The sequence below is a fragment of the Mya arenaria genome, chromosome 6, assembly GCF_026914265.1.
Source record: "Mya arenaria isolate MELC-2E11 chromosome 6, ASM2691426v1".
NCBI lineage: Eukaryota > Metazoa > Mollusca > Bivalvia > Myida > Myidae > Mya > Mya arenaria.
Genome location: NC_069127.1, coordinates 4,824,466 through 4,960,925, shown reverse-complemented (window position 1 = coordinate 4,960,925; position 136,460 = coordinate 4,824,466). Strand labels below are relative to the sequence as shown.

At 37.5% G+C, this 136,460-nt stretch overlaps 9 protein-coding genes and 2 long non-coding RNA genes across 19 annotated transcripts; 6 read left to right on the top strand and 5 right to left on the bottom strand.

Moving 5' to 3' along the window:
• Positions 1 to 15,050: 15,050 nt before the first annotated feature.
• On the bottom strand, positions 15,051 to 54,295 carry LOC128238475 (uncharacterized). Of its 3 annotated transcripts, none has more exons than XM_052954435.1 (16): positions 54,239 to 54,295; positions 47,125 to 47,206; positions 46,902 to 46,971; positions 45,872 to 45,914; positions 29,563 to 30,066; positions 28,934 to 29,221; positions 28,522 to 28,626; positions 27,905 to 28,322; positions 27,382 to 27,686; positions 26,852 to 26,983; positions 26,687 to 26,725; positions 26,426 to 26,562; positions 25,520 to 25,544; positions 21,945 to 22,067; positions 21,167 to 21,349; positions 15,051 to 19,859 (listed from the first exon to the last, which is right to left on the bottom strand). In XM_052954435.1, the coding sequence occupies exons 3-16, from the start codon at positions 46,965 to 46,967 to the stop codon at positions 19,663 to 19,665; spliced, it is 2,565 nt and encodes an 854-aa protein (XP_052810395.1). In that variant the 5' UTR covers positions 46,968 to 46,971; positions 47,125 to 47,206; positions 54,239 to 54,295; the 3' UTR covers positions 15,051 to 19,662. The 3 variants fall into 3 exon arrangements, with proteins under 3 accessions (XP_052810395.1, XP_052810394.1, XP_052810393.1); XM_052954434.1 differs by having other exon boundaries at positions 54,183 to 54,255; XM_052954433.1 differs by lacking the exon at positions 54,239 to 54,295 and adding an exon at positions 51,838 to 51,915.
• LOC128238478 (uncharacterized) lies at positions 30,076 to 34,257 on the bottom strand. The gene is made up of 2 exons (XM_052954438.1): positions 31,924 to 34,257; positions 30,076 to 31,758 (listed from the first exon to the last, which is right to left on the bottom strand). Exons 1-2 carry the CDS (start codon positions 33,015 to 33,017, stop codon positions 31,752 to 31,754), a joined length of 1,101 nt encoding a protein of 366 aa, XP_052810398.1. The 5' UTR covers positions 33,018 to 34,257; the 3' UTR covers positions 30,076 to 31,751.
• LOC128238477 (uncharacterized) lies at positions 38,661 to 45,839 on the bottom strand. Its single transcript, XM_052954437.1, has 2 exons — positions 41,701 to 45,839; positions 38,661 to 41,038 (listed from the first exon to the last, which is right to left on the bottom strand). The coding sequence occupies exon 1, from the start codon at positions 44,989 to 44,991 to the stop codon at positions 43,876 to 43,878; it is 1,116 nt and encodes a 371-aa protein (XP_052810397.1). The 5' UTR covers positions 44,992 to 45,839; the 3' UTR covers positions 38,661 to 41,038; positions 41,701 to 43,875.
• Positions 53,116 to 57,582, top strand: LOC128238481 (uncharacterized). The gene is made up of 2 exons (XR_008261710.1): positions 53,116 to 53,933; positions 56,723 to 57,582. It is a non-coding gene; the product is annotated as an uncharacterized LOC128238481 (long non-coding RNA).
• A 12,046-nt stretch (positions 57,583 to 69,628) lies between these two features.
• Positions 69,629 to 108,113, bottom strand: LOC128238476 (uncharacterized). The gene is made up of 2 exons (XM_052954436.1): positions 108,028 to 108,113; positions 69,629 to 72,184 (listed from the first exon to the last, which is right to left on the bottom strand). The coding sequence occupies exon 2, from the start codon at positions 72,182 to 72,184 to the stop codon at positions 70,991 to 70,993; it is 1,194 nt and encodes a 397-aa protein (XP_052810396.1). The 5' UTR covers positions 108,028 to 108,113; the 3' UTR covers positions 69,629 to 70,990.
• LOC128238480 (uncharacterized) lies at positions 90,957 to 100,269 on the top strand. 2 transcript variants are annotated; one of them, XM_052954439.1, is made up of 3 exons: positions 90,957 to 91,185; positions 97,333 to 97,776; positions 98,706 to 100,269. In XM_052954439.1, the coding sequence occupies exons 2-3, from the start codon at positions 97,574 to 97,576 to the stop codon at positions 99,079 to 99,081; spliced, it is 579 nt and encodes a 192-aa protein (XP_052810399.1). In that variant the 5' UTR covers positions 90,957 to 91,185; positions 97,333 to 97,573; the 3' UTR covers positions 99,082 to 100,269. The 2 variants fall into 2 exon arrangements, with proteins under 2 accessions (XP_052810399.1, XP_052810400.1); XM_052954440.1 differs by lacking the exon at positions 90,957 to 91,185 and adding an exon at positions 96,932 to 97,001.
• Positions 108,114 to 109,333: 1,220 nt separating the features above from the next.
• LOC128236944 (mucin-2-like) lies at positions 109,334 to 114,328 on the top strand. The gene is made up of 7 exons (XM_052952083.1): positions 109,334 to 109,494; positions 110,788 to 111,348; positions 111,678 to 111,960; positions 112,177 to 112,900; positions 113,210 to 113,323; positions 113,524 to 113,964; positions 114,048 to 114,328. Exons 1-7 carry the CDS (start codon positions 109,334 to 109,336, stop codon positions 114,326 to 114,328), a joined length of 2,565 nt encoding a protein of 854 aa, XP_052808043.1.
• Positions 114,329 to 114,403: 75 nt separating this feature from the next.
• On the top strand, positions 114,404 to 121,669 carry LOC128236943 (extracellular matrix protein A-like). The gene is made up of 11 exons (XM_052952082.1): positions 114,404 to 114,837; positions 115,120 to 115,402; positions 115,619 to 116,342; positions 116,652 to 116,765; positions 116,966 to 117,401; positions 117,562 to 118,281; positions 118,564 to 118,846; positions 119,063 to 119,786; positions 120,096 to 120,209; positions 120,410 to 120,845; positions 121,006 to 121,669. The coding sequence occupies exons 1-11, from the start codon at positions 114,404 to 114,406 to the stop codon at positions 121,667 to 121,669; spliced, it is 4,932 nt and encodes a 1,643-aa protein (XP_052808042.1).
• A 1,077-nt stretch (positions 121,670 to 122,746) lies between these two features.
• On the top strand, positions 122,747 to 124,346 carry LOC128236937 (prestalk protein-like). The gene is made up of 3 exons (XM_052952074.1): positions 122,747 to 122,928; positions 123,113 to 123,358; positions 123,572 to 124,346. The coding sequence occupies exons 1-3, from the start codon at positions 122,747 to 122,749 to the stop codon at positions 124,344 to 124,346; spliced, it is 1,203 nt and encodes a 400-aa protein (XP_052808034.1).
• A 1,760-nt stretch (positions 124,347 to 126,106) lies between these two features.
• On the bottom strand, positions 126,107 to 131,071 carry LOC128236826 (uncharacterized). Its single transcript, XR_008261448.1, has 4 exons — positions 130,910 to 131,071; positions 130,464 to 130,568; positions 128,719 to 129,028; positions 126,107 to 128,509 (listed from the first exon to the last, which is right to left on the bottom strand). It is a non-coding gene; the product is annotated as an uncharacterized LOC128236826 (long non-coding RNA).
• On the top strand, positions 128,704 to 135,562 carry LOC128236824 (uncharacterized). 6 transcript variants are annotated; one of them, XM_052951942.1, is made up of 9 exons: positions 128,704 to 128,862; positions 132,041 to 132,127; positions 132,979 to 133,116; positions 133,247 to 133,364; positions 133,602 to 133,765; positions 133,955 to 134,305; positions 134,439 to 134,591; positions 134,679 to 134,818; positions 134,959 to 135,562. In XM_052951942.1, exons 2-9 carry the CDS (start codon positions 132,109 to 132,111, stop codon positions 135,340 to 135,342), a joined length of 1,467 nt encoding a protein of 488 aa, XP_052807902.1. In that variant the 5' UTR covers positions 128,704 to 128,862; positions 132,041 to 132,108; the 3' UTR covers positions 135,343 to 135,562. The 6 variants fall into 6 exon arrangements, with proteins under 6 accessions (XP_052807902.1, XP_052807904.1, XP_052807905.1 ...); XM_052951944.1 differs by having other exon boundaries at positions 128,705 to 128,862; positions 132,041 to 132,161; XM_052951945.1 differs by lacking the exon at positions 132,041 to 132,127 and having other exon boundaries at positions 128,705 to 128,862.
• The last annotated feature ends 898 nt before the right edge of the window (positions 135,563 to 136,460 follow it).

Genomic DNA, 136,460 nt, shown 5'->3' with positions numbered 1-136,460 from the left:
GTGTGTTCGAGTATCTATCTATCTTTGGCCTGATATCTAGGCCGCTAACAGTCTCGAAGACATGTCGAAAGGGTACGTACAAACTCACAACAACTCGAACGAATCTCGAGCAGAGATCGTAATACTGTCCCACAGAGTCGCTGCTGAACTCGTAGATTGTCGAGCGACTTTTTGAAGCGGCGAGAAGCGACGACAAGTGAAGATATGTCTACCACAATACTTCGAGTTTGTTCGACATCCCTGTCTTCGATATCAGTACGAGACGAAAACTCGTACGACAATTTTAAACCGTTTAATGTTTTCGCCACTGCTTACCGAGTACTTTCTGACACGGCCATTATAAGAACACAACTCAATATCCGTCTGCTTAAGGCTCAACGCGAATATAAAATCCGATAGAGAGTGTGCAATAAGCGGTGCATTTATATGCCCTAACACACAGAACGTTTGACAGAACTGTTACATGTCAGTTATGTCAGTGAAATATTAATGACATTATATTGTAACGTTTCTTCCCTAGCTAGCTCGGACACGCTACCTTAAATTAAACTATAAACCTATTTCCGGACTGCATTGTCCCAAAAATTAAGTATGAAATCAGTAATATATACAAGTGATTAACAATGGTTGCTTACAAAACCAATCCTTGGAGAAATAATTATTATGGTTGAAGAATCAATGTTCAATTATCCAAAAAACCAAGAACGCGCAAACAGAAACACTACAACAACTATGAAATGATCGAACTTCAAACTGGACCAGCATACAAAACGCTTATAAACCAATCACAATATATCGGCAAAACCTGCAGTCCTAAGTGTATAGCTTTTACGGGGAATCTAACCATTGACCCTGTTCCGTCTGTATCGCAATGATCCAGACTTACTAAGAGGCCAAACAGAAACCTTACGGATATCCGAACCTGGAAACTAGAGACTGTAACGCAATGCTTCACTTTAATTCTCCTAGCCTCCAATAGTTCAGAACCCGCCCTAAACAGTACAAAAAGATACTTCAAAGGTTCCCTATATATTAGTTTGATGTTCTCACTCCGCGTCGACGCACGAACTAACTAATTTGTTGTTGTTGTTGTTGAGTTTATATAGGTCTGCCCGCGCCCTATAATGGCTGCATTATGGCTTGACCCCGTCACATCCCCAAGTGTGACTTAAACAGAATTTTGAAGCCAAAAGGGGAGTTTTACCCCCATCGGTTGATGGGATATTCGTCAAAGGAGTAATTTTTTACCCAAAATGCCGCAAAACCTGCGATGAATGACATCTAGGGAGGTCCCACAGCTCTGAATATTGGATATGGTTTCATTTCTCCAGTCTTAAATTTGATATTGCATTGTATCTTAAAAAACATTTACGTGTAAGAATGGTATTTATTTGAAGGATGGGCAAGACTCACGGTCAGTTCATTGACAAGAAAGTGTTGTAAGAACAGGACTTTTTGCCCACTATATGTATTAATATTTCTAATATATATATGAACTGACCACTTTGTTGTCGATGCCCGACTATTGCCTCACTATTTACTTATTGGAAATTCTTCAAGACCAGAGAGTGCGTTGACATTACTTGTTTTGCCTACATGTTTTTTAAATGTACATGTACATATATAGAGATGGTTATTATGGTTGTTTTAAAAATAATAATGATTAATAATATAGGATTTTTTTTTTTTTTTTTTTTTTTTTAAACGGCCTGCGCCCGATTTTTTCCATTTTAATATGTATGTGCGGGATTAAAAAAAATACATAGTATACTTTCTATACACAGGTATGTAGCCCCTGGTCCAGTGCCTTCTCTTTTTTATCAATAGGTCGTAACCATGTATATTTTCAAAATTTCAATATCTTTAAGTGAGTGAATGAATTAGGGCTAGGATCAAAAACTGTTTTCCTAACAATAAACCTGGACCAGAAGCGTTATATTACAACACCATCACCATAGCATGTAAAATCATCATGGACTTCTAATAGCACTATGGATGTAACGGTTTAAATCGGTAGAATTGTTAACTCAAAATGTCTCTATACAGTTTATACCGATATTGGTTTTCTTTCTTGACAACTTCGCCCGAAAAATAATTTGGTTTCGTTTTAGGTTATGGTGACTTGCATTTAATAATTTATGGTTAAATCGATGTATATCATCATACTCCTTAATACCTCATCCTTTCATGTGAAAACGAAAGAAGAAAAGAAAAAAAATGTTTTGTCACCATAATGTAGATTGAAAATCAGTAATTTATAGCTACTAAAAGTAGTAGAGATCCAATTTATACGCGTTCATCTCATAACTCCAGGGATGAAATGTTTGTTTACCGGGCTTGATAATAATGGATAGTCGATTTGGTATTCATCGTTCCAGATAACCTGCTTAAATCCATGAATTCCATTCGTATGTTTCGGTAATTCCAAAAGGTAAAATATGTAAAACAATAAATATTCTATATACATTTGGCTGTTAGCTTAGTATTTCGTTCATCGTGTGAATCACTATCGTGTGTGTCGCTTAAGGTGCCGGTTATCGTTTCGTTCCCTCTATGCTCATTCTTGTTCAATATAATATAATGTGTTTGTAGTTGTCAGGTAAACCTGCCATATTTGTTGTTTGTAATGAACGTATCTCTAAGCAAGGCGCCGGGGGGGGGGGGGGATCGTGATGCCTCTCACTAAGATAAAGTTTTACTTATAGGGAATTATTTTCTAAGCTTCATTAGGATGTTTGAGCAGTCATTGTATTACCACCCCTTTGAAAAGGGCCCCAACAACAGGTACACGGCGTATACAATGAACGTGCTTTATATTTTATTTAGAAAAAAATAAAATTATTTATGCTTTCTGTTTCTTTTGGATGATAAAGCAGTCGTTGTATTACCACCCTTTTAAAAAAGGGCCCCAACAACAGGTACACGGCGTATACAATGAACGTGCTTTTTATTTTATTTTGTTTTATTTCTTAAGTTATTATTAATGTATGTTTTTTGCTTCCTTGGGATGTTAAAGCAGTCATTGTATAACCACCCTTTTAAAAAAGGGCCCCAACAACAGGTACACGGCGTATACAATGAACGTGCTTTTTATTTTGTTTTATTTCTTAAGTTATTATTAATGTATGTGTTTTGCTTTCTTGGGATGTTAAAGCAGTCATTGTATAACCACCCTTTTGATAAGGGCCCCCAACAACAGGTATACGGCGTATACAATGAACGTGCTTTTTATTTTATTTTGTTTTATTTCTTAAGTTATTATTAATGTATGTTTTTTGCTTCCTTGGGATGTTAAAGCAGTCATTGTATAACCACCCTTTTAAAAAAGGGCCCCAACAACAGGTACACGGCGTATACAATGAACGTGCTTTTTATTTTGTTTTATTTCTTAAGTTATTATTAATGTATGTGTTTTGCTTTCTTGGGATGTTAAAGCAGTCATTGTATTACCACCCTTTTGATAAGGGCCCCAACAACAGGTACACGGCGTATACAATGAACGTGCTTTTTATTTTGTTTTATTTCTTAAGTTATTATTAATGTATGTGTTTTGCTTTCTTGGGATGTTAAAGCAGTCATTGTATTACCACCCTTTTAAAAAAGGGCCCCAACAACAGGTACACGGCGTATACAATGAACGTGCTTTTTATTTTGTTTTATTTCTTAAGTTATTATTAATGTATGTGTTTTGCTTTCTTGGGATGTCAAAGCAGTCATTGTATTACCACCCTTTTGATAAGGGCCCCAACAACAGGTACACGGCGTATACAATGAACGTGCTTTTTATTTTATTTTTTGAAGATTATTATTTATGCTTTGTGCTTATTATTGATGTTAAAACAGTCATTGTATTACCACCCTGTTCAAAAAGGGTCCCAACAACAGGTACGCGGCGTATACAATGAACATGTTTTGCATATGTTGTTTGATAAGTGCTGTGCTATTTAGACCCTATTTCTTATAGAACCTTTTGTTTTGTGTGGTATTAAATTTTGTTTAGGTAGTTTATTCCCGACAGGTATGCAAACACTGCTTCCCTTACCTTCTCTGTTATATCAGGTTCGGGAAACAGCAGATGATACCTGTCGATGACTGACATATTTAGTTTCAGAAGTTCTATTTTCAGGCTTTCTCGTTGTTCCATATAAGTTGGGCATTTAAAGAAAATGTGATGGAATGTTTCTTTCTCTCCGCATTGGATACAGCAGTCAGTATTTGTATAATTCTCAGCAGCTAGCATACTGGTTCCTAACGAAGTCGTGTGTATACTTTATCTTTTAGTGTTTTAGTACTGTATGTTTTGATTGTAGTGTTAATTTCCCCATACTCAAAATTGTGCTCAAGTTTATATACTTCAAAGTCTCTTACAAATTTGTTTTTTGTTAGTTTCTTTATCCAGCTGTATGCTTCAGGGACGCTTAATTTGATGTTTGTTCGTGAACCTTGCCTTGATGCTTGTTTTGCAATTTTATCAGCCATTTCATTTCCTAAGATGCCTATGTGACTAGGAATCCAGACAAATGTTATTGACACTCCTAGATCATGAAGCAGTGTAGTATTATTAAGTATTTGTTGTAAAATTTCTGGTCGTGACCTAGAAAAGCTTGTTTTCATTGACATGAGTGCACTTAAAGAGTCTGATAGTATTGTTACTTTGTTGTGTATATTGTTTGCTTCTGCTTGCTGGAGCAGCATTTTTAGTGCAAGGTCAATTGCCGCCAGTTCACAAGAATAAATAGAAAGCCTGAAGTCAAATTTTAACCCACATTCAAAAAGGGGTGTCATATTTTGAGATAAGCCTACTATCCCGGCCCAGCCAAATGGAGGTGCGGGTTTTTGCTTCCATCCGTGAAGACCTGCCATGAGTTGTAATATTTGCTATTGATGTGTTCATTTACTATTTGGCGGTTATTTTTAGGGTCCTTTTTCTTGTCTATAACTTTTGTTAAGCATAAGTCTATATTGAGTTCTTGTTTATTGATTAGGTTTAAGAAATGGGGTTGTGCTATTTTATTTTTTGTGAGAGAACATGCTTCCACTAATGGTAGTACTGCCTGGCTGTATGGCACTTTAAAGAGTTTTAATTGTTGGCTGTGTTCAAAGATTGGGTCTCTGTTACATTTGTTGTTGATTGGTAGATCATCATCTTGACGTGAGGATCTAACCCAATATTTTAACATATTTATTTCTCTTTGGTAGTTCAGTGGAAGTTCACCACATTCTGCTTGTAGTGCTATTGTACGTGTACTTCGATAAGCACCTGTTATTATCCTTAATGCCTTATTTTGTATAATTTGTAGTTTCTTTAGTTTGTCCTGGATTTGATAAATGCATTAATCCAATTGAGCATTTTACCTCTTATTCCTATTTTATGTAGGTATGTTAGAGCTCCTTGACCACATAGTTTGTCAAATGCTGAGCTGAGGTCCAAAAATACTGCCACTAGGTATTTGTTGTCAAGTTGTGCCCTTTTACAATCATGTTCCAGTCTAACTAGATTGTCCTCACATGAATGATTGGCTCTGCAACCTGATTGGAATTTTGATATCAGTTTGTTTGTTTCAAGGAAGTTACATAATCTAGGTTTTATCATTTTTTTTGCATTAATTTAGTGAAAGTTGATGTAAGTGAGATTGGCCGGTATGATGCGGGATCATATTTAGGTTTATTTGGTTTCAGGAGAGGGATTATTACAGCTTCTCTCCATGAGTCTGGTGTTGAACCAGATTTCCAAGATTGGATGAAGAGGCTTAGAAGTGTTTGCTTTGCAGATGTTGGTAATTTTTTAAGAATTTCATAGTTTATGCCATCTTCACCAGGTGCGCCACTTTTACAATTAGCTAGTGCCCTGTTGAGTTCAACCATACTGAAATCTGCATTATAAAACGAACTAACTAATTATATGCCTTTCGCTTATTATATACCCTAACATCACGTGACCAAAATGGAATGGTCCATTTTAACAAACTCTATGGGCGAAACCATTATATATGTATAACTAACGTTACAGAATAAGGGTGTCAAGTTTATCAAACTTACGAAAAAGTTAAAAACTATTAATAATACAACTTAGTTCGTATTAATTAACCATTTACTAGCTAAATTTAGACATCTAATACTAAAACCATAACATTAGTATTAAATATACGAAATCTTCCTTAAGAAGTAATAGCGAAAAAGCCATTCGGAGCTCCTCGGCCATTTTATCGAAAACAACCTCGGATGTATTTGGACGGTTTACACACTCAAAAAGTGGTACGTTTAAGTCCGCTGCAAGTAGATCGCGTAGTAATTTTATTTAGCACTTAAACTTTGTGACTTAACTCTTGGGATTCTTCATTATGTTTGCTATAATACAATTCAATGACAATAAATTTAAACTTAGATCAATAAATACAACTCTAAAACACTACATTTAACTAATGATATAATTCCAAATTTTACGAACTACTTCAACAGATGTACCGGCATACATCCGAGGTTGTTTTCGAATGCGAAAAAGCTAAAAACAAATACTTTATAAATTTCACTAAAACAGAAATGTTTATTTTCCGGGCTCCGGACTACATGATTCCAGGAACAATACAATATTACATATTCTATCTGAATGTGATTTTTTGCGTCTTAAGATACCTGCTTTTATAAATCTTAAGATATTGTGGACGCTACTGCATTTAACAACGCCTCTCTTGCATCTTTATTTTTAGACCGTCAAAGAAAATTCCTACAGAGTTGCAATGTAATTCGTACTTGAAATTATGCAGACATATGGAATCAGGTTTCTATTACTATTTTCAACTTGTAGAAGGTTTTAATTCTGCCTATTGTCGATATACAGTTAAATGTTGTCTTTAATTATAGTGTAACCTAATTAAGTTTCTTAACAAGAAAAATAATCTTACAATTTCAAATATAAGCAAAACTAAATCAATTTGGAGCAAAGGGAGGTATTAAGTCTATGACATTGACTGATTATATCGGCCATCAATCACTAAAAAACACGAACAATATTAAATTTGAAACTGCCTGTATCAACTTGTTCTAAATTCTAAAAGAAAAAATCCGGCAATACGGCAACTGCCCAATATTATATAACTTTAAGTGTTGTTTTTTTTAAATAAGGAATTTGATAAAAAAAAATATTTGGATGAAAGATAAAGATTCTGGATATATTTCGAAACTATTGTCCTGAATCATGCACTTTATGTTGGTCGAGTTGACATGTGCAAGACGTAAAGTAAAATATACTTAAATCATCCTGTTGCATCAATGTCTTAATTCAGTAATACAATACATTTTCACAAAGTGCATTACTCGAACAAGGTAACAGATTTATAATGCGTCTATAATACAACCGGAACAACGTTGTCACCATATTAGGAAACGTTTTTATAGCTGAAGGATTACCGCGAAAAAAGCGACAAAGTCTCTCAAAGTTTTAAACACAAAGTTAGTACAACGTCAAATAACATTGTCCCATCAGAAAAAAATGGCATTTTAATTCTTCATTCTCATCATGAAATGCTTGCCTTCAATTAGTTATTACATTGCTCATCATTGGAATGATAATAAGTGGACCATAGTTAAAAATCAATTAAGTCACAATACAATAACTTATCATGTCATAACCATCACACAAGATTATTCTAACGTTATATGTGTTTGCTGGGAAGAATGGAAATAACGAACTACGGTTTGTAAGGTATACACCAAAGAGGTACTTTCGAGGCAAATACGCCGTAAGAGATGCTATTTTTGTGTCAAACAGCGCCGAAATTTTATGAAGAAGAAATGGGTCAAGACGCCTAAGGCTGCCGACTATATATATGTAGCTTAGTTGACTTCCCAGAGCAATCCGTGTCCTCACTGCGATGTGCAATCGTCAGCACGACTAAAGCATTTTAAAAAGGGGATTCATAGGTGAAGATTAAAAAGTCAGACATTACTTAAACTAGTCATTTAAGTGGTTTTATTAAGGTATCCGATCGATGTACAAGATACGCTTTTCATTTTATCCAGTCATTGGTATACCGCCCGATGGCTCAGTGGTAGAGCATCCGTTTTGGTTGCGGCAGGTCCCGGGTTTGATCTCGTCACACCGAAGGACGATTATTATTAAGACATACTATCAATACAACATTCTGTCCATACAAACGGTTTGTCTGCATTATGGCGCGTAGTGTAACGTTTTATCGCACATGGTACAAATGTCTGGCATAACCGTGATGTAGCCAAAAACATAATTAAACGTTACTGAACAAATGTATAACGTTTTTTAAGGCAACAATGTGGCCATCGGTGTCAAAATCCTGAAAGTTCTTACTAGCTCACGGACAAGCAACCCAATGTTTTACTTGTCCTTCCGCTAACTACATTGTTCGTACGTTTACTGCATATTCTTATGTTCAACTGTTTAATTATGAGAAAACCACATATCTACTTCTAGCTTCCATAGCATAGCATAACGTAGATAAAAAATTTTTAATGATAACAACACAATCAAACAGGTTCCCAAATTGTACAATACTTCACTTGTTTGCTGAAAATATTTTGCTTATCGTAATCATTTCCTAAAATACTCCAAAACACAGTTACCCAGAACAATAAAATAATGAATAATAAATAATCTAAAGATGTTGTCATGTTTAACATTTATAAAAAGACGAAAACTTATCTACAAGAATGATACTATTTTTATGACAGTTTATGCTTTGACCTATCATAATCAGACTGTGTATTTTATAAACTGAAAATGCGAATTCGTAACTTGAGTTAAAATAACACAGCAAAGTTTTCTTCCTTTATCTAGAAAAATACAAAGTGATATCCAACGTTTACAAATTCATCACAAAAAGGAACTTGACGCGCAAATTTCCAGTTTTCGCTAGGATTCATATGTGTAGATGTATAACCAAACATTTGGCGGTGGAGAATTGTTCCAATGATGATACTAGTGTTGAAAGTAATGTTGTAGTTGACCAAGCAAGAAAAAAACCTATTTGGAATAATAATCTTAAAGATAGATATGTTGGTAGCTTTGATGAAGATGTTTTATCGGATTTGTTAATTGAGGTAGAAAATATATTTAGTGAACAGTCTTATACTGATAGTTGTATAAATGCCATTACGGAAAAAAAATCGAATTTACTGATAAATATTGCAATCTTGTTATGGATAAGCGAGTTTCTACTTGTTCTTCTCACTCTGCAAAGATAAGAAAGGGAAAACCATGGTTTGATACTGATTGTAAAAATGCTAAAAAAAATTATTTATGTGACAAAAGTTATCATCATAGAATTAAATCAATTGAAAGTCATAGTCGCCTGGTGGCCAGCAGCAAGGATTATAAAAAGACATTACATAAAAAGTTTAAATTGTTTCAAGATGGTGTAAATAAAAATATATTGAATTTACATTCAACTGATCCTAAAAGTTATTGGAACTTGCTTAATAAATACTCAACGACAGGAAAAGATACTATATCTTAAATTACAAGTGAGGTTTTTCAATAGCATTTTGAAAAGCTTTATCAGTCTACTTCCAATGTTTCAAATACAAATTTCGATATAGAATCTTGGTCTTTTAATAATGATATTTTGAATGCCAATTTTAGTATTTACGAAGTTAGGAAAATCATTAAAGGATTGCAGAATAACAAGAGTGCGTATTCCTTTGATAATATTTTAAATGAGTACTTGAAGTATGCAAATAATGACACCTTTTTACATGTTGTTTGTAATTTGTTCAATATTATTTTAGATTCTGGAATATTCTGGAGTAGAGGAATAATTTTGCCTATATATAAAAATAAAGGGGATAAGTTGGACCCCAACAATTTCAGAGGCATTACTATAATTAGCTGTTTTAGTAAAGTGTTTACTAATGCCTTCAACGACAGGTTAAACATTTACTTAGAAATCCATAATCCGCTTTGTGAAGAACAAGCTGGATTTCGAAAGACGTATTGTACTATTGATCATATAGTTTCTCTAAAAATGCTTGTTTATTTTTACTTTGGTGCTGAAAAAAAAACACTGTGCTTTTGTTGATTATAAAAAGGCCTTCGATTCAGTTGATCGTGTTATGCTGTGGCAAAAATTTCTAATGCATAATATTGATGGAAAATGTATTCGTGTTATATATAATATGTACAGTAAAGCAAAGTCATGTGTTAAAGTTAATAACACTTTCTCCAATTTCTTTAGTTGTCAAACAGGAGATTGTCAGGGTGAAAATCTTTCTCCAGTTTTATTTTCTATCTTTTTAAATGATTTGGCAGAATTTATGTTAACAAAATTTGAAGGCCTAGCTACTTTGTCAAAAGCAACTTTCAAACGTTTAAGTGACGAGAATGTAGATGTTTATTTAAGAATTTTCCTTCTCTTATATGCTGATGACACTGTTTTTTTTGGCTGAAAGTCATTCTCAAATGCAAATTTGAATGCCATGTTTGATTATTGTAAAATGTGGAATTTAGTGGTTAACGAAGATAATACAAAAAATGTTGTTTTTAGTAAACGTAAGTTGAATAATGTTCCTGATATATTTTATAATGGGAAAAAAACTAGAGTTAGTGGAAGACTTTGCATATCTTGTTGTACAGTTTAACTTTAATGGTAACTTTTCAAAAACTACAGTCATACAGAGATCAAGAAGGCTTAGTATTCCAGTGTCCCTGCAATTAAACTTGTTTAATGCTATGATTGCTCCAATTTTGTTATATGGCAGTGAGGTGTGGGCTTTTGAAAGCCTTAATATTATAGATCAATTTCAAATGAAAGTTTGTAATATTATATAAAATCTTAAGCAGTGTACTCCAAATTGCATGGTGTTAGCGGAATTAGACACCTCTTTCTATTCAGGCAAAATGCAGAATGCTTTGTTACTGGGGGGAATATTAAATGTCAGGGGTAGTAAAATATGTGAATTATTGTACAATACGTTGTTAGTTTTACACAATAATAATTTTCTTATTTCTCCGTGGATATGTTTTGTTAAAAATATTCTAGATGAACTTGGGTTATCTGAATACTTCTTAAACCAACAAGTTGTTAACCTTGAATATTTCAAGAAAATTGTGTGCACTAGATTGAAAGATCAGTTCTTATAGCAATGACAAAGTACTGTAGAGGAATCTTCAAAATGTACTATTTATCGTTATTTTAAGAGTGAATTTTGTTTAAAAAAATATTTAGATACAATTCCGTATAGTCTTTGTAAATTACTCTGTAAGTTTCGAACTACAACTCATCTTTTACCCATAGAAGGGGCGACATTTAAATATTGAGAACAACCTTAGAATTTGTTCTCTTTGCAATAAAAATGTCATTGGTGATGAATACCACCATTTGTTAGCATGTAATTATTTTCACGATATAAGATCTAACTTTGTACCGGAGCTTTATTATGCTCATCCAAATATGTTTAAACTTGAATTACTTATGAACTGCAAATATAAAAACAAATTAGTTAAACTTGCTTTATTTTGTAAGATAATTATGTCTAACTTCAATTAATCTCAATAATTTCCATTACTGCTAGGACTCTTAAGCTGACCTTAAAAGTTTTATTTAAAACATTATTTCCCTAATTTTCACAATCACAGTCATATTCTGATATCATTGTATTTTGTTGTTAACATTATTTTTCAATTTGATCTCATTTTTAGTGCTGCATACACATTCTGTTCACTGTGTTTTATATTATACCTTTACTGATATTTGTTTCTCTGTTTTGTTTAAACCGTTTTAAACTTGTTTCTATGTCATCATCTCATGCATATTATATGCCAAAGATGTAAAAAAAAACATCTTAAAACTTGAAAAAAAAAACAGTGTTTGTTACGAAGATACATATGTGTAGATGCATAAACAAACATTTGGCGGTCAAATTTTCCATATTTTATCTTTAAAACCACATATACTACTTAAAATTTGATAGGGATCATGTTTTTTTAATATAAAGTACATACGTATTTCAAGAAGACGTTATATCAACACTAAATGTTGTCAAATGGCATTGTTTCAGGTTTCAAATGTCATAAGATATCAGTACCAAACCAATTCCGTTCAAGCGTAACGAACTCCTAAACATGATAGGGGTCAAAAGCAGGCGTATATCAGGTTGTCAACAAATTTGGAAAGTCAACAGAATATCTTTGAACTTTTCTTAAACCAATGTTAGTAGCGTGTGTGATGTCAACGAGCGTCAATAACAGCTTGACATCGTTGTTGGCTGGACTGGACGAGCAGAAACAAATCAGGCATGCTCGATCGGGTTCATGGCGGGGGAACGAGCTGGCCAGTCCATTCTCTCGATGGTAGCATTTTCCAAAAAATGGTTTGTGATGTTTGCTCTATGTGGGCGCGCATTACCATCCATGATAATGAAATCAGGACCGATTGCACATGCATACGGTCGAACATAAACGTCCAGGATCTCGTTACAATAACGAGCAGCCGTAAACGTACCATTTTCAATTACGTGTAAGACTGTTTTCCCGTGCATGCTGATTCCGGCCCATACCATGACTGAGCCCTTGCCATAACGGTCATGTTCGGCGACACAAACTGGAGCAAAAACGTTCATTACGTCCCCTCCACACTCTGGAACGTCGATCTGTGAAGTCAATACAAAACTTTGACTCGTCTGTTAAAAGCACTGTGGTCCATTCGTTTAACGTCCATTCAACGTGTTGACGTGCCCATTTCAAACGCTCCTGGATGTGGTATCGGGTCAATGGGATGCGAATTGCCGTTTGTGGCGTTCTGGAAGTCATTACGTAACGAAGTGGCGTTACGAAAGCGGTTACGTCTGGCTAAAACCGCAATATAACGATCCTGAACGTCAGATGTAGCCTTTGCACGACCACCAACATGTCGATGTTAAGCATTTCCATTCGTTTGATAACGATTCCACATCCTGCAAACTACACTTTGTGACACATTCAGGTGTTCTGCCACAGTCCTCTGAGACAACCCTGCCTCCAGCATTCCAATGCCAAAATGCATATCATCAGGAGTTAAACGTCTTCTGCTTGGCATTTTGAACACAATATGGTAGATGGTCCGAGTAAAAATCAAATACACGAAGCGAAAAACAAGCAATGGCCACATGTTTAAGTTGTTACATGTATGCCAAAACGCCTTATTTCGTGGGTATGCAGTTTTCCGTGCCGTCCGTGCACGCGTTGGTAGCAATACAATCAAAATCATCGAACATTCTAGGGGCCTACGAAGGGATAAAACTAATGCTTTGAAATTAAATAAGCATGCATATTTGGTTAAGTTTTTACAAATAACTAATCAAGTGATCCTCATCAAATTTTGAGTAGTATATATAGACATAATCTGAATCCCCAACTACTGACTGGTTAGTAGTTGAATATTCGCGAATATTCCTCTGGTAATGGTCGAATATCCGACTGGCGAGTATACGAATAAAAGTTATTTAAAACAGTGTTTGTCGCAAAGATACATATGTGTACATACATTAACAAACATTTGGCGGTCGAATTTCGCATATGTGACCTTTCAAACTGTATACATAGACATAATCGGTATCCCTAACAACTGACTGGTTAGTAGTTGAATATTCGCGAACAATCGACTGGAAATGGTCTCCGACTAGCGAATATACGAATAAAAGCGAATTAAAACAGTGCACATGGATAACCGACTGGAAATAGTCTAGTAACTTAAAATCAACATCAACATCTTACTACTTGAATATTCGAATCCCCAACTACATGTACCAACTACCTTCAAACCGTCATGATTTGCAGCCGTCTTCCTAAAGTACGCATGGAACCGATTCAGCAGTGGCGCGTAACGAACGTTTCTACCATTGGATTTTTGCTCATCTTAGTCCTATAATTAATCAGCAGGTACAAAAACTTGGGGACATGGCTAATGGTTTGTCTTAAAGTCAAAAATAAAAAAACTTAAAACGTGGCCAAGCTTGTTTTGTTTTTGCACCCGGACGATATACTACTAAGCAGGAAACTAAATACATGTAATGCATTTACTTCAGAGAGAAAAGACAAAATTACTAAATTATAGATTAAGCTGATAGCATTCTGGACCCAAGTAAATCTCTAGTTATCAATTATATTAGCGTTTCGATAACGATAGTGCAAGGTGAATCCAGACTATGTTGAACACTGCTCGGCGGGGATGCTGCACAGTTTAAAGCAGTTATGCCCATCCATGCCTGTTTGCTTTTCATCTCCATGTTCGATAGTCTACAGTCAGACAAGATGCACAGCTGTCTGTTTGCCCATAATACTAACAAAACTGCAACAACTTCGTACGAAATTCTGATCACAATATCCATCGATAGTTACTTTTGAGCAGGTTTGCTTTTATTCGGACTTCATAGCAGAATCTAGTTGTTTGCGAAAAGTGTTTTATTTGCATAGTATTGTAAAGGTAACCTGTTGACGGTTCTAAATATTCAAATTATGTTCAGATTGCTTTCGATCGGTAAAACAAAATTAATATAACTTGATACGCAAGACGATGTATGTGTTTTGTTCAGATTATTTTTTACAAGGAAATAGCATTTGAATTTCGTACATATATGCAACACTATTTTACTCATAATACTAGTTTTTGTCCAGCCTTTTCTAAGCAACAACTTGATTAAATTCTACAAATCTTTACAAAACACAAAGCTTCACTCGCAATATTTCATTGTGTATCGCCTGCAATAATCTGTCAGATTATTATTGACACACTTAGCTAAGGGCTATTTCTCAGCCATTTTCATCAGCAATATAGTACCTTTGGTGTCTTTGTTTGCTTGAACTTATCATATCTCACGTAAAGCCTCGAAAACATTAGGATGTTCGCGATTCTGCGTATATTGTTGAATACATTTTATTTGTGTTGAAGTTTCAATCCACTTGGAGTGTTTACCAGGAAACATTTGTATATTTAGTTTTGTGACAAATAGAGCATGGAGATAATCACTCTACGCCTCCACTACGCCAACACAACTGTTGGGATGGATCTCCACTTTCTGACAGTAGTAATTTGAAGCCTCTAACACAAGTTTGAATGCATATTTTTTATTCAGAACAGACGTCACAATGAGAAACTAAACTATCGTAACACTATGATCAATGTATGTGCAATGTATTAATAACAAAGGCAAACATTATCGTTTTGATAGAAACTCATACATTATGTTTGAAAAAATGAAAGAAAACAACTAGGTTAACACATTGTGAATGAAAAAAGGACAGTCGTACTAATTTTTAAAAAGCTTATACAATAAGGATTAGATTCACAGCCGTTCCAAGCCATAATCAGAAAGGTGAGAGTATTTTTGTTTATGATTGTATGGTAACGTCCCAGCTAACAATAACCAGTTAAGACTTGTTTTGAATTTATGGAAAAAACAATAACACGGAATATCTTCAAGGTTGTGGCAATGTTGCTGCAACGTTGTCACAACATTATAGAATGTTGTCTTTGAATCTATCTTAAACACAAACATTTAAACGTGGTTACAACGTTTTTTTGCCTTAGCTGGGGTATAGTGGAAGGTATAAACTAGCTATGATAAGCGAGCATGAAACTCTGGATATACATCTTGGAACAGTGTTCATCACTGACATTTTGAAAGAATACATATAATGAAATTTTAAATGATAATAACATTCACCAAAATCAGCGTTAAGACAAAGATACTAAACATGTTTTAGTGCAATCGCTTGAATGGCTATTTCAGTCTTTTGGGGTGTTGAGAATGCCAGTCAAAATCACTGGCACCGGATTTTCAAACTGAATTTTTTTTTTAATCAATAAAAATCTTATAATTTCAGACCAAAAATAACAATGGCAGAAATGTGAAAAGTTATTGAAATATAATGAAAATAAATTATCATAAATATGCACTTCGTACTGTCTATATGTTAAAATAATTATATATAAAAGACAGAACAAAGTGCATATTTATGAAAAATATCTATACTTTTTCACATTTCTGGCATTGCTATTTTTGTTTGGAATCATAACATTTTAATTGTTGTTGTTTTTTTACAAAATAACTGAAATTCTGATGCCAGTGGTTAAATTGTACAATTAGTAATTATTACTGCACCCACTACCCTAGTTATTGAAGACATTCACTAGGAACTAGGGATGCAAACGAATATTCGAATATTCGAATATTCGATCGAACGTTTGGTATTCGAATGTCAAAATAGGTATTCGAATATTCGATGTTTTTGTTGAATTAATAAATTAATTAACTTTTTGCCTACAACTGTCATCTTCGTCTGTCTTGTTTTTACAACGATGGACCCCTAATGCCAGAGGTGTGAACTTGATGACACTATACACTCGTCATATCGGATATATCGCCGGGAACTATAAACAGTCCCCGTAATTTTACATTTACTGGTTGTTAAACAAGTGACATCAAACACATTCTAATTATTTTGGGTACATTTAAATGGCCATGCCAATTAGGGTTTAAGAGATCGGCCTTTATACCAATGTTTTGTCTTCACTGCTAATCAAGCTTGGCGATATTGCTAAAATCACCTTGATGATATGAAGGACATGTGCTAGTTATGTGCTTTAAACTGTTTTCCAGGTTTTCGATATATCGCTCTTGCGTACAAATTAACTGTATGGTTTAACGTTTAAGGATATATGTCCTGTATTGTTGTACAATACATCAGTCAAAATCGACGTTTTGCCATGGTGTCGTTCTCTATAATTATATAGTTCGTAAACATCAATCCCAGAACGAGGATGCAAATCCGGGAAAATACGCAATTACCTGATCTTATTTTGCATTGTTTACAAAAATGGAGGAATTGGTATAATTCGTTTTTTTTTTTATAAAGATATATCGCTTTTTCTTGGGATATATATCTTGAAAATAGGGAAATTCAGAGGCTAATTTGTGGAACAATAAGGGTCCGTCGCGTGTACCGTATACGACACAGAAGGGTAACAGGGCCCCGGCTATTACGTTAGTGAATACTAGTTTACTACAATTCTTAAAGGTTCATTTTGGTATTCGAATATTCGAATATTCGATCGAAAGAATTACCGAATATTCGAATATCAATTTTGCCATTCGTTTGCATCCCTACTAGGAACACAAGTCCTATACAAGTTCAATAACGTGTGTTGAATGAAGTTAGTGTTATATCAATACTAATACTTTATTACCAATTCAACATCTTTTTTAACATATTACAGGCTATCAACCAACTTATAGTGAAAATATAGGAATTTTTTTCCAAAAATATAGGAGGTTTGGGTATTTTCTGGAAAAAAATTATAGGAATTTTAAGGTTGAAAAATCAACATTAAGAGGTATGTAAGTGAACATTTACTTACTTGTTTATTGGCTATACTCATAAAAATTATGCTCCACTTAAGCCACAATTCTTAAACATCTCCATCAAGGCAGAATGTGCTGCAGCAACAAAACTGTGGTCATCAAAATGGATAACCAAGGGTGTACAACAGCAATTCTGAATGATGGTGATGGTTTGGAGGGCAAATGACAGTTTTAAACTGTAAATAAACAATATCTTAAGGCTGTATCAATCCTATGAATGTTTTCAAACATATAACTGTAACTTTTTAAGAAAAAAAATAAAGAAAATAAATAAAAAAATATAGGAAAACATAGGAAATATATGAGATTTTGAAAAACATAGGAAACTTCTCAAAAATATAGGAATATAGGAATTGGTTGACGGCCTGGATTAGTAAAGCATTAATATTTCTTTCAAAAATACCTTATAATATTTGTTTGCAAATTTTTATGCATTTCTCTTTTTTACAATATTTGAGAGTGTTTCTTTGTTTTTTGTTCATGTAATAATTTTCATGTCAGAGCTGTAAACAATAGTACAATAATTGACATGCAGATAAATTATAATAATATTTCAACATATGCATAGTACTAAACACACAGTAGACCTTACAAGCGTCATTTCATCCAATCCCAGTGTTTTACATCAAACAAATCTCTGGCATCAACTAGTCTTGTTTTGTAAAAGTTCATTAACTTTGGTAGTGGGAAAAAATATACATGCACTTTTGACACTGGCATTTGCTGCCAACATAACCCAACACTGCTGTAAAAATCCATGAATGGTAGTTTAAATATTGTTGTAAGAAATATTGAATCCATGTCTGGAAATTAATGCTGGATAAGCTTTTTTTTATTTTTCAAGTTGAAAAAAGGTGTGCAAAATAAAACTTGTGCTTCACTCTACTATTATCTGTAAATTCAATTATTCTTCAGTGTGAGTTAAAACAAGTGAAGAAACTACCAGTTAAATTAAAATAAAATAATAAGACAAAATCAGCTCAAAAAGTCATTTAAATGCTCACTAATACATTCATGTTTTTGCTTAACAGATGTTATTCATAAATAGTTTTAAAGGAATGTTTACCATTCCAATTTTCCCCCTCACCCATTCAAGAACGAACACCAAACATTTTCTGACTAACACTAAGTAGTACCTCCTCTTAAATACACACTTTCAAATGGAAACATATTCATAGATTAATTATGTGTAACATGGTTCTGTGTGCTGAGACCACTTAGTAATGTTGTTTGTAATTTGCAACACAATTGTATATCAATAGAATATTGTTTGTTGCATTACTAACAATATCTTGTGCATCAACAATAATCGATGATTAATCTATATGGAGTAATAGATAAATCAGGAAAACAGTATGAATTTTTCAGCTTTGATATAAGTACAGAACAATGTTTAATAATTTCTTCACTCTCCATTAATTTTCTACTCTACAAGATACAAGAATTTTTATTTAAAGTCTGGTATATGCTAATACGAAACATTAGCTCAATGAGCTATTTTCCGACATGAAGAACAAACATACATAACATATCAAAACATAACAGTGAGTTGGTGACATGGAAATACAGATTATAATTTTAAATCGGTACAGTATTGGATCAAGTATTTACAAAAACCATTTTTTAATATATGCATGCATATAATTACAAAAGTTAAGATGGATAAGAGCAATGTATACAGAGATAACATTAACTAGTTTTTCCCGGCCATACAGGCAATCCACATGTGCACAGTTCCACTAGTTAACATATCATTGTAAAATGGTTAGTTCTTTCAAAAGTATAAATAATAGAAATTTGTATACATTGAATGCAGCAAAATTGTAAGTAGTATTATGTACATTTGAATGCCACATCTTGTCCAGTGGGTGAAGGCAAACTGTTTACAATCAATAATCTAGGTATAACTGTAACAGGTAACAAAAGATAATATTTAGATTTTCATATGCACTTTCATTGTGTTGTCTGACATTGAATTAATTTGAACTTGAAACAATAAATTATCATATGTAAATGAGTGATTACCATCATTATCAACATCATTTTTTTTAAACGCAATCATGTCATTGACATCTTTCTAATACAGCAAAATATTTTAATTTTGTACAAAAATGAAGCGTTTGTCTTTTAATTCAATCATTTAAAGTAAAATTCTTTTAATTTTACAACACAGCAAATATATGTTACACAGCAATTCATACAAGAAAACATCAACTTGAAAAGTAAGCGGGCAGTTTACACAAATATTCTGTAATTTAGAAAAAAATGACAGCCAAATAGTTTTCTATGGCTATTTTAACTCATGTATGTACGGACTGTTCCTTTCACCACTGCCCTACATATTGGACACTTCCTCATGGCCGGGGCACAATCTGCGCATGTGACCAGATGACCGCACGGGAGAAACACTATACTTACTGTGTTGTCTAGGCACACCTTGCAAACTGTCTGTTCTTTGAGTTGCTCGTTTTCTTCTTTGATGGCCTTTGGATCTACAATAAATATATTTTCCTAATTTGCACAGAGAACATAACGATAAACTAAAGTGAATTAAATGAAGCATTATATTCCACCTACAATTGTTTCATTGATGATTAAAAACTTGCAATATCTGAGTATGGCTATCTAGAATAACGAACTACATTAGTTATGACCGTTCACACTATATGTACATTACGTACATACAATCCAGTTATATGTACTAACAAATAATGTTATCTAAAATTATCGCCAATCACAAAGGAGCATAGATGGAAAATACAGAGAACTGCATGACTTTGCAACAGACAGGACAAAAAAGACCAGGCCCCAATATCACAAAAATACATCATTCAAATCTCAATCTCAACTTATTTTACCATATAACATCAAAAGTTATAAAAAATCATATTTGTTTTTACACCTTATAAGAGCACATTCTATCACAGAATATGTTGATTGAAACCTTCGGTCAAGATTCCAATTGAAAAAAATCAATAGCCAAAAAAGTATTTGAGTAAAATTCACTATATTTTAACAATAACTCAAGTATATTTTTGTTCTTGAAATTTTTTTGTTCTTGAATTTTTTTTCTTTGAAAAATTTACAATTTTCTTTATCGCCACATTCCATTAAAAAGTATGCTTTCAAAAAGTATAAAAATATGCATGATTTTGAATCATACCATGCTTTAATGTGGTAAAATGAGTTGAGTCTGAGATTGAGATATCACTTAAGTATTTCAGTGATTTTGGGGCCAGGGGTGGTATTCAATATGCAACTTAAGTCAATCTTATGGTCATACATCATTGACTTCATTCACTGTATTGTTTTGTTATTGATAACTCTTATTCTAATACCCTGCACAAATCTAAGATCCAATTAAGACCAATACTGAATACCACCCCTGGTGATAACTTAAAATAGATGAAAAACAATCAATATCAGGTCATTTGTTATTTTCTATAAACATATGCTACATCTTTGCTACCTCAAAATATCTTAGAATTGAGCTCAATAAAAACTTTGGTATATCTTGCAAGAATACAATATTTGGTAATGTTTTCTTTTGTCCAAGACAAAGCTGTGAAAATCTTAAAAAAAAAACATTTAAATTCTTCACAGTATTTAAAAAATATAAAATTGATTATAGTTTACATACGGAGTGGCGATCAATGTGCTTTTAAAAAACATGTGTTTTTATAAAACGGACCTGGAAATGACTCCTTAACGCCTTTTAAAAAAAAATTAAGCTGATATAAGACGTAATATCTGGAGACTTTACATATCATGGTTTATAAAAAAGACCATAATTTCCTACCTGCCACAGCGGCTTCAGTATTTTCCCCTCTGGCTTGTTTTTCTACTGTTTCTGGTGAAGACTCCGTGGATTCTGGAGCGCTGTTAGCGCTGTTCGTGTTGTCTTCAGGTGCCGGTTCATTTTTCTTCCCATGCAATTCAATCACCTTTTGCAGTAGACTGTGACCAGTAATTTTTGCATTCGCTTAAAATGAAAATGCAAGAATGTTCAGTATAAATACTAATTTAGTCAAGCTCAATTGTAAGACAGTGACAGCTGATATGAATCACTATCATGTATGTTTCTGTGATAGAAACCAGAACAGCAGCCAATTGTATACAACTTGGTTAAGTTGTCCACAGGTTATGTCTAGTTTGCACATATAATTAATTAGTAGTCAAACCCACAATCTTTTATGTGAGAGGTTGACACCTTTACCACTCGACCATCCTCCGCCTTTTCAGGCAAGTTGTTTGATACCAATAAAATACATGAGGTTACTTGACTTGCATCCAAGATTTTTTCCCTGAAAAGAATCAAGTAAGCTGTATATGACTGTATAAGTCTCTAGTGCCATATCCTTCATTCAAATATTTTTTTGTAGCTTGACAATACCATTAAAACTACATAAACACTGCATTTTCCAGTACTGTTAAGCAAACACATTTACATTTTAATTGCATAAGCATTCCCTATTAATTTACAGCTTATTGAAGTTAAATGAATTTGAATTAAATATATTTTAAACTCATTTACTAAACTTTACATCCATACCACCCTTATGATTCCAAACACTTACAATCCTTTGAAAGTATAGCCTCTAGAGATTCCTTGATCTGAATGGGAGTGAACCCTTTTGTGAGCACAAACTGAGCTGCTTCCCCAACAAGGTACTTCTCTAGGTCAACCACACCGCTTGTCCCTAAATACAAACATAGATTACCATACTATATGAACACTCAAACATTGTTGCTTGACTATGCACATCTTCCGAATGAGATATATCTGAATATGAAGTTTGAAGTAAATACAACAAAGACTTTTTGAGTAATGCTTCCGACAAAAAATAAGTAAAACAAGAGCTGTCACAGTATGTGACGAATGCCCCCGATTGTGACATTGCCCTATGAACAAGATCAGTACATGAAAAGTTGATCTTGCCTTCTTTGTCAAATACATATGGCAATTTATTTGAAATTGCCTCTAAGCATAAAAAATACCACCCATACTTGACAACCGACACTGTTATGTCCTTATAAGCAGCATTCCATTGTGAATAAACACTAAGTGTGACCTTGAACTTAGAGGTAGGGACATGGGTCTTGCACGTGACATGTCGTCTTGGTATGTCTAACACATGTGGCAAGTCATTTTAAAATCTGTCCATACAAGGGAAAGTTACAGCCCAGACACAACAACCTATACTCTATGTCCTTATATGCAGCATTCCATTGTGAATAAACACCCAAGTGTGACCTTGACCTTAGAGGTAGGGACACGGGTCGTGCACGCGTCATGTCGTCTTGGTATGTGGAACACATGTGGCAAGTTATTTTAAAATCTGTCCATACAAGGGAAAGTTACAGCCCGGACAGGACAACCTATACTCTATGTCCTATATGCAGCACTCCATTGTGAATAAACACTAAGTGTGACCTTGACCTTTGAGGTAGGGACACGGGTCTTGCACGTGACACGTCGTCTTGGTATGTGGAACACATGTGGCAAGTTATTATAAAATCTGTGCATACAAGGGAAAGTTACAGCCCGGACACGAGTTATTGAGCCGGACACACAGACGGACGGATGGACAGACGGACGGTGCGATTTTAATATGCCCACCTTTGGGGGCATAAAAATACATGAAGGGCAGAAACTTGATATAATACTGCACCCAGAGTTATTGTTTTAGTGCATTGCACTTCTCTTCAATGTGATCTATCTGTAATGAAGTTTGAAGTCAATACCTCAAAGACTTCAAGCTTTGCTCCGGACAAAAAACAAGTATGAAATTTAACAAAGGGCAATAACTAAAACAAATACTGCAGCTACAGTTATGGTACTTGTGCATTTCACTTCTCCTAAAAGAGATATATTTGTTTATTGAGGACCATTCAATTTGTTGGGCTACTCTCTGGAACATTAAAGAGTGAACAATGATGAAGTGTTTGACGCCTATTGGTTGAACTGTAAACAAATACAATATTCAATTCTAACTCATGGGGTCTATTCCACGTATTACATGTATGTGATGGAACAATGTACAGGAAGTCAATCGTTAAGACGTAAATCTCAGATAAAAACAAGGACATAATTATTGGTTCTTATTTTCATAGAGGCTTTTGTACCTATCCAAAATTGTGTGCCATACAAATATGAATGCTTAAAACAGGTTCTCTTTGGATGAATAAAGAAAAAGTGTCACTATTTAGCTCCATCATATATTAAGTTTACACAAACCCTTGTGTTGATGCCCTCTTCCACTTCCTACCTCCCTTTGTCTTTATTCCACTCCCCTACCCCCATGACTCCTCCCTCATCCTTGGCTCACTAACACCTTATTCGATTTGACACCATACTCTTTGATTGAAGTGAAAAAAACAACAACATTTTTTACACAGGATTGTTTTTCCTTCGGTTTAAATTATCCGATGATAGAGCTCGTCAAACTATTTCGTGCTCATACCAAACTTGACTATGTCATGGCTTAAAGGTGACATCACCTCATACGTGTATAGGGCAATATCTTATAACAAAATAATACCTCTGTAATTTTAAGTTGAACTTTAATTAAACATTAAGTCCCCCCGCCCCCCCCCCCTCCCTCCCCAAATTAACAGTATCATTACCGCACAAAAAAGAATAAAAGAATAACAATGACAATTAACAAAGGGAATTAACTAAAGAAATACTGCAGCCCAAGTTATGGTTCCTGTGCACTGAACTTCTTCTCAATAAGTTTCTTTATATGAAGTTTGAAGTCAATACCTCAAAGACTTTTCCAGTAATGCTCTGGACAAAAATGACTAGTGAAGAGAAGTAAAAACAATCGAAGGGCAATGACTAAAAATACCATACCCAAAATAATGTTTATTTCACACAGCACTTTTCAATACAGTCCATTTCTGTATGAACCACATGGAGTAATGGAGAAAAGTAGACTTGTCCCGATTGTTGACTGACATACAGACGCACGGGACAAGGTTATGCCTATATAGCCCCAATGACGTTGTTGCGTGGTATACTTACTTTATGAACACAGTTGCTGGACCCTTCAAAACTACCATATATTACTTTATGAAGACTTACACCCCACTGCTCAACCCTGCAAACTACCATAAGTTACTATATAAACACTCACACAGGTTGCTTGACCTGCAACACTACCATAAATTACTATATGAACACTCACACACTGTTGCTTCACCCTGCAACACAAACATTAACAAGCAATTTTTTTAAAACCAACAACATAATGGTGCCCCTACTTGAAACTAGAAATGATTTTGACCTTTGATCCTGTGATGACCCAAAAATTAACAGGGGTCATCTACTGGTGTCCATGTCAAGTTTGAGGATTGTAGGTCTACTAGTCTAGGCATTGCCTAGTTATCACTCAGACACCTTACTGGTCACTCCAATCCAGTTTGGATGCCATAGGTTCAGGCATTGTCTTGGACAAGCTCTTTGCATTCAAGGTCACTGTGACCTTGATATGATGACACCAAAATCAATAGGGGTCATCTACTGGTCAGGCCCAGCCTCCAAGTTAAGATTGTTGACCTTAGATCCAGGCTTTTCGTGTAATCACTCAGACAAGATTTTTGTGTTCAAGTTATTTCAAAATATTTATAGTTATATCATGTGTCAATAGTCAATTTTTTGCAGCAGTTTAGAAATATGTTAATAAATAAATACATGTACTAAAACTTAGAGAAAACTTTCTTGAAGGATGACCAAAATTGTAAGGGTAACATATACTAGCATATTCTTTGAAACTAGAATAGTTTTGACCTTGACCTTTGACCCGATTATCTCAAAATCAACAGGAGTCATCTACTGGTCAGACTTTATCTCTCAAAGTCAAGTTTGAGAACCATCATTCGAGGCATTGTCGAGTTAACACTCAGACAAGCTAAATCTATGAAGGCAAATGGTGCAAATGCAGGTCTCTGAGGACAGAAGAGTGCTAGCAATAAGGTCAGGGTGCAGCGACTTTCCATAACTCTTTTGGTAAAACCTTAAATTTACTATAGAAACAGCCAGCATGCATATAAAGTGGCTGTTTTAATAGATGCTACTCAAATGGACAGGAATGCAACTTATTTTTAGTTGTCATGTGTAGAATGTTTTGACTTGGAAAAGTTTTCATACCAGTTGCTCCTGTTTGGTCCTCAAGCTGAAAATGAATAAAATAATTACTAAAACAAATGTACCAGACTACGTCCTATTGACAGCAAATTTGGGTCGTTCGAACGGCTAGTGTTCATATATGTATATGAGGCAGTCTTTGAAATATCTATGAATTGGTCTATTACACATTTATAGAAACCAGTATATCATTGATATAATATAATTATAAACTGTATCAGTCAAGAGATGAGGGGATTATTAAAAAGAAATTTAATCTGGAGTCTTCTTTTATTTGAACTGGTTTGTTCCATAGCTTAATTACTGGATCATTGGCTCAAAGTCAAATAATTTGAGTTATCAGTCATTTCTATAGTTCCTTATTATGAAACGGAGACATTTTTTTAAATTATGGTTTTCAGAATCTGGGCAAAATATCCTATAATGTTTTTATAATACAGATATATTAATACTATGAATACAGATATAGGCCAATCCAACTTCACATCCATCATTTTTATGGTGACATATGTTAAATTTGGAAAGCACCAAAATTCCTGTTAGCAGAGGATTCTTTGATATGCTTCATACAAGTGCAAGCTACAAACTAAGTAAACTAATAACAGAATTTCCTTTATTAAATTCTAAAATAATTCTCTGAACTTTGCTTATAAAAACCTATATTCTGATAACTATAACAAATCCTTTAAAAAATGCAAAACGTATCTTTTCAGCAATACCAAATGCGCTGGCAAGCAACAGTTAAGTACAAGTTAAATTAATACAAGTTCACGCTAATAACCCAATTTTTGCAATGTTTGGTTATTTTAACCAAAAGACAAAAGAAAGGATACAAATATACAATGTAGTTACACAGCATGCAACATACTGACAAAACCTTTGACATAACAGAGAAAAGTACGACATTACCTCGTTGGTGTACTGGACGGCAAGCTGTACGAGCTCCACGAACTCGCGACCCTTCTTCTGCAGCAGGAAGACACAGTCCTTTGACCAACGAGCGTGTTCGATCCACACATTGTCCTCCTTGTCCCAGTGACGGAGACCTGTTACAAGAAAGGTGCACAATTCATAATTATTTTCTTTTTTGGACATTAAAAAAATGTTTAAATTCAGATTTTTAGTTTGTCTTTTTCAGCATTAGTAACGCAAAAATGATAAGTTACCCACCAATTCCACAATGGAAACACCTCACACAGTCCCCAAATCCTGAAAAATTTAAAATCAATAAATTTAGGTATATAATTATTTATATATTTATTATTTATACAATTCACAAATGCATACTATTAAACTTCGAATGACAACGCATCTTAATAATACAATGTGCCTTACCTGCAAAGTAGAACCCTGCTTCTGCCAGCTCAATCGGTGTATGACTGGAGGTGTTTGGCCAGCCATTGTAACTGTTCTCACGTGTGGTCTTCGGTGCATATTGCGGATGCTTTGGCATTGAAGTCTGGATTCCTGTTAAGTGGTTTGTTTGCATTTAATGTATGAACATGCAACACATTTCTGTCGGGTTTTGATTATTGGCATATTTCCTGATCAACACTATAATTTTATTTTCAAATGATGTAGAATTCTTTTATCTAAAGTTACATAAACAATAATGATATACATTTTCAAAATTGACTTTGGGCAGAGAAATAATTTTAACAATGTCATAATCTTTCAAGGATGTTTGAATGTAAAGTCTGCAAATAATTAATTTACCAGCCAGCACTTAACCATAAGGACAGAAAACCCAGACATATAATCAATTTTATAGAAGTTTCTAAATGTTAAAAAGCCTACCCTACTTAATCCTTTCATGCCATATAATTTTCTCTTGAGCTCCTAAAAAACTCTCCAAACACCCTTACCCAGCCCAGTCCTGTTCTGTGTTGTTGGTTGCCCACTTTGTCTATTGTTATCATTATCATTGTTGACATCCTCGCTGTAATTTGGCACTTCACAATCCGGAATTGCATCCAAAAAAGCTTCTTTCTCACTCAATGGACCAAATGAAGTAGCTGGGACATTGTATTCGGCATTTTTCTTGAAGAACTTGCAGTGTTGGTTGATTCGTTTGTGAACTGCCATGGGATCATCTTTTTCTGTCCATCCATAGCGGCGAATGCCACAGCAATAACAGACAACACCATCTCCGTCAGAAGCATAGTAAAAACTAACATAACAAAACAATTCAAACTTTAGCACACAAATGAGAGAGAAAACCTACAAGAAACTTGACTCATACGAAATGAAACATGAAAATAGTCAAATACATGTGTACACATATGACATGAACATTGTATGGTTTTGTAAATACGTCTGTCTCTATCTAACAAAATTAATAATCTCATTTGCAAATGTTTCGATGTATGTATTATGATAAATACGCACCCAGCAGCAGCAAGCTTGATCAGGTATGGTTTGTTTTCCCTTGGGTAGGTCCTCAGTGTGCAAAGACGGAGAAGCTCATATCGCATGGATATCTGAGGTCTTGGTGTATTCCCCTCTGCAATCTGGGTAATGATCGCTACTAAAGGTGGAAACTGGTCAACATAGTGCACATCTATCTCTACTTTCGGAACAGGGAGATTGTGCAAAGGCAACCAAGAAACCTTTCTTAGACTTTCAATATCAGATTCCAGCAAAGTTAGATCGTATTGTTTCCCACGACTTTGTTGATCCTCTTTGACAAATTTTCTTTCAAAACAATTCAGGAGAGAATTGTCTTGTACACTTTTAACTTGCGAGTATCTCTCAAAGTTGTTTGGAGGATTTGGTAGTACTTTTAATGTAAATTGCGGCATCTTATCTATAACAAAAAAATATAATAAAATACTGATATTTAAAATTCATGCATCTTCATTTTCGTTGTAAAAGATTATTTCATCACCAACTTAAGATTAATATCAAAATTGGACATGTACATTACCAAGGCATTGACACATTGACATCAAAATGTTTCTACATTTACAAATTCAGGCACACAGACAATGACTGCTTTAAAGTACCTTCATGTGAGACGTCCTTTGTTTTTTCTGGGTTAGGCAAACAAACAAAAGTTTTATCCGGCCCAACGCTCATTTTATAAAAAGTTCCCATATCACAACCTGCAGCTAAACATAAAGTATTTATACATCTCAGTTTGTTAATCTGCTAATCTATTTTTACTTGATCAATGTGTTCAAGGTAAATGAGTTTTAAATTCAGTACTTTATAGTTAAATGAAATAGTTACATTATTAGATGGCCTTAATTCATTTAAGTTAACTATGTTTTACCCTTATGATATTTTAAGGTTTTTAGGATTTGTTTAGAACTTTCTATTTATTTTTTGTATAACAAGATTTTTATAATATTATATTCTAAAGGCAAATTACAGCAAATAAAGACATAATCATACACATGCAAAATGTGTTCATACCACAGTTTCCATGGTCTTCCCTCAGGTCAGACAGCACACTTTCAGTATCACAGATTTTTGCTTCATTTGCTTTTAAAAATGTGGAATGCAAATGAAGGTCTATTTCAGACCCAAAATTAACCAGGTCAACTTCCGATTCTTCATCAGCTTCTCCATCTTGCACATCATTTTCAACATACAATTCTTCACAAGTACCATTTTTTCTTGATATGGCATTTTGGACATCCGATACATAATATTTGTTGTTTTTTTGCGTCAAATCAGCATCAGTGTTTGTATTTTTTGGTTCTGTGAAATAGACATCTACAGTGTAATGTATAAAATGAAACATCATAATTAACATTGATAAAACATCAATTTATAAGACAACATTTAGTACTTCCCAAATTTGTTCCATATTAAGACTTAACAGTGTGGGTATTTTTTAAACCATGTCAAGGTCAATTATATATATATATATCAACAGTTCAATGAAAGTTATAAACAGCATAAGGTACCAGCTCAAATGATAAATTTACTGGTACCTTAAATCCAAATACCTTGACCTTTGACATAAGGACTAGTCTATAATTTTTGAATTTGAAGACAAAACTGTTCAAAAACTTACATAAAATAGTTACAAATATTACCTAGAAGGTCCTTGAAGTCTTCAATATCTGGAGGATCTTCTTGATCTCCGAGATCCTTGATGTAATCATCATTTGTTTTCGGAGTGTCATTGTGTACGAGCAGATCCTCGACACCATTTGATCCCGGTGTGACATCAGACTTTGGTTTCAATCCAAAGCAAATACTCCTTGTAGGATGCGATAGTCTTTCCATTGTAACACACATGTACATGACATCGATTTGAAATACAGTAAAAAAATTAGCTGTCATTGGTGGGCATTGTGCGCCACTGTCTTTTCTCACTGATTCAAGGCAACTCGACTCATGCATCCACCTTGTTGTCACTTTCTCATTTTGTCTCAAAATTTTAAGTCCTTTTTCCACACAATCATGACAAATCCTTGGCTTTCTACACAAGTCCTTTTTATCTCTAAAAACCCCATCATTTTTTGCCTTCTGCAATTCTTCCTCTTGTGTTTCAGGTTCATTCAATTCATATTGATCCAAATCCTCGAGAATCCAGTCTGTGCAGAAAATAAAGAAATGTGAAGTACTAATACATTAAAATTAAAATTAAACAAGCTATCACTTTAAGTGTTGAATGCCCCCGAAGTGACACTCAAGTGTGATTCAAAGGTCATTTAAAATGGGAAAAAATATGTGTGGATAAAGAAAGGAATGTTTATGAACAAGTAATTATATAAAACAGTAATAATCTCTCATTGATGTTTTGCAACACGACATGAGATCTATGCATGGTCACTGTAAAATGTCACTGCTGCTGTTGGTCTTTTGCCAACTTAACAAAAGAAATACATTTGGTCAAGACAAGAACCTCATGTGCAAGAGAGCTACTGGTACCATATTTTAATACTTTACCACTGAGCTATTGGGGCTTTACCTGCATGTGTATCATTATAAGTGCGTTAAAACTGTTATTGAGTACGTAGTGCTAAAGTGATATAAAAAAAGCTAGTTAATGACTGCAAAAAGGCAAAGTTGTATTTATGATGATATGAAGTAATCTACACTAATACAGTGAACTCGACAGTTCCGGGTCAGTAAAGAAATAAACGAAGCGTGTCTGTTGGAAAGGAAACAATAGAAAATTAAAACTACATAAAGTGATGAACAAATACTTAATCTAGACTGTGATGCTATGAAACACTTGTGTTTCTTTGTTGAAATGATTCATCAGTGTCTGCAACTGGAAGCTGTAAATATGACAGTTTCGGGTCGGACTCGTCACTTCCGGGTCACGTTAAAAATACACATTTCTGAAGGCAGGGGTAATCTCAAACAATTTTTATAATCAGCTGTGAGTAGGATTATTGGTCTCAGTAATTAGCAACAGTACATTTGTTAAAGGAACGGGTCATTTATTTAACATTTTCTTTGAAATTTAAAATTATAACACATTTATTATTAAACTACTGAAAAACAACAAAATATAACTGAATAAACGAACACATTATTCTCTTTACATTTCTCAGTAACTTTTCAAAGATAAATAAAAATAACTTGATGAACAACATCTTTAAATGTATAACTTCATAAGACAAGAAAAACACAATGGTATTTCAATATAGTAACATTATGTACATTTCTGATCTGTTTTTTCTTTCTAAAGTATTCTACTTTAATACAACCATCATTCCAGAACCCTCTTTCAGTGCATTAAGTAGGGTTTTTAACTGAGATGAAACCATCTTTATGTTTTGTTTTGCATATATAAAATAAGAAGCTGGAAGAACCACTCCCCCTCCTTCTTCATTTGGTGCAGGCCATGGTGGGAAGCTAGGAACTGGTTCTCCTGTTGCTTCAGCAAATATTTCACCACCTTCGTCCAAAACAGAGCGAAAAAGTCCTGCCAAAGACCTTGGAACATGTCCGATCGGCAAATCAGCAATATCACTTAATTTAATAAACCTTTTGGTATCGGTTACCATTTCATGAACATTCTGTGGAAACTGGTCTAATGATGGTATCCAAACCAAACAAGCATTCAAGTCTTTAATGTTTGTATACTCTCTATCAACTATTAAACGCGTTGGTTGTTTTGTAAAGGGTGGCCTAATCTTGTATGCATGGTAACCCTTAATAACTGATTTGTGTAACTCAATGACAGAAAAATCTGGTCCACTATAATCGCTTTCATTAAATGTACTCTCCGAAACCCCCGCCTGTGGATCGTACTCCGGTGAATCTTTTAGTGACTGAAAATAAATACACAATGCAACATGAATGGAAAATTAAACAATGCCCACAATTTTACATTGTTAGTGTTAATTAATTTATCCAAAATATGAATAAATTTAGTTTTTTGGAGACAATTATTAGCACATTTTTTTTTATTTTAACAGTTTGAAGGAGCTTTTTACCCCGTCTTCAGTGTGCAGTCAGGGCATTGGAAAGGTTCATCTTCGGCAACAGAATCGGCAATACAGTCAGAGTGCAACCAACCATCACAAATGTCGCACTGTATCCATATACTTTCTCTATCTATCTCCAACTCCTCTTGCCATGTCATTAAACAACCTTTGCAAAATTCTAAGTCCTTAGCTATGCCTCGTTTGTCGTTTGTACATGTTTCACTTTTCTTTCCCTGGGTTTTCTGTGTGTTCATGTTGGCAGTTACTTTAACTTTTGATTGTTTTGTTTTCATTTTCTTATAATAACATGATTTTGATTTTTTCTCTCTCTCTGCAAATGTTTTTATCTTTTCCAACTCCCTCAGAGACATTTTCCTTATTGTGTCTTCTGATGTGAGATTGTCTGGCAAGTCTTCAAGTATTCTTCGGCGCTTTGTTTTATTGCCTGCATGTAGTTTTGGATAAACAAGAGCTTCACTTACAGCCGGTGATATATCTGTGCTACTTTTGGAAACATCCAAAGCTGGGGAGAGGTATGAGTCGCTGTTGCTGGTTCCAGAAACAACATTTTCTAAATCAATGCCCACTGCCTGTGTTGTGTCTTCCCGGTTTGTTTCTTTATTGTGGTGTCCAATTCCTAGTGACAATACAGTTGAGGCCAACAGATCCAGACCCTTTAATGCTGAGTTTTCAGTTTGCTCTGAAACATCTGATGTTCTAGGGTGCGCCTTACTATAAAGTTTTTTGTACACTTCAAAGCAAGGGGAGCTTTCTTGAACATCATACCCTTCAACTACTCTATCTTTATATTTCCGCCTAACAGGTGTTGCCAGGGCACATTCTAAAGCTTCAAGGGCACCTTCAGCCTTATACTGTTCTGATGCTGTTGTTTCATTGGCGGGTATGCTTTCCCCAGATTTGTGTCGTTCGGCAATTCTTGTACTTTCACTTGCGAATGTAAGTGCTGGCTTCAATGCTTCACTGCTGATGGCGTTGCTGTCTACAGGATATATTCCCGATGACTCGATATGACCCGGAACTGTCGATGACCCGGAACTGTCGAGTTCACTGTACATGTATGTGATGGTCCTAAACAAGTGCATTAATTATGAAGTGAATTGGATGAACTGTATTTTATAGTAATTTTGACAATTTCAAAGGCCATAATCATACATTAGTCCAAATAATTGTACGTTGACGGATTTTTTTTAGAATTTTGATATGGCAAATCCTTCACGACGTTAGGGATTGGAAGAATCCCGTATAACACGTCTATTATTTTAGACCTATTTTAGTAATTTAGATCATTTCGAGATTTTCTGACTTTGTAAAGTGCCGTAATTCATAGTTATTTATGCTAGATAGTTGGTATGAGTGACCCCTTTGATGAATCTGAAGAAAAATATATATATTTTAGGTTTATTTTAGGTAAAATGTCACTCAATTTTGTAGAGGTCAAAATTCAGCACATTCCCTCCAAGTCACTGTGTTTTAGACTACACAAACTTCTATTTTTAGGAGCCAATCGGACCATTTCACACCCTCGAATCGACTTCTGACAGCGAATGCTACCTCTATTTGTTTTTCGCAGGCTGTTCAAGCTCTTTAGTATTATATCCTGGGGGGAGAAACTTCATTGTTCAATTTTGACAGCAGTATTTCGATTTATTTTTTTGGTTTATTTTTGCCTCCAATTTGCGGTATGTCGTAAAGGATACTAAATATTCGGCGAAAACCGGCTTTTTCCGCCATCCAAGTTTTTGTTTGCGCGGAAACTGCCTACGTTATTCGGAGACATCGGAGTGACAATGCTTTTTTACGAAAAAAACCCGACTATTTTCGGAAACGTTCGCCTGATATCGCCGACAAAATTTTACCACTTACAGTATGACAGCGCTAGAACAAAATTGGGAAACCAGTAAACCACCCCCCACGAAAAACTCGCCGGATTTACACGAATTGGAATCAAAGTGCTGAAAGCACTGATGGACTAGTGCTTCATTTAGGGGAATGTTGATAACCATGTTCTAAGCATTAAACAAATCGGCTCACATCACAAGGGGTCACTGTTTAATGGGCTAGCTTAAACTTTAGACTAAAACTGCTTGCAAGCTGCAAAGGAAATTTTAAAAGTGTGGGTAGAGGGAGGGGGGGGGGGGGGCTAAAGTGTTTAATCAGATAAAGTCATAGTTCTTTTGAAAATCTCAATGTCGTTAAATCAGACCTAAACAAATTAATTTACGTGGTTGGCGTATGTTAACCAAAGTACACATACTTGTTTAATTTGATTAAATCATTTTATATCAAAGGTTTGTTATTTGCAGTTTCAGAGAAGATTTTCAATGATGTAATTATATCCTATATAGAAAACCTGTCACCTCTTTTTCAGGGGAGCTTTAAACCACAGGGCCATACTTTGGATAATATTTGTAAAAGACATCAATAAATGCAACAGTAGGCCATTCTTGTATTGTCCTCTGTCTCTGTCCTGATAGCTCCCTATCTCAATAGTTGCAAATGGTTGTAGGTTCATGATTCTCCTGGTCATTGGTCATACAGAAAGATGTTGAATGAAGAATCAAGAAGTTTTCATTTCAGGCACTCCGAATTGTATAGAACTGTAACATTTGGAGTGCCTAGAATTTGTAAGAATCCTAGGCAACATGTATCAGGTGTTGCAGTACATTTACTTTACTACAAATACTTTTACCCGTCCTTGTAAATCTAAAAAAGCTTTCATTTCGCAAAAGTAGTTCATTTATTAAACTATAATAAGGTTAATAAATCAGAGTTTGAATAATTCTGATATTTAAATGTGCCTTTAATTGCAGTCCAACTCATGATGTCAATTGAGCTGGTTAAGCAATACTGCATTTCCTTGGTGTGGGGATTGCATTATATACTTGAATAAACAAACAGTTTTTGCGTTGGAAAGTACAATGTATTGACAATGTTACATGCAATTTTCTTGACCTGACTCCATCCAAGCCTTAAATCTTAGATCAACATGTACTTGGGGCTATGTGTTTTATCAATGAGAACTATAAATTATGTTCAATTTAGTGCCACTTATGATATATCATTCCGAATACAAAAACACTAGCATTTTCTTTAAAACCACTAGCATTAATATCCTATGTTATGATAAAACCATTGCCAAGGTGGTAATTTGAAAACACTAGAAATTTTATCTGGTCAGGGTTTGACATAGTCTTTCTAGGCAGCTGGACTTGTTTTGCAGTTACTTTGAAAATCTTCAAAAGCTAAACTGATCAAGACTGGAGCAAAATCCTCGCAATACCAAAAAGGATTTTAAAGACTTACGAGATCATTCTCATATCACCAATACCATTAGTTTTTATCTACAAACTTAAGTCAACATAAACATGTTTTACATTAATATTGCAATGAATAAAACATATTGCAATAACATAGCAATCAAGCCTAAACATGATATTTCAACATTTTCCAGATAAACAATAAATAAGTTTACTTAATAATTTTCTCGATACTTACACAAGCTAAAAAATGGTCTCTTTTTGAATACTTCACATATTTCATGGCTTCCATCATTCAAACTAACATTTCGCTTGTTATTTCAATATTCAATGATTTGGTAAACATTCATAAATAATGGTTAAAATTAAGATTCATACTAATCATGCCTACCAAAAACACCTGACTGACCAATTAGAATCCAATTTCGGCAGGGCTTATTGGTGGTTCAGTGAAATCAACCATGACCTCCACAATCTGCACTGATCAACAGTAAATGCATTGTTTCCATTGTTCTTATTTTCATAAAGTTAGAAAACAACTGCAGTGAATAAAATTTATTCCTTATCACTGAGAGAAAGTTTAGAATGAACGAAGCCGACGGTTACATTTAGTGGGATATCAAATCCTACAAATGTATTCATCATTTTATGTAACCGTATTTAGTATAAATGTTAAAGTTTTGAAAGTCTAAAAAGTTTCAATTTTTGTATATTTTGTGCTTCATTTAATTTCATTGAAATTTGTTTTTCTTAGTGTTCAATCCCAAGCATACTTGTTCACATTTAAGTGCAAGAAAAGTCTCTAAATTATGATCTGAATAATTTTTTATATTAATGTTAGGTCACATAAAAGATAAACAATGTATTGTGCTTTTTAAAAATAACAGTTTTTCATCTGTTTAAAATTATTTCAAATGCTGTGCATTGAAATTTGATTATGAGTTTAAACTACGACAGGAATAATTCAAGGGAATGTTGTTTTTTTTGTGATTTCTAGCATTTAAATTGTCTGAATCGCATGAATATTTATAAATTACGTAAGGTACCGGGTATTCTCAAATTGGTCACACTTGTTGAACTTTGTACTGTCTTCTTTTGTCTGTCTCAAATTTAATACAGCATTGGCTTCACCTGTTGTTTATTAAAGGGACTGTACACCAGAATGGCACCAAAAAAGTTGGATTTTTTTCATTAACGAATCTAAGGACATTTTTTTTATAAACAATTTTACTCTTTGATATCGTTATTGTAAATAAAATACCAAAATGTAAAAAAATTGCAGTGCAGTGTCGAATCCACTATGCTATGAAGACCACAGGCATCTGAATCATTGTTTGTCACTAAAATGTTGTTTAAAACCATTTTGGGTACATACAATGAGATAAACAACACATATGAAGGTATTAAGTGTCTTTGATATACAAAAAAGAAACTGTCCGAACTCTTAGGTGCTGTATTACATCAATCATATCTATTTCTAATCAGTGCTTTTGTCATAGATATCCTTTGCTTTAAATTATATTTATGTGCATGCATGTTCACTGCATAAATATTTGCTGCAACTTCTGAGAGGCTGGTGCTAATCAGGTCATCTTGAATCTGATTCAATTGATATGTGTTTTAGTATCATTTTAAGACACGCACACTTGTGCTATTTTTTCCTCTCAGTTTTTTTTTATAAATTTTCATCTTAAGATCTTTTTAAGATACGGTCAAGATTAGCGCCAGCATTCCAGTTTTTAAATGTGTATACTATATGTGATATCTGTATTTTTGTCTTAATCATGTGCTAATTTACTTTTAGTTAGATACAAATTTTTACATATTTTATATGTACATATGTATTAGTATGTGATATCTATATTTTGTCTTTAATAATGTGCTAATTCTTAATTAGATTCAATCTCTTTAATACTTAAATATTTTATATAGATATATGCTTGTAATAATATATATATATATATGTAGTCGGTCAATAGCTATTCATAGCTAATGTTTTCTCTGTTATGTCATACCGACTGAAAATAAAATTTGATTTGATTTGAATTGATTTGATTTTTGACAAAAATATAGTAAGTTTTGAACTAAAATAAAGTCATTTTCGTGGAAATGAGATTTTGATAAAAATCTGAAAATAGGGCGGAAATAACATTTTTGACGAACATGTGGTTGGTTTTGGATAAAATAAAGTTATTTTCGCGAAAATAACATTTTTAAAAACAGGGGGAAAATACCTTCTTCTGTTGCCGTAAATGACAATTGTTAATCCAAAATATAAAAAAATAAAAATATTTGGTCTACATAACACATATGACAGGTGCATTAGTGTTTCGAAACAATTGTGTTTTTAAGAAAATTAAACAATGATTACTGAAAGGTTTTTGACATGTTTCTGTTGATCACACCTCCATCCGAAATGTGCAACATCAAAGCGGTTATACACACTTGTTTGTCATTAAGTATATTTATTTATTTATTAAAGTCTCATCCACATATATTCAAATCAGTTAAAACATAGTATGTACAAAACAGGATATATATATGCGGCCATTCAAATATAGAATTACAAGAGACTATAAAACTTTTACATAACATTTCACAGTGTGCAAACTGCTTCAAACAACACATATGAATACATTATATATCATTGTATACTTAGACACAATAATACACTAAAAAGTAGGTTGAGTCATTTAATCGTGACACTAGGTGTCTAAAAGAAGTCTTAAAAGCGAGAAGAACATAAAATGTAACAGCTGTATCTTTGGTGCTTTAAATAAGCTCTGGTAAGAAATATTTTAATAAACCATGTATCACCTCTAACTAGGTTAGGAGCGAACAGATTAACTGACTCATCCTACCATTATATAAACAGGTTGAAAATTATAAAATACAAAGACATGTTTCATTTTTTAAAACATCTGATATTATTAAAATACTAATAAAGAGCTGAATAAGTACTCAGGCATCATGAATATGACTATCATGATAACTGTATACATATTCAGAACTGACTAGCATACATATTTTTGCTATACAACATCAATCGTAATAACTCGGCCATCTCCGGCAAGCTTCGAGATAGACCTCGTAAATAGTAGTAAGGATATACGAAAGTGCGATGCGGCTGCCGGCGATTAACACCGTTTTCAATCCGCGTAAAGAAGGCCCATTGTAACAACAAGGAAATGGATTGTGTTAAATTAAATGTGCTTGTTTAAGAGAAAATATTTATTGTAACCTCAAAGAATGTTCGTTTTATGAATATTTAGATGTTTCCTTATAGTTGAAGCACTCTATTTCCTCTAGAAAAATCGTGAGCACACAGAAAATGTACTTGACAGTCATTGAAATGATCATACGGTTCATGGCATGCATGAATCATTACATCGGATTAAATGCATGCATGGACTAAATGCCAACATTTTCTCAACAGTTATAGGAATACCCTATGAAATGTAAGTTTTAAGTCATACTTTGCCGTGTTATTTTTCACACCATGCCTTGCCATTAATACAACATTACTATTCTGTAAAATCATTGATTGCCTTGTGCAGAGTTTTGTGGGTTGTGGTAGGATGGGTGTGAGCTTGGCACCCAGTCAGCTTTACCAGCTGAAATCTATGCATACCTTTACTTCAGCATTGTTGGGTTTGGGCTGCAGATTTTTTTGTGTAAACAGTTCTGTGGGGTTGGGGTGGGGTGGTGACTATCCACGCAGTAAGCTCAATTGTTAGAGTACCAGTACAACGTTCATGTGGATATGCACCAGACAATTGTAACCACGGCCCCCCAGGTCTGGTGAATAGTGGGGACTTTGACTTTCAGTACAGCCAACCCCGGCTAAAATCCCCACCCTGCGCGGACGATCCAATGGCAAAATCCCTGCCAAATGCCCCCACACCCCAGGGACTCTAGGTAAGGTCCATTCCCCTCTATATTTTAAGCGAACATAAAACCACCGCATTCACCCAGCACTGCAGGGCCACCTGATAGGTAAATCACGGCCCATTTCCCCGGGTTAACCCCAGTATTCCCCCGGACCTGGAGTGGGGGGGGGGGGTGTTACAATTGACTGGTGCACTAAGTTGACAGAACTTGTCTTAAAATTGTATTTGTTCAAGGCAGATCATGCTTCACTTTACCACCTAAGCTGTGGATAAACCCACTCATTAGAAGTTTCCTTACACATTATATTTGTCTTAATCTTTAATTATTAGTCTCAATATCTTTGAGTAAATTGTCATTTTTTATTAAAAACAACAACACCAAAAGAGTACCTGATAAGATACTCAACTGATTTATTTTTTTGTAAATAAAGGCCTTAAACAAATATTTAGCCAGGTTACTAAGCTTTTCAGCAATGTATACCAGACTTTTTTCAATAATACTTAATCTATTTTGAATAATTAGCCTTTAGATCACTCTTCATCAAATGACTCTTTTATGTCCAACTCCATAAAATGCAAACAAGAATAATTACAGTTTGGATCAACATGTCTCTTAAATTTATTTTTAATATTAGTCAAGTAATAACAGAGCCATCTGTATGCAATCCAATGTAAAATTAATGATAAATTAGGTTTTGCTCCCATTTTTACTTTCATTTCTGTGCCAAGCCCTTTTAAGTGCATTGAGTCTTTTGGGAGACTTCACAATATTTCTGGCGTTTAATCCCCATATATGGCTTTAAGTTGCCATACAAATTTAAGTCTTCATTATAAAAAATACTGTATGTCTCCACTTTAACCATAAACACACAATGAGAGGACTATTTAAAGCATTACCATGTGTCAGAAATATAGATATTTCTTTGCATTTTATTTGTCTAAATGTATTACCGGTCTCTTTAGCAATATCCTTGTGCCTCTTTGAGTACTTGGCTTGACAGTTTGGTTTTAATTACATTGTTTTGAATGTTTTATTTGTACACAACAATGATGATGATGATGATGATGATGACACTATGCTATGCCAAAACCTCAACACATTTTCTTCAAACAAAAAAGGACAGTCATTCAGAATAACTTTTATTACATCATTTGAGAAAATAAACTCATACAATCAACGAAATAAACATGCATCTTTAAAATCACAAGTCATGTTATGTGTTCGTTAAATTTAACTTAATAAAGAAAATAAATTGTGGTTGCAGTAAGCAATGCGCATCACTTCTAATAAACATTCCAACAGACTGAAAAATAAATCAACACAAATGGAAAAATTGTTTGCAAGTCAGCTAGTATCTTATTTTATGCCTTATCAGATTGCTATGCAAGCTGGAAGCTTACAAAATCACTCTTAAGTCTGTTGCCTAAGTAGAAACAAGTATGGACATCCTTTTCCTGAGGTCGAGAGAAAGTATCTTGGAGGTCTTGAACTCACAACCTTGAATTTGAGGCTTATCCTGTAGACCACTTTGACCTTTTCACATTTTAAAGAGCCCAGTTTACAATATGGCATTTGCAAGGATGTGCCCTATTAACAGATTTTCTGAAATCTTAAGAATTGAACTGAACAAAATAGTTCTCCTTTATTTGGTCTGCCGATGCCATCTGTTTCTGTTTTTGTAGTTATCTTCCCTCCATAATATAGGAAAACCCTTTTAAAATATATGTTCGGATTTATTTAATAATCACGGACCAACAGATGACTTTTATCTTCAACTTCACATCAGTATGTAAGTCATCAAATATTTGAGATGACAAGATGTTCCACTGAACGCTTTGTTTCCATCTTGCACTCATTTTTCCAAGGTAGGTGTTGCAGTTGTGTTAGATGATTTCCATGCATTGCAGGTCAATCCTCATACAATGGCATTTTTGATTACATTCGGAGTCCAGTGCCTGAAATAGAAAACAGAAAATACAACAATAATAGGAATTATATTTTCAGATCAATTATTTTAAAAGCCTGTACAAGAACAGAAAAGTATTCACAAAACATTAAGTGCAACACCAAAGCTGCATCCTCACAGTTTTACTGTTCTGACACCTTTTTTATTTTTATCTTTAAACGAGCCAATTGGCAATTATTGTGCAAATGTATGGAAACCAGTGATATTAGACTGCTGACATAATATCAGATCACAGTCTTTCATATACAAGTTTAAAAATTTGGTAAAAAATCCCCCAACTAGTCATATAAGGTCACACATAATAGAACAGATTTCAATTGTTTGGAAAATATTTTTTTTTGCTATTGCTTTAAGCCATATAATCAATTATATTTGTAATTTTAATTTAATTACTCCTTTGGGCTTTTGAAGAATGACCAAGAAGAACTGTCAATCTGTGAGAGAGCAGCTTTTAGCTCTGGATTACTGGTAAATAAAAAAAAATGAAATGAAATTGTTATCATGTTTAAATTTATCTACAATGTTGATATTTTAATACTGTCAATCCTTGTTGGTTAATTGTACAAAAATGCAGGTACTTTTGGGCTTAAACCAATAGGATACTTGACTGTTAAATTATTGTCCTAATTTCGAAAATAGCACAACCATTACCTCATCTGCCTATTTTCATTAGAAGAAGCCGGGAATCAGAGTCAGCTGTACCCCTGGTACCATACTCTTCTCTGAAAATGACAATAAGATTAAATTTTAAATGTCTGCATTTCATTGGCACAGTAAAAATGTCAGCATTTTTCAATGTTTCTGCATCACCGCCATGGTGGATATCATAGAATTTAGTCTTGAAAGAAATGTATGCTGGTTTATGCATTCAAACTCATTTTGTTTAACCAATAGAATGAAGATCTAATTTATTTAGAGAACTATATTAGTGAGCAGGCCGAGGCATTCAATTGTGCCATTACATTAAGTTGTTCGATACCAACACTCACGGACATATAAACCATACATCCTTGGCTAAAAGAATGTAAATTTTAATTATAAAAAATGAAAGTTAATGATATGAAATGTATGAGATAAATACACTGAGAAAGAAAGTCTAACCTATTATCGATCTAAGTAAAGTCAGATTCAGACTTATTTGTTATTAAAAAAAAATCAAATAGAGTATTTGTTTTCTTATTTTTTGCCACTGATCACTGGAGCTTCAAAATTGTTATTTACTATATTTGAATCTGTCAAATGAAAGAAGACTTTACCCCACCCACTAAGAATTAATGGCATTTCCAATTAGTTTCTCATTAGGGCTCTTTTAAAACAATTTTTATATTTTATTAAAATACAATAAGTATAAAAATAACACTTACACACAAATAAGTGGTAAAAGTTCGCTCCTTATTCTGTCTTTGGACTAACATATCTCTTGGTTGTTTGAACATCTTCTTGGTCGGCCATGATGGACTATTTTCTTACGACCCGTATTATATCCGAGGCCATATCTTGATACTAGCCGAGGAGTTCCGATTGATACAACATATTGTTTCTAACGGTTAAAATCTCATGACAGGTTTTGGCTTATGTTCTAGTTAAATCTGGATGGGTGAATATAAGTATGAACTTATCATCATCATTTAAACTACCATAGTTTGAAACTAACGTTTTACATTTATCAATGAGTAACTTTCTATGCTCATTGTATGTTGGATAATGTAGAATAACATGTTTTTCAGACTCGACAACATCAGTGCAGAAGGGGCATACCCTTTCCATTTCTGGAATATTCTGATAACGACCTGTTTCAATACTCAGGGGTGCAACCCCGCATCTAAACTTAGCTAGAGCAGATCTATGTGGAAAAGAAAAACTCAATTTACACTACAGTTTAGTTTCATATGAGTGCTTATACCATTTATATGTTCTAAGTTTTCTAAAGTTTATATTCACATCATTCTTCCATAACTCAACATGTTTTTTTTAAACATTGCATCTGTCAGATCTGAAACAAGTTTACTATATGAAAATGGTAGCTGGAGATATGAATTCAGATTCAGAGACAACAATTTATCCTTTACAGCAAATGCCCAATTTCTACATCTAATATTTCCTTTTACTGCAGCCCAATCAAATACTTTCTTGCTAATTTTTGAGACATCTATTCCAATGATTACAGACTGATTTCCATTGATCAACAATGATTGGTTTCCAATCCATATCTCCATAAACTGCAGCATTAGGGGTATATTTGCCTGTGCATAGGAAAAACCTCATTGCTCTGTGATGTATTGCATTTATACATGAAAAAGACCTTGTTCCCCAAACAGCAGCCCCATATGTTATTATAGGCACTACACAGGAGTAATAAAGCTTTGAATACACGTCAAATGGAAAACCACCATTGTTTTTTAAACTTAGCGATGAGAAGTCCCAAGGCACGACCAGCACTTTGGGCAACAATTTTAGCGGTTATATTAAAGTCTATATGTTCTGTGAGTGTTACACCAAGATATACATATCTATCTGAATATTCTATAGTGGATGTACCACATTTAAAAAACATAGTCAGAACGTTTCACTGAATTTGGTCTAAAATGTACAACATTCATATCGTTTGAATTGCACCAAGAATTTAAAGTTGATAACATGGCTTGCAGGTCATTTGCATTCTCTGCTATAAGAACAATGTCATCTGCATATAGTAGTATACACAATTTTTCATTGCCTATTTCTATACCTTTTCCCAAACTTTTAAGCATTTATGTGAAGTCATTTAAGTATAAACTGAAAAGTACAGTTGACAAAGAACAGCCCTGTCGCAGGCCAGTATTTATGCTAAACCATTCTGTATAGTGGCCATTGATTCGGACACAGGATGAAATATCGTGATACAGGGATTTCACTGCTGAAAGCATTTTGGTTGTCATGCCAATATTTTCCAAATATTTTCCAAAGCAAATTTCTGTTGACCGAGTCGAACGCTTTACTAAAATCAATAAAAGCACAAAAAGTACATTGCTTATTTTTCTTTCGTGTGTCAACAAGATTTGTCAAACTCGAGATATGATCTATTGTACTACGTTTCTTTCGGAAGCCGTTTTGCTCATCAGCAATTTGATCATTATCATCAGTCCATTTTACAATACGTTCATTCAATATGCTGGTATACATTTTGTACATACTAGGAGCTAGTGTAATGCCTCTATAGGATAGGGGGTCGTTTGGATTTTTACAACTAGATTTAGGAATCGGGTTTATAATACTTCTGGACCAAAGCTTCGGTATTATTCCAGTATGAAAACATACATTAAAAAGACTATGTAGAACTATAATGGCAGTTTCATTTTTCAGAGTTTCGGATGGTATACAGTCAACACCTGCTGCTTTACATTGCTTAGCATTCCCAACAGCTTTGACAATTTCATTAATACTTATACCAACATCAAGGTCAAAATTAACAGCATTTGGTACATTTCCCATATTCGTTTCATTCATGTGTACATCATGTTCAACGTTTAGTAACTTACTGAAATCTTTTTGCCATTTTATAAGTACAGTTTTAACATCATCAGATACACTTCCATCCTCAAGTACAACATGCATTGGTATTGAATTATTACGATCTGATACAATCCCAATTTTACTAATCTTTTTCCAGAACTCTTTTTGATCATCTTCTAAATCAAAGAGCAAATCACTCTGTGTTTTGTGCCAGTGTGCACGTTTGCATTTTTGAACCTTTTTATCAAATTGTTCCCTAATACTACAATAATCATGTTTTAACAAAGTTTTTGTAAATCTATTTTGACATTGCATCCATTTCTTTTCTGCAGCATGAACAAGATTAAACATATCACTCAATTCATCATTCCACCAAGGTTTAGGCTTTCTAAAAGAATTATTTTTACATACACCAGGTTGAACAGTTTTATATGGCAATTTACCATACATTTCATTTTTAACAATATTACACCAACCATCATATGCTAAGCGGATTAAGTTGATGACAATGACCCATAATACAAGACCGTTATTGCTACTGCAGCAGGTACACGATAAAACTAAAGTGAACAATCAAAGATATGTCCTACAACTTAAAGGAGATGCCGGCATGTATGCCTATGACAGGCTGAGCCTAAAATGTAAATCGTGGTGTGCTCGTCGAATGAGTATAACTTGTAACTAGTATAACCCGATGGCGAGGGTTAAAAAGCTCAACCAAACACCCATGCAAATGGGTCGAGTAGAAGAAAGTTCTGTGTTTTCGGATAGTTTTTCGCCAAAAGTAACCAATTTTATATCCAAATGTTATTTTCGCGAAAATAATTTTATTTTATCCAAAAATTTACTACATTTTTGAAAAAAAAACTAACCATATTTTCAGATTTTTATCAAAATGTTATTTTCACAAAACAACTGTATTTTATTCAAAACTAACTACATTTTTGTCAAAAATGTTATTTTCGCCAAAACTTTCGCGAAAAACCTTTATTCTAGCCCAAAACTAACTACATGTTTGACAAAAATGTTATTTTCGCCAAAACTAACCCTAACTATTTTCAGATTTTTACCAAAACTTATTTCCGCGAAAATAACTTATTTTATCCAAAAACTAAGTACATTTTTGTCCAAAATGTTATTTTCACCAAAACTTACCCTATTTTCAGATTTTTACCAAAACTTATTCCCCCCCCCCAAAAAAAAAAAATAATAATAATATTTTAGCCAAAAAATAACTACATTTTTGTCAAAAATGTTACTTTCACCCATGTATTTAATTTATTTGAAGAAAACATCAATGAGCCATTATTTTGTTAAATAGTCCACATACCGACATGTATGGAGCTGCAAATCGCACAGAGAACAGCTAAGAGCTGAAACAAAGGATAACAAGTAATTATTTCATGGTCATGATTGTAAACAAGAGGGCCATGATGGCCCTAAATCGCTCACCTGAGTAAAAAATACCATTATTACCACTATACAATGTTACACAACAAATACCTTTTTTACATCTCTATTTAACACAGGTGACCTTCATGGCATGGTCAATTTTGTACCAAGTGGTATAATTTCAACAATCTTGGTAGAGAAACATTTGACAATGCTACACACGAAATATATAAGCTTGATATTTGTTCTCAAAGCATAGTCCAGCTGCAGCTTAAAAAATAAGGTCAAACAGGGTTGGGCCAGCTTTGACCCCAGGGGCATAATTTGATCTTGGTGCAGGACCAGTTTATGATGTTACATACAAATTATTTAAGGTCTTGGCCTATTGCTTTCAGACAAGAATATTTCCAAAGATTTCACTGTACTAGTATTGTATACAGGAAACTTGTAACCTCCGGGCGTGGCCAGTTTTGACCTCAGGGGCATTGTCTGTTATGCTTTTGGCCAGTAGAGCTAAACATCAACCATCCTTCTTAAACGGACTTAATACAGTTGCCTACATACTAATCAGACAAGATTTTTTTCAAAGTGTATCCAATCCTACCTCTTACCTATTCTACCTATTAATATAGTGAATGAAGTATAAAAAAATAATTCTTTACATTCAATAAAGTCAAATTCTTATGAATCAACATCTTTAAAGTATTTAAAAGCATTCCAGCGGGCAACTGGCAAAATGTTCACTCGATTCATTCAAATATCTTGGATGTTGTGTGATCCATTTCATGGATTTTGGCCAATGTTGGGAGTTTTTGGACAACTCCTTAACAACACCAAAATCATCATTTAAGATATGACTGACCTTAACTTTTGTCTTTAAACGAAAAATAGGCAAGCTTACATGAGAAAGAAATCAATTCTCATAGGTGATAAGTTAAGAAGAATACAATATACTTTAAATAACATACCTTTTGACCGAAACTGTAAAACTCCCCGATCCAGGCAAATACATAGCAGGTCAGCAAAATAAACATCTATCTGAAATATTTTGTAAAATATGAGCATTCTTTTCAACTCCTTCGAATATCAAAGATGAAAATAAGAACATTATATAGAACTTTAGAGACGAACGCAATGGCGACAGAGGAAAAACAACAATGGTCACCTGTAGGGGCTGATGAGTTATTTTACCTTTATGTAATCAGCAAATGGCAGATTGGTTTGGCGTCACGTTTCAAGTTATCTTGTTGTCCTCTTTTGACTCGTTCATCAACTGAAGGATCAGAATTTGTTTACAATTTGAAAGTCAACAAATGCAATGATTTCATTCAACACCCTGACAGTTCTGGAGAAGAATGAGAGTCTGAATGCATCACAGTTGATGTAATCTTGGTAGAGCTTGTGTTGGTGTTTTCCCTAAGTCCTTCTGTTGAGATGTTTGCATACAGATGGCCGTGTAATACAGAATAATGTGCATTTATAATTTGGTCAAAGAAATGGTCCGGTACGGCCAGTATTTCATACCCAACTGTATACTGCATACTACATGTATATTTTTTTTTTTATATTTCCGTTTGAAAATTAATGTTTTTTGGTTACAAACGGTTTAAGAAAAATGCTTAAAACATCATTTTTGAACTTAGATATAAAATCTGCGATCTATTTTTTGTCAGCAGTCTTATATAACTGGTTTACATGCGTTTTCGCAAAAATCGCTCGTTCTAAGGCAAAACATAAAAAGTTGTCAAAACGTTCAATCTGTGAGAATGCAGCTTTAATAGTGTGTGTGTGTGTGTGTGTGTGTGTGTGCGTGTGCGTGTGCGTGTGTGCGCGCGCGCTCATGGCTTAATTATAAGCGGAGGAGTTGTATATATTTAGTATTCTTTTGTGTTGTGCAATTTTGATTTAATCGTAAATACATGTAGTAGTATACTAACCTATATTATTGAATGTTTTGATTTGAATGCCTTTGCACAACATAGTTTTATGATATAATTCAACGGCTTACAGTCGCCACTGAGTAAGCGTCTGTCTATATATATTCGTGTTTTATTAAATTTCATAAAGATAATGCTTTTAATGTTAATGTTGTTTTTATACAGTACATATCGACTGAGATGAGCCTTATTCAAGATATAGATAAATAAATGCATACATACATAATTATGCGAGTTTATAATATCAGAAAGTCTTTCGAAAACATGACTAACTTCCTTTAATAGTGGATCATATGACGCTTGAGCTATAAATATACATAAACGCTCATCAAGGTGGAAAACCTCAACAAACTAAAAATATGAGCGCGGAAAAACCGTTGGAATTCCAATAAAAGGTATTTTGAGCGATGTCGTACATTTAGTCAATAACAATGTAAACAATAAAATGACACATAAAACGTGTTCAAATATAAATGACCGTTGAAATGAACAGAAACAACCTATACTCTTAGCATTAATTTAACATTCCTATTTGAGGTTAAAAACATTACGTTGTTATTATAATTGTATGTACCATTAACTTATGATATTAAAGAGCAAGGCCGGTATTCATAAAACAACAACAATAATTTCCTATCGTAAGACATTTTCCTTAGTTGAGTATCTCACTGATCATATGACATACTTAAAAAATAATATCAGAAATTGCGTTGCCATGTTGATTGTATTGATGTATATATTACATATATGTATATATATATATACATTTATTTCAAAAGCACTTATACTTTCTTGTAATTTTATTATTAAAAAAAAAATTTAAAAAAAGAAATCTACAAGTTAAAAAAGAAACTTAAGATGTTTTATGATCACCATCCATGACAACTGTATTGTTTTGAAAGAATTAGTCTTAATCATAATGTTTCAATATGGTTCTGCATACAGGGGCGGCTCTAGAATTTCGCGTTAGAGGGGGCGCACTTTAGAAGTGCAACAAAGAAAGTACACTCGCTTCCCAAAGAATACGTCCGATCAATATTTGGTTTAATTGGTTAATTGGGGCTTGAAGTCGTACCCTAGGAAAGATAGAGACATTTTAGTCTGAAATATGCATTAATGTGCAATATTTTCATGCAGATCATTGCATATTGAAATAAAAAAGTCAATTTAAACCGTTTTAGAGGGGGAGCGCACCGGATGCGCCTCCGTCCTAATATGCTTGTGGCATATACACGGGCACACATGCACTTACGCATGCACACACGCACGCATATTTAAATGTACGTTACGCGTCGCAAGCGTTCCGGGCGACCGGCCATTAAATTGTTTAAAGCATAAATAATAACTTTTAACGGGTTAGGTGTTTGAACTTATACTTATGCAGTGTCGTTACGGATTAGTTGTGTGTTGTTTTTTATTATTAATCCATACCTATATTTTACGAATTGGATTGCGTGGAAACGGTTAGTTCTTTATCACAAATATTTTATTAGGAACCGTTGCTAACGTATATTTTTTGCACTCGAATAAACGTAGTCACATTCATTTTCATTCACATTTTATTTTGGACATGCAAACTTGAAATATCAACATAAGAACATGGCAATCAAGTTGATAAAACTATGTTATACAGCGAATAGTGACTTTATACAAGCAATATAAAAATGATGAAAAGAACCCTTCAGAACATGAAATGCATAAAGCGTGTGATGTTCTAATATTAACAGAATGTAATTATTGAGATTTTGAGGCATAAAAAATGGTTTGGTTAGGGTTTCACCCTTTTCAAAAATTGGTAGGGTAGGTAGGCTTTTTATTATTATTATTCTTAGGCGTTTAATATATAGGAGTGTTATTTTCATCATTGGAGAATGGTGCTAAAGTAATTTTCTGTAAAAAGCATTCAAGGTTTTAAACTACACATTATTTTTTTTTCAAACTGACTATAGAAACAGTAGGGTCGGCGCCTATTTCGTAGGTAGGGTCGGGTCACCTGAACTAAATATATTTGTTTAGGCTTGAGTAGGCGGAGCTTAAAAAGCCCACAGAACGTTGATTTGTTCACGATTCAGCGTACGTAGTATTTATAATAAAAGCCGATGAGCCATTTCATTGGCTGAAAATATAGGTTATTTTCTTAATTTAATACAGTCGCCTTAACATACTTGTTTGGAACAACACCAGTATACGAGTAGTGATTTATTTATGGGTTAGAAGTAGGTGGCACGTGTTATGAATATTTCTAAAGGTAGGAATGATATGGATAAAGATAAAACTTTACTCGACTCATTAAATATTTTGAAAACTGACAAATTAACACACATTTTTGTATTGCGTGTATCGAAAAGCAAACTTCAGCTCATATTTGATGTTGCTATAAATCATTTCTTGGAATAGCGTTATTTCTCTCTCTGAATTTGGAAATTTTGGCATGTTAATAAATACTGATAAATATCTCCGGACTGACAGAGTGGACAACATCTTTGACCTTTCTTCAATTCTTGCCATTCTCAATTAGAATGTAAAGTAACAGCCTCTTAATGTATGTAAATGTAATGCAAGACTATATAAGGACTGATAGTTTGAAAATGACCTAGCAATATCTTGTTTCATACTTCCGTACTAGACTCTTATCTTGTGGGACGAACTTATTTTCTCTTGCCAGCGTTTGAAATTCTGGTCATCAGAATGCTTTTTTAAATATTACTTGCATTCTTTACATTAACATTGAATTGCATTTCGAACAACCATGAATAACCAGTGGAATCAAAAATGCTATTACTTGCGTTCTTTACATTAACATTGAATTGCATTTCGAACAACCATGAATAACCAGTGGAATCAAAAATGCGTTTGATATAACTAATTCAACCATTTAAGATTAACGTTACTTTGCGGCATTGCACGATATATATTCAAATGAAGCATGCAAGTCTACACTAAGTACCAATTTACCCACATTTGCTACCATCCTTTGTGAATTAACAGTTTTGAGAGGTTTTCTAGCAAGTTCTCAAAACAACATATATGTACTTTTCTTTGATTTTGGTTATTGTCCTTAAAAAATAATATGCATTTTTCTAAAAGAGCTCAGTGTTCTCGAAACTAAAAAATATCACCTGAATATTTCAATATAGGAACGAAAGTGTGATAAAATAGTTTGGTTATAAGTCAATTACTAAATCCAGGCTATCAATTATTCTATACTGAAAATGAAGTGCTTTTTCTGCTTGTGTTCTGGTTGAATGTCTTTTATTTTGGATTTAATATATTTACCAGTTGGGCTAAATACCTTGCCGAGTTACTTATAGTTATACGCAGTTTCGAGGTCCTCATTGCCAATTGGAAATTGTCTCCGTGATCACATTTTTGATCCAAATACCATGACATGTTTTATTTCCATTTACCTGAAGCTTCCAATGTTGACACTAGTCATTGAAGTCGTTAGACATTTCTAAATAGAATACACATCGATGTATGCCAGCCCCTATCTGGGTTAAACTATATATCTGTTTAATACCGTCGACTTACTTATTACAAGTTGATGTCAAAAAAGCAAGTTGATGCTTACAGGTTATTGCTTACTCTACAAGTATAAGCTTTACGGAAAACAAAATGACACTGATGTGAAGCCTAGCGGAAGCTACGCCAATGACTGATGTAAGAAAACATTGAAGAATACTCTTACTGGAAAAAATATAATTAGTTAGTGTTGTAGTTTAAACAAGTTACTGTGGTTAACAAATAATAACGTATAAAGTATAGATTAGCAAATCTTGTCGCTTTTTTCCATATCAAAAAGTCTAATGTAATAATGACATTCAATACCGTCCCGGATGTCCGCGAATGTGATTGTTGTCAAGGTAACAAGGTACCAATTAGGTAACAATGAGTAAATTAGCCCAAAATTTACCAATTCATACGTCAATGCTCGTACGTATTACAGAGCCAAATAAGGGGTACATACCTAAATAAAATTCAAAATATTCCTTTCCCCCTTCAAAACGGCCATATTATATCGAAAACAGAGAACGCAATAACATCTGGGATCCCAAAAGTTATTCATTTTTAAAGAGCATTACCTCAACCACTATATAGGAAATAGTTAATTATATTTTTGTTACATTATCGTAGATTCTACATAAAAAAACGTTATGATTTATGAACTTACGATGTTAAACAAAGGGGTAAGACCATGGAAAATATTTATGATGAACAACACAGTTGATATAAAGCGCTGACAATATATAACACAGATCCATAGTCTATACGTCATTTTAGTAGAATAGCTAATGCGAAGAGCTAATCCGATTGCGCGGTGACAGCTATAAATGGAATGTCTCTTTTTGGGAGCAGTTTCACTATCTAAGATTATTTTGTTCGTAGACGTATACAGTGAAATGTTTGGGACCATTCTGGGCAGTTGCCTATAAGTTTCTGGAATTGCCTAAAATCGGAAATCTAAAATAATTTCTAAAAAATTAATACAACGAAATTTTATACAAAAGTACCAATTAGAAAATGTTCATATCTTCCAGGACAAGTGTAACAGTGGATACTGTACAACGTAAATATTATTTTTGCGGATTTTTAAGTGAGGGACATGTCCATTGGCGAAAATACGACAAACCGGCAACTGAAAACCGCCAAATCGAGGGCGAAAATGTAGCGGCTTTTTCTTGTTTTCCCGTGACGGATATTTTTTTCGCATCTAGTCCATTTACCATTTTTACGACGAAAGAACCGCAAATACACGTGTACATACACGTGTATTAATTCAATTCACGGAAAGCTTAAACCCTTTTAAAGGTTGGGCAGTCTTTCATTGGGCGTTACCTCTGGTTTAGGGATAGTACATGTATTTTTGGCATTTGGACACAGCCGGGATACTGTACATTTCATGGTGTCTATGGTGTCCTGGTGATTTACATTTTGTCGCTTGGTTCTTCGATTCGTTTGAGGGTTCTCGAAACACGACAAGGCTGTCATATTTCGAACGTTTTTTTGTATTTTTGCTCTCCCCTCCAATGAGTTGCAGGTTTCCGTATTTTTGCCCTGCTATGTGTGGCGGTTTTTCGTATCTTTGTTCTACCCCCTTTTGCTGGTTTTCATACCTTTAACTATAAACGCAGAAAACATGACAGGGCAGAAATCAGCCACCATATTCAAAATTTGGGCGATGGAAATTATTTCAAGTCTGATTTTGAACACATAAAATTCACCACAACTGTGCATGTGACCTTAACCGAAATGTGATTATGCTTCTTGACTGACTCAGTGTTTGAAAACATGACTAACCCAGTATAAAATATTTTATTTATGGCGCTGGAGCTATATATATGGTTTCAAGCTGTGGAAAACCGCATCGAACTATTAAAATTTGCGAGGAAAATCCAATGATAGTTATTTTTAGCCATGTTCAAACTCGACCACTATCTTAGTTAAGAATATGACAAATATAATACGTGTTTAAATGTAAACACGTGATAAAATGATATTCCTGACAAAACTTAAACTAACCCATCCTACTCATGCATTAATTTGGCTTTCAAGGCATCTCCCCAAAAATAAATAAATAAATGTTAAAATGTCCGTGGGGAAGTACCCCCAAACCCCTAGGAAACATGTTAAACCATTTATATTTTGGTTCTGAGGGAGGGTAGGGTGCGAATGTCGAAAGTGTGTGCCCCTGACTAACGTCCCCTCTTACGTTAATTCCTGGATACGCCTCTGAGATATTGTCGAACTACACAGGCGTTAGCGACCAATACAAATAGCGAGTGCTCCGATAAGAGTGTTAGTCATTTTAGGATTTTGGAGCATAGTGCACATACAGAGTGTAACCCTGGTTAGAGCTACTCGGGTTCTTTTACGCGCACCAGTGTATAGCACTGGCACACGGGACCTCCATTTAACGTTCGGCAGGGAATCGACCCTGCGACCCCTGGATTGACATTCAAGTGTGTTACCACTAGACCACCGAATCGCCACGATGTAGGAATGGGAACGCATTCTTATATATTACCATTCTGTACAATCGAGTCAACGGGCGACACAATTGAGGTGCTTCTACTGTCACATTTTCAATAATTATATATATATATGTGTTGTTTTTTTATAGTGTAAAAAATCTTTACATTTATATTCTTTATAAAATATGCTTTTATGCAATTACTTTTCAATACCGAAAGTGTATACAGTTTCGGTTTCTATGACATAAGAGTCACAGGTTAAGTTGCGGTATAAAATGTACGGATTTCATACATGTCAAAAAATGTTGCTACGTATTTGAGAACCAAAATGGGTACATACCTTTTAAAAATCAAATGAAAACACCATATTCGAACCAAAAATTCACTGATACGTACCAGTACAAGCTGTTGAATGGAATATGGGATCCCAGCGTGACACTTCCCCCGATAGTGTTACTACTTTAAGAATACAATAAATGTTAATTAAAGGCGGCTTTCTATAAGATTACAAGTTATCGCGCATTTTATGGGGTGGTGGATACGTGGTGTAATATCTTGGTACCAAAGAGAATCAACAAACCACAGAGTTTTACTATACATTTAATATAGGTCTTAATACATTGCATCGCAAACATTAACTGCTATCATAGAGGCTTCTCTGGCTGGGAAACACCAGGTAGTATCATATTACCACAGCGAATATACTACACGTGGTCTTGACTACTATATTTATTTATATATACATATCATCATACATGCTGAATGTTATTTGTATATTTCATGAAATATGTATATGTTTATAGACAATGTACTATGTACACGTCGGAATAAATATTTCTGTCTGTCTGTAACACACTTGACTATCAATTCAGGGGTAGCAGGTTCGATCCCCCGTCGCATTACTAAAACAAACTAATCGTCTTTCGGGAGGGACGTTAAATGGGGGTCCCGTGTGACAGTGCTATACACTGGTACACGTTAAAGAACCAGGGTAGCTCTAACCAGGGTTACATTCTGACTTTTCAACCCCTATTTCAAAGACTTTTCAACCCCTACCTGTTTGGACTTTTCAACCCCTAAATCAAAGACTTTTCAACCCCTAGTTGAATTATTTTAATAGCCATATCGAAGACTTTTCAACCCCTAAATCAAAGACTTTTCATTCCCTTTTATTTGATTTTTTTTTGTCATAAAACTTTAACACATTCATTCATTTGGAAATAAATGTGTTTGTTATTTTAATGCTTTTAGAGCACACGTCAATTATAGCAATTAACACATTGTTATTGAAATACAGTTAAAGATGTGTATGACCAAACTTTTGTTGTCTAGATAACAAAACAATACTTGTATAATTGCAAAAGAAAGTATAATTGCATAGAAGGTGTCATTTTAATAATAATGTATGGTAGTGTAAAAACCAGCCAGATCCGACCATGCTTGCCTAGATTATGGGCCTTGATAGTATATGTAGTGTGGGTGTCCCAAGACAAAACCACTCAACTTCGGAGTTCGAATATTATTTATTTATACGTTGTCGAATGAAACCTAAAACATATAATAAAACATATAAAAGTATATGCTAACATAATCATATTATTAATAACACCAAATACAAAGACAATGGACAGTGATCGGTAAATATATCAAGGGGGACTTCGCGGTTAAATACATAAAACATTCTAAGAACTATGAGCAATAAACTTACCAGGCACGTCTAAATAATAATTAAATATGAATGAATATTTGAGCTCAAAGATAAGAGCGAATATTAAATAAGTAAGAATATTTCAGCTCAATGATAAGAGCGAATATTAAATAAATAGTAACAACTGTTACAATTGAAATCTTGACTTGCGTCGATGATGATTCAGAACGGAATGATATATGTGTATATATAAATAAGGGCGTGTGCAATGAAGCGGGAAAAAGGGGAAAAGGCATTATGAACCAATCAATCACTCTATAAATTTAGACAAACTCGCATAACCAGTATTCACGCTCTGACGCACTCGGACATAGACGGACATTGACGGACATAGACGGACATTGACGGACATAGACGGACAGTAACGCACAGAGGACAATAACTACGTAGCACAACACTAAACACGACGATACACAAACAATACAAAACGATATACGATATAGAACCATACCAAACACACAAACTAATAAAATACTGAAATATGCACCTTGCTACATATAAAAATCCTGTAAACAATTGCTCGTTAACACGATACAGCCTTCAGTTTTGATTGTATCTCGATGAAACTTGTACAGTATCTACAGATCCGTAAGAGCTTGGTTTCTTTCGAAAACCAACCAGATTCCAGCATGCCTAGATTTTGGGCCTTGATAGTATAAAAAAAATCAGTTTGTCAGTAAACAATTGCTCGTTAAAACAATACAGCCTTCAGGTTTGATTGTATCTCGATGAAACTTACAGTATCTACATATCCATAAGAGCTCGGTTCCTTTTGAAAACCAGCCAGATCCACCCATCCAAAACCTTATTTTGCTTAGATAAAAACTTCTTAGAGTAGGCAGGTCATTTTTGTGGTGCTGTTCTATAGACACCATTGAAAGCTACAAGGAGAACTTTACTTGGTCAAATTATTCCAAATGCCTATAAGGAAATGATGGCTCTTCAAAGGTTTGCAGCTTACCATTTGAGGGAAATGGCTGTTTCTGCTTTTTATGAAAATACCACAGGTGCTAATATTTGTCTCAATCATTTATTGTTTAATATATAATATCCAAACTTTCAGTATGTGTTGCATATAGCCTGCAGATGAACTATATGAGTTTTGAAGTGTGTTCCCCCCTCTATCATGCAATGAATATTAATGTCGATGTATGTGGTACATGTACTTTCAGAAAACTGAAGCCGTTAGGAAGTCAACGCCACCATGGTATTGATTTACTCAGCTCTGATGTACTCAGCTGTGATGTAGCATGCCTTCAAGCCACTATCTGAAGAACATTCAGACGTTCTAAATGGACCATTGCCCTGTTGCCATGGAAATCATTATGAGGAGGAGCACACAAACCGTCACTTGTTTTGAATACGAGATGTACCACGAACTGACCATAAACCAACGGATGCTCTGTTTATTTCATCAGCCAATTTCGATGTAAATTTTACTGAATAACGACAAACAGTCTTACTCATAAGCATCTCTTACTCATTCGTATTCCACAACTAAACATGCTTGCAATTACACTGTGCCATCTATCATAATATAGCAATGCTGCAATGACCACATTTTTTTGTACCAGTTGTTGCTTTATACTGAAACTTTTATTGAAAATGGTGCATAAAAACTGATAAAACATTAATGTTTCATTCATACCTTTGTACATGTTCTTTCAGTGTATATGTTGATAATGTTAATACATAATTTATGTGCATTTACACATGTGTTTATTGCCAACCTCATCAAAACATGCATAGTTTGCTCACATACATATTTCCAACACTCATTGTTCTCAATAAGAACCGGCTGTCGGCCAAAATGGTCGGTTCAAATGGCAATAGGGCCGGTTCAAATTTGGAAAACAAAATGAATTTTCAGTAGAATAAGTAGAAGCTGGTCGTTTACTTTACTATTTGAGACGGTTCAACCAAAACTTATTGAGAACCCTGCGGTAACACAGACATTTACTGAATGTATTACTACTTTACTTTGATTTTGATATGTAAATAAAACATTGTACATTTGTACAAAACACTTTCATTTGCTATGTTGTTTGTTTCCATGTCCATGGTATTTTCATTTCAATTTTTAGCTCGACTTTTCGTAGAATATGGAGAGCTATACTACTCACCCAAGTGTCGGCGTCACACCTTGGTTAAGGATTTGCGTGCAAGCACACATAGGTTAATATCTCAGTTACTTCTTGATGTATCACATTGCGACTCGATACAATGGTACTCAACTATCCAACCTACTTAATTAACCAAGTTAGATAACTCTACTTTGCATTTAATGCAAATTATAGGCTTTTATTACTTGACTTAGAAATTCTGGTTAAGGTTTTGCGTGCAAGCACACATAGGTAATATCTCATTAAGTACTTGAGGTATTGCATTGAGACTTGATACAATGGTACTCAACAATCCAACCTACTGAATTAACAAAGTAAGATAACTGTAGTTTGCATTTAATCCAAATAATAGGACTTCATTATTCGACTTAGAAATTCTGGTTAACATTTTGCATGCAAGCACACATAGGTTAATATCTTAGCAGCTACTTGAGGTATTGCATTAAGACATGATACAAGGTACTCAACAATCCAACCTAATTAATTAACCAAGTAAGATAACTTGACTTTGCATTTTATGCAAAAGATAGGCCTTTATTATTCGACTTAGATATTCTGATTAAGGTTTTGTGTGAAAGCACACATTATATAAATATCAAAGCAACTACTTGATGTATTGCATTGAGACTCATACAATTGTACTCAACTATCAAACTTCCCCATGTAAGATAGCTCTAGTTTTATTTAATGCAAATAGTTGCCCTTTATTATTCGACATAGAAATTCTGGTTAAGGTTTTGCGTGTAAGCACACATAGGTAAATTTCTCAGCAACTACTCGATGTATTGCATTGAGACTTTATAGAATGGTATTCAAACACTCAATGTCATTGAATAACCAAGATATATAACTGTATTTTGCAAATAATTGCCATTTATTATTAGACTTAAACATTCTGGTTGAAAGTTTCCATGTAACTACATTTATGTTAATATCTCACCACATGAATTGCATTGAAATCTAATCTAACAGTGATCCATGCATGTTTCGCCAAAACTTTTCAATCCTTACACTGAAGAGCGCGTTGTCTCTGTGACAGCTCTTGTTCAATATTAACGTTATGTTCATTTCCATTGTGAAACTTATCCCTTGGGAACAATATTAACATCTTTTAGCATACATGCCTGGATGAGTTTTAAAAAATGACCATATTATGCATACTTACTGCATGAAAATATACAATGACATACATTTCATATCAACTTGTGTATCTGAATTTCCCTTTCAACTACTTCGAAATAACAAACGTCCCAACCCTAAAATGTTCAAACATATTCTACATACATTATTTTTATCTTACACGAGAGAGTAAGCAATTTATTCAAATGTATATATATATATATATATATATATATATATATATATATATATATATATATATATATATATATATATATATATATATATATATATATATATATATACACATTTGAATAAATTGCTTACTCTCTCGGGGCCACCGTTCCTCGGCGCTTTGATTCATGAATTAATGAAAAGTGTGTTATTACAAACAAAAAAAACAGTAGTGTATTTATCGTATGAATTATTTCATATATATCATACCCCATTTTTAAGCAGAGGACGCTGTCGTTTGTGAAAGCAGCATCTACAACATCAACACCACCACCGTTTCATCCGAGATATGAACACGGAAGTGCACACTTAATGCCACCATTAATTCCTTCTTTATTCAATGTAACTTTCGTAACCAACAAGACCCTAAAAAGGACCAAAATAAAACAAAAACATACAATTAAAACAAAACCATCACCTTCAAGGGCAATAATTAACCATAGGCACTTTCGCTTTACTGGATTTCTCCAAAGTTGGCAATGCTTAGATCGATGACATTGATAATACTGTGACCATTGTTGAGAACGAATCCCTCTGACAAGACAATCTTGAAATGAAACAAGAAAATGGCAAGCTTCGAGGGTCATTCTCTTGGAAAAACTTGCGGTCTAGGAATACTTTGTAGACAATCAACCACTGTTTATTCAGACAAGATATTTTTAATAAATTACATTTTTGATTTAAATGACTAGTTCGAGTCACTTAAAACTTCTAGTATACAATAAGAAGATTTTGCTTTTGCATTTTCCTTATTTAAACAAATTTAATCGAGTAATTCGAAGAAACATACACACACATCATGTTCTCTATTAAGGAAGCTTATGTTAATCAAATGAAGCTGAAGCAAAAATAATGCGCGTAAAAAAAAATATCAGAAGAAAAACGACGGATACTGGACTTACCGAAACACGATTATTTACCGAAAGACGGGTAAAATTACCGAAATACGCATGAAAGTTACCGAAAGACGCCTTCTAATGCATTTATTTTATTGTTTTTATATTAATATTATACAAATACATTACCAAACCAAATTTTAGAGAAAAATATTAAAATATAATGATGTAATAGGCAGTTGAAATTTCAGTTTTCGAGATCGAATTGCGCGTGCCGACTCGCCAACCGAAAGACAGATAAAAGCTTCCAAAATAAACAATTATTCCAATTAATGATGATCTCATAATAGTCATATTACTAAAACACAATCATAAAAATGAAAAAGTTAATGAAAATATTTACTTATTGGCCAACTGAATAAAGTCAATATGTCAGTGAAATAGTTGTCTCCCTTCGCCAACCGAAAGACAATTTAACGCAGGTAAAATTGACTTATTAGTTGTTGTATTATGAAAATGAATATGAATTTTGATTCAAATAATAGCAATGTATATTCATATGGAAATGTTAGATCAATAAACAGCATTTGAAAGTATTTTGTAATATATTTGAAACGTTGCCTTTGAAATAGGTCGAAAATGTCGCTAAAATCATTTTCTTTTAAACTAACTTAGATCGACAGTACTGGTATTTAAACAGCGAAGTTCTCATCTTCAGATAAATTAGCTTACTTATGGACAATATTAACCAGACCACACCAAATACACAAGATCAGGCGATGTTTAAAACAACATAATTATCACCCGGTATATGACAACCCACAAAGTAGCGGCACGTTTTTTTTTGTTTTTTTTTTTGGGGGGGGGGGGACAGTTTGGGTATAATTGGAAGTGTATTTATTTGGGTAAACCCTTTTCGGCTCTGTGACACGTGTTGAGTAAATACCATAATAATTACGCATTAAAGGACCGCAGTACGTGTACATTTATAACTGCGGGTGATTTTAGAAGAAAATACATTTTGAAATTTTAAATTTGCAGCATGTACTAGTTGATTATCATATGATGTAAATGTTAATTGTAGAACTATGTTATCGGTATTGAAAGTATGTTTATCCGTGAACCGTATGTGGTTTGGTGAAACAAGAGGTTTTGGCATTTAAATATTTATTACGTATTATTTACCTGCTGATTATGTTACGGAATTATTCTAAAGTTACTTACAGACTCCAACATGCCATGTCCGGAAAGTCGTTAAGTCTTACAAACCAGGGCTAGTCTGAGCGTATGCTGCTTGATACTTACGATGTAGCGATACAACTTGATGCCCTTATAAGTCACACAGCGGCAGGCATTGATAATAGTGCTTGTGACATACTCACACATCTCAATCCAGTTATCTTAACCAAATACAAGCCCATAAAAACTGTTGGCGATGGCAACTGCCTGTATAGAGCTGCATCTATAGCATTGACTGGGTCCGAGTTAAAAAATAAAGTATTCTAATTTTAACTGTTTGCTGTCAACGATGAAGATATTTACATAGTTAGCAATAATTATTGCACATAATAATGAAACATAATTCGATTCGGGCAACATTTTTGCCATGCACATATGAACTTAGGTAGTAACAACCTATGTTTATGTCTTTGTCAATGATTTAAATACATATTGTAAGTTAATCATTTTATTTTGTATTTGCAGCGTTCAATATTTCATGTAATTTTAATATGTCTATGACTTATGTTTTATGCAGCCTTCCATATTCGATGTTATTCAAACGTATATGTCATGTATGTAAAGAAATGATGAAAAATAAAATTTAGTATTAAGTTAACTGTATATATTTGTCATGTTTTTACTTCACCTTAAACATATCCATAAATCGTATTTCGGTTGAGAACGGGAGAATACTCTTATTGGCTAAATAAAGGAAATTCTTTTGTCAATAAACTCATTATTTCTAGATATTATTTTATAATTTATGGCTACAATGTGTAAAATCATCAAATATATATGACTATTAAAATATATATACAATAGCAGGCGTCTTTCGGTAACTTTCTATTTTTTCATTTTTACTCCAGTTTAACCATATCCATAAATCGTATTTCGGTTGTCCCTAATGGGAAATGTAAATTATAATGCGCTTGGCAACATGTCACTTTATGCTGGGTCACAATTTAGCTGTGTGAGTACAACCACATTAGCGTCTCGCGTAATACGGCAATGTGTTCTTCTTTCTATGTGTCAAGCTGATTAGATTTTAGTCGTTTTTTGAACATCATATTCAAATGTGATGCAATATTTGCATATTTGTTAGTTTATAATTATATTGCAAACTTCCACATACGATTCCCCATAAATAACGTTAAAATAGTTTATGCTACCTGCACAAAACATTATGGTAAAGGCGGTGTCCCCGTTTTCTTGTTCTCCTCACTCTTTTTTCTCTAATATCATTTTTGTCTACTGCTTTGCGTCATCGCTGTAGTGGCTTATGCTCGTGTTTCTTTTGTGAAGGTTGACATATGTTCAAGGGTTGCCACTTAAATACTTCGTCAATGATTGGTTCGTTTTCCTACATGTTTTGACCACATCATACTTGCACATATTTTAGCATTATGTGAACTGCCAAAGAATACCTTTTCAATGGTGAGTATCAGCTTCATTTGATTATAATTATATAATAAGCTTCCTTGATAGAGAACATTATGTGTATGCATGTTTCTTCGAATTACTCACGGTTAAATTTGATTAAATAAGGAAAGATCAGAGCAAAATATTCTTATTGTGTTGAGCATATTCACACTGGAAGTGTTAATAATGCAATGAAAAACAGGTACAATCCCAGTAGTCATTCGAACTAGTCTTTCTTATTTCTACTGACCTAAACAGTACTACGTACGTTACGAATGCGGTAGGAAGTCGTTTTGTGTATTCACATGACAATACTAAGAAAGCAAACCCAGTAGTAAAACATTCAAGTTTGCGAAAGTCTCCTGCGAAGCCATGTCGCTTGACTGAGATCAAACCAACACAAAGCATACAAGAATACACCGGATACTTCATTGACAAGCCTATAAGCCAAACACAATAACGACAAGAAAAAAGTTGATGCATAGCATCAAGTCACGCGCAATGAAATTAGAAGAAAAACGTGCATGAAGATAACCAAAAATGGTTATTATTTCAATGATAATATTTTGTTTTATGTTGGGTGTACATATGCTCGAAGGACATGATGGTTAATAATATTGATACAATAGTTTAAGCCCGGAATTATAGATATTCTGGGGGGTTTTCCCCAAGCTAATCCTCCGGTTAAAACTAAATTATAACAAAAACATACATACGTTTCTTTGGATGAAATAGAGTCAATTGTCTAAAACATAGATTTCAATAGCATGAAATTCACCTATTATTTGTACCGGCATGTTATGTGAATTCCTTGCTTTATATTTTATATAAGTTTTTGTAACACATTTCACTCATATGAGTATATAGAACGGGGATAAAAATACTATACATCAAAGGGGAATTATCTGGAGTTCATTCTTTCGAATGACATTTTCAAAACAAACAATTAAGCTCAAGGTTATTTTTTTTAAACTCGGCATTTTTGCCGTCACCAAGGGAGATTACTGCGTAGGAGGTTTATAAACATAAAGGATATTTTAATAGTACCGTGTAACCTTCATCTATTTGATATCAATCGGAACATCTCGGCCTGTATCTATCTCGGAGGCCGAGTTGTTATGATTCAGTATTTAAAATAAAAAATTTCAAAATGTTAAGCAGGGCTATTATAATTTAAGGTTGCATTATCAATTAAAGTGTAAAGTTTTATAAAAGAAAGTAAACTTCATATTTTATCATGCAACGTGGAAACTATTGAAAGCATTGTTCTGCAATTTACGAACTAGTCCCTAAGTTTGAATATTTCTAAAGTAATATCAAAAATGGGCGCCGACTAAATATCCTGTTAAACGGCACAAGGTTAAATGGACTGTACACCAGATTGGCACCAAAAAACGTTTTTTTTCTGTGACGAATCTCAGGACAATTATTAAATGAAATGATTTAATCTTTGTTATCATAATTGTAAAAAAAACACCTAAATGTACAAACAAAAATCGAGTCGGAGACCGGGTTCGAACCGGTGTCGCCAAAATTGCAGTCCAGTGTTGTATCCACTGTGCTACGAAGGTTTACACTAAATATTGGAATATTTAAGCGATATACCTTACTTGGAAATATCACGTGATAACATCAACTAGCCAATCACCCATAAGATTGAATTCTACTAGGTATACATACCTAGTAATCTTTTTTAATGGAAAAATACGAAAAAACTGCGAAAAATAAATTATTTGTAAACTATGTGGTACTTCTGTTAGTAATTAGTTTCAATGCATTGAACACATCGATACCAAGTTTATGTCAGTTTTCGACAATTTTCTCTTTTTTTCGCTATTTCATCATACGGTGTATAGCCCTTTAAGGCCTTACATACACTTCTATAAATTATTGTGTTTTTTTCTGAGAAATAATTCATTATGGATGCACATGGTTTATTGATCGTCAGCTTGGGATAGGGATAGTTAACACTATCCCAAGCTGGATGTCGATGTAGGCCAATTTGCTCATCAAATCGGGGGGTTTCTCAAAAGTATTGAATACATTTAGGCCGTATTAAAATATTAGTTTTTGTATGGTCTTACAGGTATTCATTCGTACTTTTCACCCATCACATCCAATTTTCAAAGTGGCATTAAGATAAAACGTATATTTATTCAATATACACAATCACATGTGTATCATTTCGGCATCTATACAACATTCAACATTCGACATTCTTAAAATAATATAACTAAATTCACGCCATTTACAATGTTAATAACTTACGCAACATTTGCGACATTCAAAGCCTTCACAACACTCACAATGTAAGCAGCATTCACAAAAAATGTTAATTAAGGTCACCAATGTCATAAATGTTCTGAATGTCGCAAATTTTGTGAATGTCGCGAATCTGGTGGAGTCGCGAATGTGAATGTTGAGACTCTCGTGAACATCGAGCCAATTCTGTCAATGTGGCGAAACGCAAATGTTGTAAATGTTGCTAATGATATCAATGTTTTGAATATTGTAATTGTTATGTTTAGAGTACAAAACATTATTGTTGCGAATGTCGTGTATACCATATATTGAATGTAGAATGTCGTAGATTAAGCCAACTTTATGCACCCATGTTTTGCGGTGTTCATTTAAACGTAGAAGGACAAATTAAGGCCAAAAACATTTATCAGTGTTTATGAGGATTAGTATTTTTATGCGTAGTATAATAATTGAATAGTTTCATAAATAAATAATTTGTGTTGAAGTTGGACTTCTTTAATTATCACCATAGTATCATTATACACATTTTAAAATAAGGAAAATAATAAATTTCAGAAACCATGAATTATCAGCGGAGACATTTACATGGGAATGCTTTAGGATTTAGTCGCCCTTCTTCAAAACAGAGGAGACTACATTCAATAAGTTATTTTGCGTATAACATCGCCGCAGTCTATTCCAAACACCCCGATAATAAAATACATTTTAGATTGCTTGGGTCTAAAGTTAATAATCACGAAGAAATGGACGTCTTTAGCGTTTTAGCAGAAAACGGATACCATTTTTTTCCAAGAAACATTGGAAACTTCTGAAACATTTATTGAAATTAAAATTTATTTAAACATAAAAGTCGAAATGGAACACAAACAAGTGCGCAACCGTGTATTATTATTGTTTACGTGGTTGAGATCCTATATTGCATATCAAATTTTTGTGGATACACTTAATGTGAGTACATTTACTGTTAAAACGGAATTAAAACACCATATTTCGGTTCTAAGAATTAAACACACTAATTTTATCTATGGGCCGGTCGATGAGATCTCAGGTTCTTGGAATAAAATACAATGACGCCATCGGTGTTATAGACGGGACATCCCATGAACTATATCGGTCAAAACAACCCCAGCAACCGTATTACTCCAGTCACAGACATAGCATGCGATTCACACTCAAGTCATCGTAGGTGCTAATAGAATAGTACGGCATGTTGGAAATGGCTGTTTAGCACACATAAAGGTCGAGCAACAGTTCACAATAATGCAACAAGCGGGGATAGATCTGCCTAGCCCCGAAGAGTGCCTTCTTGAAGGCGACAAGATATATCCGGACCGCGGACACTTGATGACACCGTACACGACTGCACAACTTGCTAGAAAAGGAGTCCAGAGAAAGAAGAAAATGTGCAAAATTGAATGGGAACATCAGACAATATCGGGTGCGTGTTTACCATTCAATTGCTGAACTTAAAACATACAAAATTATTGAGACATTGTGGCGTAATCCGAGATATATTGTTTCAAACTTTGTCTATATATTACAAAATATTGAATAGTACATGGTCCAACCTAGTTTTCTATAAATCAACTAAACCAACATGGAATTTTCAGTGCGTGGCGATTCGTATCCGTTTAAAAGGAAGTGGTTTGTGGAAACAGGGAACTATTTATCAAGCTACAGTTATTATAATTGTTATACCCCACTTTTGTCTAGAATGGTAAAATCCCATTACCCGAAAAAGAGTTATATTGACTATCAGACACATTTTCAACCTTTTTGGCACGTGACCAAGCGATAATTCACTGTCAGGTCATGTGACCGCAGTGATATTTTGAATGCCATATAAGGGCAAATAACTGTTTCAATATTTTAGCTAAATCATGACGTAATTGCCTCCCTTATACACGTACAGCAGTGACGTCACTATTCAATGTGTACACAAAAACAACAGAGGACAGGAATTTTGTTCTATATATAATCATTTTATTATTTTATATTTTGTTTACATTGTTAAACTTGTTTAATTAAATGAACTGAAAACATTTTAAAACTTTTGATGTACTTTATTTTGCTCGGTATAATAAAATAAATATCATATAGCAGCTAACGCCTCGGGTGACATTTTGCTCTCGGGTTGACAATATCAATGTCACACATGTTGCCATATGATATTTATATATTGTTTTATGCATGTAGTAATATAATATTCTAACAGAAAAACATAATTTATATGACAAAGGAGATATAAATTGATTTATATTCTGCAGGTGTATATTTTGATAACAGTTTGGACAGGCTGAGAGGCAAAGCAGTGTTGGGTTCTGTTAACGAAACATATATCAGTATAAAATAACCTCAGCGCAATGGAAGCAGCATAGGAAGCATGCGCATTACGGCCTTTCTATTTTCCAACCTCATGCAGATTGCACGCTGCAAATTCGCTGTCGATTTTTCCACGGACTTTCTTATACGTCCAACTTTATGGGACTTTTACCCATTACTTACACTATTATGTAATCATTATCATTTATGCACCATTCCTTTTCAAAATAAATTCCGTAAATAAATACTTCCATCCGCATTGAGGATGTGGAACGATCTTGACAACTCAATTAAAAATGCAGTATCATTGCCCGCGTTTAAAGGTAAAATGAAATCTATGTATACTGTTCCCGAAGTCCCTACATTTTATATCGAAGGCGAAAGATCCGCTTCAGTCCATCATGCTCGAATGCGTAACAATTGCAGCAACTTAAATTCTGATCTTTACAATAATCATATCGCAACGTCTCCTAACTGTGTTTGTGGTACTGAAATCGAAGATGCTGAACTATTTCTTTTCAAATGTAGTCGTTTTACTACACAAAGGCGTCAGTTATTCCTGCAGACTAGGCAATATCACCCACTGAGTGCCTATAAATTACTACACGGCTACAGTAATTTAAGTGACGAACAGAATTCATATATTTTTCAAAGAGTGCATACATATATTGTTGCATCTAAAAGATTTAAGACAACTGAAGTTCAATAGGATGCCTGTCTACTAAACACTTGTAGGTTTAGCCAAAGTGGACTTGGCGACAACGGATTTGTTTCAGATACCATTTCTCTTCCTATCTTTCTCCCTCTTTCTCTCTCTCTCTTTTCCGCTTACCTATTTCTTAAACCAATCTCGTACTTAGTCGAATTTTAAATATAGAACCATTATAAGTTACTTATGTATTCACATGCATATAGACATTGTCATAACTTTTCAATTCTAACGATAGTCTGACACATTTCGGGGAGGGCAATTTTCTAATGTTGTCATAACTTGTGGCCCAACCCAATTGTACAATTATATTGTTTGTCGAATATATGTATACCACGTGTGTTTATTATTTACAATAAAATACGATTAAACTAAAATAAATTCCGGCTGATGCAATATGCATCAGCCCTTTTCAATCCAATTGGGTGTTAGTATTTACTGTCCCATAAATGAACTTTGGATGTGAGAGCGCAAATATAAAAGGGGCTTTCGATAGCTCACGATATATATTCAGCAAGCATAAGTTAGCTGCTGTGAATATATATTTAGCATACATGCACGTATGCATGTATAACAAAAGGTTCATACTACTTCTTATATTCCGGTCTTCGATACAAAAATGAACATTTATAAAATTTGATACACATTTTTTTTTCCATATGTTGAAATATATCATATAATAGAGTCATGATTATGAATGATCAATGTCAGTATTGGTTAAGATTTATTTTTTATAAAACTTACCTGTTTGTAGGCAAGACACAAAACCATGTAATGTCGTTAGTAGCTTACAAGTTCAATTTTTTTCTAATTCAAATTTTATTTGTAAAGAAAGGCCTCCGGCCCATAATACAACACATACAATACAAAACATAAAATCTTTAGAGTTGTGATTTCTTAATGACATTCATTTTTCCTTATCTGTTTGTTTCATTATTACATTTACAAAGAATGCTATATTTTTTTTTTCGGTCATCGTTTAGACTTTGCATAAGATTTATGAAGTTTTGGAAGTATTGCCTACCCGTGAACCATTTATAGATATAAAATTTCTTGCCTGAATTTGTTACATTGAACGAATACATGAAATTCATCTTCTACACATCTGATATCAAAAATAATAAAGCAATATCTACACACTCTATTTTCCCTTTCGATACCCAAATGTCGACCAGTCTCAATAAACAATTTATGGCTAGAACATCGGAATATTGCTAACGATTTCCTCACATAAAATGGTAGATTAATACATAAACATTTTTCTGGATTTAACGAAGTTTTAAAATGCTTATATATGTCAGATCGTGTTGAGTCTCCCACATTTTTGAACCAGTTTTGTCTTTTACAATCAACTAACCTTTGCTTAAATGATATTAAAAACTCGCCAACATTTCCGACTTCCTGACTTAGCCAAACAAAACCAAAACCATATTGGATGTAACCCAATTTTTTTTTCCAAAATCATCATGTCGTTTAAGCATTATATAGCAGTTTCTTGGATAACGTTCATTGGACTTGTATAGCAGTTTGCACCAGTACTTAATACATTTTACATGATGATCAATACATAGAGGAAACCTCCCGCATTCCCCCGATGCAACACAATCGTTAACATAATAATTTACCCCAAGGAATTCCTTACAATATTGTTACGACCTAGCCCCGTGGTCCGTCGACGCTATCAACTGTCCCTTTTAGGGTGACCAAGTATTTGAAGCAATAAATGTTACGACATAGCCCCGTGGTCCGTCAACGCTATCAACTGTCCCTTTTAGGGTGACCAAGTATTTGAAGCAATAATTGTTACGACCTAGCCAAAATGACGACGCAATGAACGTTTTACGTTTTATTTTTGGAGCAAATAAATATATGCATCAAGACATCAAACATCAGATATAATACACGGTAGTAATCAGCGGCACCGTACACAGCAAAACGCGTTGGCTTATATGAACGTTGGCACAGCACGTCGTAGTAAGACAGTAAAATATTATTATCAGTATAAAGTTGTTTACAAACTCAATATAAAATCAATGCCTGTTATTTTATTACTTGTAAGTAGTTTATATTTACTTATTTATTGTCTATTTAAATATTCAGGTTGATTTTAACCTTTTAAGAATAATATGCAGGCAGCTTGTTCAATGATCCAAATTCGACTGTCTGAGACTGAAAATTCACGGCCTTATATACTCCTATGGTTAAATGACCCGAAAATCTCGGTCAAAAATGACCTGACCCAAATTGACCCGACCGAAAATGACCCAGAATCGGGTCAAATGACCCGATTGGCTGACAGCCATTGTAAAATATTCAAGATGGCGGACGAACTGTCAAATGACCGTGAAGTTTCCGAAAAAGGATTTAAAGCATCACACTGGATTACAACAATAAATTATCAGTGCATTTCATGTGAATAATGGATTATTAACTAAGAGACATTATCACCTTGTGGAACGACATGATTCAAACGCTCAAGTAAGAATAACTTGTCAAGTTTTGAAATCTTGAAAGGTCAAAAACTATCTCAGGATTACCCAAGATTCAAAGGTAAAATGGCGGTGTACACGCTGAATTACAAAGAAAATATGTGAACTTTGTGAAATTCCCGACAAGAGTTATTACGTTTTGCTGTGTTAGTGCCATAAAACAACAGGTTTGAGATCAGTACATGTTATGCAAATAATGTTAAACCTGTACATCAATAATTTACTGAATAACTTGGTACTTATTAAATATTTTGCATGAACAATGCTTGAAAAAATGGACTTTATCCAGGATAATATTACTAACAACACTTAGTGACTATTAATGATCTTGGCATGATGGACACAGGGCTAGCCCGTCTGTAATATCAGGATGGCGCTAAGCACTGGCCTAAAATGCCAAGGTTTGAAAACTTCAAAATATCTTTCCATGAATAGACAAAGGTAAGTATGAATTACATATATTTTACATTAATAAAGATAAATACAGTATGGGGCGATGCCTGCCGGGGTTTATCAATACCCCCTCCAAATAGAGGCTAAGCTCCTGCTGCCTTTAATAACATTGAGATCAATAGTATGAGATATACATATGATAAACATTTTAACACTTTTGCACTTGACGTTAACAATAGAGATAAAAAAAAACTTAAATAACACTACAACTAGATGAACACTTTAACTGTTATTTCACTTATAAATGTCATTTCTATCGCGTTTTCTTGTGTTTACGGTCATCTTCTGTGGTAGACTTGCGCTTCATCACCACGCTTTTGACTTTCGGCTCCTCGGTGTTTTCTTCCTCCTCATTTTTAGCGACTGATCTGTATAGGTAGCGAACGTTCCTCTCAATGCGCTTCACCTCCTGCAGGGTCGCTTCTGCAGCTCTTTGTGACCCTACCACAGCTTTTATCCCCTCATCTATTGCTTGCGTTATTCTCTTCATGCCGGCCTCAAATACGTTAGCCAGGCGGTCTTCTAGGGTTGTTTGTGTTGATGTGTCATCTTTTCGGCTGCTCCCTGCCTGTGTCGCTTGGTCTCTTCCCCCTAGGCCCTTCGGCATCATCAGTGACTTCGGAGGCGGCGTCTTCGCTGGTGTCCTTGGCGATAGAGCGTCAAACCCACAAAATAGCGGATCGAGATGGTCCTCTGCACTTGGGAGGACCGCCGTGTCCTCAATAACCTGGTCACAACTACCGCCCGTCGACCTGGCAGAACCCTGGATTCGGGAGTATGTATGGGCCCTATTGGGTGTTCCCATTCTTTCGACTGACGGTGATGGGCCATCCAATCCCCCAAAAATGACATTTCCCGGGGTCGTTTTAACAGGGTTTCCTGTCGGCGGTCTTTCCGCGTAAGTGGTGTTATTCGTCCTGTTGGCTGGGCGTAGCTCGGGAAACGACCCACCGACGTTTGATGTCTCGCCATACTCCAACACCCGTATCAACTGGTCAAGGTCTGGTATGCCCACCCCATCCCCCTTCGCGCCTACTGGTCCGCTCGTGCTTCTCGGTGATTCAGGCTCCATCCAGGAAGGCCACATACTCGGTGGTTGGTTTTCCCCATCGGAATCATCCCTCAGGAGATCTATCGACAAGCGATCGGCCACCTGAAACATGTCATGGCTTGTGACGTGGATGGGTCGCTCTGCTTTGATCAGGTACTGCGCATAATTTATAGGCTTTCTCATGTTTTTCTCCTGGTTGACATGCCGTGAATACCGGCTCACATGGTCTCTTAATGTGCTACTGTCCTGGCATCTGAACTGACACAGCAAGCAGTGGTAAGGCACCTGATGTAGAGGTATGTGGTCTTTTAGTATGTGTGCAGCCATCCGGTTCTTCCTATCCTGTTTGCCACATCTGGCGCACTGCCACATAATACCGCCGTTGGATGCCTTCATCTACAAAATATAAAATAAAAATGCAAGGTTTGCCCCCTAAAATACTACCAATGCTGTGCCAACGGCTAGCCACAAGTCCGTCATTTTTGAAGTTAAATGTATCTCAGTCGCCCGGAATAAGTACGGTTAAACGACCGGGGAGCGAAAAGCGTAAAGTTATAGCTACTCTTTGGTCCGCAACCGCGATGCCAACTGGCTAGCCCACTTCGGTGCAGTTTTTCCCCTATACAACTTAAGCTTATTATGGTGGAGCAAACGTTTTGCGCCGCGTTTGTCCAATTGAACCACGTGGTTCAACGCAGATCGACTTTCTGTTATAACGAATGGCCCGTCAAAAGCCTTCTGGAGCTTTGGATTTACCCCAACCCGACGAGTCTCGTGTAGGCACCATACTATGTCGCCTACCTTGTACTTCGTGAAAGCTAACCTCCGGTCGTACACCTCCTTACTGCGTTCGGCCTCCTTACCTAGATGTGTTCTCGCTACCTCGTGGGCCCTCTGCATAGTCTGTCTTAAACTAACAATGTATTCTGCCTCACTACGGATATGCTCATCACTGTCCCTTACTGTAGGGTACTGAAGATCCGCCGGAAGTCTTACCTCCCTACCGAGGGCCAACATGTTTGGACTAAGTTTAGTAGCCTGATGAGGCGTTGCCCTGTATGCGTTGGCGATACAACCAAGATGTACATCCCAGTCGTCCTGCTCCTCGGACAAGAACGCTCTAACCATCTTGACAATAGTCCGATTGGCTCTCTCCACTTGACCATTTCCCTGTGGATTACGTGCGCTAGTCCGGGTCTTTTTCACTGCCAATAATTCGCAAAGCTCCTTAAAGAGCCGGCTCTCGAAAGCCGTTCCCTGGTCAGAGTGGATGGCCAATGGGGTTCCCCAGCGGTTAACCACGTGGTCAACCACTATTTTTGCACATTGTTCAGCGGTCTGGCTCGGTACTGGGACAACTTCTATGTATTTTGTAAAGAGATCCGTCAATACTAATATATGGCGGTTACCCCTGCTCGTCACCGGAAATGGACCCATGAAGTCAAGGGCTATTATATCCCACGGGGCACCGGTTCTAACGTGTCCCATGGGAGCCCTGGGCGTCTTTGGTGGTTTTTTATCGGCTTCGCAAACGTCGCAACATCTTATGTGCAGTTCTACATCTTGTTTCATTTCGAACCAGTAATAATTCCGTGCGAGTTTACCCTTGGTTCGTTTAACCCCCATATGTCCGGCAGTGACTGGTTCATGGGCTCCTCTAAGAACCTCCTCCCTCAGTACGCGTGGCACGATCAGCTGCGTGTAGTTATCTGTCTGGTCTAGTTTACAAAAGCTACGGTAGACCACGGCGTCAACGGTCCTTAGACTGTCCCAAATCATGAAATAATGGCGCGTCTCAGGACACATGGCAACAATGTCTTCCGGTTTCGGTTTCACACCGGCGCGCTTTGCCCTCAAAACCGGCCCAATGCTCGCGTCCTCATCTTGCATCCTTCCCAGTTCAGTAAGACTATACGTATGTGTCCAATTCGCCCGCGATATCTCGTCACCCTGATTAGATGGGCCAGGTTCCTGTTCGTCATCGACCGTCAGTGCTCGAGCTATGGCTGGTAGCGGGGTCTCAATTTTTAATACAATAGGCTTCGACAGAGCTCCGGCTCCTTCAGTAGCACCTTCCGGAACGTCTTCTTCGTCAAGCGTCCGCTTAGCAGTGACAGTCTCTCCTGTCGGAGTTTTAGGCACAACGTCAGCGTCCATGAGTACACATGCATCTTCCAAATCATCTGACACGCTCACTTCCGGTCCTCCGCATTGAATCTCGGAATGGCACATGATTTCCGCCCGTCGCCGACACTTTGCACAGGGGCCACACTTGAGCGGCTCACTCATGTCCACGATGTGACAATGGCACTCCCTCGGGTCTTCACATCTGCTTAACCCATCCGCGTTGCCGTGATGTTGCCCTTTACGATACTCAACAGCGAAGTCATAGGGGGACAGGATTTCCAACCACCTTGCAATCTTCCCGTTGGGCTCCTTGAGCTTAAACAGCCAGACCAGAGCTTGGTGATCTGTGCGAACCACAAAATGGCGGCCTAGAAGATACTGGCGGAAGTACTGCATAAAGTAAACTATGGCCAGCAACTCTTGCTCGGTTATACAATAGTTGCTTTCCGCCTTATTCGTACTTCTGCTGGCGTAGGCGACCACCCTTTCTCTCCCCTTCTGCATTTGTGACAAGACCGCGCCTATCCCTACCCCGGAGGCGTCTGTATCTAGGTAGAAGATACCCCCTTCATTCAATGGATACCCCATTACTTCCGGCCCAGTCAGTGCCCTTTTCAAATTTTCGAAGGCGGTCTGACAAGCATCTCCCCACTCAAACTTCCGGTCCTTCTTGGTAAGTTCCGTTAGGGGTCGGGCCATGGTGGCAAAGTCCCTTACGAACCTTCGATAATAAGATGCCGTGGCTACAAACTGTTTCACATGTTTTGTGTTCTGAGGTACTGGCCAGTCGACTATCTTACTGGTGTTGGTCGGATCTGGGAGAACTCCGTCATTTGAAACCACGTGACCAAGAAACAGGACTTTGTGCTGCAACATGTTACATTTTTCGGGTTTCAGCTTCAACCCCGCCTGTTTCATGCGATCTAGTACTTGCTCCACCCTGTGAATGTGCTGTTCGAAAGTGGTCCCGTAGACGATTATATCGTCGATGTACACCAAGCATGTTTCCCACTGGAGGCCCTGCAGTGCAATCTCCATCGTGCGCTGAAAGGTACTGGCTGAATTATTTAAACCGAATGGCATACGTGTCATTTCGAAGTGCCCGTATTTGCAACAGAAAGCGCTCTTTGGGACATCCTCTTCTTTGAGTGGTATCTGAAAGTATCCACTGGTCAGATCGAAACTGCTAAAGTATGTGGCTCCTGCGACTGCGTCTAAACAGTCTTGAATTCTCGGGAGCGGGAAACCGTCCGGTTTTACCAGCGCATTAACCTGTCGGTAGTCTACACATGGCCTTACAGAACCGTTCTTCTTTCGAACTAAAACAATAGGCGACGCCCATGGTGAAGTGCTTTTCTGGATAACCCCCTTTTGTAGCAGTTCGTCTATGGCCTTCTTCTCTTCCTCTGCGTATGCAAGTGGGACGCGCCTCGGCCGTTGCTTTATTGGCGGGGCGTCGCCCGTCTTAATTGTGTGCTCGGCTAAATGCGTAAGCCCCAGGTCCCATTCGGCAGTGGAAAAACTCTGCTGGTACTTCTGGAGGAGACCGGCAACCACGCCTTTTTCATAGTCCGACTTCCCTGCCGTGGACTTCCGGTACAAGTCGACGAGGTGTTTTGGTACCTCCGCTCCCGTTGCCCTAGTAAATTGGTTAGTGGCCGGTGAAGACCTCTCTCCTAGCCTAATTCTTCTCACCGACGTCATATTCCCTTGACCATCGTCGTCCTCAGCGGCCGCAACCACACTGACCACTCGTTCAACCCTTTCGGCTCTCCCAATTTCGGCGTTCTGTCGCAACAAGAAATCGCTTGGGAATGGGTTGAGAATTCTGATTTTACAAGTTGGCCCCTGGTTTACATCCACTAGAGTAGCTGCCATTTGTAATGGATAGTTGTCCCTAAAGTTATCTACTGGTTCAACAATAAAATCAGCCTGCACGGTGTCATCTTCTTCGTACCTTTCTACATACACACTTATCACCGACTCTGCAAGTCCAGGGACGCTGATGTCGTCGGCTACAGTAACCCGTCTGGTTTTCCTGTCCCGCCCCACCTGAAATACTGGCACATCAACTCCCTCTAAGAGTATTTTATTTTGGCTAAGCAAAATGTCTGCGGGACCGCTCTCCCCTCCCCTTAGGATGTCATACCCCAGTAGAGCGTCGTCTTCAACTTCGGCCACAATAACCTCTCGTTCAAGCTCCAGAGTCCCTAAACTCAGGCTGAATTTGGCTTTACCTGCCTTCTTAATCGGGTTGCCCCCCGCACCCACTAAGCAGTACGCCCTTTCTAATGGCGGCCGCTTGTCCTTTGGTATAGCTTCGTACGCCCGTGTAGATAGTATCGTCCGTGAGGCGCCAGTGTCCGCAGTGAACGTGACCGGTACTCCGTTAACAGACCCTCGTACGTATACCCCGTCTGCAATAGAGCTCCTCCTCACGGTCCTTTCACTCCCCACTGTCGTCCCCTCACCGTCTTCTTGCTGCGTTATGGCTGTAACTTTAAGGCCTGCTTTACTGCTGATGTGGACCTCCCCTAGGCCATTCGGGGTGGTCCCTGGTCGTTTAAACGGTTTTCATTTTGGTTTGACAGCGGTCGGCTGGTATTTACCCTTCGCTCCTTCCGGTCCGGACATTCACGTGCGTAATGACCCTGCTTGTGACAGTTATAACACTCAACTTTCTTTTTGGTGTCTAATTTCTTTGTGTCAGCGTTAACGTGACCTTCCAAACGCTCGAGCCGGTTTATCAGTTCTTTCAGTAGACTATTTTGCAGCTCATCTCGCTTTTGATCTGTCCCTAGTCCATTCTCTTTCCTCTGTCCATTGAACTGTCTTGAGGTGTCTCGCCGTTCGGGTACCCTATGGTCACCATTATGCTTGTCCCACTGCGGCTCGTATGCTCTTCTTGCTTGATAACGCCCTTTTCTGTCAGCTCTATCTCTTCCCCGAATCTGTAACCAATTGACTGCAAAGTAAACTGCCTCATCGACCGTCCTAGGTTCTTTATTAAACTCCAGCTCGAACCGCATTTCCTCGTCTGTGACCCCGTCCAAGAACCGCCGCACGAGGTCCTCGTCCCTCGTCTTCCGGTCTCTAAACCCGTGGGCCTTGTCGTACAGCATTTTGAGGTCCGATGCGTACTCCTCTACTGTCTCCCCCTGTCGTTGCGTCCGTCTGCTAAATTTAGCGGCATATGACCGGGCTGTTTCTACGGCCCTGAACCTACTATTTAGCTCAATAATAAGTTCTTTGTAGTTATTCACTGTGTTAGGCTTTAATTGGGAAAATACAAATTGTGCTGCTGCCCCCTCCAGCCTAGGCAGTAGCTGATCAAGCCTCTCGTCTTCGGACCAGCGGAAACGACCGGCTATGGCTTCAAACTGCGCCAGCCAGGTGGCCCAGTCTTCTTTACCAGTGAACACCGGCAGCTTAACTGGTGGGTACCTCGCAGTTCCTTCGCGAAAATAGGGGGCATCGCGTATCCTATCAGGCTGCGTGTATGGCCCGTGGTACATCCGGTCCGATTCCCAACTACTTCCGCCTGCTCTCGTGTTCCTGGAGCTTGATACATCATATCCCTCCCGTTGCGTCGACCCCGTCGCGTTGTAGCCATATGGTGTCCCCGTCGGGTTACCCGCATCCCACGTGTGGTCAACATCCCTTTCCGTTCGGCCGGCGCCGTAGTACGTCGTCCCCCAGCGCACATAAGACGGAGCATCTGCGTTAAGGGCCTGACCTGAAATATGCTTATTACCTTCCTTGCGATTGTTCCTTGAATTACTACTGTCATACTCACTTACATTGCTGTTATTTGTGCAAAATGTCCTCGTCTCTCCCGACCCATCTTTACACTTAGCCATCCCTCTTTTGATGGACTGTAACTCCCTAACGACGTCCTTCAAAGCCCCCGTGACACCTACCATAACCTCGCGTAATGGCCCCTCGTCACAATCACCTGGCGGGTCATTGGTTGTAGACCCGGCCTCGGACGCGGAGTCCAGTGTGGCATACTCGTCGGCATCGTCGGCCGCCTCTGGGTTATTAAATATTACCTCCCCGCTATCGACCTCCCTTGGATCAGTCATGACGCGAACTCCTTTAATTCTTGATAATTTTAAACCCCTGACCTATCGCGTCTAGTACGTGACTATGTTACAACCCCCTTCGTCTGGCGTAGTTCGTATCGCTGGATCTGCTATTATAACAGATCCCACCGCTGCCACCAATAAATGTTACGACCTAGCCCCGTGGTCCGTCGACGCTATCAACTGTCCCTTTTAGGGTGACCAAGTATTTGAAGCAATAAATGTTACGACATAGCCCCGTGGTCCGTCAACGCTATCAACTGTCCCTTTTAGGGTGACCAAGTATTTGAAGCAATAATTGTTACGACCTAGCCAAAATGACGACGCAATGAACGTTTTACGTTTTATTTTTGGAGCAAATAAATATATGCATCAAGACATCAAACATCAGATATAATACACGGTAGTAATCAGCGGCACCGTACACAGCAAAACGCGTTGGCTTATATGAACGTTGGCACAGCACGTCGTAGTAAGACAGTAAAATATTATTATCAGTATAAAGTTGTTTACAAACTCAATATAAAATCAATGCCTGTTATTTTATTACTTGTAAGTAGTTTATATTTACTTATTTATTGTCTATTTAAATATTCAGGTTGATTTTAACCTTTTAAGAATAATATGCAGGCAGCTTGTTCAATGATCCAAATTCGACTGTCTGAGACTGAAAATTCACGGCCTTATATACTCCTATGGTTAAATGACCCGAAAATCTCGGTCAAAAATGACCTGACCCAAATTGACCCGACCGAAAATGACCCAGAATCGGGTCAAATGACCCGATTGGCTGACAGCCATTGTAAAATATTCAAGATGGCGGACGAACTGTCAAATGACCGTGAAGTTTCCGAAAAAGGATTTAAAGCATCACACTGGATTACAACAATAAATTATCAGTGCATTTCATGTGAATAATGGATTATTAACTAAGAGACATTATCACCTTGTGGAACGACATGATTCAAACGCTCAAGTAAGAATAACTTGTCAAGTTTTGAAATCTTGAAAGGTCAAAAACTATCTCAGGATTACCCAAGATTCAAAGGTAAAATGGCGGTGTACACGCTGAATTACAAAGAAAATATGTGAACTTTGTGAAATTCCCGACAAGAGTTATTACGTTTTGCTGTGTTAGTGCCATAAAACAACAGGTTTGAGATCAGTACATGTTATGCAAATAATGTTAAACCTGTACATCAATAATTTACTGAATAACTTGGTACTTATTGAATATTTTGCATGAACAATGCTTGAAAAAATGGACTTTATCCAGGATAATATTACTAACAACACTTAGTGACTATTAATGATCTTGGCATGATGGACACAGGGCTAGCCCGTCTGTAATATCAGGATGGCGCTAAGCACTGGCCTAAAATGCCAAGGTTTGAAAACTTCAAAATATCTTTCCATGAATAGACAAAGGTAAGTATGAATTACATATATTTTACATTAATAAAGATAAATACAGTATGGGGCGATGCCTGCCGGGGTTTATCAATATTGAATTTTTACTTGTTCAAGAATATCAGATATTTCCGTACCATATATTTTAGCACCGTAAATAAGTAAAGGCTTAACCATTGAATCAAATATTTTAAAATATTCAGCGTGAGATAAGTTTCCAAAAGCCCTCTGGTAGGCCTTTATGGCATAAATTGACTTCCGGGCTTGCGCACCTAATTTTGATTTTGCCTTTGTCCAGGATAATTTTGGAGTGAATATGAATCCCATGTACTTGTATACCGATGTAACATTTACCGGGGTGTCATTAAAATACCAATGCTCGTATGACCGCAGAGGCCCGCCATTTCTAAACACGATTATTTCTGTTTTCCTCTGATTAATAGTCATTCCAGTATTTTCGCAGAATTCCGAAATAGAATTAAGTTGTAATTGTAATTCAATAGCAGTGTCAGCGCAGTTCGCAACGTCATCTGCAAAAAGTATGCATATTATATCCGCGATTTGCTCTGTAATAAAATACCCATATGTCCCTTTGATCGTAGGAAGGAAGATAACTCATTAATATATAGATGAAAAATTATTGTACTGGTTACGTCCCCCTGTCGCATGCCAACGTTACAAATAAAGGGTTGCGTAGCTGTGCCACCGCCAACTCGTACACAACCGCGTAGATTTGAATACATAGACGTTAATATACGGAAAAGCTTTCCCTGAACTCATATTGTATGCAAACTGGTGAACAAGTTACGGTGTATCAATCCATCAAACGCCTTTTTAAAATCGACGTATAATACATAGAATCTCCCCCTAGGCTTACATGTATATTTCTGAACCATACTTTACAAATAATTATAAATACTTCGAATAACCAGTCCGAAATCCAGCTTGTGCCTCATCAATTTTGTTAAACTGTTCCGACCATGCACATAATCTGTCATGTATTATATTTGAAAATATTATACATAACGTTTATAAGAGAAATACCCCTGTAATTTGATGGGTCTTCTTTAGAGCCCGACTTGTGCACTGGGACAATAATACTATCTCTCCAAATATCCGGAAATACACCCGTATTTAAAACCCTATTAAATATTTGACGCAACACTGGAGTTATGGTTTGTCTTGTACTTTGGTAAAATTCAGCCCCAAATCCATCAGGTCCCTGAGATTTCCTCTTTTTCAATTTTGAAATGCTTGCAATAACCTCCCCGTCAGGAAAATAACAATTCAAAATGGAATCATATTCTTCATTAAATGTATTCGTGTCAAAAGTTATATCGTTCAGATTCGGTTGATCTTCATTAAACAATAATTTTCGAAAATAGTTCCGCCATGTATCAGGGTCTACGCGCAGAAGCTCTTGTTTTCTATTACGTTGGGACATTTTTAACAATTTCCAAAAGGATTTTGGATTACAACTAGATAATACTAGCTCATTCCTTTTAGCTTGCTGGTACAATTGCCTTTTAGTGAAACACGTAATTTTGAAATGTCTACGCAGTGAAATATAGTTTTGAAAATCTAACAACCCACTTGTCCATCTAAATCTTCGTAATGCAGCGTACTTTAATTGTTTAGCTAAAGCACAGTCTCTATCCAACCAGGGTTGATTGTTTGAAATTACATCGCGATTTGTTGAATCACGGTTTATATTTACGCGCAGTTTACTTCCTGCTTCCTCATTTATTAAAGAGATTTTGCACTACATGACTCATGAGAATTTCAAGGGGGCTTATGTTTCACACTCCTACGATGTTTCTTCTTATTCACCGGACTTGTTTGTAGAGTCCATTTTGTCATCTTTTTTTAGGTACGACATTTTGTAATAATGACTAACATACGAAAAGCGTTCACAAGCGTCATCTCTGATAGCTGTTGGCTTTTTTATCTTTCAAACATTCCCATATTCATCGAAATATGTTTGATATTGTTGGAGGAACACTGAGTCTGTGGCATGGCTGTCAAATTATGAATATGCCAAACTTTCTCAGTAGTAGAATAAGCGCCTTATATGGCATCTTTCTGCAATGGTATAGTATTTAATGGAATTTGAAAGTAAAAAAAGTAATTGGAAATAAGTGAGTTAATCGTATTTCGTAGACAAAGATGCAAAAGAAACTGTATGCTCATTGTATTAGAGAAAGGATTGGGAGAAAACTTTACGAGCAATGGTCGGTGAGCTATTTCATGTGGTGGAATGTTATACCTAACGTAAGGTTTAGTGTATGCATTCCAATTACAGGTGTTGCTCCTATGAAATAAATTAATTTCTGTTACACGAACTACCGCGTTTAATTGCAAATTTATTCATTTTGTCTGCCAAAAAGGTATGAAGTCATTAAATTTGTGGAATTTATGAAAAAATGGAAAAAATGAATAACTGCACTTAATTATGTAGTTTCAATGAGTGAGGATCTATTTAGAGCGTTTTCGTTGGTAATAAACCAGTTTTGGTTTATCATTAGTTTCGCGAACGTAGTTTTTGTTGTAATAATTTCAAATAAAATGAAAACCAGTTTTATCGTTTGTTTTACGAAAACCAAAACTGGTTTTTGAAACTATCGAAAACCCTCCGGAGGCGGTTTCGACGGTTTGTTCCATCCGAAATCTAGTTCACTTTGAAAAAAACACCTGGAGGGCACTGACAACACGTGTGTTGGAACACCAAACAGGCAAACGACAGTCTCCGGTATCATTGTTTTGAAGAAATTCAGAAGTTATGGATACATACAGTTGTTGTAACTATACACAAAACCAAAACTGAAAATAATTTGGTACCAACAAAAACGCCCTGAGTTAATAGAGTGAGAGACGCGCGTTTTCGATCAAATTTAACGCAGCGATTACTTCACTTTTGGGGAGGAGAGTGTCCGACCCGGGGACCTGGTATTTTATTTCACTCGAAATATATTTTCCGCAGCCGATCGTGAAAATATTGTTTTATGTCATATTGTGGAATATATTACGTCCTTTCACTGAAATCAACAAATATCACTATTTACCACTAAGGCAACGTTACCGTTTGTTAATGAAAAGTTCACGTCTGTTTAAATTCATTTATACAAGGGAATTGTTTAACGTGGATAAACATAACATATCGCATAACATCAATATACAAGGTAGTGTACGGTCGTTCTGTTGAGTTTTGAGATTCTCTATCAAAGAGAGGAAGGCCAGTCGTAGAAACCCTTCCATAATAAGCGAACTATGTCGACATGCTTTTAACTTCAAAACAATACATGCAAACAACAGGGACACGTCCAGTAGTCGACAATTAAAAAAGATAAACCATATTTAAAGGCAAGGGCCCAAATGACAATGAACTAGACTCAAACGTATGCGTACAACATACACTTACACAAATTAAACTATAAACACACTACACACGCATCAACATAGCTTAACCGATTAACGATGGGATTACCGCCTTGGCACGGTCAGTGAAACACGAGACATGTTGCGACACATTTACGACTTTCTTTATGGCCCCTGCTACACTGTTACGGCGTTTCCTGCGACATATTTCGATGTTAGGCGATTTGACACTCATACAAAATCACCACAAATAATCGCGGTTTGTTAGAGTCAATTTTGGTCTCACTGTTGGTTGGAAAGAATACCCTAAAACATGCGTATACACACGTATACTCTATATGTTTATACGGATCTTCCAAGGTATTCATTCTTAAAGGGACGAAAACTATGAGGCGAGTTCTGAGCTGGCTTTATGTCCCGTAAAAATGCTATGCTAAAGGTACTACATTGTTATATCCTCGTCATTTAGAAACGATGTTTGCTACGAGTTGAGAACTTGTCGTATGAAGAGAGGATGTCGAAACAATGGCGTCATATGGCGTATAAAGGCGAAATAATGCCGTGAAGCTTTGCACATTGTCAGGAACGGTCTACCAGAAAATTAAACTGTTTAAAGCCGTTATATGTGCCAACCGACTCGTATTTTGTCCTATAAGTGTTTTGCGTATTGTGCCCTTTTGTTGTATAGTATCGCCTTTCCTCACCGTCCCAAAACAATTGCTGGCTCGTGACGACAAAAAGAAAGGATGCAATGAGGGTATGACCTCTGTTACCATGTCAAAACTTAACAAACGCGCTGAACGCGTGTCGACGCTTCTCGTATATTTGAATTGTTTTAATTCTCGTCGTTCAAAAAATTATTAAACATCATCGAATGATGACTTGAAACAAAGATAACTTTTCTCTTTCTTCACCATTTTAAATGTAACAAAAGGCAGTCTATGGTGTATACACACACTGCTACTGATATTTGCATTTTCGATACAAGGTAGGGCACTTCATTAAGGCAAGTCTTTGTATTTTCTGTTACATTATCAAAGTACTGAAACTTTTTATTTTTGTGTGCCATTACAAATAACAATGTGTTACACACTGTAGAGCTCAATCACCACGTTGATAGCTGCATGCATTCCATGGACCCGGTTGTAGAAAAACATTGACAATGACATGGACAGCGCCAAACACATGCTCCTGAATCTAGGCGCAAAGCACGCAGCATTTGACGGTTTTCCAAGTAAGACCTTCCCATTTATGCAAATTATATGTTTGAGACATGATTGAGGAAGCGTGAAAAGGGAGGAGTTTATAACGGAAGAAAGGGGAGTTGGAAGTGTTTGTCGCCTGCGTTATTCATCAATTCATTTTATTCAGGTTATATGCGTGAAGGATTTAAATAGAATACAAAAGATCCCAAGTAATAAACCCAAATTTTTGTACTTAAGTATGGGTTTTGATCTGTTTATTTTTCCATGAAGAATTACATTGGCATTTACAAATTCGGCTGACGTAAGCACTCTATATGTCCTCTAGCTATTGAATTGTACCTCTTTTATGCATAGGTTCGAGTTTATTAAGTAATTTTCGTGAACAAGTAACCTAAATAAGCGGAGCGAAGCGAATTGACCGTGGTTTCTTTTTCACGAATAAATTACTTGATAAATTATAATATACATAGTGTTAGCCCCTCCAAAATTGAATTACTTTATAATTAACCGTACGCATCTCAAACAATACGAGATATTGTGATGTCATTTAAATCAGTTTTGCGCATTTGCATACTAATTATTCAAACAGTAAGTCGTCAAAAAAAAGAAACTAAACCTTTAACCAATTTGCTTTCTTGATTGTTTGAAAATTGGGGCAAACCAGAAATTGCGTTTGTTTTTTCTTGTAAATGATTATGCAATTAGACTTTAAGCATCAGATTATGGTGAAACATTCGCAAATAAAACTATTTGATAGGTCATTTAATGACACAACACGCCTTTACACGGCGTCAAAATGAAATAAACCTAAATCCTCGTCAAGTAAGAATTCTGTTTCGTTAAACGAATTAAGGTACACATTTAACAATTCGTTAACATATTTCGCTTCATAAAAATGTACGTTCATTGAGGATACATTGAGGAAATGCACATAAATACTTCATTTTATTAAAAATATTTATCGAAGCATGAGAAACATCAGCTTGTCAACAACGTGCTGTGCAACAAAAATGTCCTATTAAATAAAAGATAGCTGTCAAAATAATATTAAAATCTGAGTAGTGTTTTTCTGATACCCGTGATATACCAAACAACACTTTTTGAATATAACACTCACTTTGCACAAAAGTAAAGGCGATGTCATCTGCTGTGTATTTCTCTTTTGTCCTCTAATACAGACTGCGAGGGGGCTTGAGTTACTCAAGACATCCACTTTTATTGTAAACTTATTATCTGCTTCTTTGTTTCCACAAGCATCTTCCGTGCAGAACAAACTCGCACATTTGTTTTGGTTTTTCGAAAACTACCGCAGTGTTACGTTATAATTGTTAGCTTCAGCTCGACTGCGTTAGACATTGAAATTTTCTCGATACAAGGAAAGGAAACTATGTGTGTACATGATTTTTCGAATGACCCGTGGTTGTGTTTTTTTATTTCAAAATAAAAATGAATTGTAATGTTTTCAGTACAAATTGGGTCGCCTCCACATCACTTAAATGAAACAAGAAAGCAAAAGGGGTGTTACTCGGTCACCGTAAAAAAGCCAGTAAACCAAAAAACAACGAAAGTGAAGCTAAATGTTTCCATGACCACACCAAGAGCAGACAGGAAATATACCTGTCCATTAGTTTGCTTTAAAACTAAGGAACTTTTCATCCGTCATATGATCTAGCCAATTTATTTTCAATATCGTAAACTGTATAACGTGTCGTAATGAACGCGGAAGGAAGATATTGAATGTATTCATATTCTGCCTTTGTGCATACATTAACGAACAGCAACAACAACACCAACAACACCAATTACAACAACAACAAGAAAAAACAACTCAATAACACAACAACAACAACAGCAACATCATTATAATTACATGATAGTAAGTACTGTATGCTCTTGTACGGGATAAACATAAGATATTTGGTAAATTTAAAGCATAATTTGAAAAGTATTATGCTAGATAAAACAAGTTCTATTGAATTAAATGGTTTATGCCTATATTGGGTAGTAAAACATAGCTTAAAGTATACAAATATTAACTAACCTGTAAGCAAAATCAAAGCCAAATTGAATTTAACGTATGACAAGGAAGTACATCGTACATGTATGCTCATTACTTCCTCATTTAATAATAATGTTCATCTTCGTTTTATTTAAAAATAAGTGTTGCAATGGTTTTTTTTCTTTAATTCCTGACTTCGTGTTTCGATTGAATATATTTTGTAAGGCATTTGAATTTCCTTTGTTATATAAAACCAATGACATTTTATCAGTTGAGTTTTTGGAGAGAAAGCCATCTACATACCAGCCTACCTACTTACCTTTCCTATGTTTGTAGATGTAAGTATGTACAAAGAGTCGTTTTTACCTATTTTTGGTCAAATATATAGTTAAAACATTACGAATAAAAACATTATACATATATTTTCATAAATACGGTTTCATCAGTTATCAGAAATGCGTGTTTTTCTTGATATTCATTTTCATGCGCTGCGCCAAATGAACTTGTCTTTGGACAATCAATCTGCCCTTTCATAGACCCATATCTATTATTTTTGATTCTACGTACATATATTTTAAACAATAGTTGGTGCAATTGGAATACATTTTATGTAGATACATCTATCGACAAAACACTGTTTGGTAGTGAAAATCCATCATGCTGACTTTTTCGAAGTCTGAAGAAAACAATGACAAGTAGACATTTCCCTCAAGATAAATGGGGTTGCCTTTGTCGAATTATGTCCTAAATAACCTAAAGTCTGGTCTTTGATGCAACTTATGCATTTATATGGGGAAATTGTACTTAAGATTGGTGTTTGAAAAGTTTGTGTCTGTACTTCCGATGTGTCCATGAAGTACGGAATAACAATCTTCGATTTCGCTTGTGTCACCCATTTTTTCCATACGGGATTTGCCTTGCGGAAATTTAAACATCCATTTGTGATATCAGCATTGGTACAAAACTCCTAAGCCTTTTCTACTTTTACCTGTTGCTGCATAGTGCTCACCTATATGTCCCTACAAATACGTGCTCCATGCACAAGGACATTTTGAAACTGAGATCATACCGCCTACGCCAAAACATGCTTTATTTCTCAGAACACAACCTTTTATAATGTATACAGTGTAGAGTTCAAACGCCACGTAAAAGCTTTATGCATTCTATGGATCAGGTGGCAGAACACTTTCAAAAAGTCAGGAAGAAAGTCGAACACATGCTCCTGATTTAAGGGGCACAGCACACAAATGAAAGTTTCAAGGAGGACTCCTTTCCCGTTTATACAAATTTAATGATTGACACATGGAAAAGCGTGAATGGGGAGGAGTTTATAACGGAAGAAAGAGAGAGTTGGGAGTATATGCGGGAAGATCCGGACTAAATAGTGCGTATACATGTATTATGAACTATGCTTATTTGGTGTACATGTACTTGCATGTATCTTTTTTTTCACGAAAAGTTATCATCAATGATTATAACTTAATTTCTGTTTGTGTTACCTTGTTTTTGATCTTATGATGTAACTGAAAGAATGCGCTCATGTTTAGAAGTGTAAGTAAAGGCAAGTGAAACGTTTGCGTCGGTCATTTGATGAACACCAACATGTCAAAGGGAACTAAACCACCTACCTTGTAGCATATCAAACGCACATAGATGCATTAGATGAAAAATGAACGCTTTAAACAAACCTCTGATACGAATCACAATTTTACAAATCAGACCATACGCCCATGGTTGTGGCATCGATAAATACATCACCTCAACAGAACAGTATTTAATTCAATACATGTAAAAGAACTTGACAAACGTCAACCTGCCCCCGTGGAAACAAGGCGTTGTTTAATGATAGTATATTTGCATTGACAAGCAGTCAATACAACATAAATAGAATGGTATTGAAAATGAAACTATCGGAAAAGACTTAATATAGCGCCCTTCATTGTTAAATGTCAAAGAACCTTCCAAATACGATTCCACATATATAACGTTACACAACATGAAAGTAAAGGCGGTGTCATCGTTTTCCAGTTTTCCTCACTAATTTTCTCTAATATCATTGTTGCCTACTGTTTTACTCCATGGCTATAGTGTCTACTATTTCTACCAATCTAAAGAGTATTACGTTACGAAAGCGGAAGGAAGTCGTCTGATGTATTCATATGACTATAAGACCAAAAAAAACAACCTGTGTTTCCGGTAACATGGCGAAAAAAAATAGGGTCGGTAGGTCGGGATTTTTTTTTTTTTAATTTTACACTCTCCATATCATGCAAATATCTGTTGCATCAGATCAATTATATCATATCTACGCGTTTCTTAATTTACAAAAAGTTTGATAAAAGAGCATTGTTTAATGTCTGAAATCATATCCTTACCTTCGACTACCGTATTTTCCCGCCAATTTTGCCCATGAAATCTGGTGTTTTTTTGTATACAATACTCGTTTATAAGTCGTGATCGGTTTTTAGGAAAAATCCAGCACTTCAATTTCAACAAATCTTTGATAATGTTTTAGCTAAACAGTCAATTTTCAACTAATTTTTTTAATTTGCTTCAGGAAAAAAAAACGATTTTCTTGTCAACTGTGAGCTCCTTAAACTAGGCCTTCAAGTGGAGGTAGGTTAATAAAACAACAAGTAAAAGCGGTGATGGATTTATCGTATTTAAGTACATTACTACAATAAAAGTTTCATTCATATTTATAGTGAATTTAAACATTTCGGTCATTGTTTTAAGATTCCCAGACGACGATTATTGATTATTATTTTTTCGATCGTATGGTATTTTCGTACCAGCCTAGGCGAAATCCTGGCAATCAAATGGGACCATACGGTATCCGACTGACCGAATTAGATACAAACCATAGCCACGCGCTTTTGATCTTATCACCGCGCGTTTACTTTTATGTCTAAAAAAAGATTAGGGTCGGCGAGGAAAAAATAGGGTCGGTCGGGTTACCGGAAACCCAGGTGTTTTTTTTGGCCTAATTAGAAATGTAAACCCAGAAGTAAAACATTCAAGTTTGTGAAAATCCTCAGCGAAGCCATGTCACTTGACTGAGATCAAACCAACTCAAATCTTACAAGAATACACCGGATTCTACATTGACAAGCCTATAAGCCAAACACAATAATGAAATTTCTGTTAAGAGGCACAATCATATCTGTATTGAATAAAGAAACTAGAATAAGACTCAACATTTATTGGGATATTCATGAAATATTTTGCATTATATTATCATCTTTATCGAAAAGTCCAACGTTTGGTCAGAAAGATAATGTTTTTTCAATAACCAATGACTACTATAAATTCTTGGTCTTTTTTTCTGAGAAAGAATTCATCATCGATGCACATGGTTTATGATCGTCATATATCTAGACTAAGTTATCAAATTAGATATGAAATTCTATAAACTTCGCCTGAATTGTTGTATTTACTTTTATTATGGCTTACGCATATCTCTGAATTATTAATCATGGTCAAATAGTTCAAAACCAAACTAAACTGTCATGTCTTTGAAAAGTTTTTGCATTCTCACATGACACTCTGAATTATATTCATTCGACTGGTGTATACTTATTAGTACTTTGATAAGATTTTTTATTTACGTTTTTACTTTATTCAAGATTTTTGGGATAAGGGTGAGATTGAGGTGAAGTTGTGCACACAAACTAGTTTAAATTTTACAGACCGTACCAAGGCGGTACCTAACACTCCTTGATAAACACCACTTGTTTTTATGTATTATAAATGTAGTGTGTTGTTTGTGGAGTTTTGTGCTGTCCAAGTTTCTGGTTTGCGAGTGTTTGTTTTTGTGTTCTATGTCTTTGGCGTTGACCATGTGCAATAAAACGGGGTTTATGTTTAAACTTTCGACAACTGTACTTGTTTCTGTAGATTTCCATTTAAATATTCATAAATTTGTCCAGATTTCGCCAGAAACACCATTTAGACCAAACTTTTCTCAGACAAGTTATCAAATTATATTTAAAACCAAAGTACTAAATTATATCCATGGCTTTTCCAGGCAGTTCTATCTCGTCGGATATCGCTGCATGTTGGGAGAAATATCGTGATAATACGACAGGGTTTAGCACAAAACATGCTGTGACAGTGTGCTGAGTACTGACTGAATCACTACAACATCTTCGATTTTTGCAACGCGTGTACGTCGAGCAGTACGCGAGTTACTTTGTATAAGCAACCTTCGACTTTATCTCTCTCATCACGAGGAGGAAGTGTTTTTTTTAAAGAAAACGTTTTAACCTTATCACCACTTTTTGTGCAAATGCTAAAAACATAAAGAACTCGCATGGTATCAAACTAAGATGTACCTATAGTGTTCTTATATAGGAATATAATTATCGTACAATATCGTAAACACTCGTATCAAATATAAACGTTCCATAGACGGCCGGACCCAGAATTTGGGATTGCATGGCGGATCGATTTTTCAAAGTGACAATTCAACTCAATCGATTGAAAAGGCTTGACCTTATTCGTGGCTAGAAAAAGGTGAACTATTAAAGAAGTGATCATGAAACGTGGACCAAAATAAGGAAAAAGTATTGCTTTATATTTAAGTTTAAACAAATTTGCGCTACAACTTTATAAATGGTAGTTAACTGCTTGCATTCCTTACTAAATCGGACTGCTATTTCGGATCGTTTATCATGCAAGATTAGATTTGAATTGTATTTCTAATTTAAAATGTTCTCGTCAATAGTGTAGGAAACAACAGTAATTCGTTATCTATGACCTTGTTTGTGAAACTAGAATATTCAGTAAAGAGTATTCTTCCTTTAAAAATGCACATCCGTAATAAATGGACAAATAATAAATTGTTATACTATACCTTTATCATGACATCGACTTAACCGCAATTAATTTGTTCGCTTGTCTAGAGAGTCGAGCGAGGAGATTGAAGTGAAAATGATATCTTACGCTTCATACCGCCTACGCAAACAGTTGTGTTATATTTCCCAGAAGAAAAAAAAAGAACGTTTAGATGATGAAAAGTATTGCAAAGATGCAGCGACTGAGTTGACACATTTATTCCTGCAAGTGTTTGTAAAAACTGCGTTTTGTCCGGTATAGGTGGACTTGTATAATAGTAATATTATAGCACAAAAGGGCATTTAAACTACGGATATATTTGTACCACGTGGATACAGGATTATTAAGTTAAGACCACAGGTATTTAAATCTTTTGTGCAATATGTAGTGTATTCAGTCTTAATGTATTGTTTTAACTGTTTCTATTTGGGGTTCCAAAGAAGATACATTTCCTTGATAGTACAAGTAATGTTAAAGAGCTTAAAGACGGTATTCGAATCTCGTTCCCTTACAAAATGAACATTCCAGGAGGGAAACAAAAATGGATGAATTCTTTTTTTCCCCAGTTACCAGCCGATTTTAAAATTAACATTTATATTAGCATTTTAGAAATGTTGCTTCTGGAGTAAAAGCCGACTCTGTAGAGCACCAATTAGTTTAACAGAGAGATCGTGTGTTTTGAGAGAGAAATTATTGTCCATTTACAAGATTTCTTTATAATTCCGAGTCAATTAAAAAGTCATTTAGCTTAAGAAAAACTGACCTTATATAATATATAAAGCCATAATTGCACAAGCTTTTCTTAATATATACAGTCGTTTTTATGACAAATATTATATCTTAGCGAAACGGGTTTAAAACATGGATTGAGTATTCGAAAGAAAACTAATGAATTTCTTCTATTTTTATATGTTTGTGTGATTTAATAGTAGATTCAACCTATAATAAAGATTTGCTTGGCAATAGTTCACTATTGTTAACAACGTTATTCATTATTGATTGTAGTTTGTATTTTAAAAGGATATTTCTGACGCCAGGGACAAAACCCTGTGAAGCCAACCAGAGGGTTGTTAAATGTAAAATGAACGTTTATATAGTATATCACATAGATTTCGATATAAAACAAATCTTTAAAAGGTTTGTCAGAGTAATTTTGATGTCCAACTCTAGAACAGCAAAACTGACAGCAACAATGATGACGATATCCTGGAGAGCGGAGATGAGTTCAACGATAACAGACTCATTCAAGAGCACATGACCTGACCTGTTTGGACTAGAGACAGGATGCAGACAGGGTCTAATTTGTTCCGACGTTTTTTTTCTAGTGAAACTAAGCATTGAAGCGCTCTTTAAGCGAGACAAGTAGTACAATGACGATGAGCTTATGAATTGAGTCATCTGAAAGGGCTTTCTAAACGTATATAGAAACTATTGATCACTCCTTTTAATATCCGTCATAGTAGATTAATACTGCCGTTAAACAATTGATTAAACTTTTATCTTCATTGAATACTATATTGAAATCGATTAGCAGCAATAATAGAACAAGAGTGTTAGTAAATGAACAAATTGACGTCTTTATTCTCAGACTACATTTGAAAGCAATTCGCATAAATAAATGTATTCGAGAAACGATAGACTAGCGTAGTAAGTTTTTGAAATGAAGTTTGAAGCATCAATGTATGTTTTGTAGTGATCAAAAAGTTAATTTTAAAAGGTTTACGTTTACGTGGAAACACCACGCTTTACATGGCGTCAAAGAAAATTAAACAATATAACTTGTAATATGACACTAAATACTGTTACTAGGTGAGAAAATACAAGCGGGCAACAACCCGTTAAGGCAGATCACAGTTTTTATCAGACTGTTCGCTAATGGTTCTGACATCGATGAGAGGCACCATCACAACAAGACAGTATCTAAATAAAAATATGTTTTAATTGACAAAAGTAAGCGTGTCCCCTCAATTCAATGATGGTATCTTCGCACTGACAGACTGTCAATAGAAACAGAACAATAATGATAATGAAATCATCAGAGAGAAAAAAACTTAATGCAGCGTACTTCATTTGTTGTCTGTCAAACTAACTCTCAAATACGATTTCATATTTACAACGTTTTAACGTTTAGTTATCAGCACAGGACAAACATAAAGGTGTTGTCACCGTTTTTTAGCTCTCATCACTTCTTTTCTGTAATTACTTTTTTATCAACTTTTTGGTTGGTTTCCCCAAATACCATTTATGCACACATCATATTTACACATATTTTAGCTCTAAATAAGCTTTCTATGTGTCCCTTTTAAACGGTGAGTCTCAGCTTTACTTCAAACAGAAATCGTCCTTGATACAGGAACAGGAATTATTTGTGCGCTTGATTCCACGAGCTACACATAATTGAATTTGTAATTCCTCAGCTTAGTAAAAGCGAAAGCGAAGTCTTATTGTATTCTGCTTAGTTATATTGGATCAAATGAACTTGCAATTCCTGTTTCCACTATAGTAAGCCTTATTAAGTGAAGAACGCGGATGGAAGACTCAAGGGGTGAAAGCGAAAAGGTTCTATCTTGTTCTTTATTTAATGTCACTTAGAACCTTTTCGCATTCAACCCTCGAAGTGGTCCTGTGTAAACATATGTCTCTAATTAGAAATCAAACACAAGACGAAGAAAGACAATAGTGCCGGAAGTCTGTAATACGAACGTATGCCCGGTTTAGGTACGACTTACGAATACCTTACGACTACGAGACACATGGTTAAATTCTAAATACTGCTCGTAAACAAGGCAAGACACATGGCTTACTAGTATATTGGTAAAACATCAGAATGGAGTCTTTAAAACAAAGTGCACTTGGAGCATGGTAACAGATTGTTCTGTTTCAAACGTTTGGCTAGCCAGATAATGTTTTTCATAAACTAATCGTTTTTTTCTAACATATTGGTATTTTTCTGAGAATGAATTCAACTTCGATGCACATGGCTTATCGATTTAATTTTCTAGTTATCTAATTAGATACTGTGAAATCATTAATGTTCGTGGGCATGAAATTTCGTGGTTTGCCGAAAAAAAACAATTTCGTGGGTACTTAAATTCGTGGATTTTCATTTTTGAAAAAAAAAATCGAAGATGCGATCGTCCTAGATCGTCTGCATAATATTCACGCGCTGGCCCGTGATTTCCGTCTTCTACGTCACTCGGTTTATGACACTCGCTAATGTGGTACGACATGCCAATTAGTGCATATACCCATGTCACTTATCGATTTAATTGGGAATAAAGGAAATAAAAGAAGATGTACCCTGATCATAAATACAGATAGGGGAAGCCATTTAATGCCAATTTAGAATTTTGCAAACTGTGAAAACACCGAAAAGGTGCGTTTATTGTCACGTTCGGTGCTTAGTAACCTTCAATGTACTAGAAATCGATTAATTATTTCATTAAATAAAAAAATCGAGTACAGACACTCATTACGCACATCTTGTAAACTTGGAGATTTTCATTTACAGCACACGTTTAAACACGTGCTTATAACTGTCATTTGCTGCATAAAACACATTTAATTGATTTGGTTCATTATTTGTCAAAGGCAGTTATAATATATTAACAGAATAATGATCGTAAGTTATACAGTGAGACAGGTTTTAACACTGTATACTGCGACCTCTGTAAATAATATACTAGAGTATGTACGTAACAAGGCAATTGAAAAAGTGAATAAAGGGTTTATATTTCGTGGGATCATGAATTCGTGGATCACCTAACCCACGAAAACCACGAACATTAATGCCCCACGAACATTAATGATTTCACAGTATTAGATTTTATGAACGTTGCCTTTATGATTTTATTAATCTTTCGTTATCGTACACGAATTGCTCTAACTTAATCATCCTGGTTAAATAGTTTAATAAATCATTGTTTGAACAAGCTTGCCATAAACAAATAGTAACTTTAATTTCTATTTCACCAGGCAATGCTTATAGGCCTCCTTTTTTGTAGAAATATTGGCTGTGGCGATATTCTCACGCGTATTGAATTGTTTGCTTTACCTGGAGGCTGACTCCTAAACTATGATAACACCAGCTACGTCTTTTAAGTTGTAGGATTTTTCAATTCAATTCAATTTGCGGTTTGCATGAGTGCCACAAATTCATCAAATTATAGCAATTCTATTTCATTTGTTTTATTGTAATACAGTATGTTTTTGATACCTGACAAAATCAAATTTAGCATATACACATGTGAAGTTGTAAACTTAAACTGCATTAGTGCATGTATATCAAGCATACATGTATGCTTGTATACCAACAGCACTGTACTTCTTATGTTCCGGTCTCGCCTGTTGTCGTATGGTAGTTTGAAAAATGTCGATATAATTCGTATACAGTCGAACTAATGTCGTCGTTTCCCGCTTATTGTCGAGAACGACCTACGTGAATTTTAAGCTGCTCAACATTCTTATCCTACAAATCTTGCAATCTTGAGGAGCCATATCATGGTCAAACACTCAGATCTTTACATGGTTAAGCACTCAGATCTTACCATTTCATTCTTTATTAGCGCAAATGCTAAGAAAACGTTCAAAACGCGCATTATGCCGTAATAAGTCGCACAAATACTTTACTAATATCGCAATGTATTGGACCATAAAGTACTTATCGTGCTTAAATCATACAAAACTCGCTGCTAGTACGATTATTTGACGCTCTCATGCATTTCCGAATGAGTATCGAAGAACTATCGATGGTGTCTCCACTTCTATAAGAGTCGTGTCAAAATAACATATAAATGTCCTTCAAAATATCGAACGTGTATCGTGGAATACCCCTAAACATGAAATGAATTTTAATTTTATAGCTCGCGACATTATTTTGCAATTTGGGGTAAGTTGAAAATCACCCAAAATCGCCAGTGTATGAGACAAGAAGTATCTGGACAGTTCGGGGGGGGGGGGATTTTAATTAAGTTTCATTGTCTCTATTATAAACCTTCATAGAATAAATCGAAGTGAAATTCAGACGTCGAAGCGGGTTAACGACTGGCTTCCCACCGCGATTTCTTCTATGTGCATACGCAAAACATTGTTGGCAATATCATTTTATGATAAACGATTATTGCATTAGATGTTATCCATGTTTTTATCATGTTAATATCGGGCTCTACAGAATTTTTGTTCGAAAAAATGAATTTTGCTGAAATAAAACACAACACAACTACATGATTTTATTCATATTATGTTAAAAAAACAGTTGAAAAACTCCAAGAAATAAATCCTAATGTATTTTCATTCTGTGTCACTGAATCTACATTTACGACTGCGGGCGAATTTGTATTTCATTTGTCAATATACTCATTACCAAGTGAATTGTTCATGCAGTGTTTGATTTGTGCCCTTAGCAAGATCCTTTTTAAATTCTAGGTTACATGGCTTGTCCCTGTAGTTTCCATTAGTTGTTGTTGTTTTCAATAATTGATATAATGTTAACGAACAAGGCCTATGCATTATCTTTATCCGTGTAAATGGAACGAAAATATTCAGTAAGAATCATTGGACTTTCAGAACGTTCATCAGCAATTGAAATATTAAAATTCGCTAGAATATACCACTATAATGACATCGACTAAACCTCTATTACTTTGTTCACTACTAGAGAAGATCGAAGTAAAACTGATACCGCACGCTTCATACTGCCTATAGATGTGCTTTATTATTATATAAAAAGTAAAAGTTAAGTATTAGACGATATGATATTGTGCAGAGTGGCAGTAAAGTAGTGCTTGCAAGTATGTGTATTAAACGGAGTTTGTTTTGATATAGACACGTTGAACAATAGTGGCCTTAAAGGAATTGTCGTATGCGTGTCATACAAGTGGATATGTTTTAGTTAAAGGACTCCTATCATTATTAGTATTATTGGACAGCATGGATACAGGATTATTCCAATAAAACATAAGTGTTATACTCGTATTTAAAATCAATGCATAAAAATGTATAACAAACATACATTTTCAGTGATAAAACTTTAGCTTCTTACTAAATAATTTATTTATTTAAATGTTAATTATTGATAACAGGATTATAACCGCGTATATTGAATAGCTGAAAACGCACAAATATTTTCACTGGTGGGTCCTAAAAAGATTAACAGTGATCAACTATCGTCTCATAAGGTAGAACTACATGTTTCTGCATCTTTCTTTCAAATTAAACATGGTTTTCTTCTTAAGAACCATTGTTTTCGACATTTATTCTTCCTTTTCACAAATGTCTGATATTTTGGTTCGGATTGCCAATATATTTATAAGCATTTGAGTCCGAAGGGTAAAAAGATACAGAACAAGTGTTAGTTAAAACGCCCCTGAAAATTAGCTTGAATCGTAAATGGAGCCCAAAATTACACAACGTAACTGACACAAATACCAACATTCTTTTGATATCATAACGCTATCATTAGGTGTATTTGTTTCAAATGTTTGCTCATCTATTACAAATTTATTTCAGCTTGGAGATTAGACAAGTACAAGACTCGATGGCTTTACAGAATCAATCAAGCGCATATGACTGTTCCAGTTAGCCAACAAATTTGTCAAGGATCGCTTCTGTACACAAACCGGAAAACTATCTTCAATTCGTATGCAAATGATGGATAATATTTTTCGTAATCAACATCGCGCGGATCAGAAATCAAACGTCGACATGCCTCTTAAAATAATGTTTACTACATGATAACCAGTGGCAAAGAATGGGTTGTGAGAACAGCAAATCAGACAGCAACGACGAAGACGAGATCCAAGAGCACGAGGATGAGTTCAACGAGAATAGGGTGGACTCAATCAAGAGTACGTGGCCAATACTGACTAGAGACAGGATGCAGACTGGGTCCAATTTGTTTCGACATATATTTCTGGTGGAACCAAGAATAAAAGCGCTCTTTAAACGAGACAGGTAACACATAATGATGAGCTAATGAGCTGATTACTGAAAGAATGAACGTGTCTGGAAGCTATTGATCACTCCTTTAATAATCGTCATCTTTTATCTAAAAACTTTTATCTGTATTGAATAATATATTGAAATCGACGTAAACGCAGTAATAATTCCGGAGCAGTGTAAGGATATGAACAATGTTTGCTTATGTCCATAGACTGTATCGGAATACATTCATTATTTAAAAATTGATTTGATTGATTTGAGAATTAAAGGCTTCATGCTGTTATAGTTATTTCAAAACGGAGATATTGGTCTAAAGTAGTTTGTGATGCGTACATTTATAAAATATCTATGTCTTATACTTTTGATGTACGTACAACACTGTTAAAGATATGTCACACTTAAATTTTCCGAGAAAATGAGTCTTTCTAGCATTGCAGCATATTTAGAATTTACACGTTTTTGGAACCGATACAATTTGTTGTTTGCAGTAAAGTATTACCATCGTTATACATTTTCTAAAGCAATACAATATCGTTAAAATGATATTGTTTATTTTACAGACATAAATTTTGAAGTTATAAATCACCTGTTATATCGGAGTTTCTATGACGTCATTTTGAAATTCGTCACGGTTTTGAATAGTTGTAACTATGTTAATAAATATGATTATATGTGAAGGCGTTAGCCTCCACTGCAAGACATAGTATTTTACCTTTTGCATTTAAAACAGATGGTCAATTGTTTTGGTAAGTTATCATCCATGTATCCATGCAACGTTGTAATTCATTAGCTCTGTTAAATAAGGAAGCTCTCTTTGTAGTTCTAATACTTTTTGTTATGGTATTTGCCATACAACAATGAAGGGAGCTGCATTAAGGCTCGCCAGATTCTGTCATTTTAATTGCATTGTCATCAAACTGAAATTTCTTCGTCTTTTACAGGAGCATGACTGATGAAGAAGTGCTACACAGTATAGAGTTCAAACACCACGTTGAGAGATTTATGCATTCCATGGACCAGGTGGTAGAGAACATTGACAAAGACAGAGATAATGTCGAACACATGCTGTTGATTCTAGGAGCAAAACATGCAACATATGACGGTTTCAAGGAAGACTACTTTTCCGTTTATGCAAACTGCATGATTGACACATGGGAAAGCGTTATAGGGGAGGAGTTTATTAAGGAAGTAAGGGAGAGTTGGGAATTGTTGGTTGCCTACGTCATAAGGTATATGAGTGAAGGATTTAAAATGTATACACATGACTCCTGCGAAGAAATTCATATGGAACATCTCCATGAAGAAGATCCAGACTGAGTAGTATTAACTAAATTAATTTCTTGTATGGGTTTTGATCCCGTATGTCTTCTTGAGGCATTTACTCATTCGATGACGTAAGAACTGTGGCTATGTTGATTTTAGGCAAGAGAATCATTTGCGTCGGTCATTTAGAGATCACCACGATTTACATCTCGTCAAAGAAAACTAAAACACATACCTTGTAGCATATCAACTTCACTTACATGAGTACCTTTCGTTAGACAAACATAATACATGCGTTCAATTATTCTTTAAAACGGATCACCACATTTTGTCATTTAGACATTCCTTTATTATGATGATATCGACGAACCCATCAAAACAACACAGTATCTAACATGATGTATGTTTAACAAGCTTGACAAACGTCAGCATGTCCACGTGGAAGCGGAACAAGGCACTGTGCAATGACTATGCCTCAGCATTAACCGGCTGTCATACTATTCCCATTTGACAACGTTAAGAGATATTAACGCTTCCTGTATACAACAAGAAAGTTAATGCGCGGTCACCGTTTTCATGATCTCCTCAATACTATTCACCAATGTATGTTTGCGCCATTATTGAACTGACCTGTACGTTTTCAAAACAAAGAGTTACAATGACTGTTCTTAACATTAAAAATTGTTTAACGGCTTCTACTTTTAGTGATAAATTATATTTTGCGTCGATGTAGGTTTTGTTCCACTGGTGTGAGCGTGTTACCCCGAAAGCGGAACAATGCACATTTCAATGAGGATGTATTTGCAATGACCAGCTGTCATACCATTCCCCATTGATAACGTTAACAAACACCAATGCTTCAGTTCAAAACACGAGAGCAAAGTCGGTGTCGCCGTTTCCTATGCTCTTCTCAAAAGTTTTCTTTATTGCTAAAGTTTCCTTTTCGTTGTCATCACATGGAGCTGCAGTGTATGTACCCTTAAAATTGTATAGCGTTTTCCACTTGAATGTAAATCTATATTTTGCAAGCTTATTTTGCATCAATGTTTGATCTTGTCCACAAAACCATACTTGCACACATTAAACTTGCACATGTTTTAGCACTAAGTGACCTTCAAATGTGTCTGTTTATAAACAGTAAGTGTCAGCTACACTTGATTAGAAAAGAGCTTCCTTGATACAGGAAAATATCATTATTTGTGTGCTTTGTTTTCTTGAACTACTCCTGGTTGAATTTGCAATTATTACTTAATTAATAAAAAGCGAAACAAAATCGTATTGTATTGTGCTTATGGGTAAGGCTGGATTTGTTCAAGTCACATGAAATAGCCATTCCTTTTTTTAATAACCTAAACAGTTGAGTTAAAACACGGAAGAAAGTGGTCTGATGTATTCATATGACTTTAATCAAAAAGCAAACTTCGCTTGTTCATATTCTGTTGAGGGACCATGTCGCGGGACCGAGAAAAAAAGGAACAAGAACAAGCAAGACGCTTCACAGGCCTCAATAGTCTCTGAAGATGAACTTTGAAATGTGTACTGGGGTAACGTGTTCCTAAGTTTAGTCAGCCATATATACTTATTAATATATGTTTTTGTATGTTCAAAATCTGTTGCCTTTTTGAAAATTTGGAATTTCAGGGGCTAAGTTTGGGGAAAATAAGGCTCCGTCACGTGTACCGGCTACGACAAAGACAAAAAGGCACTAATAATAGGTTACTGCACGTCTAAAAGATTACTTTTGGTACTCGAATATTCGATCGAAAGAATTACCGAATATTCGAATATCAATTTTGCCATTCGTTTGCATCCCTATTATTAACACATACTTAAGGAAGAACTTTAACTCGTTACACAAAGCTGAAACATTATAGATTATAAAACCTAGTTATTTAATCAAATATTTTTATAAACTTTGTTCAAATTGTTTCGATAAACATTTCTGTCATTAACTGAATTATTTATCATAGTCAAATAGTATTCTTTAAACAGTTCCAATCTCGTTCAAATATTAACGCTTATTAAAATACTTTGAGCCTAATTTATCAAGTTACATAAGACATTGGCTGTGGTTAGTTAAGTGTACTAAGCATAGGATTTGTAGAATGCAACTTTCCTCACAGGCTATAAAATAACATCAACTCCTTCGACTTCACTGCCAACATATGTTTTAGAATGAAGCATACACAATTTTAGACTGCAACTTTGCTCACAGGCTATGAAATAACATCAGCTCATTCGATTTCACTACCAAAATATGTTTTAGAATATAGCATAGAATTTTTTATGATGCAAATTGGGTCACAATCCATGAAATAACAGCAACACTTTCTACTTCACTACCAACATATACTTTCTACTTCACTACCAACATATGTTTGAGAATACAGTTATGTAAAGTATTAAAAACTTTGACAGTTTTAAGCGGATATAAAACACCATCACTGAGTTTTCACTTTTCATATTACGTTAATGCATTGTGTAGGTAGTCTTTTGTATGAAGATCTGCATTTGATTTTTTAAGCTGATATATGGTTCAGTCCGGTAACTCGCAAAGTCTCAAAAATATCGAAGGGGTTTCGTCGAATAACGGCACACATATTTTAACTACACTAGTATCATACCTCGAATCCATTCTTGTCAATTAAGGGTGAACTCAACGTGTATCACCATATGTATCAAGAAATCAAGTCACACTTTTGACAAGGGGTCTTGTAAAAAAGTTATTTTAAAGTTTAAAGAATGTAACAAATAAATTGTCCTCTTGAAAATGGTTCTCCATAAAAAAATCTTTCCATTTTTTAGCATTTTTGTTTTACGGCATTTCAACATCAAATTATCAAATATTCTCTACCGTTTTTGGCGATATATCAATATCAAAGTAATATAAAGTGGTAGACCAAGTATTATGACATTATCAATAGTGACCGACAGTAGAACAACATTTGTGAAACAAAAATATTCAGTGAGTTGTACTCTGGTTGAAAAAACACCAATCGGCAATAATTGGACAAAATATATCTCGCCATACTACTATACCATTATCATGTCATTGATTCAACCGCAATTAATTTGTTCGCTTCAAGGGAAACTTGAAATGAAAGTGATATCGTACTCTTCATACCGCCTACGCCAACAGTTCTGCTATATTTCTCAGAAAATCAACATGTAGATGTAATAATATTAATATTTTGCAAAGATGAAACAATAAAGTGAGCAAGTCTACTATTGCAAGTATTTGAATTTCTTTTGATATAGACACGTTGTATCACAATAACCTTATATGATAAATTGGCTATTAAAAAACGGGCTCTTTGGGCAGGATATAGTTCTCAAACGTAGATACAGTTTTATCAATTAAAAAACAATTATACTGTAACAGGGTAAGACCTTTAAAATGATTGTGATAACTTCTTACGTTTTCAAAATATTAAGTTGTGTTTTTTTAACAAATTTTATTGGTTTTGGTTGCCAAACTATCTATAAACAGTCGAGCCCGAAGACCCAGAAGAGAACCCGAGCAAGAGTTCATATTTTTTTTATGCTAAATGGCCATGCACATAAGTTTATGTTGGCTATATGAGTTCCGCTCTACTTAACAAAAAGACTGACATCAATACATTTAATCTCATTAACAACTCGTTCGAACAGGTATAATTATGTGTCTTTACTGTTTACTAATTAATATTACAAATATCATTTTTTCAGCCGGGAAACTAGACAGATACTTCACTTGATAATCAAGCAGGATTCTTCAAAGGAATATGACTCTTCCAGTTAGCCATTAGCGTGCTTTTATGTTTTACGGTTCTTTCAAGTTCAAATACTGGAAAAATATTTTCAATTTACATTTAAAATATGAATAATGAATTATGTTATGAACGTCACATGGATCAGAAATGAAACGACGGAATGCCTCTAAAAGCAACAGTAAGTGAACGAACAGCATTAGCAAAGAATGGGTTGTGTGAGCAGCAATACAGACAGCAACGATGAGGACGAGATCCAAGAGCACCAGGTTGAGTTCAACGAAAACAGGATGGACTCAACTAAGAGCACATGACCAATATTGACTAGAGACAGGATGCAGACTGGGTCCAATTTGTTCCGACATATTTTTCTGGTGGAACCAAGCATAAAAGCGCTCTTTAAGCGAGACAGGTAATACTCAGAGGACGATAAGTTAATTAATAAAGTAATCTGAAAGAGCTTTTCCGAACGTATTAGCAAACTATTGATCACTCCTCTCATAATCTTCAAAGTATAGTCATTTGTCCGTATAACAATTGATTAAAAACGTTTATCCGTATTGAATAATATATAGAGGATATTTGTTTATTTCAGTGTAAGATCATATTTTATTTCACGAGTGTCATAGAAAAACATATTTTCACGAGTGGCGAAGCCACGAGTGAAAATGTAGTTTTTTTATGATCACGAGTGAAATTAAATATGATCTTACACTGAAATAAACAAATTTTCTGTTTCTTTTATGCTTATTTTCAGATTTTATTTGTTTTTTTATTTATTTCTGAATTACCCCCTTTTTTGAAAAGGGTGAGCTTTACGCCGCTACCCGTGGGGCGCCCCTCATGCATAATTATAGCTGTCAACTTTTCTACTTTCGGTTTGCTGAGAACTAGTTCTCTGCTATTCATTCTTATAGCTTAATATTCGCTCGTTTTTTATTGCAAAGCTTTATGAACAGTAAACAATGAAGTATTATTAGTGCACATATGTTCCAAAAATAATGAAAACACTTTTTTATTTAAAGATGGACATGAATCATAACCAAATTACTACGCCGCTATTTAAAGAATGAAAATTTGGAAGGTCAAATGTGTTAGCAAAACAAATGTGGATACTCATTGGATTTTAACCATTTTTCTTAGTTTAAGGCGGCATGTACGCGTGTTTTTATAGTAAGTTAATATTCAGTCATCTTACTGTCAGAGAGCAGTCTGTTTCGCTTTAAAATGTTTGTTTTCCAGATATTAAAAGAGTAAATGCCACGCTAGTTTGTTGACACATTTTGAGGTGTGGGTGGGGTAAATCTATCTGTAAATTGCTGTGTGAATTCTCCAGGAAGCTCATTTTACGTACTACAATGGTTAACAGTTCAAAATACATTTGAACGATGATATAAAATTTTATTTATGTTCGAACAGTTGTTTTTGTCTGTAATTTGTTTGGTATGAAAGCAAATGTTCGAACATTCAGCTTCAAAGATCAGTAAAATGTTTGATAAACGGGATAACCGGTAATAAACGGTAAGTTGTTAATTTCCAATTATATATTTATTTGTTTAAATTTATAAAACATTTCTTTTATATTTTTTTAAACATTTTTGACAATTTATTGAGGTCCAGTGTTCTGTTTTGATCAAGGCAAGTACATACATGTAACAACAAAGGAATTTAAAGTAGTTCTGAAAGTTGATATTTTCACTCCTTATTTTGCAGTGAAAATATCAAATTGATATTTTCACTGTTGTTATTTCACTGGTAAAACCCCATATTTCATCGAAAAGCATGAAAGAAATTGAAATATTAGTGGCGCGCTGTAAAGATTGAGCATATTCACGTCTATATTCTCAGGATGTATTGGAAAGCATTCTATCATTAAAAATTGATTCCAGAATTTATGATTGTTATAACAATCAAGATTGCTTTCATGGATGCTTGCTAAATAAACTTTGATGAGCGTACTACATGTACATGAATTTATTATATACCTATCATAAATCCACACGCAATATATATCGCAAAATACGGTAGTCCGTATTCCACTCCAGTGCAATACGGCCGTATTCCACTCTTGTGACGTCACGTCATAACAAGTATCGTTGCGCGATGTTAAAATGACGTCATCAAACAAAAGAGTGCGTCGTTAAAATGACATTTATTATGAAAACATGTGGCTTTGAAGTGATATAACCAGTAATGTATATAATAAGGGTTCTTAGTACTGCGTTTTGATCCGGAATGTCGTATTCGACTCTCGTGGACTTTTGCAGATTTTGATTTCACTCGGCTTGCTCCTCGTGAAATCCGAATCGGAAAAAATCCACTCGAGTCGAATACAACTTCCATGATCAAAACGCAGTACTAATAACCCTATTGTATTATGTCACCTCTGATTTATCTGAAAAATTGAGTATTTCTGGTATTGCAACATAATCAGTTGTTTCTGTTTAAACCTTCTGATGAAATTTGCTTTTTACAATCAATTGTTACCATGGTTTTATTTTTAAAAAGCAATACAATATCGTTGAAACTTTACAGGCAGAAAGAGTTCGCGGTATTAACTGAGATGACATGTATAATATGTATCAGCAGTGTCGTATAGAAATTCCTTTGTCGTTACTTTGAGATCTACAACGGTATATACGGTTTTAAAGATAGAGTTGGTGCAAATATGGTTGCAAGAAGGCGTTACTCTGCACCGCCAAACAAAGTTACTTCCCTTTTACACTTTTGAAACACGATTGTTTTGGTATGCTATCATCCAGTCGTCATGCAATATTGTTATTCACTAGCTCTGTTTGGAGACCTGTTGTTTGTATCAAGTTTTATTGCAAAACGTAGCACTTCTTCAAATAATTTATACATGCTTTGTCCTCATCATGAAATAAAGAAGGGCGCTGCATCAAGCCTTGTCAGGCTCTGTTATATAATTATATTGCCATTTCAAATACATGTACTGAAACTTATTCGTGTTTAACAGGAACGTGACTGATGGGGAAGTGTTACACAGTGTAGCGTGCAATCACCACATTTAGATTTTCATGCATTTTATGGACCAGGTGGTAGAATACATTGACAGAGACAGAGACAACGTCGAACAAATACTCCTGATTCTAGGTGCAAAACATGGCGCAACACTTGACGGTTTCAAGGAAGACTACTTTCCTGTTAATGCAAATTGCATGACTGACACGTGGAAAAGCGTAAAAGGGGAGGAGTTTATAACGGAAGTAAGGGAGAGTTGGGAAGTGTTTGCCTACGTCATTAGGTATATCATTGAAGGATTTAAAATGTATGCACATGGCTTGCACGAAGAAAGGCATGTGGAACAATTGCATGAAGAAAGCGAAGACTGAATATTGATTATAGTTTGAACTATTTAAATTTGATTCGGTTAAAGGTTTTGATCTCGTCATTATCAATGAACTGTGACATTTATTTATTCGCTGACGGAATTACTCTACACTTTCCCTTGTTATTCATATGTATTTTTCTGTTACATTTCTTACTGTTTGTGTTCGTGTATTTAAGGAATGAATTGCGGGGTTGATGTCATTATCGGGGTATGAACACAATTGGGTTGGTCAATGTGGAAGGACTCCACGCGTACTTTGACCAACCCAATTGCGTTCATATCCCCGATAATGACACCAACCCCGCAATTCATTCCTTATATTTACACCATTAGTTCATTATTTCATTTAAAAATTGGTTAAAAAATACTTTATTTCATATAGGAAAACCTTTCAGTAATCCGTTCTTACCCATTCTGTAAATAGAACGACCCGACTATAACCGGAAACATTTTTTTCAAATGACGTCACAATAACGCGGGAAAAGATCAACCACTTGAAATCTCTTTAAAACGTAAAATTGAAACACTTCTGGTACCAATATATTTAAAATATAATAAACTAACACTTTTAAAAATGTTGATCTATATTTTACGGGACCTGCAGACACAATACAAACAATAACAAGATCAATAGCTTTCATGTATATTGTTATGCAATGAATTACGATCCGAACATATCCGAAGATGTTGCGTTCATCGATTGATGAACGCAATTGCCGAAAGGCAGTTCAATTAAGGAATGGAAGTTGAGGTGTAAATATATGATCATGATATGTGACTTTGAGCAATATATTGTTATAGTGAAAGTGTAGGTATGTGCAACGTTTACGTCGTGTATTTTATTAACACCAGGGACGAAAAGTGTATAGACTTTGCCTGAATTGTTTTATTAAACTTGTTAACGCAACGATATTTGTTGAATTATTAATCATTAATAATATAGTTTGATAGAGAATTTAAACATTTTCCTCATAAACAAATATTAACTTTAAATACAATATCATTGGCCTACTGTATTCATGAAGTTGAAGCGATGTCTCTGTTGACTTACGTATGAAGATATGTAGACAATATTTGCCTCCGGTCTTCTAGGAAATTTAAGCCCACTATTTATTAAATAAGCACAGCAAACCGTGCAACTTTATATTACGACCGCATATTAACTATTTGCAATGGAAATATTCAATTTGAAATGAAACACGATTTAAAATATTTCACTTTCCCCGGTGTTATTCAAATTTATGTCAACGGTTATTCTGTTGCGCGTTGAACTGATTGGTTAAGAAAGTGTATTACTCATTGATCTTACTCAATATTTTTTCCATAATGAGTTCAGTTTCATTTTCATAAAAAATGTGCTTTTTACCTGTATTATATTTGATTATTAAGTTGCATCGACAACCAGGGGCGGATCCAGGATTCGACGTTAGAGGGGGCGTAACTAAGGGGCGTAACCTATCGACTTGCGCCCCTCCCTCAGAACCGAAATTAATTTGGTTTAAATTGACGGTAGGGAGTCCACCAAGAAATTTAGAAACAATATTTAGTCCGAATGGTGCATTTTGGACGTATTTTATTACTTTTTTCGCCTATATTGATATAAAAACTTTAACGATTTTAGGGGGGCGCCGTGTCCCCCTGGATCCGCTAGTGAAAACAATATAGTATATCTCGTATGTTTGTGTTTCTTTAAATATAATTATTTTTCGAATATTCAAACCACTTGGTACAAATACGATAAAGATTTAAACTGCTTATACCTGAGTGTGAAAGAGTCCTTTCCAAAAATACTTACTCAATGGACATGAATCAACGAGCAAAAGTATTATAATTATTAAAATCAGTACTAGTAAAAGTGGAAATAAAGAAATAACATAAAGTAAATAACTATTAACTAACCTGTAACTAGGACGCAATGCCAATTTGAGTATAATGTATGGAAAGCTAGTATATGTATATTACTTGTATTGTAAACGTTAGTAATTTAATACTTCCTGTATGATTTAATAAAAATGATTTTCGTTTAAATAAAACTCAGCGGTTTAGAAGGGACTTTTTTCAAAATCGGAAATGAGAAGTAGCTATTACTTTCTGTTTCCATTATAGTTATGCTCATTTTCGTTTTATTTGAACTTCCTTGGTGAACTAGGGACTTTTCTCCAATATCGGGATTTTATACATTTAGTAGGACACGTGTAATACTTCCTTTTAAGTATTACATGTATAACGAAAGACAACCTATTGATGGGTCTTTACAGTTTTATTCAATATGATAAATTCAACAATCTATGACAAGGATATACGGGCGTCTTTCGAATTAAGTGAAAAAGTGTGTTTTTCTGTATTGCCATTTTTTCTCCCTCTTCTTAGACTTTCTCTCCACAGATATCATTGACCATTGGTCCATTAGTGTATTATATAACTTTTAAGACCTTTCCTTTGAACGGCATTCTTTCCCTTTTCCTCTTTAAATTTCTTTGCATGTCAAGCTTAGGTGATCAATTACAATTTCCTCAAATAAGTTATATTGTTATCCAATTATTCTTGCTTATAATCCTCATTCTCTTTCAATCTCACCGTATGCAAATCTTTTAAGTACATCTGGCATATCATTTTCATCATTCGAACTTTCAATACCACTTTCCTTATCGATATATGAAAGCTTCTTCGACTGTTTTCTCTCTCTCTCTCTCTCTCTCTCTCTCTCTCTCTCTATATATATATATATATATATATATATATATATATATATATATATATATATATATATATATATATATATATATATAGTCGAAACAGTCGAAGAACAGTCGAATGAACCATCACTAGACTTAATTCCCACTGTAATAAAATCCCTTTTATCAATGTTGCCACTACTCTTAACTTTATACAGTTCGTTAAACACTATTAACTTCACCTACACATAAATTCACATAAGACACATCATAATAGCAAACCACAAAATAATTAATGGCTTACAATTACAGCACAATATCAAAACACAAATTAACCTCAAACTAATTCGGTACAAATAACTTCCCTTGTCTCTGCTGAACCATACACATCGCATTGCATTTTTTAAAGAAGAAAACTAAGCGCGAAAAAAATACCCAGCACAGAAGCAAAAGAAACGTACCACGATTATCTGTATGGTACTGAATTTGAGGATATAACTTATAATACCACTATAGCTAAACTTGAAAACATGGGCCAGCGGTGGATTGCAGCCCTCTCAAACTACAAGGTCCCGCCCCATAACCGTGATGTACATTACAACGCCGATGAAAACGGGATACGTAGGTTTGGACATGAAATCACTGAGGCCGTGTCCGCAGTTACAACAACCTCTATAGAAGCCCTGACAGTGTAAATTAGTACGTTGTCACAGAATCACATCAGAACGTCGCCGAGAACATTACCAGCACATATGCCTTGAGTTCGTAGGATTGGGGAAAAGGTCATCCAACGATCCTGTGATGTTTCTGCTACAATACCATTCCACACGGTACCACACCATGTGCTACGCCGTCTTCTAAACAAATTCTTTCTGCTGTAGGTTAATACACCAGATATTGGGACAAAGTTCTACCCAATCTCTTCTTCAAAGGAGGAAATAAGGAAGTATCTATATCGTCGCAGAAGGTATCTGGAAGTTAGTTATGACCAACTTAGCTTGCCGTCTTCTCAACGAGATGTACTATCACTTCATGATGCCCTTGGACATTAAGGAAGGGGCAGCACCGTGTAATTCTTTAAGGAGAGGTTCTTTTGGCCGTGAATGGAACCATTTATTAGGGATCAAGTGAGAACTTGCCCACAGTGTACACGCCGGAAAAGGCCGACTCATTTGGCGTCTTTGTTAAATATGACCACGTCTTTACCAATGGAGTGACACACCACTCCAAGAGATATGCCCAGGCGATCCCGACCACTTACCCGAATGCTAGAACCAGCGCTCAAGTGTAATGGGAGACATTTTTCATATACCGCGATTTTCCCGAGATAATACATAGCGACCAAGGTGCAAATTTCACATCTGGTCTCAAAGCAGAGCGGTACCATCTGCCGGAAAAGATATGTCCAGTGTCTTTTGTCTGCCAGCGTATGTTAGCACACGGCCCTCCGCCTACTGCCAACCGCCGGTTAGCACAAGGTCTTGTGCCTTCTGTTAACACAAGGTACACCGCCTTCTGCCATCCTCCTGTTAACACAAGGTCATCAGCCTACTGCCACCCTCCTCTTAACACAAGGCCCTCCGCCTTCTGCCACCCTCCTGTTAACACAAGGTCCACCGCCTAGTGCCATCCTCCTGCACTCCACGAGATATGCCCAGGCGATACCGACCACTTACCCGAATGCTAGAACCAGCGCTCAAGTGTAATGGGAGACATTTTTCATATACCGCGGACTTCCCGAGATAGTACATAGCGACCAAGGTGCCAATTTCACATCTGGTCTCAAAGCAGAGCGGTGCCATCTGCCGGAAAAGATATGTCCAGTGTCTTTTGTCTGCCAGCGTATGTTAGCACAAGGCCCTCCGCCTACTGCCAACCGCCGGTTAGCACAAGGTCCTCTGCCTTCTGTTAACACAAGGTACACCGCCTTCTGCCATCCTCCTGTTAACACAAGGTACACCGCCTAATGCCATCCTCCTGTTAGGACAAAGCCCTCCGCCTTCTGCCACCCTCCTGTTAACACAAGGTACACCGCCTTCTGCCACCCTCCTGTTAGCACAAGGCTCTCCGCCTACTGTCATCTTCCTGTTAACACAAGGTCTGCCAACCTCCTGTTAACACAAGATACACCGCCTTCTGCCATCCTCCTGTTTACACAAGGTACACCGCCTTTTGCCATCCTCCTGTTAACACAAGGCCCTCCGCCTACTGCCATCCTCCTGTTAACACAAGATCCACCAACTACTGCCAACCTCCTGTCAGCACAAGGCCCTCCGCCAACTGCCATCCTCCTATTAACACAAGGTACACCGCCTTCTGCCACCCTCCTGTCAGCACAAGGCCCTCCGCCTACTGTAATCCTCCTGTTAACACAAGGTCCACCGCCTACTGCCAACCACCTGTTAGCACAAGGCCCTCCGCCTACTGCGACCCTCCTGTTAACACAAGGTACACCGCCAAATGTCATCCCCCTGTTTGGACAAGGCCCTCTGCCTTCTGCAACCCTCCTGTCAACACAAGGCCCTCCGCCTTCTGCGACCCTCCTGTAAACACAAGGTCTACCACCATCTGCCACCCTCCTGTTAACACAAGGTAAACCGCTTTCTGCCACCCTCCTGTTAGCTCAAGGCCCTTCGTCTTCTGCCATCCTCATGTTAACACAAGGTCCACCGCCTACTGCCACCCTCCTGTTAGCGCAAGGTCCACCGCATTCTGCCACCCTCCTGTTAGCGCTAGGTCCAACACAAACTGCCACCCTCCTGTTAGCACAAGGTCCAACGCCTACTGCCATCCTCCTGTTGGCACAAGGTCAACCGCCTACTGCCACCCTCCTGTAAACACACGGCCCATCGCCTATTGACACCCTCCTGTTAGCATCAAGTCCACCGCCTACTGCCACCCTCCTGTTAACACTAGGGACTCCGCCTACTGCCACCCTGCTGCTAGCACAAGGCCCTCCGCATTCTGCCACCATCCTGTAAGCACCAGGTTCACCGCCTACTGCCACCCTCATGTTAGCACAAGGTCCACTGCCTACTGCCATCCTCCTGTTAACACAAGGCCCTCCGCCTACTGCAACCCTCCTGTTAACACAAGGTCCTCAGCCTATTGCCACCCTCCTGTTAGCACAAGACCCTCCGCCTACAGCCACCCTCCTGTAAGCAAAAAGTTCAACACCTACTGCCACCCAACTGTTAGAACAAAGCCATCCGCCTACTGCAACCCTCCTTTTAGCACAATCGGCTACTGCCACCCTCCTGCTAATTCAAGGTCAACAAAATACTGCCTACCTCCTGTTAGCACAAACTCCACCATCTACTGTCACCCTCCTGTTAGAACCAAGGCCATCCATTTACTGCCACCCTCCTGTTAGAACAAGGCCCTCCGCCTACTGCCACCCTCTGTTGTCACAAGGCCCTCCGCCTACTGCCACCCTCCGGTAAACACAAGGTCCTCCGCCTACTGCCACCCTCCTGTAAGCGCAAGGTCAACCGCCTTCTGCCACCCTCCTGTTAACACAACGCCCTCCGCCTACTGCCACCCTCCTGTTAACACAAGGTCATCAGCCTACTGCCACCGTCCTGTTAGCACAAGACCCTCCGCGTACAGCCACCCTCCTGTTAACACAAGGTCAACAGCCTACGGCCATCCACCTGTTAACACAAGGTCCACCGCCTACTGCCACCCTCCTGTTAGCACAAGGTCCACCGCCTTCTGCCACCCTCCTGTTAAGACAAGGTCCACCGCCTACTGCCATCCTCCTGTTAACACAAGGTCCACCGCCTTCTGCCAACCTCCTGTTAACACAAGGCCCACCGCCTACTGCCACCCTCCTGTTAACACAAGGTCCTTCGCCTACTGCCATCCTCCTGTTAACACAAGGCCCTCCGCCTGCAATCCTCCTGTTAACACAAGGACCTCCGCCTTCTGCCATCCTCCTGTTAACACAAGGTACACCGCCTTCTGCCATCCTCCAGTAAACACAAGGTACACCGTCTCCTGCGCCATCCTCCTGTTTACACAAGGTACACCGCCTACTGCCATCCTCCTCTTTACACAAGGTACACCGCCTTCTGCAATCCCCCTGTTTACACAAGGTACACCGCCTTCTCCATCCTCCTCTTAACACAAGGCCCTCCGCCTACTGCCATCCTCCTGTTAACACAAGGTCCACCGCCTACTGACAACCTCATGTAAGCACAAGGCCCTCCGCCTACTGCCATCCTCCTATTAACACAAGGTCCTCCGCCTATCGTCACCCTCCTGTTAACATAAGGGCCTCCGCCTTCTGCACCCCTCCTGTTAAACACCGCCTACTGCCACCCTCCTGTTAGCACAAGGCACTACACCTACTTCGACCCTCCTGTTAACACAAGGTACACCGTCTAATGCCATCCTCCTGTTAGGACAAGGCCCTCCGCCTTCTGCCACCCTCCTGTTAACACAAGGTACACCGCCTTCTGCCACCCTCCTGTTAGCACAAGGCTCTCCGCCTACTGCCATCTTCCTGTTAACACAAGGTCTGCCACCCTCCTGTTAACACAAGATACACCGCCTTCTGCCACCCTCCTGTTAGCGCAAGGCCCTCCGCCTTCTGCCATCATCCTGTTAACACAAGGCCCTCCGCCTACTGCCATCCTCCTGTTAACACATGGTCCACAGCCTACTGCCACCCTCCTGTAAACACAAGGTAAATCGCCTACTGCCACCCTCTTGTTAGCACAAGGCCAACCGCCTACTGCCATCCTCCTGATAACACAAGGTCCACCGCCTACTGCCACCCTCCTGTTAACACAAGGTCCACCGCCTACTGCCATCCTCCTGTTAACACAATGTCTACCACCAACTGCCACCCTCCTGTTAACACAAGGTACACCGCCTTCTTCCACCCTCCTGTTAGCGCAAGGCTCCGCCTTCTGCCATCCACCTGTTAACACAAGGCCCACCGCCTACTGCCATCCTCCTGTTAACACAAGGTCCACAGCCTACTGCCACCCTCCTGTTAACACAAGGAACATCGCCATCTGTCACCCTCTTGTTAGCACAAGGCCCACCGCCTACTGCCATCCTCCTGTTAACACAAGGTCCACCGCCTACTGCCACCCTCCTGTTAACACAAGGTCCACCGCCTACTGCCATCCTCCTGTTAACACAAGGTCTTGTTAACACAAGGTCCTCCGCCTACTGCCACTCTCCTGTTAACACAAGTTCCACCGCCTACTGCAATCCTCCTGTTAACACAAGGTCCACCGCCTACTGATATCCTCCTGTTAACACAAGGTCCACCACCTACTGTCACCCTCCTGTTTGCGCAAGGTCCACCGGCTACTGCCACCCTCCTGTTAGCAAAAGGTCCACCGCCTACTGTCACCCTCCTGTTAGTGCAAGGTCCACCGCCTTCTGCCACCCTCCTGTTAGCGCAAGGTCCAACAACAACTGCCACCCTCCTGTTAGCACAAGGTCCACCGCCTACTGCCATCCTCCTGTTAGCACAAGGTCAACCGCCTACTGCCACCCTCCTGTAAGCATCACGTCAAGCGTCTACTGCCACCCTCCTGTTAACACTAGGGCCTCCGACTACTGTCACCCTCCAGCTAACAATGCCCTCAGCCTTCTGCCACCCTCCTGTAAGCACAAGGTCCACCGCCTACTGCCACCCTCCTATTAGCACAAGGTCCACCGCCTACTGCCACCCTCCTGTTAACAAAAGGCCCTCCGCCTTCTGCCACCCTCCTGTTAACACAAGGTCCTCAGCCTACTGCCAACCTCCTGTTAGCACAAGACCCTCCGCCTACAGCCACCCTCCTGTAAGCACAAGGTTCACCACCTACTGCCAACCACCTGTTAGCACAAGGCCCTCCGCCTACTGCGACCCTCCTGTTAACACAAGGTACACCGCCAAATGTCATCCCCCTGTTTGGACAAGGCCCTCTGCCTTCTGCAACCCTCCTGTCAACACAAGGCCCTCCGCCTTCTGCGACCCTCCTGTAAACACAAGGTCTACCACCATCTGCCACCCTCCTGTTAACACAAGGTAAACCGCTTTCTGCCACCCTCCTGTTAGCTCAAGGCCCTTCGTCTTCTGCCATCCTCATGTTAACACAAGGTCCACCGCCTACTGCCACCCTCCTGTTAGCGCAAGGTCCACCGCATTCTGCCACCCTCCTGTTAGCGCTAGGTCCAACACAAACTGCCACCCTCCTGTTAGCACAAGGTCCAACGCCTACTGCCATCCTCCTGTTGGCACAAGGTCAACCGCCTACTGCCACCCTCCTGTAAACACACGGCCCATCGCCTATTGACACCCTCCTGTTAGCATCAAGTCCACCGCCTACTGCCACCCTCCTGTTAACACTAGGGACTCCGCCTACTGCCACCCTGCTGCTAGCACAAGGCCCTCCGCATTCTGCCACCATCCTGTAAGCACCAGGTTCACCGCCTACTGCCACCCTCATGTTAGCACAAGGTCCACTGCCTACTGCCACCCTCCTGTTAACACAAGGCCCTCCGCCTACTGCAACCCTCCTGTTAACACAAGGTCCTCAGCCTATTGCCACCCTCCTGTTAGCACAAGACCCTCCGCCTACAGCCACCCTCCTGTAAGCAAAAAGTTCAACACCTACTGCCACCCAACTGTTAGAACAAAGCCATCCGCCTACTGCAACCCTCCTTTTAGCACAATCGGCTACTGCCACCCTCCTGCTAATTCAAGGTCAACAAAATACTGCCTACCTCCTGTTAGCACAAACTCCACCATCTACTGTCACCCTCCTGTTAGAACCAAGGCCATCCATTTACTGCCACCCTCCTGTTAGAACAAGGCCCTCCGCCTACTGCCACCCTCTGTTGTCACAAGGCCCTCCGCCTACTGCCACCCTCCGGTAAACACAAGGTCCTCCGCCTACTGCCACCCTCCTGTAAGCGCAAGGTCAACCGCCTTCTGCCACCCTCCTGTTAACACAACGCCCTCCGCCTACTGCCACCCTCCTGTTAACACAAGGTCATCAGCCTACTGCCACCGTCCTGTTAGCACAAGACCCTCCGCGTACAGCCACCCTCCTGTTAACACAAGGTCAACAGCCTACGGCCATCCACCTGTTAACACAAGGTCCACCGCCTACTGCCACCCTCCTGTTAGCACAAGGTCCACCGCCTTCTGCCACCCTCCTGTTAAGACAAGGTCCACCGCCTACTGCCATCCTCCTGTTAACACAAGGTCCACCGCCTTCTGCCAACCTCCTGTTAACACAAGGCCCACCGCCTACTGCCACCCTCCTGTTAACACAAGGTCCTTCGCCTACTGCCATCCTCCTGTTAACACAAGGCCCTCCGCCTGCAATCCTCCTGTTAACACAAGGACCTCCGCCTTCTGCCATCCTCCTGTTAACACAAGGTACACCGCCTTCTGCCATCCTCTAGTAAACACAAGGTACACCGTCTCCTGCGCCATCCTCCTGTTTACACAAGGTACACCGCCTACTGCCATCCTCCTCTTTACACAAGGTACACCGCCTTCTGCAATCCCCCTGTTTACACAAGGTACACCGCCTTCTCCATCCTCCTCTTAACACAAGGCCCTCCGCCTACTGCCATCCTCCTGTTAACACAAGGTCCACCGCCTACTGACAACCTCATGTAAGCACAAGGCCCTCCGCCTACTGCCATCCTCCTATTAACACAAGGTCCTCCGCCTATCGTCACCCTCCTGTTAACATAAGGGCCTCCGCCTTCTGCACCCCTCCTGTTAAACACCGCCTACTGCCACCCTCCTGTTAGCACAAGGCACTACACCTACTTCGACCCTCCTGTTAACACAAGGTACACCGTCTAATGCCATCCTCCTGTTAGGACAAGGCCCTCCGCCTTCTGCCACCCTCCTGTTAACACAAGGTACACCGCCTTCTGCCACCCTCCTGTTAGCACAAGGCTCTCCGCCTACTGCCATCTTCCTGTTAACACAAGGTCTGCCACCCTCCTGTTAACACAAGATACACCGCCTTCTGCCACCCTCCTGTTAGCGCAAGGCCCTCCGCCTTCTGCCATCATCCTGTTAACACAAGGCCCTCCGCCTACTGCCATCCTCCTGTTAACACATGGTCCACAGCCTACTGCCACCCTCCTGTAAACACAAGGTAAATCGCCTACTGCCACCCTCTTGTTAGCACAAGGCCAACCGCCTACTGCCATCCTCCTGATAACACAAGGTCCACCGCCTACTGCCACCCTCCTGTTAACACAAGGTCCACCGCCTACTGCCATCCTCCTGTTAACACAATGTCTACCACCAACTGCCACCCTCCTGTTAACACAAGGTACACCGCCTTCTTCCACCCTCCTGTTAGCGCAAGGCTCCGCCTTCTGCCATCCACCTGTTAACACAAGGCCCACCGCCTACTGCCATCCTCCTGTTAACACAAGGTCCACAGCCTACTGCCACCCTCCTGTTAACACAAGGAACATCGCCATCTGTCACCCTCTTGTTAGCACAAGGCCCACCGCCTACTGCCATCCTCCTGTTAACACAAGGTCCACCGCCTACTGCCACCCTCCTGTTAACACAAGGTCCACCGCCTACTGCCATCCTCCTGTTAACACAAGGTCTTGTTAACACAAGGTCCTCCGCCTACTGCCACTCTCCTGTTAACACAAGTTCCACCGCCTACTGCAATCCTCCTGTTAACACAAGGTCCACCGCCTACTGATATCCTCCTGTTAACACAAGGTCCACCACCTACTGTCACCCTCCTGTTTGCGCAAGGTCCACCGGCTACTGCCACCCTCCTGTTAGCAAAAGGTCCACCGCCTACTGTCACCCTCCTGTTAGTGCAAGGTCCACCGCCTTCTGCCACCCTCCTGTTAGCGCAAGGTCCAACAACAACTGCCACCCTCCTGTTAGCACAAGGTCCACCGCCTACTGCCATCCTCCTGTTAGCACAAGGTCAACCGCCTACTGCCACCCTCCTGTAAGCATCACGTCAAGCGTCTACTGCCACCCTCCTGTTAACACTAGGGCCTCCGACTACTGTCACCCTCCAGCTAGCACAATGCCCTCAGCCTTCTGCCACCCTCCTGTAAGCACAAGGTCCACCGCCTACTGCCACCCTCCTATTAGCACAAGGTCCACCGCCTACTGCCACCCTCCTGTTAACAAAAGGCCCTCCGCCTTCTGCCACCCTCCTGTTAACACAAGGTCCTCAGCCTACTGCCAACCTCCTGTTAGCACAAGACCCTCCGCCTACAGCCACCCTCCTGTAAGCACAAGGTTCACCACCTACTGCCAACCACCTGTTAGCACAAGGCCCTCCGCCTACTGCGACCCTCCTGTTAACACAAGGTACACCGCCAAATGTCATCCCCCTGTTTGGACAAGGCCCTCTGCCTTCTGCAACCCTCCTGTCAACACAAGGCCCTCCGCCTTCTGCGACCCTCCTGTAAACACAAGGTCTACCACCATCTGCCACCCTCCTGTTAACACAAGGTAAACCGCTTTCTGCCACCCTCCTGTTAGCTCAAGGCCCTTCGTCTTCTGCCATCCTCATGTTAACACAAGGTCCACCGCCTACTGCCACCCTCCTGTTAGCGCAAGGTCCACCGCATTCTGCCACCCTCCTGTTAGCGCTAGGTCCAACACAAACTGCCACCCTCCTGTTAGCACAAGGTCCAACGCCTACTGCCATCCTCCTGTTGGCACAAGGTCAACCGCCTACTGCCACCCTCCTGTAAACACACGGCCCATCGCCTATTGACACCCTCCTGTTAGCATCAAGTCCACCGCCTACTGCCACCCTCCTGTTAACACTAGGGACTCCGCCTACTGCCACCCTGCTGCTAGCACAAGGCCCTCCGCATTCTGCCACCATCCTGTAAGCACCAGGTTCACCGCCTACTGCCACCCTCATGTTAGCACAAGGTCCACTGCCTACTGCCACCCTCCTGTTAACACAAGGCCCTCCGCCTACTGCAACCCTCCTGTTAACACAAGGTCCTCAGCCTATTGCCACCCTCCTGTTAGCACAAGACCCTCCGCCTACAGCCACCCTCCTGTAAGCAAAAAGTTCAACACCTACTGCCACCCAACTGTTAGAACAAAGCCATCCGCCTACTGCAACCCTCCTTTTAGCACAATCGGCTACTGCCACCCTCCTGCTAATTCAAGGTCAACAAAATACTGCCTACCTCCTGTTAGCACAAACTCCACCATCTACTGTCACCCTCCTGTTAGAACCAAGGCCATCCATTTACTGCCACCCTCCTGTTAGAACAAGGCCCTCCGCCTACTGCCACCCTCTGTTGTCACAAGGCCCTCCGCCTACTGCCACCCTCCGGTAAACACAAGGTCCTCCGCCTACTGCCACCCTCCTGTAAGCGCAAGGTCAACCGCCTTCTGCCACCCTCCTGTTAACACAACGCCCTCCGCCTACTGCCACCCTCCTGTTAACACAAGGTCATCAGCCTACTGCCACCGTCCTGTTAGCACAAGACCCTCCGCGTACAGCCACCCTCCTGTTAACACAAGGTCAACAGCCTACGGCCATCCACCTGTTAACACAAGGTCCACCGCCTACTGCCACCCTCCTGTTAGCACAAGGTCCACCGCCTTCTGCCACCCTCCTGTTAAGACAAGGTCCACCGCCTACTGCCATCCTCCTGTTAACACAAGGTCCACCGCCTTCTGCCAACCTCCTGTTAACACAAGGCCCACCGCCTACTGCCACCCTCCTGTTAACACAAGGTCCTTCGCCTACTGCCATCCTCCTGTTAACACAAGGCCCTCCGCCTGCAATCCTCCTGTTAACACAAGGACCTCCGCCTTCTGCCATCCTCCTGTTAACACAAGGTACACCGCCTTCTGCCACCCTCCAGTAAACACAAGGTACACCGTCTCCTGCGCCATCCTCCTGTTTACACAAGGTACACCGCCTACTGCCATCCTCCTCTTTACACAAGGTACACCGCCTTCTGCAATCCCCCTGTTTACACAAGGTACACCGCCTTCTCCATCCTCCTCTTAACACAAGGCCCTCCGCCTACTGCCATCCTCCTGTTAACACAAGGTCCACCGCCTACTGACAACCTCATGTAAGCACAAGGCCCTCCGCCTACTGCCATCCTCCTATTAACACAAGGTCCTCCGCCTATCGTCACCCTCCTGTTAACATAAGGGCCTCCGCCTTCTGCACCCCTCCTGTTAAACACCGCCTACTGCCACCCTCCTGTTAGCACAAGGCACTACACCTACTTCGACCCTCCTGTTAACACAAGGTACACCGTCTAATGCCATCCTCCTGTTAGGACAAGGCCCTCCGCCTTCTGCCACCCTCCTGTTAACACAAGGTACACCGCCTTCTGCCACCCTCCTGTTAGCACAAGGCTCTCCGCCTACTGCCATCTTCCTGTTAACACAAGGTCTGCCACCCTCCTGTTAACACAAGATACACCGCCTTCTGCCACCCTCCTGTTAGCGCAAGGCCCTCCGCCTTCTGCCATCATCCTGTTAACACAAGGCCCTCCGCCTACTGCCATCCTCCTGTTAACACATGGTCCACAGCCTACTGCCACCCTCCTGTAAACACAAGGTAAATCGCCTACTGCCACCCTCTTGTTAGCACAAGGCCAACCGCCTACTGCCATCCTCCTGATAACACAAGGTCCACCGCCTACTGCCACCCTCCTGTTAACACAAGGTCCACCGCCTACTGCCATCCTCCTGTTAACACAATGTCTACCACCAACTGCCACCCTCCTGTTAACACAAGGTACACCGCCTTCTTCCACCCTCCTGTTAGCGCAAGGCTCCGCCTTCTGCCATCCACCTGTTAACACAAGGCCCACCGCCTACTGCCATCCTCCTGTTAACACAAGGTCCACAGCCTACTGCCACCCTCCTGTTAACACAAGGAACATCGCCATCTGTCACCCTCTTGTTAGCACAAGGCCCACCGCCTACTGCCATCCTCCTGTTAACACAAGGTCCACCGCCTACTGCCACCCTCCTGTTAACACAAGGTCCACCGCCTACTGCCATCCTCCTGTTAACACAAGGTCTTGTTAACACAAGGTCCTCCGCCTACTGCCACTCTCCTGTTAACACAAGTTCCACCGCCTACTGCAATCCTCCTGTTAACACAAGGTCCACCGCCTACTGATATCCTCCTGTTAACACAAGGTCCACCACCTACTGTCACCCTCCTGTTTGCGCAAGGTCCACCGGCTACTGCCACCCTCCTGTTAGCAAAAGGTCCACCGCCTACTGTCACCCTCCTGTTAGTGCAAGGTCCACCGCCTTCTGCCACCCTCCTGTTAGCGCAAGGTCCAACAACAACTGCCACCCTCCTGTTAGCACAAGGTCCACCGCCTACTGCCATCCTCCTGTTAGCACAAGGTCAACCGCCTACTGCCACCCTCCTGTAAGCATCACGTCAAGCGTCTACTGCCACCCTCCTGTTAACACTAGGGCCTCCGACTACTGTCACCCTCCAGCTAGCACAATGCCCTCAGCCTTCTGCCACCCTCCTGTAAGCACAAGGTCCACCGCCTACTGCCACCCTCCTATTAGCACAAGGTCCACCGCCTACTGCCACCCTCCTGTTAACAAAAGGCCCTCCGCCTTCTGCCACCCTCCTGTTAACACAAGGTCCTCAGCCTACTGCCAACCTCCTGTTAGCACAAGACCCTCCGCCTACAGCCACCCTCCTGTAAGCACAAGGTTCACCACCTACTGCCACCCACCTGTTAGAACAAAGCCATCCGCCTACTGCAACCCTCCTATTAGCACAAGGTCCATCGCCTACTGCCACCCTCCTGCTAACTCAAGGTCAACCAAATACTGCCTACTTCCTGTTAGCACAAACTCCACCACCTACTGACACCCTCCTGTTAGTACAAGGCCCTCCGTTTACTGCCACCCTCCTGTTAGTACAAGGCCCTCCGCCTACTGCCACCCTCTGTTGTCACAAAGCCCTCCGCCTACTGCCACCCTCCTGTTAACACAAGGTCCTCCGCCGACTGACACCCTCCTGTAAGCGCAAGGTCCACCGCCTTCTGTCACCCTCCTGTAAGCACCAGGTCCACCGCCTACTGCCATCCTCATGTTGGCGCAAGGTCCACCGGCTACTGTCACCCTCCTGTAAACACAATGTCCACCGGCTACTGTCACCCTCCTGTTGGAGCAAGGTCCACTGCCTCCTGCCACCCTCCTGTTAACACAAGGTCAACCACCTACTGCCTACCTCCTGTTAGCACAAGATCCACCACCTACTGTCACCCTCCTGTTAGTACAAGGCTCTCCGTTTACTGCCACCCTCCTGTTTGTACACGGCCCTCTGCCTTCTGCCACCCTCTGTTAGCACAAGGCCCTCCGCCTACTGCCACCCTTCTGTAAACACAAGGTTCCCCGCCTAATGCCACTCTCCTGTAAGCGCAAGGTCTACCGCCTTCTGCCACCCTCCTGTTAGCACAAGGCCCTCCGCCTACTGTCACCCTCCTGTAAGCGCAAGGTCCACCGGCTACTGCGACCCTCCTGTTAGCACAAGGTCCACCGCCTACTGCCATCCTCCTCTTTACACAAGGTACACCGCCTTCCTGTTAGCACAAACTCCACCACCTACTGACACCCTCCTGTTAGTACAAGGCCCTCCGTTTACTGCCACCCTCCTGTTAGTACAAGGCCGAGCTCCGCCTACTGCCACCCTCTGTTGTCACAAAGCCCTCCGCCTACTGCCACCCTCCTGTTAACACAAGGTCCTCCGCCGACTGACACCCTCCTGTAAGCGCAAGGTCCACCGCCTTCTGTCACCCTCCTGTAAGCACCAGGTCCACCGCCTACTGCCACCCTCATGTTAGCGCAAGGTCCACCGGCTACTGTCACCCTCCTGTTAGCACAAGGTCCACAGCCTACTGTCACCCTCCTGTAAGCACCAGGTCCACCGCCTACTGCCATCCTCATGTTGGCGCAAGGTCCACCGGCTACTGTCACCCTCCTTTTAACACAATGTCCACCGGCTACTGCCATCCTCCTGTTGGAGCAAGGTCCACCGCCTCCTGCCACCCTCCTGTTAACACAAGGTCAACCACCTACTGCCACCCTCCTGTTAGCACAAGGTCCACCACCTACTGTCACCCTCCTGTTAGTACAAGGCTCTCCGTTTACTGCCACCCTCCTGTTTGTACACGGCCCTCTGCCTACTGCCACCCTCTGTTAGCACAAGGCCCTCCGTCTACTGCCACCCTTCTGTAAACACAAGGTTCCCCGCCTAATGCCACCCTCCTGTAAGCGCAAGGTCTACCGCCTTCTGCCACCCTCCTGTTAGCACAAGGCCCTCCGCCTACTGTCACCCTCCTGTAAGCGCAAGGTCCACCGGCTACTGCGACCCTCCTGTTAGCACAAGGTCCACCGCCTACTGCCATCCTCCTCTTTACACAAGGTACACCGCCTTCTGCAATCCCCCTGTTTACACAAGGTACACCGCCTTCTCCATCCTCCTCTTAACACAAGGCCCTCCGCCTACTGCCATCCTCCTGTTAACACAAGGTCCACCGCCTACTGCCAACCTCCTGTAAGCACAAGGCCCTCCGCCTACTGCCATCCTCCTATTAACACAAGGTCCTCCGCCTATCGCCACCCTCCTGTTAACATAAGGCCCTCCGCCTTCTGCACCCCTCCTGTTAAACACCGCCTACTGCCACCCTCCTGTTAGCACAATGCACTCCACCTACTGCGACCCTCCTGTTAACACAAGGTACACCGCCTAATGCCATCCTCCTGTTAGGACAAGGCCCTCCGCCTTCTGCCACCCTCCTGTTAACACGAGGTCCTCAGCCTTCTGCCACCCTCCTGTTAGCACAAGGCCCTCCGCCTACTGTCACCCTCCTGTAAGCGCAAGGTCCACCGGCTACTGCGACCCTCCTGTTAGCACAAGGTCCACCGCCAACTGCCACCCTCCTGTTAGCACGAAGTCCTCCGCCTACTGCCACCCTCCTGTTAGCACCAGGTCCACCGTTTACTGCCACCCTCCTGTAAGCACAAGGTCCACCGCCTACTGCCACCCTCCTGTTAGCACGAAGTCCTCCGCCTACTGCCACTCTCCTGTTAGCACCAAGTCCACCGTTTACTGCCACCCTCCTGTAAGCATAAGGTCCACCGCCTACTGCCACCCTCCTGTTAGCACAAGGTCCACCGGCTACTGCGACCCTCCTGTTAGCACAAGGTCGACCGCCTACTGTCACACTCCTGTTAGCGCAAGGTCCACCTCCTACTGCCACCCTCCTGTAAGCACAAGGCCCTCCGCCTACTACCACCCTCCTATTACCGTAAGGTCCACCGGCTACTGCGACCCTCCTGTTAGCACAAGGCCCTCCGCCTACTGCCCCCCTCTTATTAGCGCAAGGTTCACCGCCTACTGCGACCCTCCTGTAATCACAAGGCCCACCGCCTTCTGTTATCCTCCTGTTAGCACAGGGCCCTCCATCTACTGTCACCCTCCTGTTAGCGCAATGTCCACCGGCTACTGCGACCCTCCTGTTAGCACAAGGTCCACCGCCTAATGCCACCCTCCGGTTAGCGCAAGATCCATCGCCTACTGCCACCCTCCTGTTAGCGCAAGGTCCACCGGTTACTGCGACCCTCCTGTTAGCACAAGGCCCTCCGCCTTCTGCCACCCTCCTGTTAGCATAAGGTCCACCGCCTACTGCCACCCTTCTGTTAGCACAAGGCCCTCCGCCTACTGTCACCCTCCTGTGAGCACAAGGTCCACCGCCTACTGCCACCCTCCTGTCAGCGCAAGGTCCACCGGCTACTGCGACCCTCCTGTTAACACTAGGCCCTCCGCCTACTGCGAACCTCATTTTAGCGCAAGGTCCACTGCCTACTGTCACCCTCATGGTAGCACAAGGTCCTCCACTTACTGCCAACCTCCAGTTAGCATCAGGTCCTCCGTTTACTGCCACCCTCATGTTAACGTAAGGCCCACCGCTTACTGCCACCCTCTTGTAAACACAAGGTCCAACGCCTACTGCCACCCTCATGTTAGCGCAAGGTCCACTACCTACTGCCACCCTCCTGTTAACACAAGGTCCACCGCCTATTGCCACCCTCCAGTTAGCACCAGGTCCTCCGTCTACTGCCACCCTCCTTCACCAACCCGCTATGTTAGCATAAGGTCTGCCATGTACTGCCACCCTCCTGTCTGCCATCTTCCTGTTAGCAGAACGTGCACAATATGCGAGTATAAATTGTAAAGGAAGTAATGTAACTATCGAAATTGTATATCAAAAAGTTAACATGCATTGTATTATGTATTGTATTTGATGACTATATTAATCGCTTATCAACACGAAAATATACGTTGCTGTCCTCGCTAAAATAGGTACGAGAAAAAAATCCCGGAAGCCCTGGTTATAAATATAGAACTCGGTTTGCCGTGGCGACCATGTGGTCATAGTTGATGAAGTGGTCGATAGATTGGGAGAGTTGCCAGAATTATTAACATGATACACATATGACGAACACTTGGTTCTGGGTCTTCAAAATGTTTCACGTGACGTTGCATATTTCAAAGGAAATACAATCATGACCGTGATGAGGTATATTTAAATATAAATTATAAACATTGACGTCATAGCGCCATAACGACGAGTGTTTCGTGTGATTAAAATAAAATAGACATTCGTTGCCAGTTCTTCCATTATTTGTATAAACTTTCTTTCAGAAAATGTATAGCTCCCTTCATTAAATCATGGGCTCACTTAATAATTCTTCGTAAGCAGGTATCAGATTATTATTTTTATGTATCAAATGGCAACTCGGTCTAGATAAGTTCTTTGAGCCAAATACCATCTTAATAACGCGAGAACAAAACACGAATGCATTAAAATTCGAGAATACGACTATCGGAAATTAAACTCATAACATAATACCTTTTAATTTACATAAATCTTTGTTTTGTATTGATTGAATTAGAGCCTTGCATGTTAATATTCATCTTCAATCCGTTTAAAAGTGTCTTTCCTTTCTTTGACTTAAATGTCACGTAAATAAGTGTGCATAATTATTAAACCTTTTCGGCTTCGTTGTAAGATGACCATTATCCACTTGACCAGAACATATTTTGTTTCTTCTGTGGTTAGAACTATGTCCTGCGTTTACAGAAGACAAAACGGTGTAGCAAAAAAAGAGTACTGTGCTACGGTATCAGTGAGACACGATCATACAATGTTAGGTTTAGCATTTGTATTCGAGCTAACCATACTTTTACAACATATGCATTTCTCTTTTTTTCTTTTTGAGGCCTGGATGACACGTTTTATTTGTCCCGTAATAGGGACCATGGGGTCGGGGCCATCCTCACGAGCCATTACAACATTCATAAGCAGTAATATTCCATACAGTATGCATGCAGTTATCAAGTTACAAAATAACAATTTTAACAAAATGCTTAGAAATTTAGCTTAGCAACTCGGCTACTATAAAATATGTGACAAGCCGAAACACAAACGAAAAACATATAAACGAATAATGATTTTTTTTTATATATCACAGCAATGCTTTGAACATTTGCGGCAAACGACATATTGTGTCTGTATGGCATTAAAATGTTCATTTAAACGTTCGATCTACGCAGTTCACACTAGCGGTTCCAGCGGAGCGTACCTGCCTCCCCCGCCTCAAATCGTCCAAGTTTACTTTTTATTTCAATATAAGAGAATAAAAGTAAAACAAAAAAAGCACTAAATGAACCATTTTCAACTAAAACTGGTCTTGAGGGAGTACCCACAGACCCACTGCCTTCACTATAAACCAATTAAATTTCGGTTCGGGGGGGGGGGGCGCAAGTCAAAAGGTTACGCCCCTAAGTTATGCCCCCTCTTACGTCAAATCCTGGAGCCGCCTCTGATACACATGATATTTCCGTGTTTACAAAAGAATAGTACTAAAATTTTATTTTGTATCTTGCAATATACATATTGACGCGACCTATTTAAGCAGATTTCATTAAAAGATTTGTAAATACTTAAGGGGACCTTTTTTGGTGACTCGAACAACTTTTACAGTTCTTTATGGAATGACGTTATAATCAGTAGAAGTGACAAACACGATGGGCAGTAGTAGTGCAAGATAAAAAATGACCTTGACCATGCCAAAATAGAGTTATAGCCCCTGAAGTTGCCATACATTGCACATCATTATGTACTGAGCGTACCTTTATCACTTCTACTGTTTTCATGGAATGAGTTTATAATTCGAAGAAGAGCCATGAACGATGATTAGAAGTGAAAGACACGTTTGTTGGCCTTGGACTTGGCAGCTTTGAGCAGTTTCCATTTGTATAGTCTAGCCTTATATACATTGTACTATCTTTTCACTTCGGGCGACCTCTTGTGACGCGAATTATTGCTTCCGTTTTTTGCTATTTACGGCTGACAACCATTGGTCACAGTGACACGCATGATGAGTAAATGTTCAAGACTTATTTTCGTGTCCATGGCAACATTAAGTTCTTACCCTTTCAATTGCCAAACATTACATACTATCTAATCACTTTGGGTGACCACTTTGTGACGCGAACTCCTACAGATTTGCTTTGAAACGTCAAATATTACATAAAGTCTACGCACAACTGGCAAGCAATATATCATCCAAACAGGCACGGCTGAATTCATAAAATGTTTATAATATAATTCTGAAAAAGTTTTCCAACAATTTGCCACTAACAAACTTTCTCATTTGAGCGATTTAAGGCCACTTTAGGCCTACAAAAAATACATTTGGTTCGGGTTACCCGACCCTACCTACGGAATAGGCGCCGACCCTACCGTTTTTATAGTCAATTTGAAAAAAAAGAAACAAAAAAAATGCTTTTTCAATATGTAGTTTAAAACCTTAAATACATATATAGAAAAAATTTAACACTATCCTCCAATGATCAAAATTACATAAATTACATTCTTATATAAAGCCTTATAAAAAAATAAAAATAAAAAAAGCCTACCTAACCTACCTATTTTTGAAAAGGATGTTACCCTAACCAAACAATTTATTTTTTTAGGCCTTAGCCCTCTTGTATTGGAATGTTATCATGCATACACAAATATATAAGCATAATGAGCAACATTGCAAGGCATATTGTTCGTTGACCGTGATATATTCGAATTATCACCCTTTGAATGCAAACGTTACGCCCACTGTGTTACAAAGGGTAATCTTCACTCCTGTGTTAATACTTGTGGGGTTTTTTTTTAATCGACAGTTTTAATGGGATAGTGTCTCTGTAATAATTATAATACCACGAGGTTGCTTGTTTCGATAAGAAAATACGTATACACTGATATAACTAATAACTGATATAACTTGACGACCCCCCCCCCCCCATTCCCCCTCTCTATTTCTCCTTCTCTCTCTCTCTCTCTCTCTCTCTCTCTCTCTCTCTACACCCGGGTTTCTCTAGTGCGAATTGTGACATCACAGTCCAGTAAATCGTTTCTGTCAATGATCACCCTTTTAAAGTTTTTGACTTTGACCGTACAGTTCGTAGTGTGACTACCCTCCTCATTGTCTTCCGACACAGGAGGGAGCCCAGGAACGCCAGCGACGCGGCTGTTTTCGGTGAGCGTGATAGTGTCAAGCACGGCGTTGGTCATGACAGAGGGAGTAGACGCCTGTCTAGGAAAGGCCATCGGGTCGTTGTCGGACCAGACAATAGCACCAGTTGCTGAAACATATATGAATGATAAACACTTAGATGTCGTGTTACGTGTGTTACAAAGACGATGTCTTTAACACACCAGTATCTCAGGTTATGTACACGACGTCCATATCAGTTTAACTTCATAATCATTTAGTTGAAATTACAAGCCTAAATCGAAAGTTCGATGAAACACCAATATCGAAAGTGCAATAAAAGTGCTATTTCTCATTTACCATTGGCAGTCGTGAGATCAGATCTAGAACCAAGCAAATGTTGGTGTTCGTGGGGATATTCTTCCGATGTTTCTTGTATACATACCACCACCAACACATGAACCATTGGAGGACCCGATTATTGTTTGAAGTTCAATGTCTTGTGTAAGTTGAGCACTTCCATTATTGTTTTTTCGTTTTTTTTTTACAAGGTACAATGCGACGGCAGCCAGCAACATTAGCACTGGAATGGAAAAAAATCCGAACCACCATCTACCGCCACTTTTGTTGTTTTGCTTGGCTGGATTTTGCCCTGGCTGCGTCTTATATTCTGCAATAAGTACAAACATAACTTTATCATATATGTTTATCTTATTATCTACTGTCACGTAGGACAAACGGTCCCTTGTTTATAGGAACAGCATGTATTGGGTTTCAAATAATTTCCTCAAGCATATTTATAAGTAATAAAGTCCTTGATATAGATTGCGATCGGATTTTTGAGTGATATTTATATAGATATACATACATGTATACATATATACATATATCAGTTAAAAACTATCTACTTAATATTTTTATTAGATCTAAACGTAAATTGACCAAACTACTTACATACACCTATCGCTATTTATAGAAACAACATGTCCTGGGTTTTAGATAATTTCCTCAAGCATATTTATAAATAATAAAGTCATATATATATAGATTACGATCGGATTTTTGAGCGGTATTTAAATAGATATACATACATGTATACGTGTATATTTTTAGAACTATACTTAAAATGATCAAACTACTGACAAAGACCAATCACTGTTTATAAAAACAACATGTTCTGGGTTTCAGATAATTTCTTAAGCATATTTATAAATAAGTCCTATATATAGACTGCGATCGGATTTTTGAGTGAGACTAAAATAGATATATATATATGTGTACATATATACATACAAAAAATATCTACATAATATTTTTATTAGAACTATAAAAATGACCAAACTACTGACATACACATATCAAATTTAAAATGATCTACATAATATTTGAAATACACTGTTGGACATTCAACAGGGCAGCATTGGGTGGGTGAAGGCACAATTGAACAAGTTTCAAACGTTCATGTTTTATTTAGTTTTGAGGAACAATATTTTACATAAATAAAGATACATCCTGTGGGACATAGTTTTGTGTGATAAGGAGTTTTTCAAATGATCAAATTTTACCAAGGAAGATTTTATCGATTTTTTTATAAAAAAAACATTTGCATTTTTTTAAAACAATATCTTATATATGTTTTTGTGTCAAAATGCCGCAGAATACCCAATCAACAATGTCTTGTTGGTTCTTGATAATATCTTTTTAAATAAGAAAATATTCAGTAAAATAATGAATAGTCAATAAAATTCATTTCCTGGTTACAAAAATGTATATATCTTTCTAAAAATAGATGCAATCTTCACAAAGTCTGAATACATTGTTAAATGGGTAGAATTTACTTTTTTACACAAACAACATATACCTTTTGTATTAAGATTTTTCCGGAAAAAAATGCAAATGTTTTTTTATTTAAAATTTCATAAAATATTATTTTGAAAAAAATCAACTCCTTATTTCACCAGCACAAGTTGCACAGACGTATGCATTATGCTTGCTAACTATTGAACCTAAAAACAAATTAAAATGATCTTTATGAACATTTATTGTTTCCGTCCTTCACTCGACCTTGCACTGTGGAAGGACCTAAACTTCACCAAACTACTGACCTGCACAGTAATATGCACAGCTACGTATTGGTCCATGTGGAGGCTCACAAATGTCTGCGCAAGACCGGAGTCCTCCTAACGCACTGTTATAGTAGCTGGTTTGTCCTACGGTACATACGTCCATATACAATCATCAAACATAGTACATACCAGGCCGATATTTACACTCAAATAAGCATTTCAAGTGCTCTATTATATTAATTCATAAATCATTTGATATTGATAACCCAGCATATAAAAAACTGGTAGTTTTAAGTGTTTCTTCAAAGGTAAATTTCAATAAACCGAAATTGCTTTCAATATACATGTAATTTGGTTTAAAGGTTCTATATTAAATTGTTCACCATTTAAAATAAATAAAATTTTAGTATCAACTGTACGGATATAAATGTGATAAACGGTTGAAATAGCGTTTATTTACTTATAAATCGTAAGAGAACTCTTACCGTTTGTCTCAAGTCCTTTGACCTTTAGAAAGTTGATCAAGCAAAGGCATACAAAGAAAACGTGTATTTGATACATATTATTACTACTGACGTTCCTGAAGTGACTTTTCGGACAATGAACTTCTGTTCTACTAAAATAGCAAACACTGTGTTTTCATATCTCTGTCCATTTATGTAAATATTTGGAAAACCTTATAATGATGTAAGGTCTTTGAAAGGAAAACCATTATTGGGATACCGACCACTGATGCAGATTTTGGGAACCAGTATATTGCAAGGTACATACACACCTTGATAATCCCTAAACAAATGTTGCCGTTCTTGTTTCTATCCCTCTCCTTCGTTTACCATAGCCCAAGTTTATCAACATGCAACAGTAACCGAGAATCAAGCTGAAGGTTAGAATTCATCATACGGCACATACTTGTTCTATCGGCTAACTATAATAGTACTAACTCTACCCTGTGTCATTAAACGGGGTTCAGGGCCTTTTCTATAGTACCCACGGGTCCGACTATCGGACCCATTCTCAAAGCTAAATATAAGATATTTTTCCCAATCTTCAGAAAAAAATCCCAATCATTTTTTTTTTTTTTTTTAGAAAGTCTTTTTACCTGTACTGGTTCATTTTCAACATCCTAATACATTATGTGATGTAAAGTTTTTTTTGATAATTGAATTTGGAAATCATTGATTTCCATCACATTCAGAGATCAGTATGAAATATTATCTGTCATGATTTATTGCAATAGATATTTACACCCCAAGGATTGATATTTCAGCCATTTTGGGTCTTTTAAACTTTAAAAAAGAAAATAAACTAATATAATATCATTTTTTAATTCGCAGGAGACTAGACAGCTTTTTCTTTTAACTGTAAAATTTCCCAATTTTGGCATTTTCACGACGCAAAATTTCCCAAAATGTCTAGGTTTTTTCCCAAAATGGGCAGAAAAAGCCCTGGGGTTTTTGTTTAAACTTTTGGCTACTGAGCTTGTCTCTGTAGTTTTTTCATATAAATCATGGTAGTGATAAATAATTTATTGTTACATATATCATATGATATTATATATATGTATATGTTGTTTTATATACATTATTAATGTGTTTTTTATTAAAATAAATTTATAGGAGTTCTACTTCGATAGAGCCACTACCACCAGATACTTCCTGTTGAGAACTTTTTACGCGGAGGATAAATGACTTCCAGTGATGAAGGTCCTCACTTCTTTTACACTGGTCTATTGAAAATGTACGTAATTTACATATTTGCAAGGAGAATATAGATTTCCATTCATTGTAATATGTTTTGTGCCATATATACTGCCTTACATACTTGATTGATATTAAAGTGTTCTTTTAATAAATGTAAATAAATCAGCGACATCGATTGCTTATTTGTTTAGTTCTAAAACAGTTTTAACTTCCGTATTTTTTTATATCAGTTATTGTTCATCTCTACCACTGTCAGACGTTTAATTTTCTGTTAATATGGAGCTAAGTGGTTTTCGTTTAATCTTTATAGTGATACAAGTTTATACATTTATTGGTAAGCCATGAGGATAAAACTTCTTTTTTATTCTATTCGACAAGTATTAAAAACTAGAATGTAGGTTAAAAAAAGACATATCTACAGATCGTATCAGTCTTTAAAACGATGGAATATATTTACATGTTAAAGAACATGTATAAACGTCTTCATATGGGAGATATGATAGTACATAATGCCTCAGGATAATAATGGCTTACTTACTAATAATTTTTCTATTTGGAATATAAAGAACCAACCTTACTGTTGTTCGCGAGACAAATAATTGTTAAAAATTATATCAACACATTTTGGAAGAGAAATATTATTGTTGGTTCGTGTTAGGGAAATCAACAAGCCATTTCGATAAACGTGATTATTGTATACACTCGTATCATGTTATATAAGCATCGTGAAAGCTGGCAGCGGATTAAACATGTTAAAGGAGATGTATAGAGTGTTGCCATAAGAAATTACCGGGACAGGTAATGTCTTTTATTTTCATTGGTAATCAAAAGGCTACGGGATTATCTATTTTCAGGCGCGTTAAGTGTTCAGTACCCAGAACCCTTGCAGACTCTTAGCAATAGCAGTTCGGCTTGTTTTGGTACACACACCCATTTCCGGACCTCGTGCGAACACTTGTCAAACACTGTCGTCGCAGTCTTCGCATTGAAAGGTATACAGGCGGATAGACACATATTATTTTGTATTTCGAAAAGTCAATCACTCTCTTATTTTATAGATTAACATCCTAGCAGACGACTCATTTATAGGAAAAACCTGTGAGTCATTTGATTTCTCTTCAGTTGGTTCCAAGCCAATATATCAGAATTGTCCAGACTTTGTCGAAGACACTGATACGGTCAATGACACATGCTGTATGCCAGAAGATGAAGATTGCATATTTGACTATGACTACACTAAGTAAGGCCATTGTTTAACCATTTATCTTGACTGTTTTGCTGTTTCATGTGTTTGATATTGATAATCCTTTTAGCTGTGGCCTTTGTTCAGTGGAACATTAAACAAGCTCACAGTGAGGTTGCCTTCTCTGCTTGAGCTTATAACTTTCCCGTCTGTCAAAACATTTTATATTTCATTATGTATGTGGCTTAACGACTTATATGTGTATGTTTTATATATATATTTGGTTTTAAACAGTTCCGGTCTAGATTACAAATATCACAAGTTGTGTTCCGGGTTCCATTCCTGTAGAGAAATTACCGCGGTGGCTCGCGCAGATACTGCATGTTTACCGGGTCAGGAGAAGGCTGACTACATGAATCAAACCACTTACATGTTCATGGACTTCGCTTGTATCAGTTGTAAGCGTCACCTTAAAATAACGTTATTGTTTACTTCTTGTTTACTTTATAATATTTAATAATATTTTTACCTTTTCATATTTTTTTACCATAGGCATTAACGTTTAAGTGGTGTCATATTAGAAAATATTGGCCAGTTTTAAATGTACTTCAGAAAGTTAACTAAAACAATGAACCTTTAACTTTCAGCCCCTAAAATTTACCAATTTGGTAAAAACATTTCGAATATACAGGCCGAAGAACCAATCTACCTGCAATCCCCGCATTATACGGAAGAGACGTCGAATAATTCCCTGAATACACTGTGTACAGTATCCGCTGAGGGAGGCAATGTAACATTTTACACTTTAGATATTCGCTTTGGATGTGGCGATTCTAATGATGGATCCCTAATTGTTACGGATGAAACAAACACAAACATTTTCAACTGCTCAAATTTCAGCCCCTTTAAGTATTCAATACAAACGTTTGGAAGCATTGTCAATATTTCTTTGAGCGCTGAGACCAGCGACCCGCCCTACGTTTGGGTCGGATTCAAAGGTAATGCATGAATTTTAATTTCATAAGAATAACAACCCAAAGAAGCTGTAGAAGAATTGTTTCATACAATGTGAAAATAAACACTATACGAATTATTTCACTGTTTGGAAAGCGATTTATTATCTTTTTAAAGGTGGCGGCTTATCTTTAACATGCGTGGATATTCCTTTAGACAGAACATCAACCTCAACAACAACAACAACAACAACAACAACAACAACAAAAGCATCAGTAATATCGACAACAACTAAAGCAGCAGCAACATCGACAAGTAAACCATTAAACGGTAATTTCTTTAAGTGATATGTTGAATAAACTTTCTTTTTATTATATTTGAAACGTACATACAAGTTTTCTCTTAATTAAATTTCAGGTGACTATTGGATCATCATCGGAGCAGTAGGCGGAATAGTTTTAATCTTCATTATTCTTCTCCTTTGCTTTTGCTGCAAAGGATGCCCTCTTTACGACAAGTGTAAAAGACGAAATGAAGTAGCACCTGACGAAAACGAGGTACCTAAACTGCTTTGCCTCAAGAGTAGAATTTTTTGCGCTGTATATCCATTTAAAGACAAAATCTTTAATACAATGACCCGAAAAAGAATACTCAGTGTAAATACTTGATAACTATACATGCTGTTTTTCAATTTAAGATTTTAAAGAATGAAGAAGATTTGCAAGATCATGACGATCAGAATGTGACACCGGACTGGATAACGCAGGAACAACCGATGCCATACAACCGTCTTCCTCCTTTGGCGACCACTTCCATTCCTGCGAACACAAGCTTCCGGCTAAGAGATGATCCAACACGGTATTTGGCAGCACACGATCTACGATATAACGGCTCAGAGGAAAAGACGAAAAAGAAAAGGAAAAGAAAGAAGAAAAGAGAAAAGAAGGCAGAAAAGGACGAAGGGAGTGAGTTTGTGAATTCCATGCGCTCGGATGACATCGAGTTTAATTTAAATGACACGCATACGGAACTCAACGGAGAAATATCTCGAAAAGGTGATAAATCTTCGACTGATGTATGAAGCTGCAATCAAATATGTGATTTAGATATATAATTCCTTATCTTTAAAAGATATTACGAAAGTGTATATGAAACATGTTTTGTGATGTTAATTTCTACCACTTTGTGACAAAGTGACATTCAGTGTATTTAAGTACAGTATTATACCTTTAAATAGGCTTTCAGTATTCGTTGTGTTTCTTTCTAAAATAAAATAAACGCATGTTTTGAATGCAAACAGCGCTTTTGAATTGCATTAAATTTAATTCCCTTCAAACAAGACAAGAAATCGTAATAACACTTAAGAGTCTATGCTGTGGCAATGTTATAGAGAAGTATTTTAAATCATTCTTTTACTACGTCACACTTTCCACTGAACAGAAATTGTTTGATTAATATATAAAAACACCGAGATGCTTTTATATATACACTGTTTGACAGATTTATATACTGCACTTGCAAGGGTTCTATAAATATTTGCTTTTCGCACTCGGATATAACATAAATTATCCGTCTGTGCAATTTCTCATTGAGTGTTTGTCATATACATTTGTACGTTTGAATGAAGCAATGAACCATTGAAATACGCAAGCTATAACAAACAAAATACGTCAGTGACAATATAGTTCAAACTAAGATGTCAACAGCGAATGACCATTGACTTTTATTGTCATGTTTTGCAATAGAAATAAAATTTTCAACTGATAGTTTGATGGACAAAACCTATATCAATAAGAAAATATGCTTGTGTGACAAGCGTGCTTCAACCGGTCTTCATAGCATCCCAGTCGCTTATATTCATGTTCTTATATTAAACGACGTACATAATACAAACTATTTTATAAGGGAAGGAAGCAGGATTTGGTGTTCTAGTTAACATTAACTACTAACATTCGCACTTGAACTTCAGTACGAAAACAATGCGTTCGTTTAGCATAAACCTGTGGACCTCTCGTGACTTCTTTAGTTTCACACTCAGGCTCAGAAAACTGAATTCTTAGATATTTTAAAGCATCTATACTAACTTCAGCCAAAATCCTTATTTCCACTAATATAAAAAAGAAATGGAGATGATTGATTCCAATGTCTGTGCGTTTATGCAGTATGAAAGCTCGGTTGCGATTTTGCAGATTTTCCTAG

Bases quoted from the DNA above. Each gene is read 5' to 3' on its own strand.
- LOC128238478 (XM_052954438.1), bottom strand. From the start codon at position 33,017: ATGCACTTGTTTAGGACCATCACATACATGTACAGTGAACTCGACAGT.
- LOC128238477 (XM_052954437.1), bottom strand. From the start codon at position 44,991: ATGTATGGTAAATTGCCATATAAAACTGTTCAACCTGGTGTATGTAAA.
- LOC128238475 (XM_052954435.1), bottom strand. From the start codon at position 46,967: ATGTTTATTTTGCTGACCTGCTATGTATTTGCCTGGATCGGGGAGTTT. The intron at 30,067-45,871 runs GTATGTGGACTA...TTTTCTGCACAG, and splicing joins TTGCAGCTCCATACATGTCG to ACTGGATTCTCGAGGATTTG. The intron at 22,068-25,519 runs GTATGAAAACTT...GTTTGTATTTAG, and splicing joins GGACCAAACAGGAGCAACTG to GGACAAGCGGTGTGGTTGAC.
- LOC128238476 (XM_052954436.1), bottom strand. From the start codon at position 72,184: ATGAAGGCATCCAACGGCGGTATTATGTGGCAGTGCGCCAGATGTGGC.
- LOC128238480 (XM_052954439.1), top strand. From the start codon at position 97,574: ATGGGTTGTGAGAACAGCAAATCAGACAGCAACGACGAAGACGAGATC. The intron at 97,777-98,705 runs GTAACACATAAT...CGTCTTTTACAG, and splicing joins GCGCTCTTTAAACGAGACAG to GAGCATGACTGATGAAGAAG.
- LOC128236944 (XM_052952083.1), top strand. From the start codon at position 109,334: ATGGGCCAGCGGTGGATTGCAGCCCTCTCAAACTACAAGGTCCCGCCC. The intron at 113,324-113,523 runs GTCTGCCACCCT...CCCTCTTGTTAG, and splicing joins CATCTTCCTGTTAACACAAG to CACAAGGCCAACCGCCTACT. The intron at 113,965-114,047 runs GTTAACACAAGG...TGTTAACACAAG, and splicing joins TCCTGTTAACACAAGGTCTT to GTCCACCGCCTACTGATATC.
- LOC128236943 (XM_052952082.1), top strand. From the start codon at position 114,404: ATGCCCTCAGCCTTCTGCCACCCTCCTGTAAGCACAAGGTCCACCGCC. The intron at 117,402-117,561 runs GTCTTGTTAACA...TGTTTGCGCAAG, and splicing joins CATCCTCCTGTTAACACAAG to GTCCACCGGCTACTGCCACC. The intron at 118,847-119,062 runs GTAAGCAAAAAG...CCCTCCTGTTAG, and splicing joins CCGCCTACAGCCACCCTCCT to AACAAGGCCCTCCGCCTACT.
- LOC128236937 (XM_052952074.1), top strand. From the start codon at position 122,747: ATGTTGGCGCAAGGTCCACCGGCTACTGTCACCCTCCTTTTAACACAA. The intron at 122,929-123,112 runs GTTAGTACAAGG...CCCTCCTGTTAG, and splicing joins CCACCTACTGTCACCCTCCT to CACAAGGCCCTCCGCCTACT. The intron at 123,359-123,571 runs GTAAGCACAAGG...TCCTCCTGTTAG, and splicing joins CCGCCTACTGCCAACCTCCT to GACAAGGCCCTCCGCCTTCT.
- LOC128236824 (XM_052951941.1), top strand. From the start codon at position 132,401: ATGGAGCTAAGTGGTTTTCGTTTAATCTTTATAGTGATACAAGTTTAT. The intron at 132,459-132,978 runs GTAAGCCATGAG...ATCTATTTTCAG, and splicing joins ACAAGTTTATACATTTATTG to GCGCGTTAAGTGTTCAGTAC. The intron at 133,766-133,954 runs GTAAGCGTCACC...TTTAACTTTCAG, and splicing joins GGACTTCGCTTGTATCAGTT to CCCCTAAAATTTACCAATTT.